The following is a 143266-nucleotide window of genomic DNA, read 5'->3' as shown; positions in this document are numbered from 1 at the left end:
CATCCTCCCCAGCACCTGCTATTTCTTGTCTTCTTGATGATAGATTTTAATAGGTATGAAGTAAGACCTCATTGTGGTTTTAATTTGCATTTCCCTGATAATTAATGCTATTGAGCAACTTTTCATGTAACTGTTAGCCATTTGTGTGTCTTCTTTGGAAAAATACCTAGCACAAAAGGAAAGGATCGTGCTAAATAAGCAAAAAACTAATCTACTAGAGCAAAAAGTGAAGATATGAAAAAAGACATTTATAAAATATGTAATAATATTTTCATATTCTTTTTAATGCATCTTTGAGGTGGTGGAAAAGTAAAGGAGTCTAAATCAGCAGAAGAGACAAGAAAAGTTAAATCCAAGGAGCCAGTGCTACCATCTAGCTGAATGGCTATACAATTTTTAAATTTTGATATTTTAATAACATTGATTAAATGTTTAACATGGGTGATCAATGAAAACGGAAAAGGCACAATAAACACTCTAGGAATAAAATAGGGCATATATTGCAGACAGAGGAAAATAAAATAAGAAAATGACAAACAATTTTTTGATAGTAAATTTGAATGAGAGTAAAATAAATTATTTACACATAAACAAAAACTGCAAACATTTTCAAAGGAAATTCTGAAAGACATTACATATCCTACTTGGAAGATCTGAAATGGAAACATATATTGTTTAGGCTATGTTAGTCAGCTACAACAAAGATTTCCCAAAACACAGTGGTTTACACCAAATACAAGTTAATTTCTGTCTCAGGTTTCAGTCAGGCTTAACAGAGTAGAAGTCCCAGACCTAGAACCAAGGGGATGAGAATGTGTATTCCTCCTACAGTAAGACTCATTCCAGTCCTCCCTAATTCACCCATACGTGCCAACAAAATTAAAGACTTAATACTTAGTCTCTGTAACAGATAACTATATACTAGGAGTAAAATTTACAAAGAAGGGGAAACTGGAAACACTAACCACCTACTCCACCCCTTCTACCCTTATGGAATACCCAGATAGGATCCTTTCATCAATTGAGCATCTTACCTCAATTTAGCAATGACTTTATTTCTTCACGACTGAAAAAAAAATGTAACTTTTTAGGGACTGAAAACAGTTAGGCTCAATATCAAGGCAGCATCCAACAAAGAGATAGCAAACCAACTGGGACAATCCTCCTGTAAGCTTTTTCCCAGTTCCTGTTAGCAGGAATGGGACGACATCTAATTGATCACTCCACAACCACATTTCAGAAAGAGAAATTCTTCTTTCAAGTGGCATAACTATAAATGTATTAATAAACCTATGTTTACCAACACCAGACTCTAACAAATTTTATGTTTATCAGATACTGATAATTACATAGCTGCTTTGCTTTCTACATAACTGCTTTGCTTTGTTAAATTAAGACACAAAACATATACATTCAATACTTGGTCTTATTCACTCTTTACCCTAAGTAAAAATATGAATAAATTAAAAATACAAACTGGATTTTAAAAAAATAAATACACTGTGGACATACATATTTCTTCCTTAGAAATAGAGATCATATCTTACTACCCTATGAATATATTACAGTGCCTTTCACTCTTGTTTATTTTAAATAAGTAACACTCATACTGCAACGAAAGGAGTCTTCTTAAATTGTGGCTGTGTCAAATGCTTTGATAGAGATCTTGTTGCTACATAAGACCCCAATGACCTAGAGCTCATACCACAAACTTAGAGGGTTTGAAGACACTCTGAAACTAAAACCTGGCAAAAGTTACGACTTTTTACTCCCATTCCAGATGATGTTGAATGATCAGTTATTGGAAGAAGGCAGGAAAAAAACAACACATCCAAAGCTATCATCTTTTCCCCAAGCTATAATCCCTCCAACACAAGGAATAGAAAAGTGTTGGGATCAGGAGCAAAAGAAAGAATGGGGAAGATATTCACAAATTCGGCTACTCAGGTACATGCCAGTCAGCTATGGAGCCAAGTGCTCATGATGTCCTTTGCCATAAGACTCCTACGAGTAGGAGGACTTCCCACTGTGGAATGACCTCTATCCACATGGCCAAGGCCAACCATGGGCTCCTGGCAGTGTCTTTGGCAGGAGCCCCTGAAGAAAATAACTGGGATGTGTTAGACCCATCCTTTTATGTATAACACCCTGAGTACTCGCTGGCGGATCTGCTGAGTCTTTACCCCATAGACAAGTGGATTGAGAGCAGGTGGCACAAGGAGGTAGAGTGTGGCCAGAAGAACATGGGTGTGATGGGGCACATGATGGCCAAAGCGGTAAGTGAGGAAGGAGAACATTCCAGGAACATAGAAGACCAAGATGACACAAATATGAAACCCACATGTGCTAAAAGCCTTAAGTTGGGCCTCAACCCCTGGTACCTTCAGCACTGCCTGGAGGATGTGGGCATAAGAAATACCAATGGCCAGGATGTCTAGACCAACCACAAGCAATGCCACTGCCAACCCATAATCTCAGTTCACTGTGGTTTCTGAGCAGGCAAGTTTTACCACAGCCATGTGTTCACAATAGGCATGGCCTATGACAGTGGCCCGACAGAAGACAAGTCTCTGCAGCAGGATGGGGAAGGGGAGGAGCAGGAGTAATCCCACACCAGCACTGCCACTCCAATGCGCCCTATGATCCCTGGATGCAGGATGGTGGAATGGTGCAGAGGGTGACAGATGGCTATGTAGCGATCCAGAGCCATGGCCACAAGGACACCTGACTCCATGGAAGAGAATGCATGGATGAAGAACATCTGCATCAGGCAGACCATGTACCCAGTCTCATGGGCATGAACCAGGAGCACTGCCAGGGTTCTGGGGGCAATGGAGGAGGCCAGAACCAGGTCAATGCCACACAGCATGGCCAGAAAGAGGTACATAGGCTGGTGCAAGGATGGGTCAGTCCAGATGGTGAAGAGGATGGTGACATTGCCCACTAGGGCAAGGAGGTAAAGGACACACAGCGGCAATGCTATACAGTGCTGGCTTTCCTCTAAACCTGGGATGCCGATCAGGAAAAAAGAAGGCTGGAGCAGCCTCCAGCTGGAATTACTCAGAGCCATCATCAACAGCCTGGAAAGGAAGAAGAGGCAGAAGAAACCAAAATCATGATTTCTCTATTCCTGATACATTTTCTTTTTTCCCAATGCTTCTCTGTTTCAAACTTTTGCTGCGCCTGTATCTGATCATGATGCTTCAGAGCTTCTAACATCTCCACAATAACAATTAAATAGTGCTGTGTTTAACCTCCCTAGCATTAAAACAAAAACCTTGAAACTGGATATGTTTGTGTATATGGGTCTGTCTTAGACACAATGTGAGATAATTGTATTTTTCTATGTAAGGGGGGGTATATATGTATATGCATGTATTAAAAGAGTCAGGAATGACTCAGTTCTTGTGGATTATGCATCTATAGTTCACTCCTACTGTCTTCTTTATAAATCAACAATGACTATAATATTGCCCCCAAATTCTGACCGTGGCAGTTACAAAATCTGAAATGCCTGGTTGGTACGTATCTCCCGGCCTTTGTTTTCCTTCCAGATTCAAATCCACTGATAACTTCACGTATCAGTGACATCTGTTTTATTGAGACCTCCAGGAGAATCTCTTAATCTTACCAAAATTCACATTTCAGTGCTTAACCTCCTACATAGTGAGAACGTTAATTCTCTTCTGCTACGCATTAGGTCCTTTCTCATGTGTCAGCTGAGAAGTCAGAGGACAGCTGAGCATTTGTGCACCCATTGCTTTGATAGCAGCCGTGTCAGCAGAGCAATGGAAGGTGAAGCCAAACTTCCGCGGTTGAAGGAGAAGCAGAGATGCGTGTGCCTGAGTAACCTGCCTCTTCTTTGCGCTGTGAAGTTTGTGAGTCTAGGGGGAAAGCTTAGAGTTGTTTATTAAACATTCATTACTGAAGTCAACAAGTGGTCCCTCAGTGATTCTTAGAGGAAAAGATGAAGGGACTTGATTCCCAGGAATCGAAAAATGAAAATATATTTACCTCTCTGACCAAAAAGCAGGGGTCAATTAGCAAAAAACATTGAAGTTGTACATCCCTAATTATTCATGTAAATCCAGTCCAAGCAACCTCTCTTCTCAGAAGCTGTCCCCAAATTCTGTAAGGCAGCCTGGCTTGTCTCCTCTTCTTTCCTATAAAGGTCACATTGTACTGATTACCTTGCACTGTACATCTCATTATTGTGTCAGTCCTTAAAAAATAGGGACTACGCCTAGCTTAAGATAGTAGTCCCAGGGCAAGTCCCAGAAGGCAAGAAGTTAACTGGTACTCTGTAATGTCTGGTGAAGAAATAAATCTATATGGTTACATTAAAAATAAACAGTTGAGCATATAAAACAATCAGGAGTCATGGGAACTTGACAAGGCAGACACTGAACGTAAGGGATGGGACTGTTGCAGCAGAAAGTGGAGCACCTACGAGAGGTGCACTAAGGGAGCCCCAGTGCTCCTCACCTAAGGTGGTATCCTGATGGGTGGGCACTGTAGCCCAGTGGCACAGCACGTGCTTAGCACGCACAAGGTCATGGGCTCAATCTCCAGCGCCTCCATTAAAACAAAAAACAAAAAGCATTAAGTGATATTCTGGGTGCCTCATGGCAGAGGAACCACACTGAATCTCTCTGCCCTGAGAGCTACGACAGAATCCCAGGTGTGTATCAGAAATGAGGGACTCCTGTGGTCACTACTGGTCACTTCTGCTGCTGCCTCTGTCACTGCAGGCAGAGAGCTCCTCTGTAGGCTGTGGTCTGTCCTTGTCTCCTTAATCTTCTTAACAGTGACATGGACTTTGCGATAGTGCTAAAAGGGAGATGCAGAGACCCAGAAAGAGACTGGAGGAGGGCACAGCAGTAGAGAGTTCATGGTGATGACCTACCAGGAGAAGGTGAAACAGAAATCAAACACTCCAAGGCAGAGGTCAGGTGTCATATCTGAGACACAGAAACAATGAATAAAATATTCCTGATACAGGGGCACTGTTCTCCTGGTCTTGGGGCTATCTCTTGAGGGTGCATGCTTTACAATCTTCACAAAGGGTTGAGGGAGACAGAATCATGGAGAGAACTTTAAAAAAGAGAGAGAACATTCCCAGTCTCAAGAAGGTTTCACCATGGCCCTCTCTGCTCAGCTGCAGAAACACTCTGAGTCTCGGTTGAGTCTCCATGGTGATCTTCTGTCCAGCTTGGAAGTGATAAAGAGGATATTGTACCCAGAAGGGCTGAACTGTAATCTCTGAATATCAAAGAGGAAATCAAACACATTACCCAGGTCCATGCAGGTAAAGTTTTCAAAAAATGTGAAGGATGAGTAGTAGCTCTGGCCAGACTTGGGTAAATTAGGTAAATCAGCTCTGTCTCCACACACCATATGTGATGATGAGGATGCCAACCTAGGAGAATGCTAATGGCCCCTGTGAATTCCTCAGCTGACCATGAAGGTTTAATGGCACTGGGAAGTGTCTGCAAGTTCATAGGTTAGCGCACAGCATGTGTGACCTGAAGGGCAGAAGCTAAGGGGATTGGAAAAGAGAGAGTTAGTTTTGAGGAGTCAGTTAGTTTTGGGGAGAACAGCTACTCTGAAATAAAGGGAAATAGATTTACTAAGAGATATCAAACCAGAGATATTAGAAGACTCAGAGCCATAGTAGCCAACCAAGAAATAACTCCTAAGCCAGGGCTATGGGGAAGGCAGAAGTCCACTGTCAACAGTCTTCCCCAAAACCATAAGCTCCAAACCTGACCTCATTTTCCACAGCAAGAAAATGACCTTCATAGTCATTTCCAAATACCATGCAAGAACTCTTAGCCGGTTTTGTCATCTTCATTCTGAAAGGCAAGTCTACTCTTGATACTTCCCCAAGGCAGAGGTTGGTGACTATGAACAAGGCACTGATCAGGGAAGCTCTTATTACCGGTTGGCAGGTCCCAGAAGACACACAGACCTACCTGGACAGAGCTAAAGTTAGTCTCTGGAATCACTAGAGGCACACAGAGCTAAGCTGCCCCAGGGAGAGCTGGTTGGGCAGAGAGACAGAGAAGGGAAAGGCAACTGTGCCTGAGCAAGGGGCCCACATTGTCCTGTGTTGATGATCACCCCCAAGCCTGTACATCCTGATGACTTGTGTGGGAAACCACAGGCTCAGTGGGCTAGGAAACCTCACATTGCTCTGTATTCATAGGTCAAACTCAGTCCCAGGAAATTCTTTAGCAGACTCTGAGGTTAAATGTGTTCATTCTTCCATCTGCTGCAAGTGTGGGCTGCTAAAAGCCCACAATCAAGTCAGTCTCCCTTGGACAAAGAGAGCTAACTCACTCAAAGTTACTTTTCCTACCTGAGTGCAGCTCTTAGCCAATGTCTACTCTATGTACAAATACACAGACCTGACCCTCTTTCTTCAATTTGAAACAACACTGAAGGGCCATCCCCCTCAAGAATACCCCAAGGAATTAGCTCAGACATCTGGGGTAACTGGATCACAGGTTAACTTCCTTCTCTTCTCCACTCTGCTTCCTTCACACCCTGACATGTGTAATTTTCAAGTATATTTCACAGTAAACCTCCTGTATGCAAATCTCTTCCTCAGAGTCTTCTTCTGGAGACTCCAACCTAAGGCAAATGTCACTGTCTCAGGTGAACTGATTGCTTTTCTTCAGGGGGATTGTGACATAGTCCACAGACATAGCAAGTATGGGATGAGTATTGATTCTGAAACAGTCTGTCCCCACAGGTTCCCAAAGAGGTGGGCTAAGATCTTTGCTATCATATCTTCCCATCCCCAAGCAGACCCTTCCCTTGGTCCCATCTCTGATTAATCACCAGTCCACCCTAGTGGCCACATTCTCCTTTGGAATAATGCTTTGATTTCACAGTCTTTTTATTCATCCAATTATTAAGTATTTTATTCATAGCTGCTGATAAACCTCTTTCATTCATTCATTCAATAGATAAGATATATATCTATTAAATCCATGTACTCTGCTAGATATTGGAAAAAACAAACAATTAATAGTATAAATGGTCCTTGTCATCATGGTTCACTGGAGAATATATATTAAATATGTGATCACAGATACCTAATTACAATTATAAATATTATGACCTAAAACTACAGTGTCTTAAAACATATCATATGAGAATGTTCTCAGTATGGGAGCCCACCCTAATTCAAGTTAGTGACCATAAGAATATATTAAAAGTAAAGGGAGGTGTGGGGGTAGGCTGAGGATACAAAATCCCTGAGGCAGGAGGGTATTGTCAAAGACTTGACAGAATCATGAAATTTAGGGATGTAGTTCTCAGGAACTAAGCCTGGTCTGTAAGCAAGAACTTTAGCATGTATGTTTTCGGTCATATCAAAGGGCAGTGGAAAGTCATGAAGATTTTAAGCAGAAGATTAAAAGACAATCAGAATCTCATTATCAAATATCATGCTAGGAGTATGCATAGGAAGGGGTGAAGCAGAGATGCTGGAAGATCTGTTAGATACAGTGATCTCTACGGAAGTTCAAGGATATGTCACGGGAATGGGTAAATGAGATAAGGATTTGGGGGGAAAAGAAATCAAGAATATGAAAATCCAGAGTTTTCAATGGGTCATTCACAATAATACTGAAGTCTCCCACCAAGATTATGGGCGGCCAAAATATAGGGAAGATATTGACTAAGTGAACATTTAATGAAAGAGGGCAGCCAGAAGAGATACTAGTAACTGGAAATGGTAGATTGTTCATATCATCAAGATTTTATGCTAATACAAAATTTTCAGACTAAGATCATTCAAAAGTAGTTTGACCAAAGCACTTAGAGAACTCTAAATCCAGAGGTAAACATCACTCAATCCTCCACCCACTAAGAAATCTTGAGACTATTCCGTAATCTTCTGCAATCTTGTGGCTATTCCATCTCTCCTGCAGATCTTTGTCCCACTTTCTACACATGGAGCAATGACAAGAGTGGAGGGAGAGTCTCTGCTTTTCGCCCTTTCTTTGAAGAACGATCTTCTTCCTAATAATATCGAAGATTAATATTTAATAGAGAAAAATGGGATCGTAGAGTATGGCATAGAGCAGAAGCCACTTAGGAGAAAGACTGAGGCAGACTCCCTCTAGGGACCATAAGTTTAGCCCTAATCCTCCATGTACCCACCCAACAACTCAGGCCCATTTTCTTCTAAACCCTGGTCATTCATAGCATGTCTTTAACCTAAGCCACCCTGTGTCCCATTTCTACCCTTATCTCCCGATGAGAATTAGTCCTCTGTGACTTGAAGCCAATCTCTACCACACACTATCGCATTTTATCATAATTTCTGTATTTCCAACTTCACTTCATCATCAAAATGATAGCCTAGTACATACTCAGAATAATGTAGAAAATAATAAAGAAAAGGACAACAAATGCTAGTTTTCTCTTTGTTCTATGCTTATACACAGCAGTGAGTCTGCATTACAAGAATAATCATGTCCCCTTTAATATGTCTGCACAATGTCCAAAATACCACCGGTTAAAACTAACAATATTTGCAAAGATTAAATCAATGTGTTATTAGTCATGAGGATGGCAGTGAAAACAATAGTGTTAATAGTGATTACAATTGCAATGGTTGTTTTGTGACAACTTATTTCATTTCTTCAATAAAACTTTATTGAGTGCCTACAGTGTTACACTTGGAGATTATGTATTCATCAAAAACATACACTGCACCAATGTGACTGATGAGGAAACATGATAGTAAAGATACAGTCCATTAAATAGTGAAATTTATTTATTGAGCAAACATTTATTGAGAGCCTATCCTGTGCCAGGCACTATGCTAAGAATACAACAGAACTCACCATCTGGTAGGGATAAGGGACAGAGATCATTCAACAATCATTATATACATAATTGTAAATTATAATGGATAATGAAACATCATTTAGGTATTAGGAAAGGATAGAGATTTTAGCTCTCAATAAACTATAAATAAAGTAAATAAATAAACTATAACCTAGGTTATAATCTTATTTTATCTCACTAGAAAAAAATGGCCATTAAAATCATTAAAATTGTCAGCAACACTAATTAAAATATGCATATTAAAATTATACTGAACTTTTTATAATCTGAAAAACAAGTAAGAGTAGAAAACAAAACGTCCCTCACCATCAATGCCACCTCAAAATTGACACTTGTACACATCTGGTAAGACTGTAAATTGGCCCAAACATACCAAACAGTGATTTGGCAAAATGTTTCTAAATGTGCAAATTATGTTTTTTCCACTGAGTCTATTTTTGGAAAGATATACAAAAAAGATTCTAAATGCTGACAAAAAATTTATTAAAAAGTTCATTGTAGGGGCTGCTGGCTTCTTTTCCTGCATGAAAGGATCTTGGAAGTTGCCACTCCATCCTAACAACAAATAAAACACTGACCACTGAAAAATTAGTAATTCATGTTGTATACATAAGAAAGGGTAGAATGCAAAGCAAATTGCTGCCCCCATTAATTAATTAATTGATTGACTGACTGATTTTGGCAATTGGAAAGCATTAGCAAAAGTGATTTCCGTGTGGTGTTAAAACAAAAATTAAACTGTAGAGAAATAAGAAGTATCTGTCAGATGAGGAAGAGGAAACAAAATGAAGAGGTTACACCCAAAGTTTGTGAGATGGAAATTAGATAGGGGCAAACTCTGGAAGGAGTATGAAATAAAGATATATTCCGAGATGGGATACTTCAGAACAGTCCTGTAATGAGGGGCACTATGCATCAGAGAAGGGTGAATTAAGCTCTTGGGAGTCTGGAGTGGAGAGCTGTCCATGTGGTGGGCTGATAGGCCTACTCCCAGAAGTAACTTGGCTAACCCCTGAGAGCACTGAGGGCCTTTTCCCGTTTCAATGTAAAAAAGCATTAGACCCTGGAGGACGTTTGGAATAGAGTGGGAAGGACTTATAGAGCAGCACATCAAACCAGGGAATCTCAGGGATCTAACTGATCTTGAAACCTCAAACTCCAAGGATGTCAAGTAAAGTCACAAATCTGCTCTGAACAACAAAAGGCTAAACACTGGCAGCTGCAGCAGGAGAGCAGAAGCAGCTGCAGGAGGCGTTGCAGCCTGGGAGCCTCCTGACAGCCCCTCCTGAAGTCAGTGACCTGCATCCTCAGAGGTGAGGGGATGAATGTGTCTCCTGTTTCTGTAATTTTGTCCCGGATTCTAAATTTGATTATATGCCTAATGGCTGACCTCCGCGGTTGACTTTTCACCTTTAGTACTCCCTCCTCTCAAGCTTTTCACTTCTGTAGAGACTAAGGTCTACAGTTAGGAAGTAAGAGAGGCTGAACTCTAACATGATGGGACACCCTTGAGAGGATGGGACTTTCCAGTCAGAAGATCATGCAAACAAAACATAATAAAACGACATATTCAAGAAATGAAAACAAAAGTATCCATTTCTCAGCATTACATAAAAGACTCCGTAAAACTGCACTGAATAAATGATAAACAAAGAGGTTTAGAATGGTAAATTCTAAATCCAGGATTCTCAGAACAAAAATTAATTTCAAGAATCATTGATATTAAATAAAATGCTATTAAATAAATGTGTTTGAAATGATAAAGATGAAAAACAAGTTTCTTATATTTGACAAAAGACTTTAAAAACAAAATACATATTTAATGAAATTCCAGCTAACTCTATTAAATTCAACCAAAAACAATTAAAGATATTTGCCATCACAACTATTTTACATGATAATGAGTTTCCAGACATTTCAGTGAGACATAAAACAAAAATTAAGAGATGTTAATGTTTGTAAAGAGGGAAAACATCATTATTTTGAAGCATCTTTTTGGTCTACCTAGACTACTACAGAGTACCAATGGGAAAACTTTAAGAATTGATAATAGTTTAGCAACGTGGATGATATACAAAACAAAATAATAAAACAAATGCAATTGTAATACATAACATACAAAATATTTCCTTTACAAAAAACAGATAACTGTTTGTTATAATAATACAGGGAAGAAATGATCACATTTAAAAGTGATAAGAGTTTATCAAAGTGGATGAAGCAAGATGAAATAACAAAAGCCAATATAATTATACTAAAAAAGATAAATTTAATGGGCTAGAAGCATACAATGGAATACATACTACAGAAAATCATATTCACTACATATATCCCAAAATGTTAAAATTCATAATAAAATTTGAATGAGTTTTTAATATGTTTTATATATTTAATACATAGAGAAGCTTTAGAAGAAACAAAGAGAGACAGAGAGGGTCTTCATTATTAAATGAAGTTTAATAGTATAAAGTTAGCACCTTTTTTTTCCAAAATTAATCTACAGATTTAACAAAGTCCTAAACAAAAGTGTGCTATTTTAGAACTCAATACATGAATTCTAAGGTTAATCTGGAAGAATAAACACATGAAAAGAGCTTTAAAATTGAAGAGAATAAGAGTAATATGGTCCTATTGTGCAGTAAATTTTTACAAAACTATAACATTTAATTCAGTTTGATATGGCACAGAAATAACCGGCAAGAAATATGAAAACAACAGACTGTCCAGAGACAGAATTAATTCATATACAAATTACATATGTGACAAAGAGGGCATAATAATCAGTTGCAGAAAGATGTGGATATTATTGTTTAAAGTCAATTTCTTTACATATTTCTCATTAACAGCAAAATTAATGTCACAAAACAAAAAGCTCAACTAGTAAAAATTTAAAGACTTAAGGAAGTGAATATTGGTCCAAATTTTGAGTAAAGAATCATTCTCTGCATCTCTTACTTGAGGGGTGAAATGTTTTTAAAACCTGATGAAAGCTAAATAGATCCTCTCCTAATAATAATAATGATAATAATAACAATGATGACAGGGTTTTTCCATACATTTATGAAGTTCACAGACTACCATAGAGACTATCCGTAAATACTTGGTTAAAGATTTCACTTTAAGCCTAAAACATCTAGGAAAAAAGGTGAAAGGAAAATGCTCTAAGTCTGATTTTTTAAAGATAGAATTAACTATATCTAAAAATACGTAAGCAGTGTGTAAAACCAAACAAAAATTGGGGAAAATGTTATAAAACCATACACAGCCATTGAAAATAACATTTATAGAATTATGATTTTTATAATTTCCCAATGAGTTAGGACCTTGTATAGTAAGTGTATCATGATAAGAAAAAGCACAAGATGAATCATTCTATTTACATAAAATTTCAACTGTGAAAAATATTGAAAATTAAAAATTCTAAAGTGTTAACTATCAATATAGTTGCCTAATGGGATCTTGATTTATAGATATTTTTCTTCATTGTTTTGTTTCCTGAACTTCTGCTGTCCTTTTTCCTACTTTTAATCAATTTCATGATTAATATATGCTTATTATAATTAATAATGACATGGTCACTCATTCTCAGGAGTGATGGGAAATGGAGCCTCAATTTTATACATCATACCATTGAATCAAACAAAGCCAGGGATTTGAGAAAGGAAATATTGATACCTAGATATTTGACAAAACAAGGTATTATTCATGGACAAAAGTAACAAAAAAATTCTTAGATAGTCAAGGATTCCTAAAACAATTTGAGTATTTTTTTAATTTTAATTGTGGTAAAATACATATAACATAAAAATTTACCACCTTAATCATTTTTAGGTGTATAGTTCAGTGGCATTAAGTACCTTCACATTGTTGTATATATATACCATCACCACCATCCATCCACAGAACACTTTTCACCTGAAAGACTGAAACTCTACCTATTAAATAATAACTCCCAATTCCCTTCCTCCAATCCGTCGAAATCATCATTCCACTGTCTCTGAGTTTGACTACTTTAAGTATTTCATGTAGGTGGAATCATGACTGGCTTGTTTCACTTAGTATAATGTCCTCAAGTTTCATTCATGTTATAACATATGTCAGAATCTCCCTCCTTTTTAAAGTTAAATAATATTCCATGCATGTATGTACCACATTTTGCTTATTCATTTATCTGTTTATGGGCACTTGAGTAGCCTCTAGTTCTTGGCTACAGAGAATAATGCTGATATAAACATGGGTATACAAATATCTCTTCAAGTCCTTGCTTTCAGTTCTTTTGGTTATATACCCAGAAGTGGAATTATTGGATTATATGATAATTCTATTTTTAATATTTTGAGTAATTGCCATACTGTTTTCCACAGCCACTGCATCATTTCACATTCCCACCTAAGATGCCTAAGAGTTCTAATTTCTCCACATCCTTGCCAGCATTTGTTCTTTTCTAGGTTTTTTCAATTTTTTTTTTTTTTTTTTTTTTTTTTTGCTATAGTCCTCCTAATGGGTATGAGGTGGTATCTCAACATGGCTTTGACTTACACTTCCCTGATGATTAGATTAGTTTTGAGTGTCTTTTCACATGCTTATTAGCCATTTTTATATCTTCTTTGGAAGAATGTCTATTCAAGACATTTGTCAGTTTTTCAATTGACTTGTTTGGTTTTTGTTGTTGAATAGTAGACATTGTTTATATATTTTGAATATTAACCCCCTATCAGATATGTGATTTGTAAATATTCCCTCCCATACTGTGGGTTGCCTTCTCACTGTGCTGACCACAAGGAGGAACTGGGAATTGGGTGGATTTCTCCTGTACTGCACAAGGCAGATTATGGGGAAAGAATGAGAAAAATTCCAGAAAAATTCCTGTCATTTTGAGTGTGGCATTTTCTTGGCTTGGCGTTTACTTTGTCACTATAAGACTTTAGTTTCTTAGTTTATAGAACTCCCACAAAGCTATTTTGGTTAATCTGTCACTCCGTTCGTGTTCCCATGAGAGAACAAGGACCTGGAGCTTCCTAGTCTGTCATTTTGCTGACATAAGTCTCTCAAGTACACTTTTTGATATAATTATTTGGAAGTTTCCCAGAAATGAAAGAATTAACAAAGTCAGGAATGTGAAAATGAGGAAGACCAAGTATGAAAGGACCAAGATTAAACCATGAAATTACTTAAACACAAGAAAAAGTCTAAATGTGTGCAAAAAAAGCCTCCTATATTTCCAACATATAGCATACAGAAATACAGAAGTGTTTAAAAGTTTGTTTCCACTTGTTCCTCATTATATTTTGTATTAATAGCACTGATGATTTCAAAATATAGCTTTACATATGTCTTTAATGTACTTTCATAATCAGATGAGGAAACAATACTATTCTATAGGACAGTGATCTGCTGGTTAAGATTTCACAGAATGAATGCTCAAATTAAATGCAGAATATTAAAATTTTACTGTAGCTTTGTCACTTATTAATAACTTCAATATATGATTCTTAGCTAGACAAATCATTCAACCTCCATTTCTTCACATCAATAACAACACCTTGAGAGTGAAGCTTAAATGGATTATGTCAGAAACTATTCTCCAACAAGGCATCCAAAAGAAAAGCCTAGTCAGGGTTCTCACTGTGACTACTTATTCTCTTCCTGAAGGCCTCCAAGAATGGAGGCTACCCTCTCATTTTTATTCCTTATTATAGCTCAGTTGTATCCTTCAAAATTCACATTTTGAATCCTAACCTCTAGTACCTCAGAATTAACCATCTTTTCAGATAAGGTCTTTAAATTGGTAATTAAGTTAAAATGAAATCTTTTCAGTGAGTCCTAATCCATTATGTGCAGTGTCCTTAAGAAGAGGAAATTTGGACACAGATATGTGTGTGCATGGAGAAAAGACCATGTAAAGGCACCAGAATGACAACCATCTACAAGCCAGGGAAAGAGGACTTAGAAGAAACAAAACTAGCTGACACCTTGATTTTGGACTTCAGCCTACAAAACTGTGAGAAAATAAAGTTCTGTTGGTTAAGTTGCCCAGTCTGTGATTTTTTTTTTCTTTAGGCAGCCGTTGAAAGCTAGTACACCACTGAAATGTCTGTTTCCTTATAATATATGTGTCTCCTGCATTATGTCCATTTCCCCCACATACAAAAATTTACCAGGGATTTCAGGCACATAAAGTCATTAAATCTCTACTTTAATTATATCAAAATCTTTATCTTAGGATCTATCGTGGACCTTCTATTATTCTTAGGTAAACTTTCTCCGAGAGTCTTAAAGGGATAAAAGATGCATCATGTTAAAAAAAAAAAAAAAAAGACTGAGTTATTGTTGGTGAACCTTACACCTCTACACAGATTTTGGCCCTCAGCTGACCTAACCACAGCCTATTCTTGTTTCCCCTTAATTTACAGGTACCTGCTGAGATCGAGACATCCCATGATATGGATACCACCCTGAGTATAACCAACAGCTCAAGGTTTCACGTGTCTGAGTTCATCCTGATGGGGCTCCCAGGCATTCATGAGTGGCAGCACTGGTTTTCCCTGCCACTGGCCCTGCTCTACCTCTTAGCTCTTGGTGCCAATCTCCTCATCTTGATCACCATCCAACATGAGCCCACCCTGCACCAGCCCATGTATCTATTCCTTGGTATCCTGGCGGTAGTGGACATTGGCCTGGCTACTACCATCATGCCCAAAATCCTGGCCATTTTATGGTTTAATGCCAAGACCATCAGCCTCCCTGAGTGCTTTGCTCAGATCTATGCCATCAACTCTTTCATGTGCATGGAGTCAGGCATCTTCCTCTGCATGGCTGTGGATAGATATGTAGCCATTTGCTATCCCCTTCAGTACCCCTTCATAGTCACTGAAGCTTTTGTGATCAAAGTCACAGTGTCTATGATACTCAGGAATATCCTATTGACCATCCCAGTGCCTGTACTGGCTGCCCAGAGACACTACTGCTCCAGGAATGAGATTGACCACTGCCTCTGCTCTAACTTGGGGGTCACCAGTCTGGCCTGTGACGACATCACTATTAATAGGTTTTATCATTTGGCCTTGGCCTGGGTTGTGGTTGGGAGTGACATGGGTCTGGTCTTTGCTTCCTATGCTTTGATTATTCGCTCAGTGCTGAGGTTGAAATCTGCAGAAGCAACAGCTAAGGCCCTGAGTACCTGCAGCTCTCATCTCATCCTCATTCTCTTTTTCTACACAGCCATTATTGTGGTGTCTGTCACCCATCTGGCAGGAAGAAGATTTCCCTTCATCCCTGTTCTCCTCAATGTGCTGCATAGTGTCATTCCCCCAGCACTTAATCCTATGGTGTATGCTCTTAGGACCCAGGAACTGAGAGTGGGCTTTCAGAGGGTACTTGGTTTGGGTGAGAATGTGTCTAGGAGGTAAGCCAACTTTAAATGACAGAATGTTATCATTGGTATTACAGAAAGAGCACAGGCTTTGAAGTCCAATAGTTCTGGGTCAAAATTCCACATCTCCCACTTGCTAGGATCACCAATTGAAATTAACTCACCTATTTTGTACAGCACATGCTATGTGCAAGACCCTATTCTAAACATTTCACGAACAGTAATTCATTTAATTGCCATAACCACCCTGTGAAGCAAGACCAATTGCTTTTTATACATTTTGCAGATGAAGCAAGAAAGTTGAGAAACTTGTCTAGGGTCAAATAAGAAGGAAGTTGCAGAGTGAGATTAGAATCCAAGCCAATAAAGTCCCTGCTGTTAATCCTTTCCCTCTATCAGCTTCATGACTAATTTTTAAAAAAGCAAATTAAAATGACAATAAAAAAAGAATGATACTTAACTAAAGTGTGCCTCTCTAATATTTAAGCAATCGATTAAGGTTGTGGTTAGCTGTGTGTAAGAGACACTATATTATAATGGCTTGGCCAGATTGGGATTTATTTATCTCATCTCACACATACACAGACAGACAGACACACACACACACAAAATAAGGCACTTCTATTATGCTATCAAAAGACAGAGATTTTTCTACTTTTCTGCTCTGCCAATCAAAGCTATGACTACTATCCTTCACTTTCAACTCCACATTCCAGACAAGAACAAAGAATAGCCTCAATAGACTTATACGTCTGATTCCTCAGAATGAGTCTAATGTTTATCTCTAGTTATAAGACCCAAAGTACTTCAGCTTTCCAAAATGTATGATAGAAGTTATGGGAAGGTGAGTTTGAATGGATGTTGAATAGCTAACTCACAGTAAAAACAGACAATACACATCATGTTCTTGACATGCAGTATTTTCAGAAATTGATAAAATATTGGGCCATGAAGAAAGCTCAAAAATTCCAAGGAGTAAACAAGTTCCAAAGATCTCTGATTAACATGACTAACTCAGTACTCACTGCAGCTTCTTCCTTCCACTCCAAAACCTAGTGACACTGGCTAAATATTCAATAGTAAATCAATCTATAACATGATTTAAAAAAAAAAAGGAGAAGAATTCATGAAACAGAAAATAAGAAGCAACTCTAACACCCATTTATGATAAAACCTCTCACCAAAGTGGGTATATCTCAACATAATAAAAACTATATATGACAAACCTACAGCCAGCATAGTACTCAACGGTGAAAAACTCAAAAGCTTCCCACTAAAATCTGGGACAAGACAAGGATGCCCACTATCACCACTCCTATTCAACATAGTCTTGGAAGTCCCAGCCACAGCAATCAGAGAAGAGAGAGAAATAAAATGGATCCAAATTGGAAAAGAAGAGGTAGAAGTGTCACTATATGTAGACAACATGATACTATATATAGAAAACCCTAAAAGGTCCACACAAAAACTACTAGAGCTGATCGAAGAATTCAGCAAGGTAGCAGGTTACAAGATTAACGTTCAAAAATCAGTTGCATTTCTTTACATTAACGAATCAACAGAAAAAGAAAGTAAAGACACAATCCCCTTTAAAATAGCACCCAAAGTAATAAAGTACCTAGGAATAAATCTAACCAAGAAAGTGAAAGAATTATACATGGAAAACTATAAACCATTGATGAAGGAAATTAAAGAAGACTTTAAAAAATGTAAAGATATCCCATGCTCCTGGATTGGAAGAATCAATATTGTTAAAATGGTCATACTGCCCAAGGCAATCTACAGATTTAATGCAATCCCTATCAAATTACCCAAGACATATTTCATAGAACTAGAACAAATCATAATAAAATTTACATGGAGCCACAAAAGACCTAGAATTGCCAAAGCACTACTGAAGAAAAAGAAAGAGGCTGGAGGAATAATTCTCCCAGACTTCAGACAATACTACAGAGCTACAGTCATCAAGACAGTATGGTATTGGTACAAAAACAGACATATGGACCAATTAAACAGAATAGAGAGCCCAGAAATGAACCCACAAACTTTTGGTCAACTAATCTTCGACAAAGGAGGCAAAAATACACAATGTAATAAAGACAGTCTCTTCAGCAAATGGTGTTGGGAAAACTGGACGGCAGCATGTAAATCAATGAAGCTAGAACACTCCCTTACACCATACACAAAAATAAACTCAAAATGGATCAAGGAGTTAAACATAAGGCAAGATACAATTAACTTTCTAGAAGAAAATATAGGCAAAATATTATCTGACATCATCTCAAAAATGTTCTCCTAGGGCAGTCTACCCAAGCAACAGAAATAAAAGCAAGAATAAACAAGTGGGACCTAGTGAAACCTACAAGCTTCTGCACAGCAAAGGAAACCATAAGTAAAACAAAAAGACAACCTACGGAATGGGAGAAAATTTTTGCAAATGATGAAACTGACAAAGGCTTGATCTGCAGAATATATAAGCAGCTCATACGACTTAATAAGAAAAAAAAGCGAACAACCCAATCCAAAAATGGGCAAAAGACCTAAACTAACAATTCTCCAAGGAAGAAATATAAATGATCAATAGGCACATGAAAAAATGCTCAATATCACTAATTATCAGAGAAATGCAAATCAATACTATGATGAGGTATCACCTCACACCAGTCAGAATGGCCATCATTCAAAAGTCCACAAATGACAAATGCTGGAGAGGCTGTGGAGAAAAGGGAACCCTCCTACACTGCTGGTGGAAATGCAGTTTGGTGCAGCCACTGTGGAAAACAGTATGGAGATTCCTCAAAAGACTAGGAATAGACTTACCGTATGACCCAGGAATCCCGCTCCTACTTCAGGATGACACCTGCACCCCAATGTTCATAGCGGCACTATTTACAATAGCCAAGACATGGAGACAGCCTAAATGTCCATCAACAGATGACTGGATAAAGAAGATGTGGTATATTTATACAATGGAATACCATTCAGCCATAAAAACCAACAACATAACGCCATTTGCAGCAACATGGTTGTTCCTGGAGAATGTCATTCTAAGTGAAGTAAGCCAGAAAGAGAAATAAAAATACCATATGAGATCGCTCATATGTGGAATCTTAAAAAAAAAAAAAAAAAAGCAACTCCAAAAGATGAAAGATGACTATGATGGAATTGTGAGAAAGAACAGAAGCCCAAAAGGTGCATGGGAAAGGACCACTACAAAAATAATATTGATTCAGAAATGTCCGATACTAAAAGAAGCAGGGGGCCATGGGAAAATCAAACTGGTGATTAACTGGTAGCACAGTATAAGCAGGCAGGCAGGTCTAGCCTTTTACACATACACTCTTAGACCAAAAAGTGAACCAAAAATCAAGCCAGAGGGGTGGGTGTTCCAGAATATTGGAGATCAGGTCAGAAAACAGGACAGTGATCCACATGGCCATAAATAACCAGGCCCTATGAGACATGGAAAAGAAGCTCAACTATAAATCAAGCTCTAGCACACCCCATGTCTCCCCTCCAACAGGGTGCATCCAACAAATACAGCAGCATTCTGAGATTGCCTACTAGAAAGAAAAACAATCAGCCAATGACCAGGATACTTGGTCTAAACTTTAGACAGCTTTCTTCCCTGACTATTAGCATCTGACCTCCCTTTCCTTAGGTAATTTGCTTGGGAAAATTTGCAGTGTATATAAATCTTCTGCTAACCTCCTGACAGTTTTACAACCTAGAAAATGTCTTTTTCAAGACCTGGGAACTATCTCATGAAATATAAATATCAAAGGTATTTATCTCCCAGTCTCTGTGGAGGATAGGAGTCTAACTTTCCAATTAGCAAACACAGATGGCCAAATCACAGACAAAAAAAGCATTTGCAATCTCAGGAATAACTCAGTATGTTTGACATAACCCATTGATCAACCTCCTACTAAATTCCCCCAGTATTTTTCCACTAGCTCATCCCAGTTCTTAAACCCATTCCACCTGACACCTTACTGTAGCCCAGCCACACCTTGTTTTAGCCAAGATGGGTATCCAGACTTGGTCTGTGCTCTCTCCCCTGTTCCTAGCAATAACATCAAATATCAAATAAAATCAACTTCTGTGTGCTCATCCTGTCCAGTACAATTTTCTTTACCACCAAATACAACCATCTATTTGAGGAAAAGCAACATGAAAGAGTGGCATTAAAGTTGCTAAGCACAAATCACACCTAAAAAGATAGAATTAATTCAACAATATCAAACAAACAAAACTGGTCTCAAGGTAACCTTTATGCTAACTCTCTACTTCGGGAATACAGTTGCCCATTCCTCCATGTCTAGAGGTGGTGACATGTCCTGTTATAAGTCCTAAGTAACTACACTATCACTTAGGATCTCTTAAGGGCCAAATCTTTATTAATTGTCCCTTTGTAAGTAATCTCTTCTCAAATTATTCTAATTTGAGAAAGCAGGTTTTGGCCAGGATGTGGAGAAAAGGGAATACTTGTGCCCTGTTTGTGGGAATGAAAATTGGAGCAGCCATTAAGGGAGACGGTATGAAGTTCCTCAAAAAATTAAAAATAGAACTATAGTATCACTCAGCAATTCCACTTCTGATATTTATCCAAAGAAAAAGAAAACACTAATTTGAAAACACCCTTGCACCCCCATGTTCACTGCAGCTTTACTTACAATATCCAAGACATGGAAGCCACCTAAGTGTCCATTTATGGATGAATGGATAAAGAAAAAAATGTGGTGTATATATATAATGCAATACTATTCAGCCATAAGAAAGAATCTTGTCATTTGTGACAATATGGACGGAACTTGAGGGCATCATGCTAGGTGAAATAAGTCAGACAGAGAAATATGAGTACCTATGATCTAACTTATATGTGGAATCAAAAAACAACAAAAACAACAACAAAATACAAAAAAAAAACAGGATTGTAGATATGGACAACAGTTTGGTGGCTGCTAGGGGGAAGGGGGTTGGAGGGAAGGGGGTTAGGGGAAGGGGGTCAAAAGATGCAGACTTCCAGTTATAAAATAAATAAGTCATGGGAATGTAATGTATAGCATGGTGACTATAGTTAATCATTGCATATCTGAAAGCTGCTAAGAGAAAGTAACTCTTAAGGTCTTCATCACATACACACACACAAAATTTGTCACTCTTTACAGTGATCAATGTTAACTAAACTCATTGTGGTGATCATTTTGCAATACATACAACTGTTGAATCATTATGTTGTACATCTGAAACTAATATAATGTTATATATGGGTTATACATCAGTAATTTTTAATTCTCCTAATTTGAGTGGGCCATCTCTTTTCTACTGGGTCTCTTTCTACTCCAGTCTTCTTTCAATCAGGCAGTATGGAAATAGTGAGCAAAAGCAGTTTTAGTTTAGAGATAAGACAAATTTTACATGGCCATAGATTTAAAAGGTGAAGAAAGGTAATATACAAAGATGACTCTCAGAAGAGGATAGGTCGGTGAAGGGCAGATCCTGGGGATACAGGATTGAGATGTGAAAGTACCATGGAAAGACCTAGGGAGAAGTATGTGGAATAGAGATTCATTTTAAGTTGGCAGTCCTTAGAACATTCATTTACTGAGATGCGTGATTTGGGAGAGAGGAAGACTGTTGGCAGAGGAACAAGGGGATACACTCAGTTCTGCTGCATCACTTGGTTTTAACATACAAATATGTCCCAACACCAATGGTATATTACGAAACAGTTTCGGCATAGCTGAATTTCACATTTGCCTTTGTGCAATTTTGTCCACTAATAACACTGGTTGAATGCAGGAAACTGCCTCAAACTGAAAAGAAGATGCGTAAGAGTACACCAAACACACACATGCATGCACACAACCACACACACACACATACTCCAAATATCTACTAACTACCTTAGTTTCCTTCACAACTTTCCATCTGATTTCAGATAAAGTTCCTTTTACTACTTCAAAATAACTCACAAGCTGCAACCCTTTCAGCTAATTCCACAAGCAAACTTTATGTCTTTCTCAAAGAATTGTCGTCATTGTAGTATTCGTATTGTTCTTAACCATTTAAGGTGTGTAAAATGCTGCTACTGTTTATATTCCTTTACTCTCTATTTTTCTATGTCAGTTGACAAAGTGTTTAAGTACTGGGCTCCTAACTCCATTTTTCCATAAATTCTGCAGATTTCATGTGGGATTTTGCACAGCATGGTGATTTTTAAGAACTCATGTGTAATGTTAGAACAGAACAGACTGTACTTGCTACAGTGAATGGGGAGGAACCCAGGCCTAGACAGAAAGGAGAATATACTTTATTCCAACAATTCGACCTGGAAGAGCTGTCCATCTGGTAGCCCTGCCCCCCAGGACTAGGTTTGAATAGAGCTGTCCCAGAATGACCAAGACAAAACTCCAAAGTCACTAGGGTCCCGTCCAGCTGGAGTGGTAGTTGGATGACACTGAGCACTGCTATGGGATGAGCCCAGGGAGGGCAGGACCACAGCTGTGTTGTATAACGAAAACCCCAGGAGAGGTAGGGAAAGGGACAGATTTGCTCTGAGCAATCAACAGCCAAGCAGAGGCAGCAACAGTCAGGGGAGGGGAAGAAGCCCAGAAGGAAGCTCCAGCCTGAGGATGTTTTCAGGGCCCCTCTGCAGTAATAAGTAACCCAGCTAATGTCAAGAACACTGGGAGAGGAATCGGTGGAGGCAGTCCACCTACCTAGGACTCTGTCTCATCTATGAATCTGGCTCACTATCCTTGGATTTCTCAATTTGCCTTTCTTACATCAGTCTCTTCACCTGTGTGGGGGTTAGGAGCTATATCTGGGAACAAGGCCAAAGAGATGAGGCTGAGCTCTGATGGTCCATGTTGGAAATGATGGGGCTCTCCAGCCAGAGGGAGAAAACTGAAACTAGAGTTACCATATGATTCAGCAATCCCACTCCTGGGCATATATCCAGAAAAAACAAAAACTCTAATTTGAAAGACACATGTACCTCAGTTGTCATAACAGCACTATATACAAGAATCAAGACAGGGAAGCAACCTGAGTGGTGTCCATAAACAGATGAATGCATAAAGAAGACTTTATATATATATAATGGAATGTTGCTCAGCCTTAAAAAAAAGAATGAAATACTGCCATTCGCAGCAACATGGATGGACCTAGAGAAGTAAGTCAGAGAAAGACAAATATATGACGTCATTTATATGTGGAATCTAAAAAATAATACAAATGAATTTATTTACAGAACAGACTCACAGACATAGAAAACCAACTTATCATACCAAAGAGGAAAGGAGGGAGGGATAAATTAGGAGTATAGGACTAACAGATACACATCAATATATATAAAATAAATAAACAACAAAGATTTACTACATAGCACAGGGAACTATATGCAATATCTTGTAAAATCTTTAATGGATAAGAATCTGAAATATATATATAATTGAAATATATATATATAAAACTGAATCCTTTGCTATACACCTGAAACTAGCACAATACTATAAATCAACTATAGTGCAATTAAATAAATTAATTAAATTAAAAAATAAAAGCTTCAAGCAAAATCTCCCTATAAAATATGTCATTTTAAAAAATGCCTAATGATCAAGATTATTTTATGGGTAGACTGTCTAGTAAACACCTCAGATGGATAAAGAAACTGAGAGCAAAATTTAAATTAAAGGTGGTACCTCTTTACTAAAGCATCATAGTTCCAAATTAGCCTCCATTTACTCCAGAGAGACATGCATGGACATGATAAAGGGAGAAATAGAGAAAATTTGATAATTATGTCTTCAAAAGATTTGGGGGCATTTTTACTGGCAAGTGAGTGGAACCAAATAGAAAAGAAGTATACTAGATTTTTAATCAACATATATTAACAATCTGCTGTGAGGGCCTAGTTTTCAAGAGTTCAGCTAAGAAAAACTTTGACCATTCAAGAGTTCACATAACTCTTGGGACCCAAGCTTTCAGCACCAGAAAGTGTGCTCAGAAAGCTGTGCTATCCACAAGAAGGACATATTCCCCACTGCCCATTTCAGATATGATTTAAGAAGATAACAGAAAAGAAAGGAGCTTCCAGAGAGAAAATTCCATGGGTCACAGAGAAGATTGGACAAGATAGTTTCTGCTAGAGCAACTAATTAAGAAACTTTTTCTAAGCCCAAGGTATGGAGCCTTCTCAATGTCTGCCTTTTGGGGATTTCAAAATTGCTATGAATTAATGGCTATTATGTATCTCATATTCTTCATCTTTCTAAATGGGAGAAGTTATTGTTGTTAAATATCCCTGTTAAACTATCACGTATTTAATAAGAGGGTGAGGAGTAAGCGGATAAATATTCCTTTAAATCGTAGTTCTCTAGACCAAGAAGAGCCTCAACCAAATCTGTTGGAGATGTTCTTGTGTATCATCTGCAGGTCCTATACTGTGAGCTGGTAAAGTGCCTGGATGGGACTTTGGGGTCTCTCCTGTAGGCAGGATTTGAGTGTGTTCTACAGATGGGAAGAGGAGAATAAAGAAATATTAAGTTGGCAGAGACAATTAATATTCAGTGCAAATCCATGAACAGGCCTACATGGCCTTACCTTCCCTTGCAGTTGAGTTGAGGCCTCGCTCAGGCAACATGCTTAACAATGAAAATGTGAGCAAAAGTGATGGATCACCTCAAGAGCAAGGCAATTAATCATTGGAGTGTTTCACCCTTCCTACTCTTTCCCTGCTTTGGCAGCTCTGAAAAATGCTGAAAAGTCTTGATATGACAGCTTCACGAGTTGAAGGGATCTAGGATTCCTGAGTCACTAAATGGAAAACAGATTCTGTTGACACACACTACACTTTAAATGAGAGAAGAATGAGTTTGTTTTGTTAATTCATTGAAATTAAGCATAGCTTTAAGCTATCCTAATACAGACATGTTTATTTTGAGATGCCTACTAGACATATAACTGAAGCAGCCAAGAAACCATTGACTATATGAATGTGGATCTCAAGGGAAAAGTCTAGGCTGGAGATATCAATTTGGAAGTTATTCTAATTTAGAAATGGAATTGAAAGTCATACAACTATCTCTAATTAGGAAAAAAAAATGCAGATAAAGAAGAGGACATAGAATCACAGAGTATTAGCTTGCTTCATTTGTTTAACCCCGAATACCTGTGTGATATAGCATATCTTCTATTACCAGTGACTAGTTTTTTATTTGTGTGTCCAGCTCAGACAACCAGCTCTCTAAGAGCAATGCCTGTGTCTGTGTCACTCAACTCATTTCCTGCATGAGTAAAGACACCTTTTTAATCTAATAATGGTGATAGTTCTTTACATATAAAATGTAATCAATATCAACTTTAGTCTTTTTCAATACCTTAATTCAAAAAAAAGTACTCTTATTCATTTGCTAATTTAATTTGTACAACAAACTTGTGGTTAGGATGACAATGGTGCTGGAGATGATGAAGGTCATCATGCCATCTTGGAAGGTAAGCAGAAGGTAGAGAAGCCCCTGGAAATACTGGAAATCTCACACACATCAAATCTAAAACATTTTCCTCAGGCAACAAACTTCATGTTAGAATTATAGCTAACACTGAGAGCCCATTAAATGATAAGCAATGTACCAAGCAGTTTACATATTTAATTTAATCCTTGCAAAACCCTTAGAGCATCAATACAACTGGTTCCATTTTACAGGTTACTACTAAATTTCCAAAAAGTGGGAAACTGCCCAAGGTCAAAGACCAGAAAGTAAGGGAGCCATGATTTGAATCTAGATGTATTTTATTCCAAAGCCCACGTGCTTTCTGCTGCAGCACACCATAGTGCCTAAACATGGGAATTTAGTAAGTTCTCTTTCCTCCTGCTGGTTTGAAAACTATAATAGAACCATGAGTTTTCTCAAGATTTCCCCCCAGTAGATAGCATGTGAGCCATACTGTCTCTTATCTGTTTGGTCTTTGCTCCATAGATGATAGGGTTAAGCATGGGGGTAATTAACACATAAAGATTTGCCAGAAGGATATGAATATGGTGGGGGATATTCTTGCCAAAGCAATGGGTCAGGAAGGTAAAAAAGGATGGGATGAAAAAGATGAAAATGACTCCAGTGTGGGAACCACAAGTATTGAGAGCCTTGTGCCGGGCATCCTGGGAAGGAAGTCTAAACACAGCTTAGAGGGTCAAAGAGTAGGAAATGCCAATGAGTGCAACATCTACCAAAACTGGTGCCATTGGCACAGAGAAGCCATACCAGATATTGACAGTGATATCAGCACAGGCCAATCTGGCCACCCCAATGTGCTCACAGTATGAGTGGGGGATATTGGTCCGACAGTATGGCAGCCTCTTCAGCAGGAATATGATAGGGAAAATGGTCCCAGTGCTCCGTCCCCAGATTGCCAGGGTCATTTTTACAATAGCAATAGGAGTTAAGACGGCTGTGTACCTCAAGGGAGTACAAATGGCCACATAGCGGTCAAACGCCATGGCCAGCAGGATTCCTGACTCAGCCACAAAGGCAACGTGAATGAAAAACATCTGAGTGATGCAGGCATCAAAGGAAATTTCCCCAGCATGGAACCAGAAGATAGCCAAGGCCTTGGGCACAGTGGTAGTGGACAGCAGGATGTCAGTGCCAGCCAGCATGGAGAGGAAGATATACATGGGTTCATGGAGCGTGTGTTCATGGAGGACAACGAGGATAAGGGCTCCATTTCCCAAGACGGCAGTGATGTACATGAGACAGAATGGGATGGAAAGCCAGGTGTGGTAGTTCTCCAGTCCCAGGATGCCAAGCAGGATGAACACAGTGGGATGGAAGATGGTGAGGTTAGCGCCAAACATACCTGCTTTAAGAATCTATGAAGACTACAGAAAGTGGGAGTTAGTGAGCAGAATCAGCTATACATTTTGGTAAAGTTAAACGTTAGATAATAGAATCAATCATGAATGTCTTGACTTAGAGGACACAGTGTTTTGCTTTCACTTCCTACACTGTCACTGCAAACAGAAATATAAACATAGGTGCCTGACCACAACTCAGCAATGTCTAGAATCTAGACATGACTCACCATTCTCACCTACATGCCCTTGCTCAGGCTTTGGTCATTCTTCACCTGTTCTGTTGCAATAGCTTCCTAACTAATCTAGTCTCCTCCTCTCTCAGCTTCCCATCCTCGACCTCTCCACAGGCATCAGCTATGTTGCAGCCTGGGTGGTATGCTTAAAAACAAAAAATCTTTCTGTGTTTTCTCTTACAACCCTTGTATAATGATTTATTGATTACAAGATAAAGCCCAAACTTCTCGGGAATGCCAAGCCTTCCACAATCCCATTGTTAATCTCTTCTCTAGCTTTTTTTTTTTTTTTTTTTTTGACTGGATCACCATGTCCTTCCTTTTTATGGCCAAATATCCCACCGCATGGATATACATTTTATATATCCATTAATCAGTTAATTGACACTTGGATTGTTTTCACTTTTTGGCTATCATGAATAACGCTGCTATGAATATCCATGTATAAGTTTCTGTGTGGATATTTTTTCATTTCTCTTGGGTATATCCCTAGGAATGGAGAAACTGTCAAACTGTTTTCCAAAGTGGCTATACCATTTATATTCCCAGCAACAATGTACAAGGATTTCACTTTTTCCACATTCTCAACACTTATTACCATATGACTTTGATGACAGCTTTTTTCATGGTGTGAAGTGGTATCTCACTGTGATTTTGATTTGCATTTCCCTAATGGCTAATGATGTCGAGCATCTTTTCTTGTGCTTATTGGCCACTGTACATCTCCTGTGGAAAAACATCTATTCAAATCTATTGCCCATTTTTAAAAAATTTATTGTTGAGTAAGTATGTTTTCATTTCTCCCTCTAGAGTGGAATTGCTGGGTCACATGATAGCTCTGTATTTAACCTTAAATATTTTTTAAAACTGCCAGACTGTTTTCAAAGGCAGCTGCACCATTTTACATTCTCACCAGCAGTATGTTAGGGTTCCAATTTTGCCACATTCTCACTTGGTATTATTTCTTATCTGTCTCGACTGTAGCCACCTCAGGGAGCATGAAGCGGTATCTTAATGAAGTTTTAAGCTGTATTCCTCTGACTGCTATTGATGTTAACCATCTTTTCATGTCCTTATTGGCCATTTGTAAATCTTGTTTGGAAAAACTCTGTTCAGGTCCTTTGCCTATCCTTAGGCTGTGAAATCTATTTTGCTTTTAGATAGATAGTTCTGTGCCAATTGATTACATTCTGCATAGTAGGTTGGGATTTTTTCCTAGAGCAAGCCAGGTCTTTATCTACTGTAGCAAATTCATTAAGGCTTTGAAAGAGTTAGCATCTACTCAGAAGTCATGTCATATGGTATAAAATGAAGATTTGATTCAGCACAGACTCTCTAAGGAGAAATTTTATTTGAAATTTTGCTTTCAAATTTTGAAGCACTACAGGACAAAGTGGGATTTGAGAGCAGCTTAGAACTGAGTGCTAAGCCATTATCTAGGTAAAGCGTAACAATATTAATTTTAAGAGACAAAGTACAAAGCTTTACTTTGATTATTTAAAATCATGTTTAAAAATACACAAGCAAGTGGTAACTGTAGTTAACGACCACATTAACATAAAATTGAATACAATCCAACTTTCACTAATTATGGGATAATTAAAATTACACTTTTAGCTAAAAATAATGCTTTTAATTCTTTACATCTTTTTCCATAAGCATCACTGAACAACATAAGCAGGTAATTAAAAACATAATCTACAAAATATCTTTACTTGAAATGTAAAAAGCCAAAAAATCCAAAGTCAAATAAATATGTACAATTGTGGGGCCCTACATCATCTTATGAGTGAAAATGCTACAGGTAGAGAGAGGGACAAGAAAGATAATATAATGAGATGGGAAAATGCCAGCCTGGATGCCCAGAGACAAAGTCTCTCACTTAAGAGTAAATTACCTAATCTCTCTGGACCTCAGTTTCCAAATCTGTGAAATGAAAACATGCAGACATATGGATGTCTGAGGCCTATCTCTACACGTCCTATTAATCTGCAGTGTCTAAAGGCAGAGTTCATCCATGGCATTTTCTAAGGAAACCTATTCAGGAAAAGTCAGTCTGACAAATCAAGATTGTTCCCAATCAGGGAGTCTGATTCACCTCGAAATAAATAAAAATTCTCAGTACAAACACAGTCCAATCCCCAAATTGTTTGTTTGTATGTCAGCTGTATGTGTGTGTGTGAGGCTGGCACTTTCCAAGATTTCATGGTTATTTCATAAAACAGGTTGTATCCAAAACATTTGGAAAACAACAGGTTCAACAAAGTTGTGGCAGACTCTTTTAGCTGCTTAACCAAAATCCATTCTCTACTTTCTTCTCAGTTTAGCATCACTTTAGTTTGATTCAAGGCAGTGACACGTCTGGGTGATGGACTGTGACTGGCCTAAGCCCATCACTGTAATCCTGCTCTCTGCTTTCTCAGCTTCCCTTGCAGCTACAGGGGGCCAACTCATCACACACAGCCATGGAATTCTCCTCTTCCCACAACTATCTCCAGGGATTACTTTTCCAGAGACTGCTTTGACAGACTTATTGACATAGGCTAACTTAATTATAAATCAGACAGATGAATACACCTACCAATCACAACCACCTAATCAACCAATCACACCAGAATGTATTCATCTTTTAGGCATTTCTCCCAAAACCAATTACTCCGGTTTCCTCTCAATAAATAAAAACCTGTGCATTCATTCATGTACTTGATCTTACCTTGCCCTCATTTTTGGATTGAAAGGATTGAAAATGAAGGAAAAATCTCCTGGCCAAGGAGGAACATGTCAATTATACTTCTTGTCTATCATGAGCCTAGAGAATTCAAGAATTCTTATTTTCTGAGCATCTGAAACGTAACACTCATGTGAATCAAACTTTCAGACATAGATGTGCTGTCAAATTAAAAAAAGCTGGAATCTAGTAATTCTCAGACCTGTGTACCAAAATCACCTGCAATGCTTTAAAAAGAAAATTATAGGTCCCTTCCATGCATTCCACACCCCTTCTGATTTAACAGGTCTGGAGGTGGCTCAGGCATCTGTAATTTTTGAAGCCCTCCAGGTGACTCTGACAGGCAGTCGAGGTTGAAATACTGTGCTTTATAAATCGTAGAGGCTGTGACTCCAAGATGCTTACATGCGTGAGGCCGTAAGGCACGGTAGAAACACCATCCTAACATACAGGGGTTCTGGTCTTGGTCTGGGACTCAGCAGCTGGGTGACTTTGGGGAGATAAAACTCTGAGTCTTCACGTGTCCTTCAAAAGCAGTTAACTTTTGCTATGGATGCAGACACCACACGTTTATAAGAGAGCATGGAAAAGTATAAGGAATCTGAAAACTTTTAACATAGTACTTAATGCTGTTTTTCTCTTGGTGTAATATCCCTTCCCTTCCTTGTAGGCGGGGAAAATCTACTGTTCCTCCAACGGAGTGCTGAGTTTAATGCTCAATGCTTGGAAGCCGTCCCTGACCCGGCCGGCTGCACACAACTGTCACCTCGTCTGGCGGGCTGCACACAACTGTCACCTCGTCTGGCTTTCCGCCGCACTCTCCGCATCACCCCCGCCCACAGGCCTCGTTAAGGGACCACGTCCCTCACCCGCACTGGTACAGGGGCAGCTCCTGCACAGCCAGGGAGTCGGACTCTTCTCAGCACCCTCCGCGCGGGCAATGTCGGCTGACATGAACCAAATGTCCATCTGTCACCTTATCACTGAAGACACAGAAACGACCCCCCTGGAACCAGCTAGCTACTTCTCGCTCCTCTGCCAAGAGCTGAGTCTTTTTCCTTCCCCACACTTCCACTCGTGGGGCTCCAGCACGCGAGGCAGAGGAAGGGCGGCGGCTGAGCCCCGCCGCCCAGTCACAGCGCGGACGGCCACGGGCTGGCTCTCGGGCGCGGTACCCACGGGAGAGCCCGATCCGTTCCCTCGGCCGTCTCATAAAGCAGGCACTATTACTACCCGCGTTCTACAGCTACACGGCCGAGCTTCAGGGGGCTTAAGTAACTTGCTCGACAGGTCAGAAGGCCAGGAGGTGGAGCCAGGAATACGGAAGTCGCTGCACAGCCTTAAACTTAAACCTTAAACTCTACACGCACCTTCCTCACGATTCCTTGGTCCAGGAAGCCGACTTCCTCGGTCCTCGCATTTGACGGCGAAGCTGGTAAAGCCGTAACCGACGAGACGGGAAGGTGGAGGAGGCCTCGTCCCAAGGGCCTGCTCCTCGCGGCGCCTGGGTCGCGCAGGAGGACCCCTGAGGTCACCGCGGACTGCCGGGCCCCGCCCACCGCGCGAGGCCGCTCGGGGCCCGCCAGGGACGCCGTCGCGCGCGGCCCTCCGTCGGAAGCCTCCGCCGCAGGCGCTCCCCGCGTCTCCGGCAAGCACCTCAGGCCTCGGACCCCCGGGCCAGCGAGCGGCCGCCGCGCGCCTCAGCGCTCTCCTTCCGCGGCCCGCCCGCCCGCAGGCTCTCTCTTCTCCATCTTTCATCCCCTTTAGACACTCTCGCAAAGCTGAATTACACCGCCATCCATTCTCCACACAAAATCTGAGTTTTCCAACCTTCATGACCTTTGCTCAAGCGTTTCTCTTAATCTGGAACGTACTTTTCTACCTTCAATATTAAAAATCCTATTGATCTTAAGTCACAAACTAAATATTTCTCATATGGGAAGCCTTCCCAAGGTTCAAATTCTGGTTTTCCAACTTTCTGATTATTGACAAAAAGCAAGTTTTTCACTTCTCAAAAAATGTAGCCTTTTCTGAGGAGATGAACTATTCATTCTTATTTTGCAAGGATTAAATTAAATGTTATATAAACAGCCTAATATAGTGCCTGGCATAGAAAGACTAAATAAACACTAGTTATTGTTATTCAGTGAAACAGTACACTGATTAAACTTAATAAAGTAAACTTAATAAAGAGCCCAGAAACTACTATACTTGGAATTTAAAATGTAATAAAGTAGCATTTTAATTTAGTGAGGAAAGGAAGACCAACTCAATTAATGGCATTTGGATGTTGGACTACGTTATTACATTATTTTTTAAGAGAATAAAATTAGTTTCCACCTTACTCAGTAAAAAAATAAAATTCCAAATAAATTAAAGATGCACATTATTTTTTAACCACAATATTAAATATTAAAAATTAAAATGAAGTCCTTAGAAATATAGAAAAGTATGTTGGGGTTGGAAAGCTCTTCCTGAGATAAGAAAACCATATTTCATGAACAGTAACAATTGAATGATATTATTATGCAAAAATGTAGTCAAGGATAAATAAAAATCCTAGGCGAAAAAAATTACAAAGCATATAACAGACTAAAGGGTAATATCCTTAAATACTAAGTTTCTATAAATGAACATGGAAAAATTAGAAAATGTGCAAAGAATCAAAATAGGAAATTCACACTACAAGAAAAATAAATGGCCAATATTCATTCATATACAGATGTTTGAACAGATGTTCAAAATGTAAAGAAATGAAAATCAGTGTCATATTAAAATATCATAGTTTTCCTATCATATTGGAAAACATTTTTTAAAATTTAGCCCCTAGCGCTGGTGGCATTGCATGAAAACAAATATATCTTTAAGGGTATTCATTGCTACACTGTTGCAATAGTAAAAGAAATTATTACAATTTCCATATCCATTAATAGGATAATAAATAAATTATGGTACATATATTACAATGGAATGTTTTGCTTCCGTTTTTTAGAAAAGGAGTAATAGCCATAGCATACAGTTAAGTAAAAAAGCAAATTGAAGATTTCAATGCTTAAAATAATTTTTTTCTCTGTGTGTATCAGTTAGGACATTTTACATTATAAGTAGCAGAACATCCAACCTTAGTTTGGCTTGAGAAAAAAGAATGTCTTTGTTCCTGAAATTGAAAATTATGTTTCTAGTATCAGATTTATCTAAAGATTCAAGACATCATCCAGATTTCCATTTCTTTATGACTCTCAGGTCTGCCTTCCAGGTGTTGACTCTCCCAGAGTCAGGGTTAAGGTGAGATGAGTGGGTACAAAATTTAAGAAGGTACCAAAAACCTCCGTAAGCAAGATAAATAATATTTTAATATAATCTGTCTTTAAATAAAGATTAAGCAAATTGCCACAAACTGTCACAATGAACAAAATATCAAAATTTTAAACAAAGATAGGGTTGATAGGGCTATACTGGACCATATTGCAACCCAAGGCAAAAGGAAAAACGAGAGCCCTTTATATATCATTGACCCTTGAACAATGCAGGGTGTTAAGGGCACCAACCCTCCAGATAGTAGAAAATCTGTGTATAACTTTATAGTGGACCCTCCGTATTGGTGGTTCTGTATCTGCTAGAACTATAATGATGAATGAGATACATTCAGCTAACCACAGATGGTGTAGTACTATAGTATTTACTATTGAAAAACAAAATCTGTGTATAAGTGGACCCACTCAGTTCAAACCTGTGTTGTTCAAGGACCACTTGTACAAGTTTTATGTGGTTTTAATGGTTAGATTTGCCCAAAATTTTATTTTGAAAATATTATTTATGGGTTTCTTCCATTAAAATCAGTAAAATTATAATACATTCTAATTTTCATATAAATAATACATTTCAACTTTAAGCTGTGAGTTTTACTCTACCTACTTTTCAATTGTTACAATATTTTTAACCCACTTTAATATTCTAAGGGGAGAAATTAGCCATTGTCCCAGCTCTGCATAGCAGAAATGTCTGCAACAGTTCAAGATGTCAAGCCGTACACACTGGACAGTGTATACTTATACTACATTATACAGAGGACTCAAGAAGATCGTGTCTGAATCAACAGTTTATTGAGTTTATTCCAGGAAAATCTAAAATTCCCAGGAACCAAACTTTTATTCCCTTCCTAGATTTCCCTTCCCATTTATTCCCTTACCTCAGTTCAAGAGAAATTTCTTCCCTAACATGTGAAAGAAGCTGCCAGTTGCAGAACTCTGGAGCAAAACAGGATAGTGTTTATACCTCATCAGGAATCCCTTGGGTAAGGAGAGCGCTTCTACCTTACTTAGTCTTTAGGGACCATCCCACTTAATTGAACAGAATCAGACCCCCGAAGGACCAGTCTCCAGAGATCACTGACTCAGGAACCAGAGAGGGTGGGTAATCTATGTCCTGCCTGAAGCAGCCTGTACAAGTTGCACCTGCTAAGGACTCCATATCTCTGTCTAACCTGTGGACACAGAGTGGGTTAATGCAACTAGTTGCTGCTAATCAGTACATAGAATATTAAAGCCCCTCCTATACTTGCTAGACCTCAATGTACATAGAAACCTGCAGAAATATAGACGAGATAGTAGCTCTGAAGGAGCTAAGTGGTGTGTGGGGGTGGGGGTGTGGGGGGGTGTCCAGGTGATTTTCAGTCATAAAATTAGGTAATATTTACCAGCAAAGAGTACAGAGGTCAACCACATCACCAGCATTTTAAATTAGTCCATCCATAAATATACATATTGAACCCTATGTTATTTGCTGGAATTGTAATTATGAATGAGACATAATCTTTGCCCTCACAGAACTCAAGTTCCCAAGAAAAGGAACAGGAACAGGAAGAAAAGCTCCCATGAGTGGGAGTTCTATATCCTGGAGGAGATAACCAATTGATATCTGGATTTGCATATCTAAAACTCAAAAGAACTCTAGGACAGAGAGATGGGGGACTCATTTAATGTAGGCAGTGGCTAAGGAAATGAGCTTTTTTGTGCTGAAAAAGCATGTAAGAGTAAGGGTCAAAATGTGAACTCCAAGAAACTACTCCAATTTTGCTTACCTGGTCAGAAACAGTGTGCTATAATTCCTAATGTTGAGGATAGTCAGAAGCCTGATAGAACAGAAAACCAAGAGTACCCTGTTTCCTCCTACTCTTGTCTTTCCCCAGTCTCTGAGATACAGCAAAGACGTACAAAGTAAGAAGTCCTGCAATCAGCAGCTTATTTGCCACCATGACGCCAAGCTAGCTTTGTGAGAAATTGGTTTACTAATCACTGGGTTTGTGGACTAATTTAGCTGATCATTTAAGTGCTTGATAGCGATGCCTGTTCTATCTTGAGGGAGGTAATTGTGCTTTCATTTATTTTTCAAACATTGAGTACGTTCCATGCATTTTGTGATGTACTGAGAGTCCAAATGTGAATGACACACATGCTTCTTTTTTTCTATTTATTTATTTGCCAGTTTTATTGAGAAATAATTGACATACATTACTGTATAAGTTTAAGGCATATAGCGTCATGGTTTGATCTGCATACACTGTGAAATGATTACCACAATAGGTTCAGCTAATATCCCTTCTTCTCAAATATGACATACACTCTTCTGATTCCAAGGAGCTTATAGTCAATTAGGGGCACAAATAAACAGCCTGTCATAACTCATTACATATTTTTTGAGATCTGTAAAAGACACAACAGACATACAAAGGTAGGAACCTAGGAATGTCTGGAAAAACCAGGAAAGACTTCTCAGGAAAGACAGTTCTTGAACTGAAATTTGTAGAATAAACAGGAATTTTCCAGATGGCTAAAGGGCATGAGTGGCTGTTTTTCAAAAACACCTGCCATCATAGAAGTGAATGGAGAGCTACTGGAGTCTGTACAAAGAATCAATGCACATTTTGGGATTAAAAAATGGGAATCCCTTTTGTTCTTAAATGTAAAATTTTTTTACCTATTTGTGCATAACTCACTTCATGTGGTGTTCAGCTCCCTGTATTTCTGGAGTACAGAGGATACTAAATGCTCATGTCAAAGCCATACACACCTAGTTATTATTTCTGGGTTGTGGGGGAGGGATTTAAGAAGAGAAGACAAAAAGTAGAGAAACATGAGAGGCAAAGAAGATGATCCAGAAGAGAGAAAAAGAAAAGTTGCAGGAAGAGGAAGAAGGAAGAGAGAGAGGAAGAGAAGGAAAAGCTCTCAGTCCAGAAAATCTCTGTGATTCACGTAGTTTCCTTGATAAAGCTGGGAGTTGGGATTCAAGGGGAGCCATTAGCCCAGAGCAGGAGCACAACACCAAGCCTTGATGTTAAAGAACCGGTGGGCGACCCCCTCCCGGATCTGCTTAGTCTTCACACCATAGACAATGGGGTTGAGCATTGGCGGCACCACCACATAAAGATTGGCCAGCACAATATGGACATGCTGAGGTATGTTCCGTCCAAAGCGATGGGTCAATAATGTAAAGAAGGATGGAACATAAAACATGAGGATGACACAAAGGTGAGAACCACAAGTGCTGAGGGCCTTGTGCCGGGCATCCTGGGAGGGCAAATGGAACACTGCTCGGAGGATCAGTGAGTAAGACACAGCGATGAGGATCACATCCAAGATGACCATGACGATGGGCACTGAGAAGCCATACCAGATGTTAATGGTAATGTCAGCACAGGCCAAGCGGGCCACTCCAATATGCTCGCAGTAAGAATGGGGGATGATGTTGGTCCGGCAGAAAGGCAACCGCGTTAGCAAGAAGATCACTGGGAAGATGATGCAGAAACTTCGGGTGACAATGGCCAGAGCAATCCTTCCCACAACAGGCCACGTTAGCATTGTTGCATAATGCAGGGGGGTACAAATGGCCACAAAGCGGTCAAAGGCCATGGCTAACAGGATGGCTGACTCCCCCACAAACATCATGTGAACAAAGAAAACTTGGGTGACGCAGGTATCAAAGGCAATGTCATGAGCATGGAGCCAAAAGATGGCTAGGGCCTTGGGGACAGTAGTGGTGGACAGCAGGATGTCGGTGATGGCCAGCATGGAGAGGAAGACGTACATGGGCTCATGAAGGTTACGTTCCATGATGATGACCACGATCAGGATGCTGTTCCCCAGGACTGCAGTGATATACATGAGGCAGAGGGGTACTGACAGCCAAATGTGATAAGCCTCCAACCCAGGGATGCCCAGTAAGACAAAAACTGCAGGGTGGAAGATGGTAAAGTTGGTGTGAGTCATGATGCACTTTAGGGTCCTCTCTGTGATGACTTAGAAGCTGATGAATCTGCTGAAAGGGAGAGAAAAAGAAAGCACCTGTGAGTATGTGCAGAGATCACAAAAGACAGCGTGGGTCTCTAAACTGTGGGACTCATTTACAGAATTCCCGGGGACATGGCAGTGTGATGGGAGTCATAGCTTCAGCTCTAGAACCAAGGAGAACTAGGAGAGGGAATCATGGGGAAGATTCAGTCCAGGCTAAGGACAAGGGAAGTCATTTCTCCCTTGCAGCCCCTGACCAGACTCTTTTATTCTCTAGTGTCTTCTTTTCTCCCAGTGAGTCCCACCCAACTCTTTTTTGTTTATGCCCATTCCCTCTCTAGAGAGTTATGTAAAATCCTTTTACATCTTTATGCATCTTAATTTTGGAAGACTCTCTCAACATCATAACGACATAGTAAAATGCACCCACAGGGGGAGGGTATAGCTCAAGTGGTAGATGTTCGAGGCTCTGGGTTCAATCCCCCATACCTCCTCCAAAAATAAACCTAATTACCTCCCCACCACCACCAAATAAAATAATTAAACAATATGATAATAAATAAAAATATTTTTTAAATGCACACACAAGCCACATTAGATAGAATTGCTAGTTAAATATATAGGAGTTGAGTCAGTTACTTTTTGCCTAGTTGTATTATCTAGCAACTTATTTAAACAAGTATTAATTTCATTTTGCCATTTTTCTTGTACTTGTGTTTCACATCTCAAGTGTTTTTCACCACTCTTAGGTTCTTTTAAATGCACAGACTCTACACACTGAAGCTATGTCCCTAATAGATGAAACAGCCTGCTCCCCACCCCAACCCCAGATTATAAAAGTGGACCTATGTTAGCAGTACAATATATGGAAGCATTAGTTGTGAGATGTGTCATGAGAAGTTTGTTTCTAACAGTATATAAAGTACCAAAATTTGTAAATGGCTTATCCTTTTAATAAATTGGAACAAATTCAGATTTATCCCTCTAATAGCCTCACTCCTGTTCATGTGCACTTAAAGCCAGCATGTAAAATGCTTTCATAATCTAAAGCCAGTATTATTTATGCTGCAGAGGCACTGAGATAGTCTTAATTCACTGGCATACCCTTAATAGCAACTCATATTTTTTTAATAAATCTAAACATCTCAAGAAAAATGTCCATCAACCCATTTGTTTCACTCCCTATAAACACTTTGTGGATTCTGTCAACATTTGGGTAAGCATATGGTGGTGTATCATGTGTAAATATCATCATAATATTCTTATGATGTGACAGCAAAAACACGGAGGACCCCAGCTCCAAGACACAACCTCTTCTCCCAGCCTCTGAATCTGTTCTGTAAAATGCAGGATAGGAGACTGAGTGAGGAGGATTTTTCCAGTTTAAACACCCAGACTGACACCCAGATTACCAGGAGGAAGTTTCCTTAAGAGCTTTCCTCACTTTGGGATTGGGGAGTTCACAGCACTCAGCACAGTGTCTCACACATCATAGATTACTTAGGAAATGTTTAAACAAATGAATCATGGAAATAGTCAATTAATCCTTCACCAGTAGCTTTGCTTGTTTCTCCAAAATGATGATCAAAATCTGAGCCATTTTCCTGAAAAGCCCCCACTGATATCCCTTGTCCTGGTACAGTCTAATTCTGACTACTTTATGAACTGCCCTCAAACCTTTTATCAAGAGGTCTCTCTTCCCCGTGTTCTCCTGGTACTTTTCCTGGCCGCTTTCCGCATTCTCGTTCCTAACCACTTCCACCTCCTAGTCCCACTGACATCTCCCTCAGTGCCTACACCCCTTGCCACCCTGAGCTCTGTCATGCTGCAATCCCTCTCTCATCCTTTGTCTCGCTGACCACTTGTCCTTATCCCACATTTCCTCCGTCCCAGCTCATCTTTGTCCTTTACTGATACTCTTAAATACACACAAACACACATACACACACGCATACATGCACTCTTGCCAATCCCTCCCTCTACCACCGTCAACGCCCTTAAATTCACCTATAACATTACAGTATCAGATGAGGGGTTGAGAAAGTGTCAGAAAACAGCTAGAAACTTTGCTTGTTCTGAGGGAAGAGGAATGAGAAGGAAAGAGAAAGCTGGAGACTGACCATGTTGGCATGAGGGTTGTCACTACTCCTGCTCTGTACAGGGTGCTTATATTTAGAAACTGAGAAGCCATCTGCTTCCTTCTTCTGGAGTCAGGTGTTAGAGTCACCCCTGGGATCAGTTCCCCTTTGGTCCATGAACCAAAGGAGAAATGAAAACCCTTCTCCAAGAAGGGAGTCAAGGGAGCCAAGAGGGAGCACTAATTCTAGGGATAAAATGCTCCAGACAAAATGCACATAAAGTATTGGAAGACACAGCATAAGAGCAGTGACAGAAATCCCAGCAATAAAATAATAACATAATAACAGCTAATGTTGAGCCCTACTAAATCCTTGTCGTGGTGTTAGGGTTTAGTATAAATTATTGCATTTAATTCTCAGAACAATCCAGTGAGATAAGGCATGATTATTGTATCCATTTGGCAGATGAGAAAATAGAGATTTGGAGAGATGAAATAGCTGATAAGGAGGGAAGACAAAAGCCCCCTCGGATGAACATGTCAAAGTGTTCAGACTCAGTCCAGAAACATAGATTAAGGGAGCTGAGAGGGAGAATCTTAGTCAGCCACTAGGGTCAGTCACTCAAGAAAAAATGAGACAATAAATGAAAAGTTGATTAAAATTTTTACACAATTATGGCCAATAGGCACATGAAAAAATGCTCAATATCACTAATTATCAGAAAAATGCAAATCCAAACTACAATAAGGTATCACCTCACACCAGTCAGAATGGCCGTCATTCAGAAGTCCACAGACGAGAAATGTTGGAGAGGCTGTGGAGAAAAGGGAACCCTCCTACACTGTTGGTGGGAGTGTAGTTTGGTATAGCCACTGTGGAAAACAGTATGGAGATTACTCAAAAGACCAAAAATAGACTTACTATATGATCCAGCAATCCCACTCCTGAGCATATATCCAGAGGGAAACTTAATTCAAAAAAATACATGCACCTCAATGTTCATAGCAGCACTATTTACAATAGCCAAGACATGGAAGCAACCTAAATGCCCATTGACAGATGACTGGATAAAAAAGATAACCACAGAAAAGAATGAAATAATGCCTTTTGCAGCAAATGGATGGACCTAAAGATTATCATACTAAGTGAAGTAAGTCAGACAAAGATAAATATCATATGGCATCATTTATATATGCAATCTTAAAAAGTGATACAAATGAACTTATTTACAAAACAGGAACAGACTCACCAATATAGAAAACAAACTTATGATTACCAAAAGGGAGGGATAAATTATGAGTTGGGGATCATCAGATATAAACTACTATATATAAAATAGATAAACAACAAGGTCCTACTGTATAGCACAGGGAACTACATTCAATATCTTATAATAACCTATGATGGAAAAGAATATATACATATTATTTGTTTAACTGAATCACTATGCTGTACACCAGAAACTAACACAACATTGTAAATCAACTATACTTCAATAAAAATGAATTAAACATATAAATGTGTATACACTATAAAAATAGTATCTTTACAATCTCAGGGTAGAAAAGAACTTATTAAATAATAAACAAAAGCATATGGCCTTGATGAGATTTTTTATTAAAATTCAAGTTTATTGTAAGACAAATGACACCATAAATAAAATTAAAAGATAATTAACAGAATGGAAGGTTATATTTTCAATATAAAACGAAAGTTTAGTATCTTGAATATATAGAGATGTCTAGAAAAAATACAGGGATTTAAAAGACAACTGAATAGAAAAATAGACGAAGAAAATGATCAGGCAATTTACAGAAGAGGAAATTTAAATGACCAATACATGAAAATGTATGAAAAATGACATTAAAATAGTGAGCTAATATTTCTTATAAATCAGATGCATTAAAATGTATGTATGATCATATGATGCGTCAAGGATGTCAAAAAAAGTATCTCTCAAACTGCTGGGGGGAATACACAAACGAACTATTTTGAAGAGCAATTTAACAATTATCAACTAAAGGTGAAAATGTGCGTATCTTATGATCCAGCAATTCCACTTCTAGAGGTACACTATAGAGAATCTTTCATACATTTGAAAATGGACACATGTGTAAAGATGTTAATAGCAGTATGCAGAGCAAAATAATCAGAAACAGTTTTAAGTACATCAATAAATGAATTATATTTGGCCTAATCATATGCTGTAAAACTATATAGCAATTTAAAGGGATGACAAAGATCTGTATCTCTGAATAAATAGAGTTCAACACATAACTTTCTGTATACAGTAGGCAATAATCTATGTAAATATTTAAAAGTACCAACTAGCAAAAGCATTAAAAACTGAATTAGAAAGATACACTAAATTCAGGATAATTACTATCTCTAAGGGGAGAATCAAACACTATGGGAGATAAAAGAGACTTCAATTTTATCTGTAATTTTTATTGCCTTTATTAAAAAGGAGCTAAAAGCAAGTTGGACGAAATGTTAGTAATTGTCAGTTCTGGATGTGCTGACACATGTGCATTTGTTCTTATTCTTTATACACACATGTACACACACACACACACACAAAAGCCACTTCTCAAATAAAATATGACCAAGAAAATACAAAGAAGCATATTAGAGACACAAGTATCAGCTATGAAGCTGCTGCAATATTCTGAGATAAATTTGTGGGGTATAAAAAAGGACATACTGCAGTGGGGACAGAGAGGAGACATACACACACACACACACACACACACACACACACACACACACAAGGACATGGGCTTCAGTGGCTGTTTGGATGTAATAAGAGAGGCTGTTTCCCCATTCATATTACTGTGCTTGCATATACTCTTTAATAATGTTTGCTATGGATGATACAGCACTTTTCCTGGTTGTAAGAGTCAGCCATGCAACGTGAGCCTAGAGGAAGGGAGGCAATGATGGGAAAAGATAAAGGTGCTACCTATTACCTCAAAAAAGAACTTCAGAGAATTAACTTCTTGAAAAGTGGCCCCAACAAAGTTAGTCAATTCAGAAGTCCCCCTCTAAGTGCAAGAGAGCCTTCAGAGGAAACCCCTCATCCCGTGCTAGGTCTTTAGGAGACCATCTCAGCATGGCTCTCACTAGCCAACAGTGTTCAGAGAGGCTTAGTCAAAAAAAAATGCCTCTTCCATGCCTCACATTGAAGGAAAGAATGATTGGATAAGTTAAGGGGAGTTTCAGGGTCCCAACCTAATCTTTCTGTCTTACAGTGTTGCCTGGGAGACAAGGATGAGAACTGTGTCCTCGGCACAGAGGAGAGCAATAGCATCACTGCTAAATATGGTCAAAGGGCTGACCCAGCTTCAGAGGAAGGGTTAATGAATAAGGAGAGCAGACAATATTACAGGAAAATTGTTAAAAACTAGATCTGACCTATTTCATACCCCTATTAGAACCTGACTTCTATAGGATCCTATTATAACAGAAGGAGAATCGCTCCTCTCCCAAATCTACAGCCTAAGTGTCAGAACATCCACTGTCCTAGGGCTTGGGGACTCCCAGTGCCCCATTAAGGACCTTCTCATGGAAGGACTGGGAAGTCCAGATGGAAGGGGGAGGTGAAGCCGGAAGACAGAATGGTGCGGTGGTTCCATGACTTCCTCCACATCTCCATAGGAGAATGGAGATATGAAGTCCCTCTGTCACTCCAGAAACCGAGGGAATATGAAGCCTGGGCTACAGTGGTGTTACTGGTCACAGAGGGGACTCACACTGACTTGGGAATAGAGACTTGACAATTGAGAATTTGCCTTAGGAGTTTTCTAGAAGAGGATTCAGTGTTGAGTGGCACCACTAGGACCCAAGATTTTCTGGTCTGTAATCTACTGTGTAAATAGATCATCACTCTCATGTCTTGTTGCTCATTGGTCACTGTAAGCAGAAAACCATAGATCAGGCCCACACAGACACAGCTGATCTCTCAGAAACCTGTTCTACAGCAGGTGTGGTGGCAGCTACATTAGACAAAGTGAGAAAATCAGGGGGTCAGTCCCCAAGTGGAGCCCTCCTATCCTATTTTCATGCCAGTCCAGAAGCCACTGTGAGATCTAATAAGCCTCCCCTCTTCCTCCCGCTCCACCTCTACTACCTCCAGAGGGCTGGCATCCACCTCTGAGGTAATAGCCCCACAAGGTCACAGGTGTATTGCTAGAACCCCTCCTCTAATGGCCAGTGTCACAGGCAAAGACCAGCCAGATCACCCGTCAATATGCGGTCAGAGAGCTCCTATAATGTTGGACTGGAGCCTGGGAGACCAACAAAGGAAAATTTCTAGAGACAAAGTCAGTGATATCCCCCAATACTTCCTGCATTACTAGAGAGTGGGAAATGCAGAATATAGCAGATTTGCAAGAATTTAATAACTTCAATGTTGTTGGGCTTAAGGGGTCTGTGATTTATCTTATGAACAATCATTATACAAACAGTTAGTGCCCAGGATAGGCATGTGTCAGCCAGAAGTGCTGTTAGTGTCCTCTTGGGACCGTTTGAATGTGGTGGCATCAAGGGTACTTTTTCCCAACCCTCTCCTTCATGGCTCTCAGCCCACTGCTCCCACCTCCCAAGAGCACCTCTCCTCCTTTGGTGGGTGAGGGATCACCATCCACTGCCAAATAATTGCAGCTCTTTCTATATATCCCCATTCAGCAATCCTAGGACCACCTGCCAATCCCAAAGTCACCTGAACTCCTCCCAGGAACAGATGACTTTTGCCCCAGCTCTCCCTAGAAAACTACTCATGTGCTAATCTTGGAAGTCTATGAAGCAGTGGCTAAGAGCAAGGATGCCAGGGTCAGTATCCTAACTGCTGTCTACCAGCTGTGTGACCATGGGCAAGTTACCTAATTTCTTCATGCCTTAGCTCTTTGTCTGTAAAATGGGGTAAATATTTGTACCTGCTGCAAATGCATGTTGTGAGGACAGGGCTTAGGGCAGAGCCTGCTCATAGGAAACTCCACAGGACTGCAGCCATTACTATAATTTACTATAATTCAGAGACTTCCCTGACTCCCACAGGAAGAGGGAGAGACTCCTTTCTCTATGCCCACACCATACCTGGTACTGACCTAAATTAGTGCAGTTACTGTAATAGCCCTCCGACAATTGCTTGCATCGCTGTGTCCACTGGACTGTGAGCTCCCTGAGGGCAGCAAGGTCTTGTTATCACCATTGCATCCTCACCACAGGGCCACGCACATGAGTCATCTGGTTCTGCTATAAAGCTGGGTTTGAAATGTAAATGTGTTCCAACCAGTTGATATATTAGGTGACTGAGCCTAATGTGAATTTCCTGTTTGCTTATGTGTGATTCCATCTGCAAGAAACTAGGTGAACGCAGAAAACTGCACCCAGCTGAACCAAGCCACATAGGAAAACCTAACACGCACATGTGCACACATGCAAACATTTATCAGCTGCCTCTGTTCACTGCTTGTGTTGTGAGCTACACCCATCCACAAGTGGTATTACAACATTCCACCCAATTTTCTTTTTCTTTAATTTTGGAGGGTAATTAGGCTGAGGGTTTTTGATTATTATTTAATAGGAGGTACTGGGGATTGAACCCAGGTCCTCATGCGTGCTAAGCAAGTGCTCTACCACTGAGCTATACCCTCCCCCTGATTCCACTAAATTTTCGATCTGCATCTCCTTCTACCTTCACAATAATTCACGAGCTGCTTCCAACACTGACTTCCACAAGGAAAACTCCAGGTCTTTTTCAAGGTGAAGTGTCATATTTATTGGTATATTCATGTACTTTCTAACCATTTAATGGATGTCAAACACTGCTACCATTATTAGGTTCCCATCCTTTTTAAATGTGTCACTGATGACATTTTTAATGTTGTGCCCCTACTCCCATTTTCCCTCCCATAGGCCCTATGGTTTTGTCATGTTATCTTGCACAGTGTGTTGACTTTTAGAATACGTCTCATTATAGCAGTGGGACTTGTGGTTGATGGTGAATAACTCTCATTTCCATGAATATGTAAGGTTTCTGAAACTGTACGAGCCCCTGTTAGTCAGCAAATGCTATTTGGGCCAGCAGTTTTGTCCCACAATTAAAAGCAATAAATATTTATTTATAGACAACTGACTATGGGGCATTGTGACAAGCAGTGGTGATACTGGGGCTAATAAGAAGCACTGCCTGTAACCCTTTCAGTCTGGTGGCGGGGGTTAGGTGAGTGATTACAATGCAACAGAGGCAGACTGATGCCATTTAAGAGTAAAGAAAGCAAGGTCTTCTCTCCAGACTTCAGGGAGTCAGCAAAGACCTCTCAGAGGAAGTGCTCCTCTGCCCCAGATCTTTCCACTCCCATAAGTCAGTCTCTTTCCTTGTTGCCCCCACCTCTGCCTCCTGACTCTACTTCCTGAGCCACCCAGCCTATCAGCACTGAGCAAAGAGGCAGAAAGGGAAGAGTTAATGTGGCCGGGTGGGAGGGGTAACGGTCCCCGGAGGGAAGCAGGGAGAACAGCCACATAAAGGTCCCCCAGGCATTGGTCAAGACGAGGAGAAACTGCCAACACCCAGGGCCAAGTCTCTTTCCCCAGTCAAGTCTTCTGCTGGTGCTTCCTTCCTCCTTCAGGTATCATCCATCCAACACGCATCAAGCTTCTGCAGTTGGCTAGATTCTGGGAGGAATCAGTTCTATACATCCTGCCTCCTCCAGCATCAGAGATGCTTCTTCCTCATGTGGCTGCTACCCTGGGTTGAGTGCCACTTCCTTCCTCTCTGTCACCTGCACTCCCTCTGGCACCACAGGAATGAGAATCTAGTGTGACCCCCTTCTGGATTGTGAAGAAGGAAAGGAGACAGAGAAGTTCCTTTTTTTTGCCACCATTTCTCTTTCTCCATTGCTTCCCAGGACCTATGTCAACTCTTCAGCCCATGTTCAAGTTCGCCACTTCAGCATCAAGTTAAGAATAACGTAAGCACTCCATACCCCAAAAACCCACCAGGTTTTCTCCTGTCACGCCAGCCTTCTGGCTTCACTCCAGGTCCCATCTGCCTCCTCCTCCTGTCTCTCCCTTTCTCTCTGCTCTCCTCCTTTCTTCTTGGAGGGTGGATTCCCAGAATGTTAAAGCTCGGCCGCACTTAAGATCATGGCGCCCATCCCCACTGTAGAGCCCAGCACCGGCTTTCCCCCATCTACAGAGACTGAGACAGACTCTACTTGGACCCTGAGGAAGAAATCATTCATCTCAGCTCCACTCTCAGCTGACCTCCACCTGCAGGGCTCCAGCTCTACCAGCCACTGCAGCAGTGACACCCCACTTTCTCTCCACCTCTGTGCCCATGCTCCCCTGCAACACTCACGGGCCTTCAGGCACAAGGATTCTCCCATCCTAGCTAGGGCTGTGACCTTGATTATCCATCCAAACCCCAGTCAAAGGTTATAACACTGTGATCCTCCCGGCCCTGCACTATTCTTATACACACATGGATGGATCCATGCCACTGTGACATCCCCAAATCTCTCCCTGTCCTTCCCCTATCAGCAATCATGCCCCCATGAGCCCTAAAGCTTTGACGCTACAGGATGGCAGAAGCTCCACAGCCCAACTCCACCTTCTCACGCCCAACCTTCTTCATACTGACTGGCATTCCAGGGTTAGCAGGTGCCCAGGCCTGGCTGACCCTGGTCTTTGGGCCCATGTATCTGCTTTCCCTGCTGGGCAATGGAGCACTGCTGACAGTGATGCAGATAGACCCCACGCTGCACCAGCCCATGTTTCTGCTCCTGGCCATGCTGGCAGCCACAGACCTGGGCTTAGCCACATCTGTAGCCCCAGGGCTGCTGGCTGTGCTGTGGCTCGGGCCCCGGCCTGTGCCATACGCTGCCTGCCTGGTCCAGATGTTCTTTGTTCACGCACTGACTGCCGTGGAATCTGGGGTGCTGTTGGCCATGGCCTGTGACCGTGCTGTGGCAGTAGGGCGTCTGCTGCACTACTCTGTCCTAGTCACCAAAGCCCGCATGGGCTATGCGGCCTTGGCCCTGGCGCTGAGGGCTGTGTCTATCGTTGTGCCTTTCCCTCTGCTGGTGGCACGATTTGAGCACTTCCAAGCCACGACCATAGACCACGCCTACTGTGCCCACATGGCAGTGGTGGAGCTGGTGGTGGGTAACACACGGGCCAACAACTTGTATGGACTGGCACTTTCATTGGCTGTGTCAGGTGTAGACATTCTAGGCATCACCGGCTCATATGGGCTCATTGCCCAGGCTGTGCTGAGGATGCCCACCTGGGAAGTCCGTGCCAAGGCCTTTGGTACATGTAGTTCCCACATTTGTGTCATTCTGGCCTTCTACGTGCCTGGTCTCTTCTCCTACCTCACACACCGCTTTGGTCGTCACACCGTCCCAAAGCCCGTGCACATCCTTCTCTCTAACATCTATCTGCTGCTGCCACCTGCCCTCAACCCCCTCATCTATGGAGCCCGCACCAAGCAGATCAGGGACCACCTCCTAGAAATCTTCACATTCAGAAAAAGCCAGTTCTAATGGACAGTGAAAACAATGGTGCCTGGGGGTGGAGGCTAGGGGACATTCAGAGGAGACTGGGGTCTGGAGTGTGGATTATGTCATCTTTGTCCCATGGTCTGCATATGACGTGATCATCACTCAACAGATATTTGCTGTGAAGGCTCTATGTGTACCACTGGCATCTGTAAACTGGCCTAGCCATGCATCCTGCTTGGGAAGAAACAGGAGACAGGGTACCACGTGTTATCAGGCAGGAAAAATAAGAGATCAGGGAATTATTATAGGATCATAGTACATTCCGTTTAACTTAAAGAATAGCTATCCCCCTCCTCCTCCCCCCACCCCACTCCATCACCCCACCCCCACCTAAGTCTCCCCACGTTCCCTCACGAACGATCCTCCACAGATTCCGGACCTGGGGGTCTGGGAAGAGTGACACTGCCTCCGGAGGCAAGTGCTTGGAATCACAGCCCTCTACTCCTAGAGCCAGATTGTTTTCAGTCAGTCAGCAGGTATACAGGCTGATCCCCACCTTCTGAGAATCTGGATAATGTGCCCTGGAGTCCCAAATTTGTCCAAGATACCGTTCGTTAAGACATTCTCAGTTCAGACAATCTTCTCGGTCTCGTGTATAATCACTATTACCCCTCCCCTTACCACCCTGCCAAAGCCTCAGGAGTTAATGGCTAGAACTGCTCTCCCAGGGGTCTGCAGCTTCAGGGGTCAGGAGTCCAACTGAAAGAAATTTTGATATCCCAGAAAACCACTGTAACCACTTCACCTGCTTGCCTGAGGTCCAGAGTCATTATGGTCTCTCACCTATCTGCCCTTTTGTGCATCCTCAGCCAAGAATGTAGAATTTCCAAATAGAATCCTCACCAGCACCCGCATTAGTCCTGGCCAACATCGTGAGATGCACGCGATGTTGGTGCAGTATGATGAAACAGGGATGTTTCACACTGCTGCGGCAGCCGGAGAACGGAGATCGACAGGAAGTGTCACTGTGCCACCCCGCATGAGAGGCACTTTCAGCTAAAAGACTGCGCTGGACAGACACTGCACAAAGAGATTTTCATACCAGTGTAAAGTCCAGAATGAGTATAATCTCAGACAAAAAGCAGAGGGTCAATGTTATGAGGTTAGAGTAATCTGTAGGCTGCACAGGCAGACCCAGGTTCTCTGGGAAAACAATCATAACCGTGGGTATGGGAGTTAGCCACAAAAACCTGAAGCCTGGTGCTGTCCTGACAGCTCCACACAGACAGCTGGACCAAGCACCATGGGATGCCACACAGGAGGAGGCTGCAGATCTGAAAAAGCAAGTGATGCCACCTCCAGGGCCACATGGGGCCTCACCAGATCCTCATTAACAAGGAACTGAAGAGAGAGCCCAGAAGCCTGGTATGATTTTCAGAGGTGCTGTCATGCTGAAGCCAAGTGGACGAGGAGGAAATCTAGTTTCCCTCAGCCCAAGTGTGGGCTCAGTCATTCTCAAGGCTCATCTCTTTCATGAAGTTGTGAGTTAAGAAGACCCCCAGGCAATGATTTTGCAGATAACTGTGACAAAATTCTAATCCTAATGAGTCATGAGTTTTTAAGATGTACATATCCTTCTCTGAGTGATTCCTCTTCAATAAATTTATCCTGACAAAATAATTAGAGATGTGAACAAAGATATATGCAGTAAGATGTTTATTACAACATTTTTATAAAGAAATATAAAGAAATGTGTGACAGTCCTGTGTCACACATACACACACGCACACCGTTTTTGTCTTTCCCTTCTGGTACGTGAAAAGGGAAAATCACACACAGCCAATGTTCATAAGCAATGACTTCAGTCCCCCTCCCACCACAGGCAGCCTCTCTTCTAAGGCACCTTCACTCTGTTTGCACACACAACTCCCAAGGCAGCTGAGTCCGAAGCTGTATACTGTTCCCTGTAAGAACTTTCTTCCCTCAAGCCAAAGGTCCACCCCCATGGACACTCATATTTTGTTTTGGATGGAGACTGCATACCTACCATGTAGAGCGTTTAGAAGGCTTTACCGGCACTCTCACTCCTCACAACAACCTGAGAACAATTATAAGCCCATAATCCTTTATCTATAATTCCAAAATAAAAAAAAAATCTCTTAAGAAACAATAGATTTTTCATAACTTTGATCCAAAATCTGGCCTGACCCATCACAATCATATTTATAGTATATATTTATCTCACTTAGTGTGAATATTCATACACTTAGCTACAGAATTATTGATGGGTTTGATTATAGAGCACTGCCCTGAATCGCACTGGGGTATTCCTTTATATATCATAAAGGCACTCTATTCCCTTTCTGAAATCTGAAAAACTCTGAATTCCAAAACCCATCCATCCCAAAAGGTTTCAAATAAGGGATCAGGGACCTGTACGAGCATCCCTACAGCCTGAGAGAAGGGCTCCTCGTCACCACTGGTGCTGTTCTGTGCGGCCCTAGGGGTGCTTGCAGAAAGCAGCATGCTCTCTGGATGGTCAGCCCCACCTGTTTGTTCCCCTAGTGCTCCCCACCCTGCTCACTCCTCAGATATGCTGATGACCTGTGCCTTCTTCCCCAGGGAGACCCCAGAACTTGCCACAGTGGTGGCAAGACCCTTGAGTAAGATATGGCCTGAACAGCCCAGCCCTTGGGCTCATCAACTCCACCCAGAACTCAGCTGTCACCTGTTTTCCTTCAGCAACTTTCGGTCTCTATGAGCCAAAAGGAAAGACAGACTGTTTGTTTTATGAGATTTTTTAGGGAGCAGGAGGATCATGGTGATCAGACAGCGAGAGAGAAGACAGAGGTATGGGCTTCTGGCTGAGTTCAATAGTACCCAGTTTCCCCTCTGAGCCCCCTCTATGAACAAAAATCCGAAAGAGAGCCTCATCTGATTTCACCAACAGCTCATCAACCTGGCACCTACCTCATCCACCCCTTCGCATCCTGGAGCCCCTCAGGGTACAGATGTGCATCACTCTCTGCCTGTTTCTCAGCAGCTCTCACTGTCTGTCCCCCGGCATCTGTCTCCTTGCACCGTCAGTCAGCTATGCCCCGTGTCTGTCTCTTGTCCTTGTCTCTCTCCACCTCTGTCTACCTCACTCAGAATTCCTTTCTGAGGGAACAGAGGTGCCAGCTATACTTTACTAGGTGACCTCTCCTTGTCGACCATAATAAAAAATGTGCTAAAGGGACATGAGGAGGAGGAGACTTGGTTTTACCTTACAAGAATCTTGGGGTTTCTGATTGAGTCTATGGTGGCTCTTCTCCCATCCTGCCCACTTCCCTTTAATCAGCACTTTGAACTTCAAACTGGCACACAGCCCTCGGGCAAGCACAAGGAACATGCTGATCTCTCCCTTCACCAGAAGAAACTACTGTTTAATGGTTAAAGCTGGAATCAGGCAGACTTGGATTTGAACCCTAGACCCTCCATGAACTCACTGTATGTTTTGCACTAGTTTATTTAATCTCTCTGAGCCTGTTAATTCACTTGTAAAATGGGGAGATAACAGTACCTAGTTCAAGAGATTACTAAAAGGGTTAACTAAGATAACGCCTTCAAGAGTGTTTGGAACAGCCCCTAACACATTCACTTTCAACAAATATTTAAATACTAATTCCTCTCCTGGAGCACAGGCCCATGCTCACTGTCAAACCCTTGCTGAAAGACCTGACACCCAAACCCTTTGCTCTGTCCAGGGAGACCTGCTCTCCACTGGGGCCAGTTACCTGTCCTTTAGGGAACTTCCCGGCAGCACTCTCCCACCACAGTAGGACCCTCCCCGGGGCCCCATACTCATACCACCTCAGTCAGCTCCAACAATGGCCGACTTTGTGAGACGGCTCTATACGCTGGGCCGGGATAGCGGAGGGTGCTCCCCGCACACAAAGGGTCTTCCTGGGCACACAGGAGTGGAGTGGGGAAGGAGCTTCTAGAAACTCTCTAGGGTGGTTCTTCTCCAGGGAAAAACCACTCTTCTTTCCCAGCAAAACACCAGGTTGAGATCTCCGGACAGAGACACAAGTGAAAATCACCCACAGGTTAGGGCTGCAGAGGGAGAGCACCCACTAGACACAAGGCAGCCCAGGAAAGGGAGTGGAGGATGGAGAACATTTTCTTAAATTTACCTGGGTGTATCTGGTTTCCTGAAAGTTCTCTCCAGTAACTAAGGCAACATTATCCCAATTCGATTCTCATCCTCCACGCTGTCACCGCTCAGCACGGCACCCTCCTACACACCCACCCGGCTTTCGTTGTAACTGTAACCCACTCACTAATAATGAGCTTCAACCTAGGCTGCACATTAGAATTGCCTGAGGAACTTTAAGAAACCCTGATGCCGAGGCATTTTCCAGACCCATTAAATCAGAATCCCTGGGAGTAGGATCCAGGTACCAGTAATTTTTAAAGCTCCCAGGTAATTCCAAAGCACAGCCAAAGCTGAAAGTCACTGCTTTGTTCTCGTTTAGGTGCTGATCCCTGCTTCTCTCATGTCCTTCAGGACCCCAATCCAATCTCACAAAGAAGTCATCTGCAACTGACAAGATAGCAAAGCAAATTGCTTTAAGGAGGCTGGTAAAGGGAGGAGGGGCCTGATCCTGTTTCCTTAAAGAACTCAGACCAAGAACTACACACACATACACACACACATGCAGACATGTACAAATGCCCTAATGGATACCTGCATCTTCCTCCCCTAAAGCAGGAGAATGAATAAGCAACTAAAGAGTATGAACTGAGGCTGTAGGCACAGTGAGGCTAGGAAAGTGACTGCCCTCTCCCCACCCAAGGCCCCAGCACCCAGCAGGACCTCTATGACCTCATACTGCAGTAGGTCAGAGCCCAGGGCCTGGGGCCTCACCTCCCTGGGCAGCCTGGGGCTCCTGCAGCAGCCACTGCCCTGCCTAACCCCTCCCACACCCCCACCATGTTGGTTGGTACCCCTCACCTGCTGACACTGGATGAAGCTGATGCCACCTGGACCCTCATCAAAGATAAGGTAGGTAAAGAAGGCTAAAGAGGAAGTAACAAAGTGTGAGCTAGATGGGTCTGGGCAGCTTCTGACTAGGAAGGGGTGGAAAGCCTGGAGACAATAATAACTAACATTTACTCAGTGCTGGCTTATGTGCCAGGCACTGCACAGAGTGCCCAATTTAATTACAACTGCAAAAGCAGAAAGAAAGGTTCCTTGAAAGACAACATACAGAGAGCCGTAAGAGCAGAAAGGAGAAGTGCTAAGGCAGGGTCAGGACTTAGGAGGTCAGGAAGGCTTCCTGGAGAGAGTGACATTCTAGCTAGGCAAGCAGGTATTCCCACCCAGAGGGAGGAGGAATACTTGGCACATAAACGGTGCTTAATGAACACCTGAATGAGTTAATAAGCAGGTGGGTTGGTGAGTGAGCAGTGTACTAATTAAAGGTAGAATGTATGCCAAAGCCAGGAGAGAAAAAAGAAAATGTATACCTGTGAACTGCAAACAGTCCTCTAGAACAGAGTTCAAAGTACTGGTGGAAATGCGGTTAAAGAGAGATAGGGGCTGATCATGAAAGGCCTTTTAAGTTTTCTAAAGAACCTGAACTTTACCTTCAACCAGTTCACAGATTCTCTCCCGCTTAACTTCCACAGAATGAGAATTTGGGTTTTGAGCCAAATATATGGATTGCCAGGACCTGGCAAATCCCAGCTATATTTGAGTTGCAAGAGCCCAGAAAACCCCACCAAATCTAGATGGGGACTAATTTCTGAGATTAGAGAACTGAGGGCTCAAGTTTTGGTCATGTTATCTGAAGGAGAGTGAACAGAAAGCATTTGTAGAAGGCAGCCCACCAGGTTTAAAACGATCACCTTAAAGGAGTGCCAACCAGACTCAAGGCAGCCTGAATGGCACGTAGGTCCCACCTGAAATGGAGTAGCTGCTCACCACAAAGGTCAGCTTCCCAAAGAAGCAAAAACAGGAGAGCCAAGGTCCTCCCAAGAATGAGAGCCATTAGTTTCAGCAGTGTAAAAGGTTGGGCCTGGACTAGATGAATCACAATTAGGGTGAAATAAATGGGGTCTTTAACTATTAGAAAGCTACACCAGCTCTGAGAATCAGAAAATCTCCCTATGCTATTTAAATGGAAAATTGTCAGGAAATTCAGTGTAGGGACACGCAGGATAAACCACTGGTGGTAGATAGCAAATTCAAAGAGTAGGACACCTTTTTGAGTGACCTGGTTTCCTCTCTTCAGAACTGCTGACAGTTTACTGGGCACTTTGTAGAACATCTCCCTAAACAGAATGTGACTCAAGGGCTCCCTATCAGAATTCAAACCAGCCAAGGTACCTACAGGAAGATAATCTTCCACCATCACTTTCCTGGGCTGCTCCCGGGTGAGCTAAATTTGCAGGCCTCTAAGCTCCTCAGAACTTCCATCCAGAAATACAAGTGCAGCAGAAGCAGGTAGTGGTTTCAAATGGTGACTCTGCCAAGAATACACTCACTCTAGCACAGAACTGAGCACTTTAATTTTCCTATTTTAGGGCAGCCATTTGGGCCCTCAAGGGTAAGAATAAGGACTTAATAACTTCCATTCAGGCAAATTCCTGTCTATATTCTGGAAAAGAGTTTCCAGCTAAATCAGGGAGCCACCCTTTAGCAGAAACGTAGACCATGAGAACCAGACACGTTAAACATCACACTCCTGTTAGAGGGACCTCCCCTGGAGACACTTTTATTCGCCTTAGTTGTACAGAAACCGAGGCACCAAAGGAGCGGCTAGGGTGGGGTTCTGAAGTTATGTCTGGTGACTATGCTTTCAAGGTCATGGGGCAGAGCATTCTATACAAAAGTCCTAACCCACCATGGCTCTGCTGTCACCCCTGGAAACCCAACCGCCCTTCTCGGGGCCTTTATCAACCCGAGGCCTCCACTCAAAAGTTAAGTGTTCCATGTCTTAGTGAAACAAAGGAGTAATAATGATGGGAAATTCTTCCCTGCAGATCAACAAAGAGCACCAGTTATTTCCTTGGCTAGATGACAAAAAACAGGAGTCTTCAAGCTATCACAGCTTGTGTAAAGCCCAGACACAGCTCCATCAGTTAGGTACCCTTCTCTTACGCTAGGGGGCAGCACTTCCAAATCAGCTTTATGTAGCAAAAAGCGATCAGCTTTAAGGGACCACTGGTGAATTCTACCAGGCCAGCAAAGTGAGCAATGCCATCTTGGGGCACAGACATGTTGGATTTGGGAGGCTGGGGGAGGGAAGCAGAGCACACAGCATTTTAAAATTAGAACTCTAAAATGAAAGGGGCCCAAAGAAGGGACGGTATATGCTCCCCAGCGGCATGCAGACCCAGAACTCTCAGCCAACAATATCTGGGATGAGTTAAGATCATAACTAAGTATAATTACTAAGAGGATCTTATAGGCTTTCCCAGTTGGTCATGAAGTTAAACTTTCCAAAACTGGGTTACCAAGCCCAAAAAGGCCAAGACAAGGACAAAATCGAGAGGAACTGTAATCCTTAAAAGCCTTTTGGAACTAGCATTCCAAAGATGAGGTCACAAATCCCTAAAAGAAGTACCCCCTGCAGCTAGGGCAGACACGGTGTAAGAGTGGACTTCCAAAGCTACTTCTGTGTATCCATTCTTGGTTAATGACATCACCCATCTAACCAATCACGTAAGAATAATCCTTGAGGATTCCTTTTCCCACACACCTTAAGTGACCAAGTTCTACTAATTCTATAACCTAAATATCTTCCCCCATTATTTTAATTCAGAGGCTCACCATGTCTTGCCTGGAATTTTATAACATTCTTAACTGATTTTTCTATCTCCCTTTATTTTATGCCTTCCTTTCCAAATAAACTTTTTAAATGCCTATCTGATCCTGCCCCTCCTAGCCAGAGCCCTTCAAGTGGCTTCCCATTGTCCTCAGGATAAAATTCCCACCACTTAGCACACACACAAGGCCTTGAAGATTCAAGTTCCTGTGTGCTTGTCCCTCTCCACACCCTACACTGAATAAGAAATTATATGTTCCTGACTGTGCCCTTTAGTTTATTAAGTGCAAGTTTTTTTCACTGGCTGTTCCTTCTCCTACCTAATTCCTTAGAAGCCAAAGTATTACCACCTAGAAGCTATCCTTGATCCTCTTCTATCAAAGACAAAGGCTGTTAAATCACAGCTCACCTGCCCCATAGTTTGCTCTCTGTTCTTTTACTTAGCTGCCTACTGTTTACATGTTTGTCTCCTCCATTAGACTGAGCTATATTAGGACAAGGACAAAGTCTCATTTTTTTATGCATTTCCAGTGTCTAGCAGAGTCTGGCAGATAGTAGACATTCAAGGTTTTGCTACAGGAGAGAACTGGGAGATAAGCAGGAAGCATAACACTTTGAGCACATTGTGGAGATGTAATCCAACAGTGACAGTGGGAGGGTCGATCTAGAGCAGGCTATCAGGTGACTCCTAGCCCTGACCCTAATGCACTCAGTCCCTGACCTATAAACTGGCCACCTGCAGGTCATCGAGGAGCGCTTTGGGCACAATGTAGTGGCAGTACCTTTCCTGTCGGACGCAACCTGCTATGACCTACTGGGTGTGCTTGTGAAACAGTCCCGCCCAGCCCACACCCGCCTGGCTCTGCCAGGTCGGCAGGGCCGGCGGGCACTACAACCAGTGGGGCCACTACCAAACCTCCTGGAGCAGGCAGGGTCTGAGGGAGCCTTTGCCCACTGCACTCGAGAATACTCACCAAATGGCCGAGCAGAGATAGCCTATGGAGAAACGCGACTGTTGGATGGACAGCCCTGCCAGATCCACTTACATATGGGTGGCCTGCGCAAGAAGGTGGCCTTCCTGCTGCTGCCACCAGGGCAGGTGAGCCTACAGCAGACTCTTCCCTGGCTCCGAAGCACCCGCAGCATCTATGTTATCTACCAGGTCTTCTCCTGTTCCTGGCTGCAGCTGGGGCTGCTGCCTACCGCCCGTGAGCCCCAGCTGCTCCGGTTACAACGGTCACTGCCTATTGCCTTCTCCTGCCTCAAGTTTTCACTGCAGCCCAAGGGAGTGCTGGGACCACAGAAGCCTCTGATCAAAGACCCACTGCCTCAGGGGGCCAGTTGGGTCAGACCCAACCTCAGCACCATGCCACCTCCGGCCCACACATCAGCCCCTGAGGATATCCCCGAAGCTGCTGCTGTGCCCATGCCTGTCCCAGACCCACCTACACCTCCTCCCCAGGAAGGGCCAGAGGGTAGACCAACCAGATTCTCCTACAAGGGCCGAAACTTCTTCCGAAGAGGGCCCCAGATGCTGTCAGGTACTGCTAGGGGAAATGAAGATGAGAGGGACGGGGCAGGGTGGAGGGAGAGGGCATGGGGAGTATAGCCCAGGAATGCGTTACAGGGCACCTGTAACTCCACACTGGACCCTAGTGAGGAGGATGGAGTGAGGGAGCCAGGGGAGGGTGAGATGGAAGCATGGTCCTGGTGAGGGGGTGGGTACAACAAAGAAGACCAGTGGGAGGGATCAGGGAGGCAGAAAAAGCAGGGCATGAGTCAAGCTCTGACTATCCCCAACCCTGGCAGAGAACTGGCTCTTCAGCCCCCGCAGCCCCCCACCAGGAGCCCAGGGTGGGGGCCCCGGGGACCCCGACCGGCACTCCATGTCCCTGCCCCTGCTGCAGGGTCTGTCCTCGGAGTTCGACAGCGACGAATGAAGCTGAGGCAAGAGATGCAGGGGGCGAGGCCCCCAAGATCTGACATAGGGACACTGGTCCCCAATAAACATCAGCTGCTGCTCCCCCAAACCATCCTAGGCCCATGCTGCTTCTTCCTGTGGGGGTCTGGAGGAGGAAAGGCCCACATTTCTTCCCTAGGTTTCATGTCCCCTCACCCTCTAAAGGCGTAGGAAGTGCCTTGAAACTTGGTATCTGATCCTCACCAGAGAGAAAGTACCCTGACCACTTCCCCATCTATGTACAACTTTCTTGGAGCCCCGGCCCCATAGAAAAAGGGAGGGAAGGAAGAATGAGCACAGAATAGAGATTTCCCTTTTATACGTATTGCAACAAGTTCTCCAGAAAACATTCATCAGAAATAAATTAAAAAGTCCTCTCGCCACTGCCTCCAAACATAAAAAGGAGCCTACACCCTGGCCCCCAGCCCAGGCCACTCAAGGCCCTGATTGTCCATGGAAGAAAGTTAAGGATTGAGGGCCCCAAAGCCTGAGACAGGAGGGCCAGATCCCTCCTCTGAAGTATCCAACAAGAAAGGCGAGGTGACAGCATGGGCCTGGGAGATGGCAGCCAGCTCCTTGAGAAACTCAGGGAAAATGACTGCACAGTAGACAGCATTCTTGACTCGCAGAGCCTCACCTTGGCGCTCGGGGGCCCCGCCTCGGTGGGGCAGGGCCGGCGTTGAAGCCCCCGGGGAGCCCCCACCTAGGCCAAGTCCTGCGCCGTCTCTCCCAGGCGGAAGAGCCAGCTGCGCCGCCTGCCGAGCCCTGGTTGGACTGTGTGCGTGCCGCAGGAGCAGCTCCCCCAAGGACGGCCTCCGACTCTTCACTGGGAACAAACAGGAGTGTCGTGAAGGTGCTGGGTCAGGCAAAGTGCCCCCCCACCTGGCCTGGGAGAGGAGACTTCCCCGTACCCCTCCAGGTTCATGGACTTCTCGACTAGGACCTACACCAAAGTGCTGCCTGCCCAGCTTTCTTCCCTCTGTCCAGCCTCCCCGCCAGCCAACCACCATGCTCAGTCTTTAGTCAGTCAACACTTCAGCCGTTCATCCCCAAACAAGACCCCCTCCTTCTCCAGGCCCTTTCACCACGAGGAATTCTCTTAATGCTCCTCCCTTTCCAATCACCATTCTACCATGGCCAAGCTCCTTCTCCTCAGTCTGTAACATGCCCTTACCTCTTGCTTCCCAGCACCCTCCTGAATTAGGGTCAAACACTTCCTCTCTCCCCCACCTGTAACACCTGACCCACATCCCCTGCTCCTTCAGTACCCACAGGGCCACATACGCAATCATAGTTCAGTGACTTTATCAGATCTGCCACACACGACTGTTCCTCCAAGACCCACTCTCCTGTGCCACAACTTTACCTTCCAGCAATCCCTCTCCTATATCCACCAAAGCCACCTTCCCAGCAGTTGTGGCCAGACAACTTCACATCAGCTTAGACTCAAGTGAACCATTTAAAATACTGCCTTCTCGCCTCTAATTTTCTGCCTGGATCTATGCCCAAGGTCTAGGCCCTAAACTCTAGGTATCCAGTCTCTAGATCATGACATGGTTCCTATTCTCAACCTCTAAAACTGGCTGCAGAGACATGCCAGAAAGATCTATTAAATTTAGCATTCAGGGCCCCTACCAACCAGGTTCACACACTTCCTCCACCCTCTTCTCACAACTTTCTACAGCACCCCCTGCTTTGGCTCCACACCCACCTTCTCTTCCTGGGACTCTCCAGGCTCTTTTCATGCTTCTGTAGCCCCTTCTGCCTTAATTTTGCTCTCCCCACTACTTTCATCCTTGGCCTAATTTCCCCACCCCCACCTCTCGGTGAAACCTCTAGTTTGCCCTCCACTAACTTCCCATTTTACTGCCCCGCATTGTAGTAACTTGTTCTCATGTCTTCTACCGCTTTCACTAATCTGTGAGCTTAAGGGCTTGGACTCTGTCTTATTTGTCTTCATATTCCTGGGCCCCCCACAGTGAACACGTACCAGGACAGTGGAAGCAGGAAATACTCACAGTACTGGACTGTGAGAAACTCATACTAAGGAACTTCAGCTGGGTCTTCACAGCTATATAATAGCCCTTCTGGTCCTCTCTTTCCAACTTATATACACTTTTCTCCTTAAGCTCCCATCTCACCTCTGCTCTCTTGCTCAGCCAATTATTTTTGCCTCCTACTCTGATTACCAAATAAAGAATGACTTCAATTCCCTAAGCTTCCCCTCCACACCCCAAATCTCCACTGGTACATATCATTTCCTCCTTTGATCTCTCCTCATCTGCCTCAAAGAAGGTTAAAAAAAACCACCTTTTCCTGTCCAATGTCAATCCCTTCCTAGGGCTCTGGATCTCATTTACTCCCACCACCTTTAAGACTTTGCTCCCTCAGTTATGACAACCCTCCAATCACTGTAGAGACTATCAGCTCTTTGAAAGCAACGATCTCATCTTGTACCTCCCCGAGCCCCCTGTACTAAAGACAACACCTAGTACACTTGGCAGGTGTGCAGATACTTGTTGATGAAAGATAGATTTAAAACTTCACAGCCTTATTTAACTCTTCCTTCTTCCTTATACTTCATAACCACTCATCAAACTCTGCCTACACTTCCTTCCCATTTCCACCATATCACATTCTTCCTTTCTATTTCCAAGGTTCTAATTCAAGCCTTACAGGTCACACCTGCAATATGACAGAAGCCTCCCAATTGCTCTCCTAACTCCATTTTCTCCTAGCTCCAACACACCCAGCACATGAACTGGCATACTTCTCTCTCCACTCCCAGATCTAAGAACCCCCAGTGGTTTCTCTCTGCCTAAAAATTTGTAACTTCTATCCAGCTCAACTTCTACTCTGAGAACCTTCTGCTCTGGTCAAACCTTTCCAGTCTTACTACCAATGTTCCACCACCTTCTAAATCCCCTGCTCCAACTAACAGTTCATGTTATTCCCTAAAAAAAAAGAATAAAGCCATCCCACTCCTTTGCCTACCCAAGTCCTATCCATCCCCCAAGACCCACATCAAATGCCATGTCCTTTACCAAGCTGTAACACTATCTCAACCTAGAGACGATTCTGTTCCCTTGACTGTCCCCCACTTCTAGAGTAGTTTTGTTGATACTACTGCTTTGGCTCTTGGTGGACAGAACTATGTTTTATCCTCTGACCAGAAGCCTGAGGACAAAATCAAGACTCCACATGCTGCAACTCCCCGGTTCCTGGCACAAGGCATCAACTTTAACAGGAACTCAATGAACCTAAGCTAATTAGTTGTCCATGGAAGACAGGGAGTGGGTGGCAGGGTAGGCCTCACCTAGGGAATCAGAGCGGCGGGGGGCAGGTCCTGCTGGAGGGCCCTCAGTCCAATCCAACTTGCCACGGGCAATGAGGTACTTCTTGGCTTTGGACAGCAATGCTGGGAAGTCCTCCTGCGAGGCTGCAAAGCTCTCAATCTTATTCTTCACAGAGCCCAGCACCTATGAAGCACAACTTCATGACATTTCTGGGTGGCTCTAGACTGACACAGTCCCTTCTAGTCCATTGGTCTTGTTCCCAGCACCCCCACGGCCACTCCAGCTGCGGGCCTGGCCCACCATGGAGCCTGGACGCACCCATGCATGCATGCATCGCACACCTGCAGCAGGGACTTGACACTGGGCTGGAAGACCATGTTGGTGTTGAGCAGGAAAGAGCGGAGCAGGGGCTGGGGGTGACAGGCCAGCTGGGCCACCAGCCCCGTCAGCAGGAAGTTGACATAGACGGAGTTCTGCAGCATGTTCTCGAGTTTGGCAAAGAGCACAGCCATGAAGGGGCCTGGGGGTGGGCACAAGGATACAAGGCCTGAACACAATGCACGTCACACTCATTCCTCCCAAAAACAAGAGACCCCCCACCACCAACCAGATGAAAATTATTTGTATGTCAGTCTCTGGGTAGGTTTAAATATCCGTGACCACCTATTCTGGAGGAGATAAAATGGCAGATACCACAGGGACCCACAAGAGGTCCAGAGGCCACCTTTATACACATCTGAGCTGAAGGGCCAGACCATAGGCTCTGGAATCAGAAAGACCTAGTTTTCAAATGTTAGCTTTACCGTTTACCGTTAAGTTACTAGATGAATCAAAACTCTCCAAGCATAGTTTACTATTTGGTAAAAGAAGAAAATATACCCACCTCATAAGATTATTAAGAGAATCAAAGAGGTATTGATATACAGCATTTAGGCCAAAATCTAACAAATCATAAATATTTAATAACTATAAGCTATATATTTCTCAGTTTTTTTAAAAAGCTTCACCCAAGAGGACAAGTGAAGAAAGAACAAGTAAGAAAGTGATTAGGGCCAAAAGAAGAAATCAGGCTACACACGAGACAGAGGATAATGCTAGACCTGGGTCAGAAAGAAAGCAAGAAGCAAGTGCAGCAAAGGCAAAGAAGGCGATGATATCGGCCGGCTTAAAGTCAGAGGAGCGATCGGGTCTGTGAAGGAACTGGGAGCCAAGACAGTGGAACAGAATCTATAGTAGAGGGAGCCTAGTTCAGGGCCAAACACTGTTTCAGGGAAGACTCCTTAATCGGGAAGAAGATAACAGAAGAGATGAGAATGATGTTCTAGAAGAACTAGCCTCAACTGAGCCAGATCACCAGCACCAGGACTCTGGAACCATCACAGCCTGTCTGGTCAGGGGTCTGGTGGGAGAAGGGAGTGTGCCTAGGAACTGCACTATGACTTGAGGCAGGAGAACACTGACAAGCAAGGGACACCAAATCCTGAAAAAGATCCTAGAACATTCTCCATTCCCTACGCACAGGACTAGCTTTAGCTCTTAAACAACTCTAGCTCAGCAGGGTCCTAAGATATCCCATAACTTGGTCCTTCTCGTTTCCTGGGACTTTCTTGTAAGAGAAAAGGCTCAGATGAGTTTACAAAGAAGAAAAAGGAGGGAGCTTTAATTAATGCTTCGAGAATGTGGTAAAACCGGCACACTGCCTTCTAATGAGATACAGCAGGAGAGAGCAGAGACTAAATAAAGGGAAAGAGATATTTCACGCAGTCTGTAAGAGGGAGTTGTCACAACTCCCAAGCCGAAGGTCTGATGCTGTACATGCAGGATGCAGCATATCCCAGGCCCAGTTAGGATACGTATTGATCAAGGCATGATAACTTGACTACGAACAACAGGAAGATGGGTGGTTGCCTTGGCCGACTTGTATCTGTCATGCATCCAAGAGATGATAATCCTAGTAAAAAGCTACCATGTGCTGACTTCTCACAACGTACCAGCATCACAAGGAAGTGATTTACATGCATCAGTGACATAGATGGTATGCTAACTCAAGGAATGTGTAGTCCAAAGCACTACACTGCTTCCCAAAAGTGCCCCCTCCCCCCAATGCCCAGCCAGCGTGAGGGCTGGGCTGGGTAAAGCTGGCTCTCAAACAAAAACAAAGAGCAGTTAACCCAACCACTCAGGCCAGGTGGAGTTCTAGAGTCTTTCAGAGAGGCAAAAAGAACTTAGCCAAGGGGCTCAGGGCCATGCTTTGTCATTTGCCCTGACAGATGTATTTCACTGATCCAATTTATCCAGACAGAGGTATTTTACTCTACCTGCTTAGTTCTTACTACTAACCATAAACCCTTAAGAAAGCCTTACTGAGAAGTCATGGCAAGTAACAAGGTACAAGGACAGGGAACAGGAGAAACCTGAAATTGAGTCCTTCTTTGAAGAGGCTGAGAAGAAGGAGGCCAGAGCTGAGGAGGGGGAAGAACACCAGACAGCTGACCCTGGTTCACTGAAGAACTGAGAGGAGACCCAACACCCAGACAGGTAGACTGGTGGGAACAGCATGGAACAGCATGGTTTATAGGACATACAGGACAGCACATATGTCTTCCACATATATCGCTGTGATTTACCAGAAACACCAAACACATAATAATCCGATCACACATCCCAGGAAATGGCCAGACTGGGGAAGAGGAGGAACATGCACATAGGACAGATATACAAAGCTTAGTCATAAGGCAATACTCGAACCAGCACAAGCATGGAAGATGTACAGACAGACACAGAGACACAAGTATGACATGATATGGATCTGGAGGGGACCCAAGCAAAATGGATGAGGAGCTAGGCAAGTACAGAGGAATGACATGGCCAAGAACTGGTCTCAGAAACCAGCACAAACACATCAAGAACATGCAAAGGGTACACAAACAAGAAGGCCTAGGCTAAGTAGCTTACCAGTGAAGGGCTGGCTTGGCAGCTGGTTGAGAGTCCGCAAAGGGCTGCTGAGGAAGGGGCCAGGGGGCTCAGGGGGACAGGTGAAGCTCTCGTAGGCCTCCTCCTCCTCAAGAGGCAGTGCAGGCTCTAGGGGGGGCTCTGAGCCAGCACCCCCATTGCTCAATGCCACCTCCAGCTCCCGGAGCTCCTGCCCAAAGCCCTCCAGTCCTGCCATGCCCTCGGAGATGCCCTCTAGCAGTCCCCCAGCTCCCTCCTGTGGCACCCGACGAACCTTCTTGGCCCCCTCAGGCCACGGTCCTGGCACCCCATTGAGCTGGGGAGGGGGCAGGTGGCCGGGGCCCTCTCTTCCCCCCCCAGCCAGCCCCCCACTCCCCAGCTCTTCCTCCTCCCCTTCCCCCGCATTGTCCCTGTCCTCCTCAGGCAGTAGGCTGCGTTTCTTAGTCCGGGAGCCAATGGGACTGGGCTCAGGAGGGGGCCGCTCGCCATCATAGGGGGCAGACCAGGTACGGCAGGCTTGGACACAGTGGTCCACACCACGGCGCGCCTCACGCAGATACTCCAGGTAATTGTCTTCCAGCTCACCAGGCTCCTCTGCGGGGCTGGGCCGTCGGCCGGGGCTGGAGGCTGGGGATGCAGCAAGCCCTGGTGAGCGAGGGGCTGGGGCTGGGGACTCGGAGCCACCCAGGCTCTGCTGTCGCAGGAAGAGGGCCAGACGAGACGGCGTGGAGGGACGGGGCACTGTCACTGCAGAAGAGGAGTCAACACTTGGGCTTCCAGGTCCTGCAGAGGGGAAAAAACATAAGAAGGATCCAAGAGACAGAGGTGCGGGAGGAAGCATAAGACAGCTAGGGTAACTAAGAGAGAAGGCAACGAAGCGGCAGAAACATGGGACCTATTCAGACAGCTGACTCTCCACCCTCCAAACTTACTTTTACTCATCTACCACCCCTTCTCACCACCACTGACAGCAAAGAAACAATGGAAACAGAATAGTCCAGGATGGGAGTGAAGAAGATGAACAGCTTTGCTCAGAAGCTGAATTTCTCTGGTGGAATTAAGGATCCACCCTACAACACCCCTCATGGACCTCCCCAAAGATGGAATGCCCCTCATGGTTACCTCCCTCCTCCCACCCTAGCCCCTACTTCTTGCGAGGCTCTCCCAGAACCCAGGCCATACCCGTCGTGTCCTCCCTTCTCCCTGCCTCTCTGCTAGGCCCACCTCGTGCCCATGAGGCATGCTCTGGACAGGGTGGGCTGGAGGCACGGTGCCGACAACAGCGTGGGATTAGGGAGAGAAACTTGTCTGCTGCTCGTCCATATAGGTCCACATCACGCACAGCTGGTTTCTGGCTCAGCATCACATGGTTACATGGGACAAGATACCTGGGAAAGGCAGCAGAAAAGGGACACAGGGTAGATCAGGAAGGAAGGACAGGGCTTGGGAGAACATCAGTAGAACTACATGGCTAAGCCAGGCTTCAGGAAGAAACATATGAGCAACCCCAATAAAACCCATCGCCCCAGCAATGCACAAGGGCCCTGAGGGTTCCAGGTCAGCCATCCCTCAGCCCTGCTCCCACAGGTACCTGAGAACCAGCTGCAGCAGGACATCCTCACAGCTGAGGTTCAGTAGGGTCCTGAAGAGACTCAGAGAGACCATGCAGAGCTGGGGGGTGTGGGAGGAGGGAGGGAGTCACCATAAGAGCTCTCTACCCTCCAAGATGTTTACCAAATGGGAACCCCCCAACCCTAGGCCCAACCAATCACTCCTGGAGCAACAATATGCGCAGGGCCTGGCACATAACATTCAAATAGTGAATAAATGATCACATGATCTTCGTGGGCAAGACTTTATTCTTCACAGAGAGGAATGAACCATGTGTCAAATTCAGTGTATTTCTATAGACCACCACATGTCAGCAGACTCTCTGGCTACATATTCCTGGCAGCAGAGATTCCAACAATACTTAAATGGAATGAATACCCACGAAGAGACCCCAGGAAATAGTGGGACTGAATGAACGACTAACAGGAGACAACAGCAGCAGGATAACTAGGCGAATGCCTGTCTGCAGACTGTAGCAGCACAGTAACTGAAGGCCTACCAATGAGAAACCAGAGAGAACCTGGAAGAATCCCAGCTGGGAAGTGGGCGGGGCTGTGAACATGGAGTCTGAGTCACCTCTCCAACACCACTGTATTTCTCAGATGGTAGGATAAAGAAAAGTTCAAGGGCAGCTGACGGGAAAAGGAAAAAATAAGGTGGGTCCAGAACAGGAGAAATCTTTTGTTTTTGAAAAGTAAAAAGAGAACAGGCACACGTAGGCTCTCCCTCACTCCTCTGAATCCCCACAGCACTTTCTCTATACTTCCCTGGTGGCAAGTATGCCTGGAGCTCCCTGAAGACAACTACTGGGTCTTAGTCTAGGGCACCACCTGCACGTCATTTACAAAACAACTGTAAAAGCCAATCATAGTGGGAAAGAGATGAGATAGTTCACATTTTGGACAGGATGGATGTTCAGGAGGTTTATCCTAAATGACCAATTTTACTAGCAATGAAAACATTCAGACTCACTACACGGCTGTGTGATAGGCAGAAAAACTGCCCGCCTCAGACGTCCAGGTCCTAATCTCTAGAACCTGTAAATATTTCATCTTACATGGCAGAAGGGACTTTGCAGGTATGATTAAGGTTATGGAATTTGAGATGGAGAGAGTATCCCGGATTATCCAGGTGTGCAATCAAATCACGTAAGTCTTTAAAAGCAGAAAACCTCTTCCAGATGGGTCAAAAAGGATGAGAGATTTGAAGCATGAGAGGGGCTTGATCATCCACTGATGGCTCTGAAGATGGAAGAAGGGGTCACAGGCCAAGGATTTGGTTGGACTCTAGAAGCTGGGAATGGTCCTCAGCTGACAGCCAGCAAGAAAACAGGAATCTCAGTCCTGTAACTACAATGAAATAAGTTCCACCGGTGACCCAACTGAGCAAGGAAACAGATTTTCTCTTAGAGCCTCAAGAAAGGACACAGCCCTGCTGACACTGATTCTAGCGGAGTGAGGTCCATATCAGATATGTGACTTACAGAACTGTAAGATAATAAATCTATGTTGTTTTAAGCTACTATGTTTGTAGCAATTTGTTATGACAGCAATAGGAAAGTAATACAGATACTCAAGCACTCAGACTGGGTGGCCAACATGATTCACCCGAAGCCACAAAAGACAGGCTACAGCAGTTACACAGGCCAACAGAACCCAGCTTAAAAGGACCAAACAGGGGAAAGGAAAGCATCTGCATGTTTACCATGGCATCCTGAAATCAGAAGAGACCTGGCTCCTCTAAGAACCGGGAACAAAGAAGAAATACCCCAGGAACATGAAAGGCTCCTGAGACCAGAGGACCAAATGTGACACTAACAGAAATAAAAACTACACAATGAGGGAAAATCAAAGAAGTCAGGATAAGATTAAGACAAAAACAAGATGGACAGAGCCCAGCAGAGAGGGAAAAAAAAAAATCAACCCTAAGAAGGAAATCAATGTTCCCGAAACACAAACAGGACATTCCAAGAGGCCAGATTTAAGACCATGGTCTGACTTCAGCATGATGAGAATTAAAATTTTAGTTTTGTAAAATTAAAACTTTGACACCTACTCCCTATTGGTTTACACCAAAATTCTTAATCCAAGGCATGTATCATATCACATTTTGGAACACCGTAAAAGCACATATGCCTTAGGCCTACTCCCAAAGATTATAACTCAAGAGATCTAAGGCAGAGCTTAGAATTTGTTGTTGCAGTTGTTATTTTCAAATTTTAAAGTGTACACTTAGTTCAGAAACATTGGTCAAGTCAGAGTGAGTCTACAGTATCTCATATATACACTGACTCAGCTACTCAGAAACCTCAACTATACAAATCATCGCTCTTTCAGAGCCTCACCTACCTGGAACCCTACAACTAGGTTCCTCAATTATCTAGAGCAGTTTTCTGGAATCTTCAGTGATCCAAGAACTTCTATTTTTAACACAAGGACCCAGAGAACCTCAATTATTTGTAAGAAAAGAAGGAAACAAAAATGGTGCCAGAGCCAGAATAAATGCCATAAAGTCCATGGCTAAACTAAGGCTTTATTGCCCTAAGAAAGACTTACTACTTAGAAACAATTTACTCCTATTTTATATACATTTCTATTGGTAAAAATCCAAACTTACCACGGTCCACAAGCCACGCATGATCTGAATCTCACCTCCCTTTCATTCTCCCCTCTGCTCGCTACACCTCCAGTCACACTGGTCTTCATTTCCTCGAACACATTAAGCTCGTCCCCCGTTGACGTCCTTTGAGTGCACTGCTCCCTCTGCCTAGACTGTTCTTCCACTTGCTCTTCAACAGGCTAACTCCCTCACGACCTTTAGGTCTCTACCAATGTCACCTCCTCAGAGAGGCTTTTTGACCACCCTATGGTTTTCTAAGCACCCTGCTGGTTTTTTCATAACAACTTTCAATTATTCTAGTTATATGCTTGCTTATCTACTTCCTCTGTGAAGGAAGCTCCATGAAGTCAGCAACTACTGTTTCCCATCATATCCTCAGTACCAGAGAACAGTATGACACATAATGAACATTCTGTAAAAATGCTCAGGAGGAAGGAATGTAATTGGTAGGTGTGCGGATGGGTACCCCAAGTTACAGCAGCTCAAATGCAGCAAATCCAAAGGGAAGAGAAGGTAAAAATACTATTAGCACCTGGACCACGTATCAAAGCAGACACAAAATGTGAAGAAGAGATCTCAGGTCACCCACAGCAAGCCACAGAGCGCTACACAGCTAGAGAGAATCCCAGGCCAATGCTACATTACAAGTGTCGCACAGATGCAAAACATGTAGCCCCGATGAGTAGCCAAAGACATCCAGGAAAGGTGACTGTGTGATTCATGTACTATAAAAGCAAGTAGGCACATTAAAATTGTACCCAAAACAGTTAAGTTTAACACTAGAAAGAAAATGCCACCTAACTCTGAAGTAATTGCTGGAGACAAAGGCCAAAGAAGGGCAGGAACACTCTCCCAGAACAGAGGTCAGAGAGAGAAGATGGCTCACCCAGGTAAGCCAGGGCAGAGGTAGGGGCCATACCCGGGAGTTGCTGCCAATACGGGCAACAAGCGTGTCAAGGATGGTGTGGGTGTCATGCCGGTGTAACAGCAGGAATCGCAGGAAGGTACGGAGCAAGGCAGGCTCTGAGATACTCCGTAGGAAAAGTTCCAGATAGGCGGTACTGGCGATCATCTCCTCCACAGAGGTCTGGACGAAGGGAAGGGAAAGTTTGGAAATTTAGGGCTTCCCCGCATATACACTGAGCCACTTTCCCTAAGTTCTAACAAGGTAACTAGGAGCAGACAGGGAAAAAGGGAGAAGTACACACCCCACAGCCTCCCACATTGATCCTGGCATTGAGGGGACCATCCCTCAGCCTAATTAATCCCTTAATCTGCCTTCCATCCATGACTCACCTTGTGCAGGGCAGGGCCCATGACAGGCACCAGGAACCCATTATGGATATAATCAACAAGCTGCTTTTGCACCAGGGGGTGAGCCACCTGTAGGGGTGCAAGAGAGAGGGTGGAGGATTTTGAAGGGGACCACTGTCTGGAAGGGAGTAGAATGGTATAGTACAAGTAGGTACCCTACCTCCCAGATGGCAGAAAACCAGAACTCTGGGGAATGCGCCCTCTCCCACCCATCTCCCCAGAATGACCAAGGGCCAGCCTTCCTGGGAACCCCAATCCCACCTGAATGACTGCATTGCAGAACTCTAGGGAACTCATGAAGAGCGCAAGGGCTGGCACTCCCAGCCAGTCCTCCCGTCGCAGGCAGTGCCAGTCATCACCTGGAACTTCAATCTTTCGGGGCAGTGAAGAGTACAGGGCACTCAGCCCTGTGGCCAGCACCTGGGGGCCATCCCCAAGGACACGTTACCAAAGGCTCAGACCATATAAAAAGGGGGAACAGAGAACTATTAACTCAGCCTTTATGAGAGTAGAGGGAAGAGCTATTACCAGCAGGTATTTAGTTACCCAAGGTGCCAAGACATCATGTGGAACACTGGCCCATGAAGAGCCTTCATACCTGCCTTATCCACATAAGCCCATGGTTCATCCCCACCCTAACTCCAGGCACTGCTTTCAAACCTGAGGGGCTACTTCTTGAAAGAGAAGACCCTGGTACATAGCCCCTCCCCATCTCCTGCACAGCAAGGTGCTGCCCAGTGTCTGCACGCCATACCCTACCCCCCATCCCAGGAGGTGCTGACCGGGCAGAAGTAAGAGTGATCTGCAATATAGCGGCCCACAGTGGGGCTCCCAGCTGACAGAGCCATGAGCAGGAGTAGGGAGTCACGGGCCTGCTGGCCTAGGGTGCCCTCTCGATGGACGAAGGGGACAAGGCGAGAAAAGAGGAGAAGACGGGGAGCAGCTCCGGGCTCAGGAGGTGGCTGCAGGAAGAACTCGAGCAATGAGGGCTCCCGGGCCAGACACACGCACAGCTGGCTGAGAAGTAGCACCAGGCCTTCATCCAGTGCTGGGTTACTGGGCACAGGGCGGCCACAGGCGTCCAGCAAGATCAGCAGAGCCTCACGAACTGGACCATGCCGCAACAGTGGCTGGCGAGCTTCGCTCACTAGCATCTCAAAGAGTTTCAGTTGCTCAGCCCGCCGTTCCTCAACCCCATCTCCAAGCTCATCCCACTGAAGCTGCCAGGCCAATACACGGGTGAGCAGATCCTCGCGCAGAGCAAACTCCAGCAGGGGCCCAGGAGCTGAGGGGGCCGAGGGGACTGCACGATCCTCTGCCAACAGGGTCAGCATCTGGTAAGTGTGGTTTCGCACAGCACTGAGATCGTCTGCGCCCCCAGGCGCTGCCCGAGGGCCTTGCCGCTCCAGGATTCGCACCACCTGTAGAAACAGGACAGCAAGAAGGAATCTAAGATGATAAGGTGACTAGGTGGCAAGGTGAGAGAACAGAGAAGGTTAGAAGGATTCGGGCATTCAGTAGACTGGGCCCTTCAGCATACAGTCTCCTACCTGGGACCAGTGATTCTTGAAGACCATGAGGCAGGTCTCAGGGTCAGCCATGACAGGGGTCTGCAGACTGGCCCCTTGTGGTACACGGTGCCCAGGGGCCCGGGAGGCCAGCCTGCTCAGCCAGTTCATCCTCTCCATGAAGCAGGCTGGGCAGGGCCAGCGGCCAGAGGGCCACACTCTGAGAATATGCCAGCTGGAGACTTTCTCCACTTGTGTCTCTAGTCTGCTTCATCCGGTCTGTAGGAGCCAGCAGCTGTCCATGGAGCCAAAAGATGCACCAGGCTGGAGTAGTGAGCCCAGAGGTCACTGCCCAATCCAGACCTACAAATCTAATTCAAAGAGAAAGGAAAAAGAGGTTAACAGAAGTTTGCTTCTCTCTACCCACAGCAGGAAGAACTCAGAACCACCACTCCACTGAAAACTCCACACATACATGCACACTCACAGTCAGCACCTTAAACTCAACATGTCTAAAACAGAATTCATTCCAATACCAAACTGTTACCCCCCCACCCCAGCCTTCTCCATCTTAATAAATGATAGCAATATTCACCTACTTGCTCACCTGGGCATCAGCCTTCTTTCCTCTTTTCTGTACTTCCAATAACCAGTTCATCAACCTATTGTCTATACCCTCAAAACAAGTCTCACTGTTGCAATAACTTCTAATCTGGTCTCCCATGCTTCCAGTTTCCCCCTCCCCCACTCCGAGAGTCTATTCTCCACACAGCAACCAGAGTGATATTTTTAAAACATAAATTATACTACATTCCTCCTCTGCTGAATACCCTCCAGTGGTTCCCTATCACACTGGTAACAATCCAAATCCTTTACACTGGCCTCCAGGGAACTACGTAATCTGTACAAGCCGGTCCGCACTCAGGCCTCACTCATTCAGGTCTTCCTGAACACCTCCTCTTCCCTCTGTCCGCTGTGCTCTTTCCTGATCCTCACACTGTTCACATCCTTCAGTTCTCTTCAAATGCCATCTCCTCAGAGAGGACATACTTAACAATTCTAACTGAATAGCACATCTGCCCACCTTCACTCTCTAGCTTCCTAATCCTAGTTTCTTTTCAGCAGTATTTTCACTATCTAAAAATATTTATCTGCTTATTTATTTGACTATCTTCCCCACTACAGTGTAAGCTTGTTGAGGACAAGGCGCCTCTGTTTTGTTTACTGTTGTATCCCCAGTACCAAGAGCAGTGCCTAAGGACTCAATAAATATTTGCTGAGTGTACGGATGCTTCAGTGAATGAACAAATGAACGAACAAACAAATGAACGATCTGAAATCCAGTCTTGATCTGACTCCAGCCCTCTGGGATCAACAAGGAAGAAATTTTTTTCTATCTATTGCAGGTCCCTCCCTAAAAGCCCACTCAGTAGGAAACAGACAAACAGACCTTTAATTTGCTGAATACTCTCAAGACGTGAAAATTCAGAGCCACTCAAAAAAGAATTTTCATTCTAGCAAAGAACACATGGATACCCTCCCATGAACACACACATACCCTCTCCTGTCAGATGCATCGGACACTCACTCCTGGGGCCATGACATGACATCCTCACTAGAGAAAGGAGAAAAGCACCAAAAGAGCTGTTGAACTCAGCCAGGGCTCACAGTTCCTTCTTCATCACATCTACCACCCCCTCAGCAGGACTGTCTCTCAACGATATCTCACAAGTAATGGAAACTTCAGAGGAAAGGCGGGGTTCAGTTGTCCTTCCTCTTTATACTCAACAAGGGCTAAAGGAACTGGGAGACCTGGCAAAAGCCCCATACTTTGCCCTCCGGCTATATTAAGCACCATCCCCTTCTACCCAGATTTACTCTCTCTCACCGTTATCTGCTCGCTAAACTAAAGGAAGGTAGTAGCTATGCTTAAGGAAACTTTCTGGAGAACAAAAGACAGTATTATAAAGGGTGGGGCCAGTCCTAAGCAGCAGGCAGGGCTTACTCATCCATCAGCTCAATGTACACCACACTGTGCTAAGAAAGCACTGGAAACAAACAATGGATAAAAACAGTTGGGGGGAGCATAAAGAAAAATGCCAATAAATATTATAAACAGAGGTATTTACAAAAATGTCATGGGAGCACAAAGGAAAGCAACTAATTCTACCTGGGAGACTATAAGAGGATTCCAGAAAAGAAGTGATATCTGACTTAAATCTTTAACAAGATACGGGCCACAAAGCGCAGAGGGAAATGCCTTCTTCGTATTAAAAACAGTATGTCCAGGGAACTACATTTAATATCTTATAATAAGCTATAATGAAAAAGAATATGAAGAAGATATATATGTGTAACTGAATCACTGTGCTGTACACTAGAAACTAACACAACATTGTAAATCAACTATACTTTAATTTTAAAAAATGTTTTAAAAAACAGTATGTGCAAAAACACAGCACTGCGAAAGAGCATGGCAAATCTGAAGAACAGTTGCAAGTTTGGTGTGGCTTCATCACAGACTATTTAGAGAAGAGAGATACAATACTGAGTGGAAGGGGAAACATGGGTGAAGGTTATAAATATCATCAAATATCATGCTAGGAATTTGAGTTTTATCTATTGAGACAAAGGACGTTCTTAAACAAGGACACGATGGCATGAACTAAAGTGATAAGAGCAGAGTTAGAAAAGAAAAGATAAATCTTAGATTCACCTCAATCTTAGCATGTCCCATGTGGTAATGAAATTGTTTACACCTGTAATACCACTGTCACTAATAGCAAGCTCCCTGACAAAAGGGACCACAGCATCCACTCTTCTTTGAAATCCCAGTGCCAACGCAGCACCTGGCCTTCAAATATGTCTGTGGAACCAAATGCTGAATTTAAAACTTATAATAGCTAACATATATTGAGCACTACTATGTGCCAGGCTCCACTCTAAGCACCACATGGAGTAGCTCATTTAAGCCTACTAAAAATGCTAGATGTATTATTATCTCCATTTTACACATGAGGAAATCAAAGCCTAGAAAAGTTAAATAAATTGTCAAAGTTAGCCAGAAACTGGCAAGAATGAGATACAAATGCAGATAACCTGCCTCCAGATTTAACTTAATTGTGAAGTAGAAGCAATCAGACCCACCAAATGAAGGGAGGATAAGAGAAGCCCCTAACATGAAGTATAAGAGACTTAGTAAAAGATAACTCCATTAATAGACTAGGAACACATAACAAAGGAACTGTGTTTTAGAAAACAGGATGAGCACAGTTTTGGATGTGTTGTGTTTTGAGACAACTATGGGAAAACCATGACGTCCGGAAAGCAAGACAAATATTATACTTGAGCTCAAGGGTAAGTAAAATCAAGACTAGGAGTCACCAGCTGATACATGGTAGATGAAGCTATAGAAGTGGATGGAATCATCCAAAGCGATCAGCAGATCCTGAAAGGAGCCAAGGGTGACATCCTGGGAAAAACTAGGACTTAGGAAAGCAAAGGAAGAGGAGTCTTTAAAAAAAAAGACTTGTGAGCATAGCCAGGAATGGAAGGAGAAATCCAAGAGATGATGATAATCTAGAAATCAAGAAAACAAAGTTTCAAGAAACTGAAGGTTACCCATAGTGTATAGTGTATAGTCTATAGAAAGATAAACTACAATGAAAAGTGACTGACAGTCAGTCAGTTTTAGTCGGTCGGACGGGGAGCCTCAGAGGTGTTTGTCAAGTGAGGAAAAGGAGTCCAAAGAAAATAATAGGTTACAGATAAATACAACGGGCAAACTGACAGAAAAAACAGGTATAGGATTAGTCTGAGAAACAGAAATATACCACTTCCTCTGAGAAAGAAGGAAATAGTAAAACAGAGAGGACGGATGCCACTTCAGGTAAATCTGAAAACTGGAAGACGGAAGCTAATAGCTACTACCACCCCCACCCACCTACCCTCTCCCCCACCTCACCCCAAGAGATTCACGGTCAGGGCAAGAAGGTGGAAGAGCCATGGAGTGGATGCTCACATACATCCCACACAGGGTTTCCTATAAACCATCAAACACAGTCACACAGACTAGTGGCCATCACCAGCAGGGAGCACTGGAAAAGGCACTTACCCGTCTGCCCTAGTACTTCAGGTCCCAAGAAGGTGTGGGCTCAGGCAGGCAAAGCCAACAGTGGAGATTACTGATAAGAAATCTCCCCTGCTACTAGACCTGTCACTGTCCTTAGCCCTGGGACACTGTACCATCCCTTGCTGGTTTCCTTAAAGTCATTTGCCCACTAATTTGTAAATATAGTCCCTTTACTATTAAATTTTCCCAAACTTAATTTGTGCCATCTGCTTGCTACCTTCAAAGACCCTAAGTGATACAAGAGGTCTACTGGTGACTGAATGCTTTCTCAAACATACTTCACTTGAGGACTGAAAACAAACAGGGGCCCTAAGGTCAAGCAAGAGTAATACAAGGAAGTAAATAAAGCATGAGCTGTGGCGTTCCTCAAACAAAGGTTTGAATCACAGTCCTCCATTAAATAAATCACTTCATACGTTGGAGCCTGTTTTCTTGTCTATAAATTTCTGATGAAATATATACTGTTATTGCTTTAAGACTTAAATAAGATAACTTATGGAGCAGTCCAGGCACAAAGCGTAGGTGCTCTATAAGTGACATTTTCCTTCCCCCTTCTGTCTCCTGACCCTGTCTGACCAAGGTGCCCTCATCTCCAACAGAGGGGAGAGTTCTAACGTGCTCTGACATGTCCATCCTCACCACCTCAACCACATACCCCATGGGAGATGAAGAAGGGCCAAGCATCCAGCCTCAGCAAAGTAAGGCCTTAACGTGTCCAAAACTAAACTGCCTCCAGCCTCTGGAACTCAATTCCAAAGACTAACAAACAGATCCTACCTTGCGATTTACCTGGGGTGCCTATTCCTGGTCCTCTGCTTGACTGACAAAGGGCACTGCTCACAGACCCAGGGGGAAGTGGCCTCCAGCATTTTCCCTCCCCACCCCACCCTCATGTCTTTTCAAAGACCTCAAAGAGAAGAGCCCCACTGAAATCAGTGTCTCAGAACCTGAAAGCCAGCACTTAACCTGGGCCCTTTTCACACACTGTAAAAACATAAAAGAAAGCCATAGATTGGTGTCCCTGTCACCTGTGTAAGACTCCCTCGCTCCCTGTTAACCCTGAAAAGTTCAGAACAAGACAAAGAAGAGAGTGAAATCACCACTCTTACTGGGCCCTTTCCTCCCACAGCAAAGTCTAGAAAAAAGTAGACCCCTCTTCCCAAGTTTACCTACATGCTCAGCCACAGGGAAAAAAGGAGCTGATCCTTCAGACCCCAAATGGCCAAGGTCAGGCACTCACCGTAGGGCCCAAAATACGGCCTTATGGGCACATTCAGCAAGGGTGTCCACCAGCCTCAGAACAGCAGGCACAAGGCAGGAAGTGGCTCAGCCTCACTTAGGAAACTTTGCCCTGGGAGAGGCAAAGAGAGCGGGAGCTGGGGGCAGGGATACACCTGCAACACCTACAGCAGACAGAGAGAGACCAAAACAACCTTCTAAGAATGGGTCAGTGAGGTTCTGAGTTTCTCTCCCCCTACAATGGCTCTTCCTCTTACTGACATAAGAGGCAGGGATGGGCTGTTACCCTAGATACTGAAAGTAGAAAGATCTGATTAAAACCTCACAGGAATACAAAAGGGAAGAAAACAAACACCCCACCTCACAGAAGCCTAGAGTCTAGAGCTCAGCTTACACATAGCCTCCCTGCTTGTCTGCCCCTCAGCCTGCATGTATAAGACAAACGGGATATGAGTATCTGGTCCCACCTCACTTCCCCCCTCCCCAGGACCACCTCTGCATTGTGCAGGGGGCTCCCATCCTGACCCCAGCAGAGCCCCTGTACCTCACAGCGTGACTCCCCTTTACAGCAGTAAATCCCCATGTCACAAGCAGCTATATCCACCCCTCTTGCAGGAGGGTAACAAAGAAGTCAAAGAGGAGGTGAAACTGAACTAGATCCTAATGGATGAGGAAAGTTCACTGGGCAGAGAAGAGAAGGCATTCCCAGTAGAGGAAGTAGCTATTACAAAGATTTCAAGGTTCAAAAGAGTAACATTTGTTAGGGAACTGTGAACAATTTATTCAAGCTAGAACAGAGTAGAGAGTGGCAGGAGATGAAGCTGGAGAGGTGAGTCGAGGCCAAATGATGCCATATTAAGGAACTTGGATGTTGTCCTACAGAATACAAAGAGCCAAAAGTTTTTAAGCAGAGGAATTCCATGATCAAATTTGTATTTTTAGAAAGATCAGTCCAGGGACGGGCTAGAAAAGAGCAAGTCTGAAGGCAGGAGACTGTTGGGGGAGAAAAAATCCAGATGAGAGTTGAGAAGGAAGTAAACTAAAGCCTTAACAGTGAAGATGTAGCAATGGAGATGAAAAGAACAGAGATAATTTAGAGGGAAAAGGATTAAGATTTTAATGACTAACTACCTAGAGTTGGGGGTGGGGGGCAGGAAGGAGCAGAAAGAATAGAAGATGATACTGAAGTCCTTGCCTGGGCTGATACACAGCATATGGTGCAAAAGCAGGCTTTCAGAGCAAAGACTCAATGAGTTCTGTTTTGGACATGTTAACTTTGCCAGGCCTGTAGAGATATAGTAGATCACTGCATAGATATGACTGGAACATAGAGAGACTGAGACTAGGTTACAGAGAAGTAATCACCTCAAGATGATTTATCTTTATATTTCACATTCTCTCTCTAAATTGAAATTATCTTTTCGTGTGTCTATCTCTCCCAACCAGAATGAGAATTCCTTGAGACCTCAGGGGACCACATCTTATTTATCTTGCTATCTCCTAAAATGTGAGCATCTCGAGGGCAGGCTACATGTTGAAGAAGCATTTGCTGAATGAATAAATAAATTAATATATGAATGAATGAATTTGTCCTCCCAGCACTTAGCAGATTGCCTGGCACAAAGCAGATGTGGAATAAATGGTTATATACAGCACCGTGAACATGTTTCTGTCTCTACATTGTCATCCTCATCTATGTCTCATCTTCTCAGATCTACTCAGCTATGTATCATAAGGCAAAATCCATTATACTTAATGCACTACTATTCAACAAAGAGTTCAGTATAGCAAACAATAAGCTTACCAAACCCAGTGCTTCCTTTAGAATAACCAAGAATTTGGACAGTCCCTAAGAACCCTCTGACATGGGATTTGACTCACCCTATCATTATCACAGTGTGATCCAGGTATTATGCACACCTGTTCCTATGCCTTTGCAACATTAATTAACAGAATCTTCAAACCTATGTCACCCTAACAGTCTCTTTAATATCTTTTGTAGACAGAACAATTACAAATCATTAAAAAAAGGTTTTTGCCAGTATCATGTCCTCCATGTCATCACAACCTTCCTATCCATCACATGCTTTTTACTCCACATCACCTTCATTCTCTGTTAAAAACTTTATTTTCCCAAGTCACTCTCAGGAGACATAATTTGGGGTCCAGCTTTGCCATTTTATCACTATGTGATCTCTGGCTTCTGAATTTGATTCCTCAACTATAAAATATGAATTCCTGCCCTTGCATACTTCACAAAGTATCTATGTAAATCCAGTAAAATTTGAGATTGCTATCTCATGCATTAATGCTGTTTAGATGTCAGAAGTTATATAGTAGAATTACTGTATTAACATGTTTCCTCAATAATACAGCAACCACACCATCATCACTCTAAATTTCTGGATTTCAAGAACCAGTAAAAATAGATTTTAAAAAATTCTAAATAGGACTGTTACTTTTTATTTTGGCAAATATATCAGTTTTTTTAAAACCCATCATCCACTGTCACCATTCCTTCTTCAGTGAGAGAGCACTTTAACACCAAAGGATAGGAATGATAATCTAAGAATTTTATCTTTATGAAAACCTGATGTTCCATATTTCTTTCTCTCCTTACACCTTGAATAGATGAAAGATTTATCATGGCTTGGTACTGTCCTTGGCCCAGCGTTTAGGAATCACTGCTCTAAACCCTTTCATTACATGTGTAAGTTCTATACAGTTCTGACCCTCTGGGCAGACTGTCAAGGGATCCACCAGCATGAAAGTTGGTTTGGCTTCCAGAGAGAAGCAATAAAAACATACCATAGGACAGAGAAGTTGGTTCTAAGGTTCAGACTCTAAACCAGAATGGAGAATTGGGCTGCCCCTAATTCTCAGAGAATGATCTTGATAGGGAAGGTCTACCTCTTTCTGAGGTTGGGGAAGGTATCTGCTCTGTGGCAGACTATCAGTAGAGAGGAAATGTTAGTGGTGTGAAAGGGACCATTATCACTAAGTGCTAACCCAGGTTTCTAGAACATTCCAAATTTTCACGTGCATGTGGATTGACAGGGAAAAGGGGACCTGTAAAATGCTAATAAAGTGAACCCAATGGAATGAATTGTAAATTAATAGGAGAAAACTTTTGGGGGTCATAGAAATGTTCAGTATCTTGAAAGTAGTGATGGTGTCACAGATGTAAACATACGTCAAAACTCATCAAACATGTATATTTTAAATATAAGTATTTTGTTCTACATAAATTAGTGGGGGTTTTTTATTTAACTGTAAGAAAATGAGAGCAAAGTCATCCTGTTTGGAAGTCTAAACACAGCGTTGTATATAACAAATTATATAATATCCATGAAAGTAGAATTAGTAATTGACAGTGGTTAGTCCAATATAGATGGCAACCATTAACGCCCCACGGCTCAGCACAGGTAAGGAACAGCAAGGGAGTAAGATGCCCAGAAGCAGGTGGAGAAAAGACAAACATAGGAAGTCACAGCCAAAAAATCTCCATGAGAAGGACCATCTTCAAGTTTGCAGTCCCAAAGAGGAACTTAAGGGAACAAGGATTCCAGTGATAACTTCATTGAAGACTAAGCCTCAAAAATAATTTTCATTGTCATTGTTACTATTGCCCATGACGCCTTCATTTTTTGGTACTCCGAAATGTGTAAAGCCCATGGAGCAGAAGAGCCAAGTGCACAACACTTTCACCCAAGCTGTCCTACTCAATCTAAAACTATTGCTGTCGCTGGGCAGGACACATCATTAAGGAGACTTCAGAATCAACCTCACCTTTACCCAAGTCTCACAACACTCATTCCTTCCTGCATGCCGTGCCCTAAACCCCCTCCCAATTCACCACCAGCCTGCATGCTCTAGCCTCTGCCCTATCCTCTCCTCCTCCCCGCACAGGCCTCAGCCCCTCACTCTGGTCCCAGGGCTGTCCCTCACCCCTGCCTACAGGAGCCCCAGCCCCTCGGGAAATAGTGTTCAAAAGTCCCTTCCACTTGACCCTCAGAAAGCATCTCAGCCCCTCATGCTAGCCAGCTCCTTGCTTGCTCACTCACCCCGAGGCTCTCTCCCTGCTCCCATACCTGAGACACTCACACCCGGCCCCTCACCACATGCCAGCCCCTCACCCTGTCCCCTCACAACCAGGATAGTCACCAAACCCGATGCCGTCATTCCCCAGCTCCTTGTCCCCTCTCATATGCCTCTCCGGACCCTCCGGCCCGTACCTACTGTTCACTCACAGAACCCCGACCCTGACCAGGCCCGATCGCCACCGCGGTGCTAGGTGAGTTCAGGCCGCCGCCATCGCTCCTCAGGCGCACCAGCCGCGCCCCGCCCCGCGCCACACGCAACCCGCGCCCCCGCGCACCACACGTAACCGCCCAGCGACGCACCGCTGGGCAGTGGCGTGCCAGCTCATTGGCTGGGCCGGGCCAAAGCCCGAGCGTCGATGCCTGTCTCCTGGCAACGGCCGAGCGCAGGGGAGGGGTCGCCGACAGCATTCCGAGCAAGGAGTACCGCCTCTTCCCCCAGGTTCCACCCCCTCGCACTGCAAACCCCGCCCTTCTGAAGGACTCCGGCGTGTCATAGGGGAAGACCTCTGGGGAGGTGGAGGCCCGCGGCAGGGGGCGGAGCCTGAGGAGGAAAGGTCGAACCAGAGGGCAGAAGGCGGGACCTAAAGAGCGACGCGCCTTAAAGAGTCAGGGAAAGACCAGAGGGCGGAGCGTAGGAGAGAAATGGGGCCGAAGAGAGGCTAACGTGGTAGGGGCGGGGCCAAGGGGCCTGGCGGTGCTTACAGTGGGAGAGGGGGCGTGGAGGGGGTGGGGCTAACACCAGAGGGTATGTCTGAGGGGAGGAGCCAGCAAGTGGGCGGGACCCGTGGCAAAACGAGCCCTAAAGAGGGCAGACAGCGAGAAGTCTAGTTCATTTTTTGCCCCAACTGGGCTCATGGCTTGGATAGTACCCGGACGATGACCGCTCCTTGATGGCTCCCCCAGCACCTGCTGCTCCGCGATCCCTTGGGCACTGCTTTTTTCAGTCACTCAAGGGACACGGAGTAAGCGCTTCCTTGTCAGGCAGGACTCCAGATCAATTAGAGCCAATCTCTGCCCTCCAGGACCTCAGCCCTCATAGCCAAACAACTGCAACGTGGAACTGCCATGAAGAGCAGCACTTGGCACGTTATGTGTGTTTAGGGAATGAGGGGAAAGAAGGGCCAAGGGGACTAGGGAAGCCTTCCAGGAGAAGTCTGAGCAGTCTTGAGAAACAAGCAAGCGAAAAGACTGAGAAATGGAAGTTTCAGATATGGTCTGTCATTTAGTTGCAAGCATTGTATCAAATGTTAATTCCCTGGTGTTGATCACTGTTCTCTAGTTATAGAAGATGATGACAGGGGAACAGCGGTAACATGGATAAGGAGTTTACAAGAACTTTCTATACTATTTTTGCAACTTTCCTGTAAGCCTAAAATTAGTTCAAAATAAAAAGTATTTAAAAAGAAAAAGAAATGGAAGTTTCAACCCAAAGGATCAGCACATAACAAGGCAAGGAAGAATGGACAATGTGTGGGAGGTGCTCTGGAAAGTACAATCAGTACAGCTTGTCTGAAGCCTAGGGAATATGCAAAGGAAATGCTGTGAGATGAGGCTGAACACACAGATAGAGGTTAGATACCAGGGAGCTTTGTAGGCCATGTTAAGGAGCTTAGATTTTTATCCTTGGGATTATAGAAAACGATAAAGAATTTTATGATCAGACAGCTAAGGCCCAAATAAGAATAGTAAAGACATAGAGAAATGGACATGTGATTATTAGATCACCAGGGCTTGATGCCTGGATAAAAATGAAAGGAAAATAAGAGGAAGGATTAAAAACCGATGCTTAGTTTATATAAATTCAAACACAGGCAAAGCACTACTATGGGATTAGGGGTCAGGATAGTGATTGCCCTTGGAAAAGCACTGACTGGAACTGGGCAGAGTGGGGCTCTTGATGTGAGTGCTCATTACATGGGTGTGCTCACTTGGTAAAATTCATCAAGCTGTGTACTTAGGAAATGTGTACTTTTCTATATGTGTCTCTGGTTACTATGCTGTGTAATAAATCATCCCAAACTTAGTAGTGTAAAACAACAGCTATTTTATCATGCTCACAGATTCTGGGAATTTAAACAAGACACAGAAGGACTGGCTTGTCTCTGTTCCATGTATCTGGGACCTACCTCGTCTAGAGTGGTCAAATGCCTGGGGGTGAATTGAGGCTGGTGACTGCAATCATCTGGAGGCTTCTTCTCTCACATGTCTGATGCCTGAGCTGGGACAACTTAAAGGCTGAGCTCCACTGGACTGTCAAATAAAGACATGTGACTGCTCCTGTGGCTTGGGCTTCTCACAACATGGCAGCTAGGTTCAAAGAGGGAGCATGCTGAGAGGGAGCTTCCAGACAATGAACATTCTGGGAAAACCGGAAGGAAGCTGCATGGCCTTTTATGATCTAGCTTGAGAAGTCACACAACATCACTCTTGCTATATCCTATTGGCTGAAACAGTCACAAGGGAAGATCATCAAAGAATTCATGACCATTTTTTAAAACTGCCACAATGTTACACAATAATAATAGTGATAGTAATATTAATAAATACTAGGGCTAGATGTTTTGGCTGAAAGGCCAGAGATAGGGATTAGAAAAGAAAGAGTGAATGGAGAAGATAATGAGCCCAGTTATAGACCCAGTGGGCTGAAGGTGACTGTGGAATAGCCAAGCAGGGACATCCAGCAAGCAATTAGTGGTATAGATAGATAGGTCTGGAGCTCAAAGAGAGGTTTTGGGGAGTCTTTGGATGTGAAAGGGGATCCTGTGGTTGACCAAGATTGGCCAGGGAGAGTTGGGAGGATGGAAAAAGAGGAAGGCCTAGGACAGAGTTCTTAAGAACACCAAAACAGAAGGGACAAGTAGAGGGACTTATGAAAGAGACTAAGAAGAAATAAACAGAAAGCCAAGAAATTATGGTATCCATAGAAGCCATGGGAAAATAGGATTTCAAAAAAATAAAGTAAAATATTGAGGACTATAGATGTTTCTTCCAAGAAATGCTCCAAAAACACAAATCTAGCCATAACACTTAACTGGGCAAAACACTTCATGGGTTCCCCATTGCCTTCAGAGAAATGGGGTTCCCCATTGCCTAGCTTTCAACTAACACAACACTGTAAATCAACTATACTTCAGTAAAAGAAAAAGGATTTCCTAGCTTTAGAACATGGCTGACAAAGCTTTCCCTGAGCTGTCCTGGGTCCACCATTCAGCCTCATCTTTCACCACTAGCTTCTCAGATTTTCTAGGAAAACCAATTGACATTCCCCCAGTCCCCTATGCTTTTTGAAATTTCTTTATCTGTGCACACTCTGTGCACTTTGCTTGTAGTGCTCATCACACTTCCATCTCTATACCTAACTCCTGTTCATCCTACAGAACCCAGAATCAGTTAGGACCCTTCCTATGTACTGCAATTACCCTCTGTATATCCACCTAATAGAGTATTCATCACACTGCTATGTAATTACCTATCTACCTGACTCTTCCCCCTACCAGACTGTGGGTCTCTGGAGGGCAAAAAAATGTGTTTCATTCATCTTTTATCCCCAATACTTAGCACAATATTGGCCTAGCACATAGTGGGTGTTCTGATTATGACTTATTGACTGAGAAAGATGATAGTCATGAAAGGGACATCACGTGAAGGGAGAATTTTTAGGATTTTTTTGGTTTGTTTTGGAATGGGAGAGATTTAATTAAGCATGTTCACCAAAGGGGAAAATTGAAAGAGGTTGAGGATCTAGAAGACACAGGCAATAACTGGTGGGATCAGGCATGAGAGGTAACAGGAAGGGAATGAGGGCAAAAATGCCACAGGATGGCCCCCATCACACTCATTCAGCAAGGAAGAAGCAGGTAAGGGTGCAGGTAATGGAGACAGAGCCCATGTCTGATGTGACAGGCATTCTTCGTCCCCAGAGACTAGTTCAGCATCTGATACAAATGAGCCATTCGGCACACAGTTGTTAAATGGGTTAAAAATGAGGTTCAAGCAGGGAACTTGCACAAGGTAAAAACAGAATGATTTTCTGAGCCTATACTGGCACCCAGGTCCTCTAACCGGGGGACCCCTATGTAGCTCAGCTGTAGGGAAGGTGGGGAGTCAGTGCGGGGAACAAGGCCCAGCCCTACCTCTGAGGCATGCACCTCACCATCTCTAGGGGCCTCATTAGAGATGTTTAGTTGGGCAGGTGTAAGCCCAGGCCCTAGGAGACAGGGCGGAGCACTGGGACCACACTGTCTCCACCCCTTCAGTAGCGGCTGTTCCTGGCTGTGTTGCTAAGAGCTTCAGAAGCCAAAGACAGAGGATTCACAGCTGGAGACCAAGGGCAGCTTCTTCCAGGCAGGACAGCCCTAGCCTCCACCTCCTGAAACCACCTACAGGCAGAGGCCCTGGATTTCTCACACCCAGGTACCAGGCCACAGAACCATGAGCCAGGACAGCAAAGTGAAGACGACAGAGTCCAGCCCTCCTGCCCCGTCCAAGGCGAGGTGAGAGATACTGGTCCCCTGTGTCAGATCCGCCTGCCTCACTAGCTGGATCATGATCCCTGTTTGGTGCCCCCAGTCACAATCGCAACACTGAAAGGTGAATAAATGAAACATGACTTCCCCTCCTACAGGAAGTCGCTGCCTGTCCTGGACCCATCAGGGGATTACTACTACTGGTGGCTGAACACGATGGTCTTCCCAGTAATGTATAACCTCATCATCGTCGTGTGCAGGTTTGGCTGGGCACTGTGGGAAGGGCCTTAAGCAGAGACCAAGGTTAAAGAGTGAGGCCCAGGAGAGGGGCGGCCCCTTGCCCAGCGCTGGAGTAGGGGCGGTGCCTATGCCTAGGGTTTAGTGCTCAGGCTTGGGGGGAACACATCACACATAAAGGGTGCCCTCAAGCCGATCTCTCCTGTCCCTGCTATGCAGAGCCTGCTTCCCGGACTTGCAGCACGGTTATCTGGTGGCCTGGTTAGTGCTGGACTATATGAGCGACCTGCTGTACTTACTGGACATCGTGGTGCACTTCCACACTGGTCAGTGAGTCCCAGGACTCAGCCTGTGTTCAACGTTCCCTTCCCGAAGAGAGCCTCTTGGTAGCAAAGTGACCCCTCCCTGATAGTGCTTTCACACGCCTCTCTGTTTACAATACCCCTAGACTCACCCCAGAAACTCTAGGGCGGTTAGGCTGGCTCCCACTCTGTCCGGGTAACTGTCTCCCTGTCCTCGACCCTGTCACGCCCACCCTCACCCTCATTCCTGGAGCAGATAGCTGCCCTGTCTGCGCCCCATACCTGACCCCCGTCCCCCATCAGGATTTTTGGAGCAGGGCATCCTGGTGGAGGACAAGGGTAGGATCGCGAGTCGCTACATCCGCACCTGGAGCTTCGTCTTGGACCTGGCATCCCTGTTGCCCACCGACGCGGCCTACGCGAGTCTGGGTCCGCACACACCCACGCTGAGGCTGAACCGCTTTCTGCGGGCGCCCCGCCTCTTCGAGGCCTTTGACCGCACGGAGACCCGCACAGCTTACCCGAACGCCTTCCGCATCGCCAAGTTGATGCTTTACATCTTCGTCGTCATCCACTGGAACAGCTGCCTGTACTTCGCCCTGTCCCGCTACCTGGGCCTCGGGCGTGACGTGTGGGTGTACCCCGACCCCGCGCGGCCCGGCTTCGAGCGCCTGCTGCGCCAGTACCTCTACAGCTTCTACTTCTCCACGCTGATCCTGACCACCGTGGGCGACACGCCGCCGCCAGCCCGGGAGGAGGAGTGCCTCTTCATGGTGGGCGACTTCCTGCTGGCCGTCATGGGGTTCGCCACCATCATGGGCAGCATGAGCTCCGTCATCTACAACATGAACACTGCAGACGCGGCCTTCTACCCAGACCACGCCCTGGTGAAGAAATACATGAAGCTGCACCGCGTCAACCGCCGGCTGGAGCGGCGAGTCATTGACTGGTGAGGATGCCGGGCTTCCAGACCAGGACAGAGAGAGATGTCCTGGGTAGAATCTGAGGAAGGTGGCTGGGTTCTCACTGCCTGGTGGGCCGGGCAGGGCCATCAGGATGTGGCGTTCATTGGGAGGTCCACTGGGTGGGGCCTGGAGAAAGATATTCTCCACTAATCGGATAAGGACTTAGGAGGAGTGGGTGGGTAAGAGCCTGACAGGGAGGAAACTTGTAGGCAAGAAAGGATAACCCAGAAACCAGGGAAGGGGTAAGAGAGAAGAGCAATACTCCTCAGGGGATGGCCAACAAAAGGGCTGAGTACGTCATGGAGTCCATACTGTAGGCTGAACAGAAGGAAGTGTCACCAAGATGGGAAGCTAGAGCAGAGGACCTCTAAAGAAAGTGGGGCTTGGTGATTGAAGTAGGCATCGGTGGGATGGTACAAGACATCTCTGAATGGTAAGTGGGTAGAGCTGACAGGAGTTAAAGGGCATCGTATTCACTGTCAGCTAGTGGAGGCTTCCAGGCCCTGAGTGAGGGAGAAGAGGTCAAAACATGAGTGACCAACAGATAGTGGACTGATGGTATCTTTCATCCAACTGTCAAGTATTCCCATGACCCCTGTGAGATCTCAGCGTGGTTGGGTTCTTGACTGAAGCTGAGGTGAGCCCTGATGGAAGACAGAGAAAGAGGCATGTCAGTAGGGGGCTGGTGGAGAACTGGTGCTACTCTTGCCCCCAGGTACCAGCACCTGCAGATCAACAAGAAGATGACCAACGAGGTAGCCATCTTACAGCACTTGCCAGAGCGGTTGCGGGCAGAAGTGGCCGTGTCTGTACACCTGTCTACTCTGAGCCGGGTGCAGATCTTCCAGAACTGTGAGGCCAGCCTGCTGGAGGAGCTGGTACTGAAGCTGCAGCCCCAGACCTACTCACCGGGCGAATATGTCTGCCGCAAGGGGGACGTTGGCAGAGAGATGTACATCATCCGGGAGGGTAAGCTGGCCGTGGTGGCTGATGATGGTGTCACACAATATGCCGTGCTTGGTGCAGGGCTCTACTTTGGGGAGATCAGCATCATCAACATCAAAGGTGAGCACCCCAGCATTCACTCCAGGGACAGGATTAGGGGAGGGGAATGGGGACAACAGAACCCAGTACTGGGACCAGATGGTGCTTTGGGGCCTACAGATTAAGGATACCTGACCCTTGCCTGAGTCACTAGAGGGCTCAAGAGAGAAGCAGGACATGGAGAGTCTGTTCCCTGAGAAGAGGCTGAGCCAAGGTCAGTGAGCAGGGTGGGCCCTTGGAAGAGAGGGTAGACCTGCTCTGTGGGTGTCCACTCAAGGCACCAATAGACCAGTGGAAAGTGACAGATAATAATAATAATAATAATAATAATAATAATAATAATAATAATAATAATAATAATAATAGCTAATAGCTAATATTTATTGTGTGCTTATCCCCATTTCAAAGGTAAGGAAATTGGAGCACAGAGAGTTTGGGGAACTTGTCCAAAGTCACACAAGTAATAAGTATACACACTCGGAATCAATAAAAGGAATAACATTCTCACAGCCAAATGGAAAGGAAGGTAGAAGGAAAATAGAAAAGAATTCCTATCTACTCCATCAAGTCCAGTCCAGGCCAGGGACTGTCCGCTGGCTCATGTATTCCTCCGATCAGCCTCTGCCGTCAGAGTTGTTCTACTTAATTACTGGTAAAGACACCAAGGCCTCAGGAGATGGGGCTGAGCACGCTCTCCTGACTGAGGCGAGATGTGCTCTCGGTCTGGGGATCTCACTCTCCACTTGCCCTAAAGGTCTCACATCTGTCCTCCAAGGACCCCCTCAACACTTAAGCTCCACATCTTGCAGGCAGTCGGCCACTGTCTACTTGACTTTGGACAAGTCACTCCCTTCTTATGCCTCAGTTTTCTCACCTACCCAATAAGGATGATATTTAAAACCCATTTGTGAGGATTAAATGAGTTTTCTGGGCAAGGCACACAGCGCAGGGCCTGGCACACCCAGCAAGTGTTCAGCAAACAGCAGCTCCCTGGCACCTTCTAAGGTCCTCCTAGCTCTGAGACTGCAGGATACAGACAAACCTATCTTCCCACCCACGACCCACCAACATCTTTCTAAAATACCAATAATACCATACAGTTCCCCTGCTTAAAATATTTCAATGGTTTCTCACTGTCCTCCCCATAAGATCTGAACTCCCTGCCGTGGCCACAAGACCCGGTGTGACCTGGGCTGTCTCCATCTCTTCCCACTCTCCTCACAGCCTTCACTTCAGCCGCTCTGGACTGCCTCCTGTTTTCTGTATCCATCTAACTGTTTTCTGCCTCCATCCCTCTGCTCATGTTCTTCCCTCTGCCTAGCTGCCCTCCCCCACTCCTCCCCCTCTTCCCCTCATTACCTCCTACTCAATCCAGGCATCAGTTCCTCAGGCTTCCTTAAATTCTCTGCCTTACAGCTTGTTAGGGGTTCTTTGCCTGACTTCCCACAATACCAGATGCACGTCTACACTGTATCAGCCATCCTGTTATGTAACTATCCGATTAAATGTCTGTCTCCTCTAGACTGTGAATTTTTGGAAGCAGGTCACTGATACCCACTCAGCCCAGGGCCTAGTCCCCACCCAGTGCTTTACTAAATGAAACAGTTAATGAGGCAAAAAGAGAGGTTCAGAAGCACAAATATGGAGGCGGGGGCCCTCGTTCAGGAGTGAAATGTCCCCGCACACCCCCACGCCCCCCCCCACTCACTGTCCTCCCTTGTGTCTGCCCTTGGGCCACAGGGAACATGTCTGGGAACCGCCGCACAGCCAACATCAAGAGTCTAGGTTACTCGGACCTGTTTTGTCTGAGCAAGGAGGACCTGCGGGAAGTGCTGAGCGAGTATCCACAGGCCCAGGCCGTCATGGAGGAAAAAGGCCGCGAGATCTTGCTCAAAATGAACAAGTTGGACGTAAATGCCGAGGCAGCTGAGATCGCCCTACAGGAGGCCACGGAGGCCCGGCTGCGAGGTCTTGACCAGCAACTCGATGATCTACAGACCAAGTTTGCACGCCTCCTGGCTGAGCTGGAGTCTAGCGCGCTCAAGATTGCTTATCGCATCGAACGGCTGGAGTGGCAGACTCGGGAGTGGCCAGTGCCTGAGGAACTGGCCGAGGCCGATGATGAGGGCGAGCCTGGGGAGGGAACATCCAAGGATGGAGAGGGTACAGCAGGCTGGGAGGGATTCCCAGGCCCAGAGTGACTCCATGCCTATCCCCAGGACCACCACCCCCCCAACACCAAGGGAATCCCGAGGTATAGGAAAGCCGGCCTGCAGAAACTCTGCCATCCTGTCTGCTAGGTTACAGAGATGGAAGTGGACTGGGTCTGTAGATGCACCACCTAGGGATGCAGGAGCATAGCACACATTCATCTCCCATGCACAGCGCACACTCACTCACACACACTCAGTTGTGCATATACACACTGTCGCCAAGACTTTGCAGTCCATATAAAATGCTCTGGAGTTCCCCTTCACAGAGCACACATACTTTCTTACATAAATATGTTTTATATCCACAGACGATGTACACAGTCAAGTCATGCATCTCATAAACACACATATACTCAGAGTCACACACCAGTACACACAGATGCCTTCCACGGGTTTGCACCCCCTTGTAAACAAGATACCTTGTTTCAAGATATCTTTTAAATGCTCCCCTATGTGGGCGGTTCACCAGAGTACCCTGCAAGTTGCACGTCAATAAAGTATTTGCTTCCTCACTAAACATTCACGGGTCTGATGAGAAAAAGCAAAGCGGATGTGGGCCAGGATGAATTCTGTCTGAATCCTGGGTTACAGGGGTAAGGGGCACAGGCTGTGTAGTAGCTGGTGGGTTGGATTCAAAGAAGTGGGAGTATCTGATAAATCAAGAAGCAGTACTGAGTCAAGGTAAAACAGGCTTAAGCATCACACCGCTGTAAGTATGCACATGCTTTCATAGACATATTCACAAACACACACTGACCATTGCTTCTCACAGCAGAGTTTGTGTCCTCAGCCTTGTGAGCTCTGAGGGGTTTGATCTAGCTTAGTAAGCCAGAGTAAATACCTCTGCTCCTTTTTCCTTCCTTTGGTTCAGCCCTGGAGGGTGGGGCCAGGGCAACCTTGCATGCAGGACTGATTCCAAAGGGAGATTAGTTCCCAGGACTGTTCACCTGGCCCTGTCCTACCAAGCTGGTTGTCGGAGCTGGCCTTGGTCCTGGCAGAAATCCAGCTCTCCTCTACACAGTATTCCAAAATATAACATGTGGAGAATAGAGACTAGGTAAAGTGGAATACCATGACAGGGGACAACTGGAGGTGTGTTTGGGGAGTTTTACAGTAACTCTGGCATACTTAGAAAGGCTGCAGGTTTGGGTCAGAAGAGGTGTTATGGGGTCTGTGGGGCGGAGTCAGGTGTCATCTCTGAATCAGATTCACTCTTGCCACAACTTTAGCTCTTCCAGGGCTTGGCCAGTCTTTGGGTATGAGCTGTGCCGGGTGGTATTTTTAAATGTGCCTGGAATTTAATTTATCAATATTAAACTGATAAATGTATTATACTGACTGACTGATGACACAGAGATCAATGCTGTTGAAAGAATTTATTACTCCTAGTCCTTAGCAAGGGGTGGGGGTACACTGTGCCATGCAGGGCTACATGGGGAAGCACCAGGGCTGGGTAGGAGGCAGAAGGAGCAAGAAGAAAACATGGGCAGAAAGCCTGTATTACTACAGTGGTGGAAAGTTTTTAGGTGGAGACATCCCCTATCAGATAGGAAGCAAGACACAGTTTGGGGACTTGTGTTTGAAGGGTTCATAATATGATTTTCAAGCACCTGTGAAAGTCAGACCACATAGGGAGATGTAAGCAACTTTGGTGGTTAATTTGTTCTTAATTTCAAGATGCTGCATCATCAACTACAGAATATCAGGAATGATTATTACAGGTTGTACAAGACAACGTAGGGTAGGGCCTTCAGTGCTGTGAGGGCGGGAGGTATGGGGAGCATCTGCTGATGTGTGGCCCTGAAGACGTTCCCCAGAGCTACTGGTGCCCTCAAAGCAGACCAACCTTTTGGATATGATGCAGGTGACATAAATGGACTCAGACATGAAGGATTTGAAACATAACCTCTTAAAATAGTCATAGCAACTGAGGCTGTGCCAGGAGCCAAGGTGTCAGGAGAGATTAGGAGAGTGATTGCATATTAAATCATTTTAAAATATGTGGTTATTTTGTGAATAGCTTCCTCACAAATTATGATATCTATAGGGCTGGCACTGGGTCTGTCTGGTTTGTCACTGTGTCCACAGGACCAAAACTGTGCCTGGCACATAGTAAGTACCCAAGTAGATACTTGGCGACCAAAGAAATGGGGTTGAAGCAGATAAAGGCCCAATGTTGAAGGAAGGTGTCTGTCAACTTCTCAAGAGGTTTTCCTACTGTCTCTGCCCTCAAATCATGTTGCACTAGAATGGGTGGGTATGTAATGAAGGCCATTTTGGTGGTTTCTGATGGATTTAGGGAGCCAAGAAGAAGCTTTTCATTGATACACTACAATGTGCACACCTGTCCCAAGAGATGGCTCTCTTAGAACATGTGGCCCCCACCCCGCCCCCATAGAATCCTGGTCTACAGCACAAGGAGGGTGATAACTGGCCACCTTGCCTACTATGGATGCAGAAAGAAAATTCCTCTGGGGTCAGGGATGCATCTGGTTCTGCCTCTGCTTTTCAAGGATGAGGAGATCAAATTCTTCCTGGCAGAGCCACCACACCAGAAGACATCTTGCATATCAGCAATATCATGTCGGGGTCCTTTTGACATCCCTCCTGTGTGGAAGACAATGTTTTGACAATTTGAGATCAAGCTGAATACAGCTGGGTCAGGATGGGCAGAAGGAAACACAATTTTAAGTTGCTGGAATCACAACAACAACAAAAACAAAAAACAAAATAAATAATCTTTTAATCCAAAGAATATTGTTTGCTGCGATCAGTCACTAAGCTAAGTACCTACATATGTGGCAGGAAAATTCACTGAGGTATTATTTGGGTTTTGTTCATTGTATCCCTCCTCCCATCATAAGAAAGTACCTAAATCTTTGTATCCCCTAGACTTAAAGCTTTTTTAAGTGTCAAAAATAGGAATTTTCAGAAACTCTCTGTCCTAGCTTTTGTTTGTAAAAACCAGGGCTCCAAGGTTTTTTTATTTACAAGGTTTTCTTAGGTCTGTCTTACTGTTTCTTTTAGGAAGATAAGGAAAGGGACTGCCTCAGCCTGAGGCCAAGGCTAGGCAAGCTCCTTCCTTTCTTAAGAATGATGGTTGCACGCAGTAACTGTGAGAACTAGGTAGTAACCAGAGGAGAAGGAGCCAGTCGGGATGCAGAGCAAAGCCTGTGAATCATCAGCAAGTCTGCCCAAATGTGCTGAAGTGTGATGATCTCAGGGCTGCAGCCAAAGACAAGGGACCACCCACTGATCTGGAGAAGGACTGCCAACTCCAGCCCTCTGCCTGCACACATGCAGCTGGGGGAGGAGGGCAGGAGTGGGGGAGTCACTGCTAGATGCCCACAGGGGTGTCAAAAACTGTTCAAGCACCCTCCTTCTGAGAGCCCAGCTGCTTCTGGCTTAGCTCTTCTCCCTCCTGCGGGACCTAGGGCCTCACCCACTTCCCTCCTTGGGTCACTGACCTCAGGACTCCTTGGCTTGGCTAAGATTTGAGATGTGCTCAGTGTTCCCAGTTAGCTACTCCCCTTCTTCCACCTACCCTGCTTCACCTTTTTCTTTCAGTGGGTTAGGCTGCTAGCCCCAAAGAGAAATGGAAATAAAGTATCAAGCATGGGAGGAAATCAGCCAGTCAGAGTCAGATTTTAGTTCTGAAACACCACTTACTCTCTAGGGGACTCTTGGTCTCCTACAAAATCTTTCAAGGTTGTTGAAAGAAAAACTTGGAGACTTAAAATGTGAAAGAGATAACGAATGTAAACTGTCTCCCAGTGCCGACAGCAACTGCTTAGTAATGAGTAATAGTTATGACTGTTACTCTTCCTCTCTAGCAGCTCATGCGTTTGAGGGCCCTGGGGCACACAGGTTGTGCAGCCTTGCTTGGCCCCTGGTATCAGGGCTGTGCTGTCAATGCAAGATCTGGCCAGCAGAGGGCGCAGGACTCTCCTTCCGGCCCCTCCTTCCAGCTCCCTCCCAGGCCTCAGGATGGCACTGCCTTGTAGAGCTGGGAGAATTTCCCAGGGAGAAGTGGAATCTCGAGGACAGAACTCTGGTCTCGACTGGTGTGTGAAAAACCTTATTCAGATGTTTTCATAAAGACTAAAATGCAGCAGCGGTGATGCTGAGAGACATTACAAGAGGAAGTTGTGCCAAGTCGGAGCCTGAGGCACCTGTTGGGGCAGCACCGGGAACAGCTGGGATCATTCAGGACTGCCCTCCCCGTAGCTTGAAAACTCCTGTGCTTTTCACCCAGAATGCATGGGCCCTCTGTGTCTGGCACTGCCTTTCCTGTCTCGTTACCTTGGCCTGTTGTCCTCAGCTCTGCCCTTCAGCAACAGGTCTCACAGAGCCTAACTCAAATGTTTTCCCGGAAGCCCTCTCTCTGGATGACTCCCTGTAGCTGCTTCTTCTTCTCCTTCTCCTTCTCCTTCTCCTTCTCCTTCTCCTTCTCCTTCTCCTTCTCCTTCTCCTTCTTCTTCTTCTTCTTCTTCTTCTTCTTCTTCTTCTTATTATTATTATTATTATTATTATTATTATTATTATTATTATTATTATTATTGGTGGTGGAATTCGGTTTATTTATTTATTTATTCATTCATTCATTCATTTATTTATTTAATAGAAGTACTGGGGATTGCACCCAGAACCTCAAGCATGCTAAGCATGCGCTCCACCACTGAGCTATACCCTCTCCCTCCCCACCTCCTGGCCTTTTTAACCCTCAAGTGAGTCCCTGAGCTGGAGGATCCAGGCCCCTCTTGCCTGGCTTGTGAAAGCCCACATCTGAAGCCAAGTGTAACCATCCAGGGAGACCCAGCCCATGAGGCGTGCTCTGCCCTCCCCAGCGTAAGCCCCAGGTTCTGGAAGGCTGGTCCTCTCCCTGGTTTCTTTTCTCTGCCCGACATCCCTGCCTGCTCTAGCTTCAACCAGTCTGTCTTCTCAGCCCACTCACTCTTTATTTAATTACCCCAAGAGAAGGGCCTTCTATGTGGGCAGGGAGTATGTGGGCAGGAGCTCAGCACAGGAGCATGTCTGCAGAGCAAAGAAATGCAGAGAAAAGAAGGTCTTGGTTGAGGGGAGATGGCAATCTCCTCAGCCACAGGGGAGGGACTGAGCCAGTCCCCAAGAACTAAGTGACTGGCTGCATGTGTGTCAGAGCCAGGGGTGTGGAGGTGGAGCCTGTTCCACGACCCTCACAGCACTGCTAGTGAATGCTGGGTTTCCCACGTAAAGCGCTGCTGTTTTGTGGACCTGCAAGCTACCTGGAAAAGGCAGCACCTTACACAGCAGGTTATGTGGCTGTGCATTAGGCACCTTGTGCTCTTCTCTTTAGTTCTTTCCCCTGAACATTTACTGAAGTGTTGTTTAAACATTCCCCTCTTATCACAATCGTGATATAGAATATTGAAAGAGGGATCATGTGCCCACCCTTGGCAGTAGCGTGGGTGACGGAGACTTCCCCAAGGGAAAGGTAAATAGTCAGAAGCCACAGGAGTCAAGCAAGTGGGCCATTACCTCCCCTGAAAGACACACACACACACACACAAAACCCCAAACTGACAACCTTGGCAGGTCAAGACTTGAGTCCAAGATACACAACAAGTTTATACTGTGTAGCCCAGGGAACTATATTCAATATCTTGTAGTAACCTATAATGAAAATGAATACGAAAATGAATATATGTATGTATATGCATGACTGACACATTATGCTGTACACCAGAAATTGACACAACATTGTAAACTGACTATCCTTCAATTTAAAAAAAAAAGACTTGAGTCCAAAAGGCAGCTTCCCTGAGGACTGAGCCTGGCCCTACATCAGGACCTCTGGCATTTGCCTCCTTAACCGCTTAGGTTTCTGTCTTGTTCTGGGACAACAGTCTCTGTCTCTTTCCTCTGGCTACTCACATTGACTCTGCAGTTCCCTCCTTGCTTTAATCTAAAGTCCCCCTGATATCTTGTAATACCCTTTAATGTAAAGGAACATATGTATCTACATGAGTGAATGGGACATTACGCTGTACACAAGAAATTGACACATTGTGATTGACTGTACTTCAATTTTTAAAAATAAATAAATAAGTCCCCGAGTTTCTCGGCCCTCAGCAATCCCGTTCTCTCCAAATGTTGGCTTAATCCCTGGCAGAGATAGAATTTCCTGATTTTGAAAAATGAGCTTTGACCCTCTCAGCATTGCCTTTTCATCCCCTCCTCCCTCCTCCTGGGCTCATGATATGTCCCCCTTCTCCACTGAATCTATTCCTCGGCTTCCATCTTCTTGCAACAATGTACACCCACCAACGCCCCAGCCCTTGCCTCCTATCACCTATCTGCACTTAGAGGGGAGAAGTATGAGCAAGGTACCTGGATGATGAACAACACAGAGGGCACCTTGAAACTATAAGCAACTCAAGATGCCTTGAGCATAAAGAAAAGATAGAAAATAAGAAATGAGAGTAGTGTGGAGAGTGGTTTGAGAAACTGTCAGAGAAAAGGACAGGCGCCAGACCCTTAGAATATAGACAAGTAAAAGGGCAGCTGCAAGACATGTAACTGTGAGAATTAGCGCAATGAGAGATGCCAGTGTTACAGAAGTACATGGCTTAGGAGGCACCTATCCCAGAGGGGTGGGGTTAAGGAAAGCTTCTCAGGGGAGTAATGACTTCCACCCACAACCACTGTCCAGAAGGTAGTCCTAAAGCCACACTCAGCTGCAAAGAAAGTCTAGGAAATACATCTGTTATCTGGTTATCATGACATTTCCTTTTCATCTATAACCATTCCCTTCTACTGACTTGAGTCTCTACTCCCATCAAAAGCTAGAACACACCACACAGTGCTGGGTTCTATACATCCCTGTCTTGTCTCAGGAAGCTTGCCTAGTAATTCTCAATCTCTCTCCCTTTCCTTCTCTCTCTCTCTCTCTCTCTCTCTCTCTAGCATCTGCGGTCTCCTCTATACATTGCTGTATAACAAACCATCTTGACTCCTAAAATTTCCATCTGCCTCCCAAAAATGTTCCAGGCCCTCCATCTCAAAAAAGAATATTTCATTCCACATCCCCCTCTAGTTATGACCCTCTTTCCTTAATAACTGTTCTTCTAAAAGACTGGTCTAAAGTGACTTGCTCCATGTTCTCCAGTCACGTGCAGCGTTAGGGACACCAGATCTGCCTTCTGCCTCTACAACTTCATCAAGATGGCCCATTCCATGGCCGAGGGTCTCCAGGTCACTGAATTCAGAGCACACTTCTCAGTCCTCATTCTCCTTGTTCCAGGAGCAGCATTTGAATCCATTCAGCGCCTCCCCTCCTGCTTGTATAATGCCTTGCCCTCCTTACTCTCCTCCCACCCCTCTGCTCCTTCTTGGTCTCTTGACAGGCTGGTCTTTCTCCATCCAGCCTTGAAATAATGGTCTTTTGCAGACTTCTGGCATGGATTCTCATTTCTTCTTATTCAACCTTCTCTCATTAGTTCTACGGTTTACATTCATTCTTGCACAGCCTGTATATTCAACTTCCTACTGGAATTCCTGCTTAGATGTCTAAGAGGCATCTGAAACTTAACATGTCCAAACTAGGCTGGAGTCCCTGGTAAAAGCTGCTGTATGATAGCCACAATTTTCCCTATGGAGTGAGAGGCCATGTGATTCGTTGTGAGTGAAGGATGGTGTGTGTGTTTGTGTGTGTGTGTGTCTGTGTGTGCACATACGTGTGGGTACAAACATACATGCCAGGGTAAGAGATGAAATTAGAGATTTTTTTTTCATTCCCAAATCTCTCCCTTTATTATCATAATTAACCTTTATTTGGAAAGCAAGCAGTAAAAACTATTCAGACAGCAGCATTACATTATTACTTTCAGGCAAAAGAGGGGGAAGGACTTTCAAGTTCAAATAGGCACTGAAAGAGACAAACTCTAGTTCCCAGGAAGGCTGACCTTCTATAGCCAGCACTAAATTAGTGCTAGAAATTAGAGATTTTGAGTAAAGAAAATTTGGGGGAAAAAATATAAAATGAGAAAAAGAAAGTGGCCAGATAACAGTAAAACTTACACTCAATCTGAGAAGCAGCATACTAGGAACACCTGAATTCTGGTTTTCCAAATCCCTGGCTTTGAGTTATAGCTTTTTTACCTAGTAGCTTTGTGGCTTTAGGCAAGTTCCTAACACTCTCTGAGCCAGTATTTTCATTTAAAATAATGATCAATAATGTTGTACCTAAATTTGTAGTTCTTTGTGAGGATTAAAGGTAATACGCTTGGAATATAGTAGTAGGTGATTATCCAACAATGCCTATCCAGTTACCAAAAACATTATTCAGTTTTAATCTCATCCTTCTCCCTCACTTTCCACATACAGTCTCTAAATTATGTCTCTCTACCTTCTAAATATCTCTCAGATCCATCTTCTCCACTACCTCCATGACTTTAGTTCAAGCTACTGTCATCTTTCACCTTAATTACTGTCATGGACTCCATGGTTCCACTCCTTAAGTTGCCCTCCACACCAGTGGCCACTACAATCTTTCCAAATCTTTCTAAATCTTAACAAATTTCCAATGCCCCTACTTCTTCCTTGCATGACTTGCAAGTGTCTACATTTGCTATCTCCTGAGATGAGACGTGTGTTACCTTTGATGGCTACTGTAGAAAATTACTGTGAATTTGGTGGCTTAAACAACATTCGTGTAGTAGCTCACTGGCTGGGTTCTTTGCTCAGGGAGGGTATCATCAGGCTACTGAAGTCAGAGTGTCAGCCTGAATAAATTCTCTTCCAGAGGCTCTGGGGGAAAATCTGCTTCCAGGCACATTCTTGTCATTAGCAAGATCTTAGTGGTTGTAGGACTGAGGTCCTTATTTTCTTGCTGGCTGTCAGCCATAAATGGCTTTCAGCTAAAGGCCACTTTCAGGTATTTGTCCTGTGCCCTCCTCCATCCTCAAGCCAATCAGCCATCCTCATTCCTTGCCTCCTGGCCCTCTCTATCTTCAAGCGAGCAACAGTGTATCAAATTTTGTTCTTAAGATCTCTCTGACTTCCTCTTCTGCTGCCAACCAGAGAAAACTCCTGGCTTTTAAAGGACTTATGTGATTTAGTTAGGACTAGTTGTATAATATTGAGGTCACTGATTAGCAACATTAATTACATCCACAAAATCCCTTTTGCCATAAAACATAGGAGTAGTATCTCATCATATTCACAGGTTCCACCCACACTCTAGAGAAGGAGATCGTACAAGAGTGAGAGTCATTGGCGGTCATCTTGTAATTCTGCCTATCCAGGAGGGGAAGCCAGGAAAAACACCCCTGGGAAACACTGAGACCTCAGGCTGAGATCAGAAGAGTGAATAGGAGTTAATTAGATAAGGAAAGAAATCTTCCAGAGAGAATGTGCAGAAACTATGTAACTGGAGGACATACATTCCCAAAATGGACTAAGGAAGGACAGTGTGTCTTCAGTGGAGAGAACAAGGAGTAGTGACTTGAAACACTGGTTAGAAAGTTCAGTAGGAGCCAGGCCATGCAGGCTTCATAGACTCTGTAAAAAGTCCTTCTTTATCCCCCAAACAAGGTCAGAAGAGTAGCATAATCAGACTTGTATTTTGAATATATCACTCTGGCTATAAGGTGGAGGGTGGATATAAGGGGGCATCATCAAAATGTGGTGGACCACTTAGGAGGCTGGGAGAATAGTACAAGAAACAGTGGGGCAATGTCAGTGGAGATAAAAGCAGACTGATTCAAGGAATGCTCAGTAGCTAAAATCAACAGCACTTCATGATTAATTGAACATGGGAATGAGGCTGTTATGTTCCCCAGGAAGCAGACTCTAAGAGATTACTGGGGAGGATGTTTACTAAGGAGCGCTCCTGGAGTCAACACCTGTGTAAGAGAAAGGATGGAAAAAAGTGAGATGGGGCAAAGGGAGAAGTTGAGCAGTCCCAGTAAAGACCTCAGTCAACCTATGAGGAGCTGTGAACATCTTTCAGGGTTGTCCTCTCTTGGGGTGAGAGAGCTGAACCTTTATACTTCTCTGCTGATCAGTTGTTGGGTACAGATGCCCAAGGAAGGGAATATGACCTTAGATGAGCCAGATTTCTTCAGCCCAGGCAACACCCAAAGGGGCTGACAGTTGAGAACTATCTTTCAGCAGCATTCTCAGTAGAGAAGGAGAAAAAAATCTTCATTTTTGAAGGAGTCTGGGCTTTTTGTTGCAGCCTTCACCACAGGGGTGCAGGCATATAAGGGAGTAAGGCATTCAGGATGATTCCTAAATTTCTTTTTTTTTTAATTTTTATTGAAGTGTAGTTGTTTTACGATGTTAGTATCAGGTGTACAGCAAAGTGATTCAGTGATACATATACATACATATTTTTTTTTCAGATTCTAAATTTCTGATTTGTGCATCTTGGTGGATGCACTTATGACCATATGTTGTAATCATTGGCTTACCTGTCATTTTCCCTCACTTGAGTAGTAGTTACTCAGGCACAAACTGTCTTGGACAGCTGGTGTACCAGCCCTATACGTGGCACATACTTTGCTGAATAAGTGAATGGCTGTCTACTTCTCCTGTTCCACTCCTTTCTTCCCTACGTTTCCTTTGCTTCCCCACCCCCACACCTTACCATCATCCAATGTGAGAAAAGTCCAGCAGGTTATCCGAAGTCTCACCTGTGCTGGAGCTGAATAAACAGCACAGCAGGCTGCTCTAGTGGGAAGGCAGGCAGTGCCAGGAGAATGGGGGGGGGGGGTGACAACATTCCCTCTGATCTCAGGCTTAAATCCTCCTTCAATGTCCCATCCCCTATAAACTCAGTGCTAGCTGGACCAGGTCCTCTCCAAAACTCTGATTGGATAGGACTCTTTGAATTCCCATAAACTCAGACCTCATTCCCAGTCTAACCTGCTCTTTAGCTGATAACTCCCACCTCTGACAGCTACTGCTGGAGGCCAGAGAATGGAATTTCATGTCATACTGGAGTTTCTTTGGAATGGAGAAGAATGACATCAACAGGGCTGAAATATAAGAAGAGGAAAAGTGCTACCCAAGGAGCTGAACTCACTGCAGTCTTGCGCATGCCCCCTTCGGTTTTGTTCCCGTTGCGCCCCAGTGCTCCTGCGCCCTTTCAGCTCGCTCCCGTGGGAACCTGACCTCCTACACAGGCTGCTCCACCTGCGTTGAGAGCAAACAGGGAGTGTGTCGGGTGAGGGTGGGCGCTGCCTGGAGACCACAGAGAAAGCTAGCCGCCTCCTCCCCGGTTGTGCCTGCGCTGGGCTGGGAACTGAACCGTACCCCACCCTCACCCCACCCCAACCCTGTTTATCCCAGGCACCGCTACCCCGGTCAATACCCAAGTCACTCTTCCTCCAGGCAGCCCTTTCCCTTGCCAGAGTTCCCCAGGCAAAAATGGTGCCCCTTCCTCATCTTTTTCCGCTGCGGAGGGTTCCTTGGGCGCTTTGGGTGGAAGCCTGGGTGTTGGGCCTGAGGTAGGAGGTGGGGGTGCGGGAGCAGATGCTGGGGCTACCCCAGCCCCGCGGCGAGGAGTTGCAGGCAACTACCAGTGATGGTGTCGCGGACACTGGCAGCCACTGCGGCATAGGCATGGTACGGTGCCCGCAGCGCTCTGCGAGGGCTAAGGCACCAGCGCTGCAGCCAGTGACCCCCGCACGCGCCCCCGACCCGGCTCAGTTGCCACCTCCAGGTTCCCCGACCCACCAGGGGAAGATGCTAGACCCCCCGGCGGCCGCGCCCACCCGTCTTACGCTCCCTCCTTCTCCTCCCCAACCACCCCTAACCCTCTCTCCAATCCCCGCCAACACACCACACACCACACACACACACACACACACGCGAGAATCCCCTGGAACTGGGATGGTGATGAAGGGGAGTAGGCGGGAAGGCAATCTCGAAGAGAAGACTGGAGAGGTCTAGGAAGGGGGCGAGCCTGGAGGACAGTCACACCAGTGTGGGGGAGTGGGGGACGGGGCGGGGGCGACTAAGTCCTGAGCGGGAGAGAGGGGCGGAGAGTCACCTGGCGGGACAGCCGCGGACCCGAGCCTGGGAGGGACGCGAGCCTAGGCGGGGCGATCAGAGGAGGAGCCGAGGGGCAGGGGCCAAGGTTGGGGGCGGGGACCAGGCGGGGCGGGAGCCTCAGCGGGAATCGCGGCGCGAGCAGGTGGAGCCGCAGCGGGAGCCCGCCCGGCCGTGCGGAGGGAGGCGGCGGCTGGGCCGGGGCCATGGAGCTGCTAAAGCTGAACCGGAGCGTGCCGGGGGGATCCGGACCCGGGCCGGGGGCTTCCCTGTGCCGCCCAGGGGGCCTCCTCCAGAATGGCAGCGGCACCGGCAACCTCACCTGCGAACCACCACGCATCCGCGGAGCCGGGACACGAGGTGGGTGCCTCCCTAAGCCCCCTCTACAAGCTCCTCCTTGCTGCATCCCGCAACACCCACAGATGCCCCTGCTGCCACCTCAAACGCCCACACTCTCCCTGCACAGTTCCTACCCCCTCAGTCCCCCAACAGCCCCCACCCCGACACATTGGTCCCCCACAGCTCCTAAAATTCCATCGCAGCTTCACACCGCCTTGTCAGAGCCCTTTTACACCCTGGTCTCCTGATCACCCCCAGAGCTCCTGGTCACCCCTAAACACAGCACCCTGCCCAACACACAGCCCTCTCCTCCACACATACAATGGGAAGGCAAGGAGCTCCTCTAGCCAGTCCTTCCAGGTTTCTCTTTGCCCTTTGCATCCAGTTCATGGAGCCACAATGGGGAAGGAAAGAAAGGATGACAAGACTAGGGGGAAAGAAGGGGACTGGTTGTGGGGAGGGAGCACTCTGGAAGGCCTGGATGGGAAGTTAGAGTTATTGTCGTCTGTGTCCCTCACCTCAGCCCCTATCCTTCCCCAAAGAGATCCCCTAACTGGAGTTAGGCTGGACACTAGACTGGGAGCTGTTCTCTAGAGCTGCCTGTCCCTTTCCCTCACCTTCAAATCCCCTTGCCTCTCAAGTTGGAGTTCTCATGACCCTAAATCCACTTTCTTTCACTGTCTCCAAACATGTCTTCAACTCCCTTCCAAGCCACCTCTCCAACCTGCCTCTCCTTAGGTTTCCTGCCCAGAGCCTGGCTGCCCCATTCATCACCCTATCCCTTTGTGCGACCTTCCCCTCCAACCCCCAGACTGCTTCCACTCACCCAGTCCCCAAAATGACTCTCACTTCTCCCATCAGCCAACATCCACATTTTCTTGATGACCTAGCTCAAGTCATATTTTTCCCTTTCCCATACCTTTTCTTTCCTTCTTTCCTGGTTACTAGTCACCTGCTATTGTAGTCCCTGGGCTAGGTGCTGGCTACACAGGGATGAGTTAGACCCAGTCTGGACCCTCACCCCCAAGGTCTCCAGCAGGGAGACAAAACCAATAGGAAAATCACAGTCAGTGTGGGAAGTCCCACAGGAGGGTCCAAATTGTGAGCACCCAAAGGAGAAGGAGTCTGAAAACTTCACAGAGGGAACCTTGAAGCTGGAGTTTAGAAGGTAAACAAGCAAGAAGTGGGATTCCAGGAGAGGGAACAGTGCTAAGCAGAAGAAAATTACTCCAAGTTCAAGAAGGGGAAGTGTGAATAAGTTGTAATTCAATATTTATTTAGCCCACAAAATATTACATGCTTTCTCATATCAGTTGGCACACCCCTCTTGTTGTTTACATCTAGGTTCTTTCATTCAACAAGTATTTTTGAATCAGAGGTTGTGCTAGGCACCAGGAACGTGAGTAGAACAAAACTGACACAGCTCCTACTTCGTGGAGCTCACAGTTTAATGGGGGAGAGAGGCAAGTAGGCAGGGAATTGCCAGAGAAAGTGGGAAGTGCCTTGAGGGGGGGCGTGGGAACACGGAAGAGGAGCCCCTCTGGCCTAGCCGAGCCTTGGAAATCAAAGTTGACCTCCTGAGGAGGTGAAGAGTGAATTGAAATAAAAATTCTAAAGCTAAGGGAAAGCCAGCCAAGTGAAGGAGCAAAAAAAGATAAAAAGCATCTCAAACAGAGAAACAGCATATGTAAATGCCCAGAGTGTAAATCCATGGCACTTTTGTTCGGTGTGTCATAGTTTCTGTGTTCCTGAGACATGTACCATCAGAGAGGAATAACGAACATTCAGAATGCGGACCAGCCTAGGGGTTTCCAGAGAGCCTTCTGGACCTAAGGGGTGTGGATTTTATCCTGAGGGCAATGGGAATTACTGAGAGGTTCAGTAGTACTGCCAGGATTAGTTCTGTAGTGTAGAGGATGGAGTGGAGGACAAGAGGTGGGGGAGGAGGGTACTTTAAAAGGCTACTAGATTACACTGGTCCAGGTGAAAGATGATGCTGGCTTTGACGAAGGTACTGGCAGTGGAGATGGAGAGAATTGGATGGATCTGAGAGGCACTTCTGGAAGTCGAATCAACAGAACTTGATGATTTATTAGAAATGGAGAGGGAAGAAGAGGTCAAGGTATGGCATCCAGCTTTCTGGCTTAGACGGTCAGATGGGTGTTGGTGCTATATGATGAGAAGGATAACGAAGGAACAGCAACAGGTTTGAATGAGGAGATTTTACGTTCCATTCGGAACCCACTGAGTTTAAATGCCAGTGAAATATACTGGTGGAGTTGCCCGGTAAGCTTTTGAATCCGAGGCTCTGGAACACAGGGGAGAGGTAAGAGCTGGAAATACAGCCTTGAAAGCTGTTTGTCTAGAGGAGATAGTGGAAGCCATGGGAATAGGTTAAATCATACAGAGATTGTGTCAGATAAAAAGAAATGGGATTCTGAGACAGGACCCTGAGGAAGACCAATTTTTAAAAAGCCAAGCAGAGGAAAGAGAGTCCATGAAGGAGACCAGACAAAGCTGTCAGAGAGACAAGAAAGCAAGGAAAAAATGAAATTTCCAGCAGGGTGGGATAAGTGATGGCAAATTCTGCCCATGTAAGTCAGATAAGGACAGAACAGCATCCTTCGGATTCAATAACAGGAAGTCCTTAGGAGGCATTGTGGGTGTTACCGCCTGACTAGGTAGGTTGACTTTTGGGCTGTGGGGAGGGGTCATGAGAAGTGACCCATGGTGTGCAGACAAAACTTTCCAGAAGTTTGATAGGGAGACAGACAAAGAGAGAAACAGGATTGTGCTAGCAATAATAACATAGGGTTGAGGAAGGGTGTGTAGGGTGTGTGTGTGTGTGTGTGTGTGTCTATTTGGCTTTGGGGGGGAGTGTGTGTAGTAGCCATAAGAACTTTTTAAATGCTGATGGGGAATGGGCCAAGAGAGAGGGCGGTGGGAGTGCAGGAGATAGTGGGGATGGTTTGTGGAGTCACAGCCCTTGAGAAAGCAGACTGTGCAGCAGCACAGAGCCCAGGTGCAAGAACTGGCCTCCGTCATCCAGCTGTTGCCGCCCACACGCGTCTGGATGTTAGTTAGGCAGGCAGGCAGAGGTCACCTGCGGAGAATCGGTTAGCCACACTCACTCAGATGTCCCCCCCACTGATGCATGGTACCCAGGCTCACTCCAGTGTTACCAGCAGAAATGTGGGTGTTCCTCACATTACTCTGATATAATCCACATAGGCTTGAATGTTACCCCTGTTCACTCAGAAGCTACCCACAGAAAAACACCCACTTTAATACTGCCCACAGTCATGTGGATACTACTCATCCTTCAAACACGCTCTTTTTCATTTTGTTATTGTCTGCACACAATCAAATATTAGCCGTGCTCACTTCAGTAACCTTTCTCCGGATACTACCCATAAAGTCATAGACATTAGTCTTACATAATCAGATATTACCCACAAAGACTCAGACATTACAGATTTTCACTCAGGCTCTCAGTTGTTTTCCTCAATCAGATTGACATCTTAATCTGTTAATTTAATGTCTCTTATCCACACTCACTTTAATATTGCCCACACATACTCACATATAACTTCTGCTCAGTCAGCCATGACAACCATCAGCCAGATGTGCCCCCGTTCACCCACAGGCCTCTGAATGGAACCCATGCTTCCTGAAGATGTTACCTACAAAATAAGATGTTGTCTGCAGACTCTTGCTCATTCAGATGTTACACTTACTCAGGTATAACCTAAACTTAAAGGCAACTCACGCTCCATCAGATATTACCTGTAGACACATAGCTGTTACCTATCTCCAGATGTTACCCCCAGAAATATGCATTACTCTCACCCACCCAGAGACCATCTCAAAGATTAAAGTGTTACCTAATGTTTACTCTCATCTTATCTACACACACACCCTGCATATTACTTCTGCTCCCTCGGTTGGTACCCACTGACGTTGGGATGTCCCCATCGCCTAGCTGTTACCCACAATCAGTTGGATGCTACCCATCCTCACCACACAGGCATGGGTACCACTTTGATGTCTGTGTGCATGAGGACCAGATCCAACACACCAGTGGACAGCAGGACTTGAGGCTTTCAGTAGCCTCAGTGTTCTGTGGAGTCCTTTCTTTAAAAAGCCTGGTTTTCAGGGGTAAAGGGGATAGGAAGGGATAAATTGGGAATTCGAAATTTGTACCTCTTGGGGAGTGACGGAAATGATAGCTGTCTTGATTGTGGTGGTGGTTTCATTGGTGTCTACATCTATCAAAATTCATCAAATTGTACATCTGAAATATGTGTAGTTTACTGTACAGGAATCATACGACAATAAAGGTGTTAAAAAAAATTTTTTAAATAAAATGGTGCAACCACTGAAAAAAAAAAAAGAAGACTAGCTGGCACTAGCCTCAAGTTCAGGTCAGAGCTGGAATGTAGTAGGAACACTAGAAAATAAATTTTTGTTGTTTTTATATCACAAAAAAATGTTAGGCTTAGTTCAGGATAGTTGCTCCTTCCACATGGGTAAAAATGCCATATTGCTTCTCTTTAGGATGTGTGACCATATTTCTATCGGAACTAATGAAAATGTCATTAGCAATGAATATTTAATTGAAAAATTATAATCTAGAGAAACAGATCCTAAGTTAAAATGGTAAGTACAGAATGAAATTTCTTAAATATGTGTATATATACTATCATCACTAAAAACCAAATGTATTCATAATGACTGAGTGTTAGAAAATTCATGAATTATTCATTTATTCATTTATTCAAAATACTCATTGAATGCTTTTTATATGTAAGACGTTCTGGACATTTGAGATGCATTCTGCCCTCTTGGAACTTACGTTCCATCTAGAAGGGGGGAGATATTATATAGATAGATAAATAGAGAGAGAGAGAGAGGGAGATACAATAAATATAATAAATGAACTATTCTCTTCTCCAAGATTTTTTTCATGGGCCCTTAGTAAATAAGACCTATATGCAGATCTAAATTATGTTTTACCTTCATAAGTTTTTTTCATATTAAAGCAGGAAAAAGTCTTAAGATACATTATGCCAAGATAAAACCTATAAATAAGGCAGGAAGCCTTAATAATCAATTACTCTTTTTTCCAGTTTTATTGAGATATAATTGACATACTGCACTGTATAAGTTTAAGGTGTACAGTATAATGCTTGGACTTCTATACATCATGAAATGATGGCCACAACAAGTTTAGTGAACATCCATCATCTCATATAGATACAAAAGAAGTAGAAAAACTACATATTTTTCCTTGTAATGAGAACTCAGGATTTACTCTCTCGACTTTCATAAATAACATACAGCAGTGTTAATTATATTAATAATGCTGGACGTTATATTCCTAATACTTATTTATCTTATAACTAAAAGTTTATACCTTTTGACCACCTTCATCCAATTCCCCCTCCTCCCAACCCCCACCCCTCACCACTGGTAACCGCGTATCTGATCTCTCTTTCTATGAGTTTGTTTGTTGAAGTCTAATTAACCTACAACACTATGTTAGCTCTTGATGCACAACACAGTGATTCGATATTTCTAAAAAAAAAAAAAAAAAAAAAGCCTGATTTTTGTTTCATGTCATTTTATCTGTATTTTTGTACCTACACTTCTCTGCCATCATCTGGACAACACAAATGCAGATCCTTTAGACCCCAGAAGCTGACTGAGTCCCCGTCTTCTGAGTCCCCTGTTCTGATTTCTGCTCTCCTCCCATCCCTGGCAAGGTGATGCCCGCAGGTATACTGTCAAGGCACTAGTGGTGGTAACCAGGAGGTCCATCTCTTATTCCTCCACCATTACCTCAGGCTGCAAGTCACTGAAGCCACCATGGTCACTCCTGTGCCACCACACAAACACACAGGGATGCATTCACACACACACACACACTCAGACACAGAGTTCCCCCTATCCTTAACATCTTGACATTTGCATTAGTGTGGTCCATCTGTTAACAATCGATGAGCCAATATTGATACATTATTAACTAAATTCCATAGTTGACATTAGGGTACACTCTTTATGTTGTGTTTTATGGGTTTTGACAAATGTATAATGACGTCTATGTACCATTACAGTATCATACAGAATAGTTTCACTGCCCTGAAAGTCCCCAATGCTCCACCTATTCATCCCTCCCCCCCTCTCCCCAGACCCCTAGCTCTAAGATCACTTTTGATAAGTCTTTTTCACATCTACTAACTGTTCAACAGCAAAGACTTGAAGAGACAGTGGTGGCTGGAAATAAGGTAACAGCTGGAAATGCCCAGTAAAACAGCAAAGCATTGTTCAATTGCTGGTCATTTTTACTGGGACTTTGTCTTCTAGTTTTCAGGGGTCCCCTGCAGGTTGGGGGCTTCATAAGAGTGGGCCTAGTCCCATCTCTCAGCTCCACCACAGTTAGCCAAGTTCAAGGGCACGCACATGGTCCACATTAGTCAGCTGAATGAATGAGAAATATGCTTTTCACACTTTACAGTGCTGTACCAACTTGAGGCCTGGTTATTGAATCAAGAACCAGTTGAAGAAAAACATCCAGAAGAGGATGTGAGAGAGATGATAGAATTAGAGAGATTAAGGGGTGAGGGACGAGAGTGGGGAGGGGTGTTGGACAGGGACAAGACACAAACAGTGTGAGACAGACCACCAGCTCTATTTTGGGGGGTCCAAGGACCTCTCTGATTCCCCTCCCAAAGGTTCTTTATTTCTCACACACACACACCCCTCAAATTGTAACACATAAGATTTCCATAAGCCTTTCCTGCAGAGAGGGGCCCAGATTCTAAAAAGACACAGATGATTTGTATAGAATAGTAAAAGTAACACATCTCAAATCACAGCCTGTCCATTGACTACCTTCCTCCCACCACCCAAAAGATCCTCCAACACGGATCTCCAAAGAGAGAGAGGCAGCAAGGAGAGAGCATGTCAGAGTTCTAGAGGCACAGACGTGAAGGATGGATGAGGGGCAGAATAGGGCCTTTGTGTGGAGAGTGACAGAGGTCCACTAAGATTCGTTAGCAAGCATGTGTTGACACCTCCTGTGGTGGTGGGACATTATTAGGGATATGCTGGAGAACAAGATGGACCTTGTCCCAGTCCTCAAGAGTTCATGGTCCAGCGGGGGAGATAGAAAATGGACATAATACTACAGTGAGAAATGCCATGTTAGAGTTTAGGGAAAGGGAGGGGCAGCACAATGAATGACAGAGAAGTGAGGCAGCAGTAGGAGGCAAAGCATTTTAGAGCTTTAGAGGCTGGCTTCTACTCTGATTCAGCTCTTTGCTCACTGTGTGCTCTGAGCAAGTAATATCACTGCTAAGTTCACTTAGGGGACCCCTTGTAAATAGCACTCACTTGAAACCTACAACAGCTTCTGAATAAATTGGCTATTATTATGAAAAAAACAGTTTAATTTGAGAGCTAAGCAAAAGTCAGCCAAATGGGGCTATGGAAAAGGGGGCTGCAGCTCTGGGCCATTCCCTCCCCGCAACCTGGTAGGCTCCATCCCTGCCCTCTCTCCCTCCAAGCTCTTGACTCTCTCATGCTGATGCCATGGGTATGGGTGACTAGGTTGAGTGTAATTCAATCCAACTTTTTCTGGATCTGCTTGGCTGTGATATGAAAGCCCAAAGATGAATCCTTCTCCCAATAGACAATGACACAAATGCATGGGGTCAGCCTCTGTCTAGCCCAGTGACTCTCCATGTCCCTCCTGTGAGCTCCCAGAGCTCTCTGTGTATTCCTCAACTTCACCCCTTATCACACCATGTGACAATTATCTGTTTAGACCTCTGAGTTTCCCTCTAGACTGTGAGCTCTCAGGTGCCAGGGCATTTACCGTATTTATCTCTTTGCCCCAGTGCCTGGTAGAAAGGGAGTCCTCCGTAAATGTCTGTGGAGTGAGAATGAATGTTTGGAGACAATTAAAATACAAAGCAGAAAGTAAAAACGGTTCTAACAGATGTAGGGAGAACATGCATGGGTCAGAGGAAAGGGAGATTAGCTCCAAATAAGGTGCCCAGAAAGGCCTTCCAGAAGACGGGGCAGTCAGTCTGAGTCTTTAAAGACAACAGTGAATAGGAATTCATCAGATACAGAAAACAAGTTTGTTACTGGGAGATATTAGTTGGGTGGTATTCATGGGGAGGGGGTGGTGACAGAGCACTTTAAGTTGAGAAACCAACATAAGCAAGAGAAGGAGACATGAGTGCATGTGATGCCTCCTAGAAACTGAGTCATCCAGTGGCTTAAGTGGGTGCATTGCAGGGAGAAGGTGGGGGAAGGAAGAGGGCAGTTCTGGGAGAATCTGGATGCCATGCTAAAGGATTGCAAACAGTTGAGAGCAGGTGAAGGTTTTTGTTTGTTTGGTTGGTTATCATTTTTTAAGTCAATAAAGACATGATCAGACCAGTGTTTCAAAAGGTAGTGAATGTGTGGTCAGCCGTGTAATATACTACTGAGAGGTCGAGCAGAATAGGTTGGGGGAACAAGGCACTGGATTGTAATAGATTGAGGAGTGAATGAAAAGATGCAAATAATCTTTTCGAGAAGTTTGTCAAAGAGAAGGAGGATTGGGAATAAAGCTTGAGACGAGACATGCTTTCTAAAGAAAGGGTCATTAGGCCACTTGAACCAGACTTCCAGGGGTTAGAAGGGTCAAGGATTCAAGTTCACCTTTTCCTGAGTGGGTCCTGGGCGGGGGGGGGGGGGACGGGACTTGAGAAGCAGAAGATCTGGCTGGATAGTGGTGATAAGAGAGATGGAGAGCCTGGCTGAGTAGGGGCCAGACCCCCTACTGCCACCTTTCCCTTTTCCTACCCAGAATTGGAGCTGGCCATTAGAGTCACCCTCTATGCCGTGATCTTTCTGATGAGTGTTGGAGGAAATGTGCTTATCATCGTGGTTCTGGGACTGAGCCGTCGCCTGCGGACCGTCACCAACGCCTTCTTGCTCTCACTGGCAGTCAGCGACCTCCTGCTGGCGGTGGCTTGCATGCCCTTTACCCTCCTGCCCAATCTCATGGGCACATTTATCTTTGGCACAGTCGTCTGCAAGGCGGTTTCCTACTTCATGGGTAGGTGACACAACAAATCTGCCTTCCTTGCCCGTCTCCTGTCCTAAAGTCCTTGCCGGGTGTACGAGACTTTCTCCATCGGAGATGGGGAGGTCACACTGGTGAGTGTGCAGTGCAAGTTTCCTAGGTGATCCCTTCCTTTTCCCTTGCTAGGGGTGTCTGTGAGTGTGTCCACGCTAAGCCTCGTGGCCATAGCCCTGGAGCGGTACAGCGCCATCTGCCGACCACTGCAGGCGCGGGTGTGGCAGACACGCTCCCACGCAGCTCGTGTGATCGTAGCCACGTGGATGCTGTCCGGACTGCTCATGGTGCCCTACCCGGTGTACACTGCCGTGCAGCCAGCAGGGCCTCGTGTGCTGCAGTGCATGCATCGCTGGCCCAGTGCACGGGTTCGCCAAACCTGGTGAGGGTGACTATTACCCATTCCATTCCTGGGAATTCCCTTCTCAAGAATCTTCCTCCAACTGCTCTATCAATTAGCATTCCAATTCTCTTTCGGCACCCACTACCCTGGGATTTCCATTTGGGGTTCCTCCCCAGTTCTCTAGCCCTTCCCAGCCACACCCCAAATCCTACTGCTACCTCTGGGACCTGGTCACCAACCCTAGAAGCATCAGTTCTTGGGTCTTCCTCCATCCGTGATTAAAGCTGGTCAGAAACTCGTGTGATTGGTCTGTGCTCTGTCTCCAGGTCGGTACTGCTGCTCCTGCTTCTGTTTTTCGTACCGGGAGTGGTTATGGCGGTGGCCTACGGGCTTATCTCCCGCGAGCTCTACTTAGGGCTTCGCTTTGACGGTGACAGTGACAGCGAAAGCCAGAGCCGGGTCGGAGGCCAAGGAGGGCTGCCAGGTGGGGCCGGACAAGGTAGGTGAAATCCAGGAAGGGCGGGACTTTGAGAAGGGGCGGGGCCTATAGTGGGTGGGGCGGGGAAAAGTGTGAGCAGGAAGAGAGGCTGGAAATGGGGGGAAAGGGACTCTGCCATCTGTTCTGACCTCGCATCGTCTGTGCTCAGGCCCTGTCCACCCGAACGGGCGTTGCCGGTCGGAGACCCGGCTGGCTGGTGAGGACGGAGATGGCTGTTACGTGCAGCTTCCGCGCTCCCGGCCTGTACTGGAGCTGTCTGCGCTGACCGCTTCCACGCCTGGGCCAGGATCCGGTCCCCGGCCCGCCCAGGCCAAGCTGTTGGCTAAGAAGCGCGTGGTGCGGATGTTACTGGTGATCGTTGTGCTTTTTTTCCTGTGTTGGTTGCCAGTGTACAGCGCCAATACGTGGCGCGCCTTCGATGGCCCCGGTGCACATCGTGCTCTTTCAGGCGCGCCCATCTCTTTCATCCACCTGCTGAGCTACGCCTCTGCCTGTGTCAATCCCCTTGTCTACTGCTTCATGCACCGTCGGTTTCGCCAGGCTTGCCTGGAAACGTGCGCCCGCTGCTGCCCTCGGCCTCCACGAGCGCGCCCCAGACCGCTACCGGACGAGGACCCTCCCACCCCCTCCATCGCCTCACTATCCAGACTGAGCTACACCACCATCAGCACGCTGGGACCTGGCTGAGGCAGGACAGACGGATTCCTACGAGCACCGCCCATCCAGACACGCAAGAGGCACAGACCAACTGACACAACAGACTGACACCCAACAGCATGAACTAACCCCAATGCAAAGGAAAAGGTGGCTTACCTGACACAAAGGAAACAAGCCGGACCCCTACATAGGAGACGAAGCACCCTTGATAGGGGACTGAGCCTGGCACGTAGAGACATGGCACTGACCTTAGACATACACAGACCCAGCGTTTCTCGCAGTGGACAAACTACGCATTGGAAATTCTGACAGGGGCTGACCTGCGTCTCACACATATAGTAATGGCACTGAGTCTTTAACAGCTCTGGAGCCTGGCACAGGACTGACTCCTGATATGCTCCAGGTGGCCCCCAGTTTGACCTCACAGTGCCCTTCCCCAATCAGTGCTGCAAACACCAACCTGCCTAATCTCATGCTTCCCAGACCCACGGCTGTTTGGTACTGCAAAGTCCCTTCATTCCTTTCCAGTTAAATACTATGGCCCTGCCCCTCCTCCCTCACCCAACCTCTTCAAGAACTACTAAATATCTTGGCTTCCTCCTAAATTTCCTTTTGGACTCTTTTGGGGCACACGAGGAGGCACAGGATTGGGCGGAGTCCTCTCTATTGGATCCCTCCCCCTGCTGCTCACTCCTGCGCATGACCCCCTGCCAAAAAGTCCATGGTCTGAGGCTAGATGAGGCTGTGTGAACTCTCTCTGGGTGGTCATCCCAGACATTGTGTCGGACATTGTAGCTCGGAATGGGAGTGGGGGTGGGAGGTGGGGTATCCATGACACATCACAATTCTTGAGCACATTGTCCTAAAGTGATGCCCTTATTAAGGTACTTTATTAATAGATGCTTATTAAAATTTTAATGACAAGTGGAAGCACTGTATGATAAGACTCAGTTTATTCGATGTGTGTTGGAAACACCATGTGTCAGACCATGACAGGTACAGAGAAGTAATTAAAGAATAGGGCCTTTTTAACGCACTCTTCCCTGGTATCAGAACCTAGTCAAGCTTCTGCCCCATGGAAGCACCCTTACTGGCGAGCAACAAAGAGGCAGTGTGGGGTGGGGAGGCACGGGGCTGGGCCTGCCTAGGAGTCCCAGAGCCCAGCATCTCTTCTGCCTGTAAGACTGATGCAGCTCTAGAGAGAGGCAGAGACAGCAACATCACCCCTGGACACACTCAGTGACAAACAGGGAAGAGCAGATGACCTCACCAAGGGGAAACACACGGATGCTCAGAGGCATAGTATGCTGGGAGAGGGCTCCTTGACACTTCATCTTGTAACAGATGGGGAAACTGAGACCCAGAGCAGCAAAGTAAACTGCTCAAGGTCGTACAATAAATTAGAGCAAGACAGAAATAATCCTATTGTAAGTAGACACAGCTAGAGGTGGGAAAGAAACCATATCCATCAGGGGGTGAACCCAAGTTTTGCAGGGCCTGGAGCTTATAAAATTGAGTGCCCCCTTTTTTAAGAAAAACATACAAAATTATATACAAAATTGCTAGGACACTGCCCAGGACCTTGGAAGAAAACTGTGCAAGTGAGGAGCCCTGAAATGTAAGCCTCATTCGCTTCACAGCCAATAATACCTCTAAAATCCACCCACTAACTACTCTGGACAAAGGCTGGATGGAGTGAAGGGCAGTGAGAAAGGAGAGTGGTCTGCTGTTTACCAGTGCTGAGGCTGCTCCCATCCATCCTTTCTACAGGGCTCTGGGCTGCAAGAGGCAGGAGGAAGGAAGAAAAGGAGGGAGAAGGCGTTGCAAGCTGTCAACTAAGACAGTGCTGGCTAAAAATAGAATCCCAGCTGGTCTGAGTTGTGGAAAGCAAGATCTTGGGCCTTTCTCTCTCATGCCAGCTTTTCCAGGGGGTGGAAGTAGGGTTGCCCATAGCCTTTGTGGCACTCCCCACCCCCATCCCCACCATCCCTTCTGAAGGAGATACAGCCTTGATGAGGTTGCCCCACCCTCAGCCCCTCCAGCTGGGGCCTGGACTCCTGCAGATTGTCAGATGGAGGTGGGGAGCTCAGTGGGGGAGGGATCAGTCCAGACTCTTTGCCTGGAGTGTGAGCTTAAGTACAGTGGCCCAGGGCTAGCCGATACCTTAGCACATAGGCACTGAATAACACTATTTCACAAACTGTGCAGTCTATGGGATACTTATACATCCATCACTCCACCCCATGCCCTATCTAGTTGTCAAACGTGCAGTCTTAGGATCCTCCTATCTTTTTTCCATCTCTTAAAATCTAACAAAACATTTTATACAGGAAAAATGAGGTGTGAGAGGATGGCCATGCCCCAGGTCCCAGGTGAGTCTCTGGAATGTGCGCCATTAAGTGAGGGTCCTTGGCTTCATGCAGGAAAATAATTCAAACGCAAACTATAGCTGAGTAAAAGTAGATTTTTTTCAGAGAGATGCACGCTCCATAGACTGAGTGTAGACTATCTCAGAAGGCCAGAGAGGCCACAAGGTGTGGGGATGGGTGTTTAAAATAAAAGTAGATACTCACTCCATAGACAGAGTACAGATCATCTCAAAAGGCAAGGGAAAGGCTACAGAGGTGCAGGGTTGTTAGTTTTTATGGGCTCGGTAACTTCATATGCTAACAAGTGGGAGGATTATTTCAACTACTTTGGGGGAGGCGCTGGGACTCGCAAGAACTGGGCCACTGCCCACTTTTTTATTATTTTTTATGGTTAGCCTCAGAACTGTCATGGAGCCTATGGTAGTGCCATTTACCATGCTAATGTACCACAATGAGCATATACTGAAGCTCAAATTCTACTAGAAGTCAAATCTCCCCTCATCATGGGCCTCAAGGTCTGCTGGGAGTTGAATCTCCCGCCATCTTGGTGCTAATTGCTTTGTCATTCTTTTAATGGTCATGCCCTGCCCTCTTCCCTCCTGTCTCATTTTCAAGTCCAGATTTAATACTGCTGTTTCCATGAAGTCCTGCTTGGTCATCCTTATAAAGCCTCTCTGCTCATACTGCTCTTTCCCTTCAGTCATAGTTAGGTGTGTTCCTACCTGATTTCCCATACTGGTCAGAGAGCTGCATGATGTCATGGGAAGGTGACTGAGCCCTAGGCCTAGAAGGTCTTGTGTTGGAGTAGGTAGGGGTGAAACCTAATGCTTCTTGGTGTTGTGTGACAGGAGTTTATATACACCAATTCATTTCATTCTCAGAACTCCTCTACAGAACATTTCTCTTCATCTGACAGAAAAGGACAGTCTACCCCAATGTCATTTACTAGCGATGGAGTGACTAGCTCTGGCTGGTTACTTTCCCTTTCTGAGCCTCAGTTTCCCTCATCTGTCAGTATCCCTCATCTGGGGATATGTCATGCCTTGCTATGCAGTTGTGAGAGTTACATCAGATGCAGCAGCTCTCTCCCCTGGAAAATGGACAAGCTCAGGAAGATTGCTAGAGGCCCTTGCATTCGTACAGTGCTGGCACCCACCTCTACATGTAATCCAAAGTCAAAATCATACATTATGTAATCCAGTCCATACATTATGTAATCCAGTCCAATAAATTTTTGCTCTCCTCGTGAGGAGTACTTCAGAGTCTTTTTTTTTTTGAAATCTCAAACATTGATTTACTTATTTTAATTTCTTTTACTAGTCATATATGCACATAGTTAAAGAGTCAACTATTCTACGGCATGAAGACAAACAGCAGTCCCCAGCCCCCTGCCTAGTTTTTCTCCATTGTCCTTTCCCCAGAAAGAATCGCTTTCAGATCTTTTATCCATTTTTTTTTCCAGTATTTATACCCATGTCTTTTAATGACATGCTAATATTACTCCTGGGTTCTGCTGGGCAGGAATATCTATCGACTACCCACCATAGAATATGAGCCCTTAACTCTCATTTCCACCATCAGCCCACCAGACATACACATTCTTGTACCCTCATTTTACCTAGTAAAATCACAACGTAATTTTTGTCATTGTGATATCCAGGAACCAAGGTGATCCCCAATGAGACTCCCCTCCTTGTCTTCCTGACCCTGTGTCGTTGTGTCCCACTTCAACTAGGGCTGATGTGTATAAGCAACAAAATACCAAAATGGGTAATGAAGACAGGACCCCACCCTGCACTTGCAGAACTTGGCCTGACTCGCCTCCCCTTACTTAATCCCAGCCCTCTTGGATTCCGTCTTTAGCATTTTGGTATTTTTGTTCATCATGGATTTTTTTTGCAAATCATTTTTTTAGTATTGCACTAAAGTATTTTTTATCTTGATCACCACATTTTTTGATGCTCCTTTAAATTTTGTGCCCAAGCAAGAAAGCACCTCACTTTACCTTGGTCCTGCCCCTAACATATCCTAACAGCTTCTTAAGAAAGACTGTATGAGAGGTAAATTTTTGATACCCTTATTTCTATATATGTCTAAGTCTACCTACACAGTGGATTTCTAGTTTGGCTGGATATAGGATTCTAGATGGGAATTTTTTTTACAAATATTTTGAAGATGTTGTTCATTTGAAGACCACAGTCATTTGACTACTGATCCTTTGCTATACGTCATGGCTATCAATTTGGGAATTTTGTTGCTTATACAGGTCAGTCCTACTCACAGTAGGACAGGACTTAGTTTAATAGTGGAGGACCAACAGCTGATTGGAAGTTCTGAGCTGTGGATGGAGTTGTCAATTTGGAGCTTCACTGTTAGGTAATCTGGTTAGGCTGTTTGTTGGGGAACTCCAGATGTCAAGACCTTTGATTCTTTCCTTGTGGGCTGGTCGGATCTCCTAGAGACCTTCTCCAATGTCCTGAAGAGAAGAAAGCTCTGGGTTCCAGCATTTTGGGAGTCAGTGGGAGACCACAGGGTAGGGGTGGGCTGACCAGGCATTTAGTGTGTATATAGGCACTTAAGCTTCTGGTAGTTTTATGGTATCCCTGTCTTCAAGTGGGCCTGAAAGGACCTTCAGTTTTACCTTCTCTGGACAGATCTCCTATCCTCTGTCTGTGAGAAGAGCAGGAGTGTTAGGGAAGGGATCTAGAAGTCTTTTTCTCAACAGCTTTCAACTAATCTCTTATTGTCTCTCTGCCTCAGCTTCCAGAGATATCTTTTATTCCCGGAGATATCTTGAACCACCAATTCCTAGGCCTGTTGAGGATTCTGTCATTTAGTCGTGGCAGTTCTTTCCTTACCCAGAAATGTCTGGTTTCTGCTTACTAAGTCATCAGATTCCTGTCTGTCTATTTTTCAGTTTCCAAAATTTTGTCATTGCCTCTTTTTTTCTCACCATCTTTGAGGACTTTAAACCTTTTTTAAAAATCCCTTTAAACTCAGTTAAGGGATCAGCACCATCCTCAGCGCGGTGCCAGAGTGGTAACAGAGCATAGGAGGTGGGGACCCATGTTATATTTTGGCCTAGGACAGATGAGGGGCTCCTATTCCCTGACTTTCTCTCACTTCCACCCATACTGCAAGTAATGCATTAATTGGGGGGAAAATCCCTTTACTGTACTTTTAGTGGGGTTTAAAAAGAGGGCAAAATGTTATGCCTGTGTTCAAATCTTTACTGGGAAGTGCCCTAGGCCTCTGCTTAGTTTGTTGAATTATCCAGCACCGGATGGGCTGCTTTGGGAGGTGAATTTTGGCCTCTAAGGGAGCAAATACAGCTGGTGCTGATGATAGGATAATTTCACCAGCAGCATATTAAATGCATGCCTCAAATAATCACTTTAATTATGATATTATAATTTCACAGTCATAAAAATAATTATAAAATCAGTTATTCTACAGAGAGAGCATGCTCAAGGAGGACGCTCCCACGCATGAATACTGGGTCCCGCTCGGGTGGTCTCTGCCTGGTCCACGCTGCCTCCCAGTCAGTCGTCTCAAGGGCAGGTCCTGAAGGAGAGACGACCCAAGCCAGTTCTGGAGGACTGTGATGTGTGCCCATGGGAGGTGGTTCAGCGCCAGGCCCTGCCACACACGACACGCAAGACGTCGAATTCCAGTTGGTACCAACCTGCAGGTCACCTTGCTTGGGCGAGCCCGGGGCGGGGGGATGCGATCTGCGCGCTTCTCCGGTGTGCGGCACCGCCCGCCCCCGGGGCCCCGCCCCCGGGACCCCCAGCCTTGGGTACACACGGAGCCGGTGCTCTCCTGCCAGCTTTGAACTTGCGAAGTCTGCCGAAGAGAACCCGCAGCACGCACAGGAAATGGCTGAGGCCAGGAACTGCTGAGACGAGAGGAGGGAGAGAGGCTGGCGCACAGAGGTGTCGCTGGCTGAGACGGGCTTTCGGGACAGGGACGCGACAGAGAGAGGAGGAGGACCTACAAAGAAAAGTGCCTGGGTCGGGAGGAGGGTGAGCAGCTGCTGAGACGCAGGCTGTGGGAAAAGGATGGAAGAAGCTGGTAATGAGAGGAAGGGGCCAGAAAGAGTGTGGGCGGGGAGGTTTGAGCAAGTGATCCACAGGGAGAGGAAGTAGATGGGCAAGAAGAAGAGAGAAAAGTGAAATGGAGGATGGATCTGCTGGGGGGTGGGGGGGCAGGGGGGATGGAGGATGTAGGAGGAGAGCTCTGAGCTCACTTACTCCAGTGAGGAGGGCCCTCACCAGACAGGAAAAACACGTGCTGCTGTGGAGCCCAGAAGTAGCTGCCTGGGTGAGCCGTGATTCTCATACGTTTTAAAGACTGGCAGGCCTCCCACTCAGCAGGACTTGGAAGACCTGCTGTTAACTATTGGCTTGGGTTGCAATGGTTGTGATCCGGCAAAACGCCAAGTTAATAATCCTACCTCCTCCTCACAGAATGCTTAATTAATCCTTACACCTTCTCTTGTCTTAATCTGATCCCTGCAGCAACGCTAATATCTTGAGATGGTTGCATTTTCCCCGTATTCACAGGCAAAGAAGTTAAAACAGCTGAAATGACTTGCCCAGAGTCACAGATGGGGAAAATGGCTGAGTAGAAACAACAGATTGGTTGTGATTTTATTGAAGCCAGTATCAGCCAATCTGGACTAAAGATCACTGTAGCGGGATGTGACTCAGTGACAAGAGGCAACACAGAGCTGATAACTTGCTGAGCCCACAAAAATATGTCTCCAGACCCCAAAGTCATCCTCTCTTCTTTATCCGGAACGTCCAGAAAGGCAGATGCGCCTCACTTTGGGCCTCTAGTCTCCTGGTCCCTCTATAGCATCTCTGAGAGTCCACAGTGTGGAGCCCTCTCTACCAGGCCTGCCTTTACTCAGAGTAATAATCAGTTTAGAAACTGGGAGCCTGTCTTAGTCCATTTGGGCAGCTCTAAGAGAATATCATAGACTGGATGACTTATAAACAACAGAAATTTATTTTTTACGTTCTGCAGGCTGGGAAATCCAAGACCAAGGTGCTGGCTGGTTTGGTGTCTGGTGAGAGCCTGCTTCCTAGGTAGCCATCTTTTTATTGTAACCTGACCTGGTGGAAGGGGCAAGAGAGCTGCTTTGGGCTTCTTTTTTTTATTAGCACTAATCCCATTTATGTGGGCTCTGCTCAGACGATCTAATCATCCCCAAAGGCCCTCCCACCATCTGATACTATCACCTTGGGTGTTAGGTTTCAGCCTATGAACTTGGAGAGAACACAAACATTCAGACCATAACAGGAGGTATCAAATATGCTCAGGAGAAACTATTGCTCCTTTGTTCTTCAGGAGTGAGGCAGGGCTACAGCCTTCTATCTTGTCTCTTAGACTGGCTTGCCTGCCCTCCCTATTGTTTCAGAGTGTGTTTAACCTTTCTTCTAATTGGTGTGCAGGATCCAAATAACGTAGGTGTTCATTTAATCTACTGATCCTGAACCCAAGGGAGGATTCAGGGACTTTGGAATGGTGAGTAGGGGCCAGCTACCAGAAGGTCTAAGGGAAGAGCTTTCCAGGCAGATGGACTAGGGGAGGAAAGACTCTAGGACAGGAATGACCTTGGTGAGTTCAGAAAACGAGGGTCCCACGAGGCCAGGGAAAGTGACTTGAAATGAAGTAAGAGAGAAAGGCTGGGGTCCAACCACAGCTGTGGGAGTGGGGCTGGGGGAGGACTTTCAGGCCAGGGGTGAAATCTGGGCAGAGTCAGTAAAGGGTTGCCAATCCTGATTTTATGAAAAGAGTGGAGGTCTAGGTGTTATTTTGAACCATTTGGTCAAACTTTTTTCAATATAAAAAAGTATATAAATCTTTGACTGCCAGAGGAACTAAGCATGGTCCCTTAGAGACCCCAACTTAATACTGCAGAGCAGCAGAGGAGCTGAAACAAGGAGACCCGGACCAACCTGGCCGAGCCTCTGACATGAAGCTGGCATGGTGAGAACGGGAAGAAGCACGAAGACCAACAGTTTGCAACACAGAGTGCCCGTGACCGAAGGAACCTCACCAAGAGCCACACCAACCTCTCAAACCCAGAATATAAGCAGCATCTGAGAGATATTTAGGCCACAAACCCAATACAAAGCTGCAGGCTGTCTTTGTAGGCCCCCGTCTGAAGGCTGTAGAGAATAAGCCATGGGCTGAACTGATAAACAAGCTGTGAGGAATGTCACGTAGCTGGCTGGATAAGAAATGGCCTACTGAATGTATCCAGTATGGACAGCTGGATAGGCAATGATGGGTAAGAGCCTCAGAGGAGCACAACCTAAGACAGGCACAGTCGGCACTGTAAGAGATGGCCTACTTGATGAAGTTTCATCATGAACTTTCAAACAATCTGTCCTTGATCATGTAACATCCTGTGCTTACTGCAGGAGCTTGGGGACCTAAATAGCTTAAGATTATTAACATTGTTATAACTTAGATGATATGTGAGGCATCATGCATGTCCTATATAAACCCTTTTCTAAGAATCAATAAACAGAGAACTGCTTTGCTTCTCTCTGCATGGTGTTCATGTGTACATGATATCGCGCCACCGACAGATGGTGGCCCCGACGTGGTATCAGACTCGGCAACACATAAGTGGAACTAGGGAAATTTGGGGGGATTTTTCAGTCTAACAGGCGTGCCAGTAATATTTGGGGCAACAGCTTACTAAGTGACGTGATATCAGCGTGGCGACTACATGTAAGTAAGGGAAAAAATTTATATCGGGGATTTTCAGCCTATCAGGCACACTGCAATGTAACCATGGGACAGCAGCTGACAGTACAGCAGAAGATTTATTTCCATATTCTGTTAAAGGCTGTTTCAAAGCAGGGCACCCTCCCAGGTGCCCCTCAAAAACAAATATAGGAAATCACTGTCAACCGAAGTCCCATCTCACCATTTCTGACCTCATCACAGCTTCCCCCCCAGAGCACAAGTTTAGATCTAATAACTATTGATAATGAGTTGATAAATGACAGTAATAAAACCTACTTAATCTCTACTGGAGTTTGGGGACCTTTACCTTCTGGGTATTTTGGATTGCTAATAGGGAGATCATCTGTAGGCTTAAAAGGGTTAACAGTTTTACCTGGTGTTATTGATAATGATTATACTGGAGAAATTAAAATTATGGTTCATGCCTCTTCTTATTACATTATTCCTAAGCAATCTTGAATTGCTCAAATTATTTTGATACCTATTTACCTGCTCAAAAATTTGCTGAAAATAATAGAGGAGATAAGGGCATCAGACATACAGGACAGCAAGCTTTTTGGACACATTCATTAACCGATAACAGACCTGTTATAACAGTTTCAATACAAGGAAAGCAATTTACAGCGTTATTAGACACAGAGCTGCAGAGAAAAGAAAAACTGTTTGGGCCAAAAAAGAACAATTCCCTTGAGGCTTGGCCCACCTTCTCTGGAGAGAATACTGAGAACCTGAGGTGGGTAAAGGCGATGCTTAGAACAGGAGAGGAAGGAGGAGGCTCATGACGTAAAGCAGGGCTTTAGGAAGGTACTTCTGTCTCCACCACTCTTCTACCTTTGTGCTTTCAGATGGGGGCCTACAGTCTTCAGTGACTTCCCTCTGAGGACTCTGTGAGGCCTCCACCTCTGAGGATGGAGATGCCCCTCCCCATTGTCCTCTCTACAGAAAAACGGGAAATCTTTTATATTGTCAGTGGAACTTTATTACCCACGACCTCAGGGCTTGTTCTCTAAAATACATAGCTAGACTGTATGTATGATGGTAGACGTGGTTGCAATGAAACCATAAATTTCCACTGAAGCATAAAAAATCCTGGAATTTTTTTCATTAGAAACCCGGTAGATTTCAGAGTCCTAATGAGCTTCTGCACAATCCCAGCGTTAACTATTTTACTTGAGAGAAAATGATGATATAAAACTCTTTAATGTTTGTTTTTAAAGGGCTTATTATTTTTTTAAATTATTTACCCCCTCTGCCTGGGGTTTCTCTCCTGTTGCCAGCTCACACCAAGCCACTATCATCTCTCACCAGGATTATTGCAGTAACTAAGTTATCTTTCTGCCTCCATGCTTGTATTCTTACAGGCTGTTCCTCAAACGGCAATCCGAGTGAATCTTCTAAACGCTAAGTCAGGACTTCTTTTTTCCAGTAATGGTAGCTAGGCTATTTCGATCAACCCTCTGGCTGCAAATGACTTGAGAGAGAGAAACTGAATGAAAAATAAGAAACATTGTCTTACGATTAATGGAGAGATGATAAAATAAAAAGGAATAATCATGCTAAAATGTGAAGGGAATACTTAAGAGGAGTAAGAAGGCATTGGAGCTGCTTTCACCCAGAGGTACTTGCATACTCCCCAGATTAGAGTGTTTGGACAGCATCGTGGGTCCCAGTGTACAGAAAGCAAAGCCGGGGCTGGCAAAGCAGGGAGTCTCATAGGAGACTCTGGTGAACAGGCTCTAAGGTATACCCGGTGCCCCTAAGTGTAGGCAGAGAGACCTTTGGCTTTCTTCTAACCCAGAGAACATGGCAAAGTGATGGCATGTCACTCTGGTAACTGTTATGTTACAAAAGTCTCAGTCTTCTTAGTAAACACACAGCAAGTTGCTTAGGGCAGCTTCTAGCAAGAAAGTAAAGCCATGGATTTAAGAAACTCTATGAATCGCAATAAACATAAAAGAATCAACACCTAGAATCATCATAAAGAAATTCTAAAAAAACAAAGGAAAAGAGAAAAGCTTCAAATCTGCTAGAGAAAGGATAAATTATGTTTAGGAAAGTTACATGGTACATGGGAGACAATAAATATTTATTAAATGAATAAACAAGCACACTATATTTGGGAGCTTTTCTGCCTACTAGCTCTATGACATGTCTCATTTGACCTCTTGAAACTGTCTCTTAACGTACAGAACATGGATAACAAAACCTACTTTATAGGGGAACTCGTCAGGATTAAGTTCATATTGAGCTTACATAGAACACCTAACAACTCCTAGACTGTATTAGCACTCCTGGGCCGATTCTCTCCCAAATTTGGGTTTGGGGCCTGTTCTATGCAAATTTACTCTCTAATCTAGGTCTCCAGCCCAGGCTTTCTTCCCAGTTCCAAACATCCACACTGAAATACTTCTGTATCTAAAACACACTTCCTTCCTTCACTTTTAAAGGGCTGGAGGCTTCAGAAAAACAAGTCTTATTGCAGTAACACCTGTTCAGCCACAGGGAAAAAAAAAATAGGTGAATGAGTAAACATCCAGCCTAGAGTGCACCTGCTAATTCCCTGACCTAAATTATACTCAGTGGTATTTTCTGAAATTCTGACATAAGAATTACCTGGGGCAATTGTTAGTAATACAATTTTTGCTTCTCTTCACCTGAACAATAGGATTCTTTAGGTTTAAGGGAAAACCCAAGGATCTGACTTTTTAACAAGCACCCAGGTGACTCTCACCTTTATGGAATAGTGGAAATACGTCTAGGAGGTGAGAATTGCAATATTGGCCAAGGCACTGATGAATGTGAGTGAATTGGTAATTCCTGCTATAGGAAAAGGAGGGAAGAAACTACAGATCCAGACCAGAGGCTGGATCTGTGAACGTGGATGCAAAATGGCTGATGTCTGGACAGGTTCCCGAACTTTTGAAGACATAGGCATACATAAAACATCTTAAGGCCAACATACTCTGCTCCCATCGGATGGGCACTAATGGACAAGATAGGGCCTTTGACTATGGGGACCTGGGAAAGCTTTGTGGAAGAAGTATGCTCTGAGTTAGACCTCTCTCTAGAGCTTTAGAATTTTTTCAGGCAAATAGGAAAAGGAGATGGAATTCCAGGAACGGAAAATAATTTTCAGCAAAGTAAGAAAGGTAGAAAATGCCCATGTTGGTTTTAGTAAAAGCAGGAAAACTGAGCTCTTCCTTCCATACCTTCAAGGGAATGACTGTGCCAAAAGGCTGGGAGGTATAGAGGGCCAGGGGGACAGGGGTTGGGGGGAGTGGACAGTTTGAAGATGTAGAAGATCTGGCCAGATTAAGGGAGAGAATGAGTGAGAAGAAGAGGCAGACACCTTAAAAACTCTCCTGTGAGACTGGGAGCCTCAGAGACAGAGAAAGCCCAAGATCAGTTAATCCCCACACCTTCAGGGATCACGTTCTGACTTCATAGCCGACTGACAGACCCTGAAACTTTTGCCCACAAAGGCCAAAACCCTTGCTCATTGACCCCAATCACGTGTAGAGACCCTAAGATTCCCTCCTGAGACTTTAAACACTTACCTGCCTGCTCTGATCCCTGCCTCATTCCAGCATCATTCATTTGTTCAAAAGTTCTGCTTGATCCTGCATCAGAAACATGTTCTTTTTTTTCATCTGCAATTTCCTCTGCCCCAAAAGATCTTTCCCCTCCTCTTCATTTGATTAACTTGTTATATTCATTTGGTGGGTGTCTGTTTAAATATTTCTCACTCAGAGGCATCTTTTCCTACTCTTGTAGTCTGAACTGTCCTCCACCCAGTATCTCTTACTCACCCTTTGAATTTCTTCATAGCACCTACAAGTACTTAAGGTGACGCTTATTCGTGTTTGTGGCTCGCTTCCTTCACACAGTACACTCCATGACCCCAGTCTGTTTCCCTCACCACTCTTGGCTTGGTACCTAGCCCAGAGCAATCTTTCACCATTAAGATTTCTCTCAAGGGGTTGTGGCCTTAATGACTGTTAACCTGAGGTCTTGGCACACGCCCTTCTCCAAGATCCTCTGCATCCTCAAGACCCTAACGCCTTTCCTGTTTTCTCCTTCAGAGCGTGTGCTCGGGTTCAAATCCTGATGACAGTATTCACTAGCTGTGGTTCATTCAATAAATTGTCTACACTGTTCAAATCTCAGTTTCCTTTTCCTATAAAACTGAAATGGTAAGAGTTCTGACCTCATAGCTTTGGGAGGAGGATTATGAAAGAATCTCTGTAAAGCGTCTAACAGTTACCAGGAAAACAGTGACTGATAAACTGTTTGCTGCCATTATTGCCGCTGCCAATAACTAATCACCTCCAAGATTCAAGCTATTGGGTTTTTTTTCCATAAGAAAGTTCTCATTGTATTAATACATATATATAAATAAATCTTACAAAATAAATCCTCACTTTATTACTATATGTAAAAGATCTTACAAGTCAATAAGGAAATACAGCAGAAAATTGGGCAAAGTTTGCAAACATGCAAATTCACCAAAACAAAAAAGATTCAAAAAATTTAATATGTATTATTGGAGTAGAGAGAAGAAGAGAAAGAGACAAAGCCTGGCTCTCAGATACCTCCCACACCTTCCCTCTTACAGTTTTCCCCTCTAGTGTCAGGAAAGAAGGAAAAGCCAAAAGGCAAGTGCCTCCTTCCACGATGGGGTGATGCTGTGTTACCTTCTCTGCAGGAGGTTCCTGCTTCTCTGGGTACCACAGCACTGGCTCTTGGGGAGCACACATCTGGTTCTTTGGCAGTCACATATTTCTCTGCCTCTCATCATGCCCCTGAGAACCCTCCTGGCCAGAAATGTAATTGTGGGGATCGCCAGTGACATCCCATGCATGCGCTCCATGAGCTCCCATGTGGCTCTTGCCCTTGTTTTCTTCACTGGAGCACTTCCCCTGCCCCAGGACACCGCTGTCTTCTGCTGCCAGGATTTCACTTCCCAGGAGCCATGATGCTTCCCTCCAATTGTGGGGAGGACACCCTATCCCTGACTCTGTGCCACAGACTTAATATGAGTAAGACAGTACAGTTCTCATAAGGGGATTCTGCAGTGGACTCCTCTAAGGAGATTTAGTTGCTAAAGAATCTAAAAGGCCTCCCCAGGGGAGAGGGGGTGGGAAGAGACAGACTGGGAGTTTGAAATTTGTAGATACTGACAGGCATATGCAGAATAGATAAACAAGATTATACTGTATAGCACAGGGAAATATATGCAAGATCTTGTGGTAGCTCACAGCAAAAAAGAATGTGACAATGAATATATGTTCATGTATAACTGAAAAATTGTGCTCTACACTGGAAATTGACACAACATTGTAAAATGACTATTAACTCAATTTTTAAAAAAGTAAAATAAATAAATAAATAATTTTTAAAATTTTAAATAATCTTTAAAAAATAAATAAATAAAAGGCCTTCCCTGGAAGTGGTCCTAGAACAGGACCTGGGGAGAGTATTGAACTTACAATCCTCCATTCCACCTTCATTCCATTTTTCCTTCTTTACTATCTATTTTTCAGTGTATTCCCTTCTTAACGCGTGATTCAGCATCCTCTGAGAGGTTGTTAGAAATGAAGAATCTCAGGTCCATCCCCAGACCTTCTCAATCAGAACCTGTGTGTTAACAAGATCCCCAGGTAATGACTATACACATGAAGGTTTGAGAAATTCTGTTAAATGGGACAGAATTTTTGAATTCTCCCACTCGAGTTATTTATATCCAAGTTCATTTTTAGCCCCCAGAGCTCCATTTCCCCCTTTTTGCATATGCTGCTGACTGTACAGGCATTCCTTGGCGGCTGAGCTAGTCAGCCCATAGAGTCTCCCATAGCAGTTCTGCAGGGATTCTATGCAAGCCGCCTTATGTCAGTTCACTGTAGACTCACTAATATTGATAAAAAATATAATAACCCAACCCAGTATGACAGGTTATCATAAAGAGATAAATGGTAGATTTTGAAGGAATGTTGAAATTATCTGCACCTGTAACTACAAAATACTTTCTATTTAAGATATTTCAATATATTATGGAGGAGAAATTATTATGATGCACCTACTTTGTTAGTTAACAAATACACACATTTGCTGTGCTGAGAAATAAACAGCACTACTTACATTGAAATTGTCCATGTACACGGTCCTTGAAGGTAATTCTCTCCTCAGCCTATAACTTACATCAAAGATCGGTTTGAGTACATTATTGCTCTCAGCAGAGAGGTTGACAAGGGCCCTCGCTGGTGTTCACCTGTCACTGTAAGGTGGAGGGTCTGCAGAATTCACAGGAAGGTTCTTTGGCTTACTTCCTGGGATGGAAATTGCACAAAATACAAACAACTGCCTTGTGAGTGAGTTTTTTAGAATTCATTGCATCTTCCTTGTGATTTGATTTCTCCAGGGTTTTGACCAGCTGAATGAACCACCACTGATTTCTTTTTTCCTCCTCTGATTAAAAAAAAAAAAAATCCCTCAGCTCTAAAACTTTCTGACTGATGAATCCCACAGAATACTCAATATAAGAAGCCAATGCTAGAAAACCCTCAAAAAAAGGTGAAGTGTTCCTATTATTTTCCTGCTTGGCTGCTGTGTTCTTTGCAGTTGACCTGTTTCTCAGAGCCTGCAGGGTCTTTTTCTGGCTAGGATAGCCTGGGAATGGAAATTTTCAAAGTCCTGTAGAGTCCCATTTTAGGAGGATATCGGTTGGCTTACTAGAGGGTGGGAAAGAGGCTGCCTTCTTTGGAGGAAATGTGTACAGCCGTTATGTTAAAAAGGTGACATTTCATTGGGTGTGCTCCTAAAGCAACTTTTTTCCTCCTCCCTGTGTTCAGGGGCTAGTTCCTTTCTTTGCCCTGAATGAAATCTCAGGTGCGTCCCTATAGCTTTTCCAGACACTCATAGAAAAATACGCAAGTCCTCCCACCAATTTTAGTCATAAAACAGTAGTTTCAGTCATTAAAATGTCCAGCACATATAATAGTTAAAACTCTGAACTTTAAGACAAATATTTCTCCTTTCTCTGCTTCCCCAGCCCAGGTTCATTCAGGCTGGAAGCCTGAAGTAAGGAGAGGGAAGTAGGGGCCCAGGGGGCAGGGTCCGCACAGCCGTCTTCTTTGTTTTCCCACTTAATGCTTGTACTCCTCCAGACCCACTCCCTCTAGGGCTTGGGTTCAACAGACTTGGGGGTGAAGGTGGGAGGAGGGAAGTGTGAGGGGAGGAAGGGCCTTACTTTAGGGGAACTCACTTTAAGGGAATTCCCTTTAGGGGAATCCCACCTGGTGGTGGTGGTCCAGGATTTTGATGGGCATTCACTACGAGCTCCTCTCTCGGGGCGCTTTGGTAGGGCCCTTGGAAATGGCTCCATTGAAAACACTGGACTACAACATGACCCGTGCTGGCCACGTGCTCCACTGGCTTCTGCGTTTGATTCCAAGCTCCTGTTGCCTAGCAGCCTCTAGCCGCAAGCCCACTTAGGCAGGGGCTCCTTGGAAACAACTCTCAAGGTCATGCTCTCCCTTCCCCGATCAGTTCCAGGAGAAGCATGCTCTGCTGTTCTGTATTTAGTGGTTTATGCATTCCTCCTCATCCTAGCACCCAACTCCAGCCACAGCTTTGGCCTTTAATCCTCTCCAGCATGGGTCAGACACAGTTGCTTTGGTCCTCTCAGTTCAAAGGGACATGGTTTTCCCACTGACAGTTCAAAGCTCCTTCTCGCGAGATTTGAGATGAGGAGGGGCTCAGTCTCCTGTAATGGAAGGAGGTGGGAGGGAAATCCACAAGGCTTCAACCATTTTTTCCAAAGTATCTTCAACTTCTTTGACCTCCAACCTTGAGGGGTTGAAGGGTGGGTGTTAATCTAAGGGCCACAAAACTATCTCCAACTAGCTCCTCCTTGCCTAGCCTACGAAGGTGAGCTCAAAATCCGCTTTGAAGTAAGGCCACCTACTACTTACTGTTTGTTGTTGTTTTTTTTCCCCTTGCTTTTGGGCCTCAGCTGCATCAAGGTGAAACAGGAGGGAGGGGGCAGGACACAGCCAGAAAAGTTAATTCCCAATAGACCCTGAGGCCCACGATAGTGGGAGATTCAACCTCCAGTGGACCTTGAGCTTCATTGTGCACATTGTAATGTACTAGCCTGGTGAATGACACACCCACAGGCATCAGGACAGTTCCCAAGCTAACCACGAAAGTTCAAAGAGAGGGCGGTGGCCCGGTTCCTACAGAGCCCATTTTAACATCATGTCCTGCTTTCTAGCTACACTATGCACCCACAAAGTTTCATTTTAAAGTCCTCGGAGGAGGAAGAACCTCTACCTTTTTTTGAGCATTATTTTAGACATATAAGTGACAGACTGCCTTCTTTTTTTTTTTTCTTTCTGTCCTTATTAACAGTTTATTACAGTATATTTTTATGAGAATATCTTTTTTTTAACCGTTTAGAAATGAGATGGGGCAATTCACCATGACTCTGAGTCAAAAAGAATTTTTACAGAGAAGTAGAGGAAGCCTGTTGTTTTTCTTGTTGAAAGAAGTTTAAGGCAAAGCTTTTAGATCTCTGGATGTTTTCTTTTTACATTGGAAAAAAATTGGGGAGCTTTTAAACAAAGTTTAAAAAAATTTTTTTAACCTTTAGTTTTTCACATCAGGGTCTCTGAAGCATGGGAGAAAGGCTATTTTTCTTCCCCATGTGTAGCCTAGGTGGTGAGTGCTAGGTAGGAGTGCCTGGTCTGATTGAATAAAAGCTGTGGAATGTTTGGGTTTGGGGAAGGGTGGTAAACATATACCAGAGCAATAAAGTGGAGCCTGGGAGTGACTGGATTACAGATAGTTCCAGTAGGACCTTATCTTTCCAGGAGAGAGAGTGACATCTGCATCTCAACCTTTGTTGTTGTTGTTGTTGTTTGGGGTGTGTGTGTGTGTATAATTATTGAGGTATAATCTGTTTACAATGTTGTGTTAGTTTCTGATGTACAGCACAATGCTTCAGTCATATATGAATATACATACATTCGTTCTCATATTCTTCTTCACCGTTTTAAGTTACTACAAGATACTGAATATAGTTCCCTGTGCTATACAGTATTAACTTATTGTTTATATATTTTATTTTTATTAGTTAGTATCTGCAAATCTCAAGCTCCCAATTTATCCCTTCCCACCCTCTTCCCCCACTGGTAACCATAAGTTTGTTTTCTGTGTCTGTGAGTCTGTTTCTGCCCTGTAAACAAGTTCATTTGTCTTTTTTTTTTTTTTTAGATTCCACATATAAGTGATATCATATGGTATTTTCTGGTTTGATAGTTTTCTTTTGTATTAGCTTGGTTTCTTTTTGGGTTTTGTGACTCTATTATATGCTTCTGATTTGTGGTTACCCTGTTTTTCAAGTATCTTAACCCCTTACTATATTTGCTTTAGATTAGTATTCATGTAGACTCAAACACATCTTAAAAAGAATGAAGAAATAAAAACAAAAATGAAAACAAAAAAGAAAAAGGAGAGAAAAAGGTCTATATTTTCTTGCCCTCCTCTCCCACCTTTTACGATTTTGATATCTTTTTTTTTAACATCTTCATGTTTATTCTCTTGCAACTCATTGTATTTATTGCCTTTCCAGTTACAGTTTTCTCCCTTCTATAGCATCCTGCTTCTTTTCTATTTAAAGTAGAACTTTCAAAATATCTTTTAGGATAGGTTTAGTATTGCTGAATTCTTTTAGTTTTTGCTTATCTGTTCATCGTCAAGTGCTAGGGCCCACCATACCGAGCAGCGAGCTTGCAGCCACACGCCTGAATCTGTGGTGCACCACAGGGTCAGCGCAGACCCCGGCCTGCTTCCGCATACGGTACACAGGCCTGTTGTAAATACCCGTACTCACCACCGCTGTGTGCCAGAACTCCACTCACTGCCTGTTCGTCCCAGAGGCGCGGGTCCACAAAGGGTCCAGAGACAGCAAATCCACCCTCTCTGCTTGGGGCTGTAAACAAATCTCAGTCCTGCCTGTGAAGTTGCAGGGCCACTGGGTATGGATTCAGCTTTTAGCCCCACCTCCGCGCAGTAGTGATGGCTGTGACGGAGCCCCACATCTCTTCTCGCGAGGACACACCAACAATGGCGCCAAGGAGAGACAGCAGCGATGACACAGCTGTGTTGCACTCCTCCACACCCATGCACACCAGCAGTGGTGCTTTTTTATGGGAGTCCCAGGCTGTTCTGTTCCATACACAGCCTCCAGCCAGACCTCACACTGCCCTCCAATCCCCTGAGGCTGCTTCTGTGCAGTGGGCCCCAGCCCTGTGCCCGGGCTCGTCACCGATCTCCAGCAGCCAGTCCCAGCATGCCCCTGCCAGCTTCATATAACTGGAGGATTCCTATCTCAGTTCTAAATAAAAATTCCTCCCATCTCTGCCAAATGCATCTCAGACTGGACAGGCTGGACCAAACAGAATAGTGATTGCTGATACTGTATTAAGGTCCAGCCTATCATATGTATGTCTAGTGTGAGACCATAAGACTACTTGATATGAAGAAAAAGTTAAAGAGACTTTCCTCAAAGAATACTTCAAACGTTCCAAAATATTTCAACATCTTACAGCAGTCTACACGGAAAAAGGCCAACTGGGATGGCTTACTCATGAGATTTCCAAATGCAGTGAGGCACCTGCGTCTTCCAAGTTGAGAGTGCACACTGCCGCAATGAAGGACATCCCTTGGACATGACCAACATTGGATCAGTAACATGAATATGCTCCTGTAGAAGACATTTTGATACAGACTATCCTTCTGAAAGATGTAGAGAGACAGAAAGACATAGGATATGTCCAGCTTAATTCTAGACCAGCACCTGGACCATCAAAAGATACAAATTCTGTATCATAGAGAATGTTATGTTTAGAGAGAACTTGTTTCATTGAAGCTTTCCCACGATTTCTTTCCTCTCGGGAGGAATACTGCATAAAGTTCAGGAGCAATATTTAGTCCACTTACTACAGCTAGACTCCAAGCTTCACCTTTTTCCTACAATGAATTACTTCCCAGTTGGGCAGTATTTCACTGGCTCAAATTACCATTGCATTTGCAATATTTTCTTCATAATTTTTTTTAATATACTGCTTTAATTCCTCAATTTTAAGATTCAGCTCAAAGGTCTCATGTTCTTGTCAGTGAGGTTAAATCTTCTTCCACAGATTTGGCAGGAAAATTTTCTTGGAGTAGGCAAAGATCTCAACAGGACCCAAAAGCAATCATCAATCATATGATGGCCCATCCTCAAGAATCAGAGTGGTGGTAGAAGGTGGCTCAAATTCAAAATTCTTCTGTCTCAAAGACTGAAGCGGTGATTTATAGGTCCTCCTGTTGGTGCTTTGTTTTCCTGCTGAATGGTTTTTTGGATTTTCTGAAGTTTCTCTCTGGGAGGGACTTTATCAAATCATTTCCAATCAGGAGCACTGTGGACAACTGATCTGGGCTCCTTTTATACTTTTTGGAAATGGTTTCAGATAAGCAGGAGCAAGTAGCGGGGCACTCTGGAAGAGGAGGGAGAGAATCACGCCCTCTGACTCCCAGCTGCTTCAAGTTCATGGTCTTTGGTTTCTGCAGCCTCCAGGCAGCTGCTTTACAGAGGACAGGCTGCCCATACCAGCAGCGGCCTCATCACCCAGCCCCTATAGGTAGACATGACGGCAGGGACAAGGGAAGAGGCTCCCTGCCCACCTGGGGGAACTGTTGCTGGTGCCTGACCAGTCACTTTCAGGCACTTTATGGAGACTTTATGGAGTGAGTTGACTTTATGGAGACAGTACTGGAAAAGCCCTCATGGTACCTGGCTTCTAGGGTCCAGCTGGTAAGGGAGATGACTTCCATGACTGGCCAGGAGCCTAGAGGTGTCTTGAGGACTTTGAGAAGATAGGAACTCACCCCAAATGCATAGGTACTACAGATGAAATCTGGTGGGTAGGGTTTCTTGGATGTGGCTTCCCAGCCTCAGGACAGCAAGTAATAGAGGCCTCTAGAAGTCCAGCCTGAGATTCCTTACAAAAATCTCCAGCAGAACAAACTTAATGAAGGACTTTGTGGTAAATTAATATTCTTGCTGTACCTATGTAAATAATCAGGCCAGATCTAATAAGGCCAGGTTCGTTTTGTGATCAGGTGTCTTTGAGACTCTTTTTGATCAAAAGTGGAGAAACTGTAAGGATAAAAAAAAATGTGCTTAAGTAGAAAATTAGGTGTTATCATCCAAAAACACACCTGGGTTGTCTGACTCTGTGAATTGTAGCTAGCTGACAGCAATGCCAAATAATTCTTGTCCATAGACACACAAATTCCCTTCAGGGGAGAAACAAACAAAATAAGCAATGTTTGCTCTATTTGTGCATTTATTTTAATATCTCTGACCTCTAACTTTGTCTGTTCTTGGTAATCTCCTTTGACCTGGTTGTAAAACTTCACTTGTTTCCTCATGAATGCGTTAAATAAAATCTTCAACATGTACTCATTCTTATATCTATATAAGAGTCATGATTTTAACCTGCTTTTGAAAATTATCTTGTAATGTCTACTTGGAGCTAAACCACCATTCAGTGGCTGATGTGTGCCCTGAGTTTGTGCCTTGGCCACAGAGGGCCTTAGAGACCTTCAGACAGCAGTGTCAAAGAGACTTTTGAGGCAGCCTGGTTTGGTGGCCTTCCAAAGAACCTAGCCCAGGAACTTTCTAGAAGCTTTATGGTGGCATCCCTGTTCAGAAGCCCCTTGGTGTTTTTTCTGTTCTTCTGTTTGAAATAGCCTGGGACTTTCTGGCAGACACTGTCCTGTCTCCTCTTAAAAGGCTGTGTACACCCCAAAAGCATACTTCAGGGGAGATGTACAAATTCAAGACCCTCATAGTCTGACTCTCATGAGAACGAGATAGTGCTGGAACACTGCCACATAGGGTTTCATAAACGTGTTTAAATTAGAGCCATGGGAAGCTTCATGCTTGTGTCTAGATGGCAGGTAGACGGGGTCAAATTTTCCTCAAGGAGGGAACCCCACACAGTCAAGCACATCATAAAGACCCAGGAGGGCACATATTGTGGTCAAATAGGTGTGTGAAGACACGGGTGGCCTGAGCTGCACAGGTATCCTTTGCATTCTTCCAGCAGGCCATTACCACATCACCCATGAACTGACCTGGGATGTATTAGCCATCTCCAAAGTTAGATGCACACGTCTCAGGGCTTACTCAGGACAGCCTCTCTTAATTTCTATTTTTGTTGTGTTTAATATATTAGTACATGCATATAATGTGTAAATATACATGTATTGAGGTTACATGTCCAACTTTTTTCTCATAGGATGTGCAATCAAGATTAGAAAAATAGTAGGATGTACCATGAGAAGAGCTTGCTGCTGGGTTCCCGGGTGTCCTCGCCAAACTGGTGCTAGGAAGGTTTGGCCATTGTGCAGGTTTATCTCATAATACGTTCAGAGGAAGTATGCCAGCCTTCCTGATTATATTCCTGAGAGTTTGTTCTCAGAAAGTAAGGACTGCATTTTGCTCATTTCTCTATTTCTAATATGGCAAAAGGTGCTTGGCACATAGTAAATACTCAATATTTGTTGAATGAATTTCATAGTGCTTTAACTCAAAACCCTGTTTTGACCAATCATTCCTCACTGTATTGCCCTCCATGGCTTAGAAACTGGAAAACTTTTTTTTGTAACACAGATGTGGATGAACATAGTCACCAAGAGTTATGTGAAAGTTTCATTAAAATGCCAAACTTCATAAATTCTGTTAGTCCCATACACTCTTACCAGAGCCATATTCAGTTCTACTTAGGGTACCCAACCATCCCAGTTTGCCTGAGACTGAATGGTTTCTTGGGACAGGAGACTTTTGGTGTTAAAACAGGGACAGTCTTGAGCAGACCAGGATGGGTTGGTCATCCTGGTCCCACTAGGCACCAAGCCTCTGTAAGGACTGTTTCTTTTTCTCTACAATAAGCTGTAAATGAACAGCAGCATGTGAACGTCAGCTTTCTATGCACCCTAGAAAGCAAGACAAGACAAACAGTACACCTCAGTGGTAGAGCATGTGCTTAGCATGCACGAAGTCCTGCGTTCAATCCCAATTAGCGGTACCTCCATTTAATTAAAAGAAAAGAAAAGAAAAGAAAAGAAAAGAAAAGAAAAGAAAAGAAAAGAAAAGTGAGTTCCAACAGTAAAAAGAGTCCTTCTAAAATTAAATTGCTGTAGGCTGAAAAAAAAAAAAAAGCGGTTGATGATTATATAGGGTGTGGCCATCTTGTCTTATTTTTCCCCAGCGAAGATGCCTGTCTTTTCATTCTGTCTGTTCAGACATTGCCCTGGTTTGTAGATACTCTGTGCAGAATAAGTATTCATGTCTTAAAAGCCAGTGCTTAGGATCCATGCCATCACCGCCCACCCCAACCATGTCACCTCTTTATTTAGCTTTAGCTCTCTCTGAGTAAGTCAGATGCCTGCAGTTTTATTTTCCTCTGTGTGCTGACATGGAGATGAGCCTGCCCAGCTGGAATGTAGGAGTGCTCCATCATTAAAGCTCTGTCAAGGGAGGAATGACTGCTGGCAGAGACTTGAGCTCTAACCAAAGATTATCTATCTTTTGCATTTTGGGGCTTCTCAGCACAATCTGAAAGCACTTGATTTGGATGCTGGCAAAATAAATTTACAGTCTCAAGACACTATTTCCTGTAAATCAGATGAGGCACTCTTACTAAACTGAGTCTCTTCAGCTTTTCTCTGAATTCTCCACATGTCAGCATAGAATTGCCTCCATCTTTCTACCTCTACATTACACTTGTAAATTACATTCTCATTTCTGATGGCTTTTATTTACTTGAATCTATACTGTATTGTTGTTTCACATTTTTATTTACTTTTTTCTAGTCACCAAAGTCATATTTACTCATTGCAAAAAATGACTTGACTTGGAAACTAAGAAAAAAAGTATAAAGAAGAAAATATGTGACCTGTCCTCTTATCACTGTTAACATTTTAGCCTAGTCTTTTCTCTCTTAGGCAGATTTTAATTTTAAAACATAGCTGGGATCCTACTGCATAAATGGTTTGGTTTTCTGATATTTTAACCACTATATTTTGAGAATTTTCTTATATAAAGTTATCTTATAGAATCATTTTTGACAGCTGAATAAAATTTCATAATTGTGAATGTTGTATTTTCCTTTGTACATATCTCCTCTGCTCATTGCTTAACTCTTTATAATAAAATTTTCCTGGGCCCTACATATGATAATAGTCACAAGAGAAAAAGGAAAGAAAGAAAAGCCAAAATTTAAACAAAGAAAAAAATTACATAATTCTTAATTCAAGATTTCTGCTCATACTTCTGCTGTGAACTAGACACACAGTTTGATCAAGAAATATATAATTTTGTTTTGATAATGATTATATGAAGTAATTTATATGTTTAAAAGAAAGAAATAGAGAGCTATTTTACTTATAGCCTGAGTGGTTCTGAGTTAAAGTTTACTCCTTTTTATTAACAAAAGTAATGCATATTCATAAATGCAAATAATTAGAGAAGTATAGAAAATTAAAAATATTTCTTTCTCCATCCCACCACCAAAAAGTAGATAGTTTTCTATGGCATAGATGTTATATGCTTTATATACTCATATGTTTTTAATGGAATCACAAAATTCATACTGTTCTACATTTGCTCTCTAAGTTAACAACATCAGTGACATCTTTTCACACATTAACATATTCAATATTTTACACATTTTTATTTTTATTTTTATTTTTATTTTTCTTACCTTATTACATTGAGTAAAACCTCCAGAATAATACTGAATAGTGACCATCATCATGGACTTCCTTGTCTAGACATGTAAAGGTCCCTTTGCATTAGTATGTTCAATATTTATCACCTGTTCACTGATCAGAAAGGAGGCTGCTTTGGTGGTGGGGGTCAGTTTTTCACTCTTCTACAGATGTATCTCACGCCTGCCACACTTTTTATCTCTGTGAAGTCTGTACCGTCATCTAGGGATCAGCAAGTCCCCAGTGCCAAAACCTGTTCTCCCATGAGATTGCCAGGTGGTGACACCATCTTTTAAGGACTTCCCCTAAAGGATACCATTTGGGTTTTTTCCCTTTTGCTAATATTGTCTCTGTTCTCTGATCCCTTAGTGTATCCCTGGGGCATCAACTACCTGAGATCCACATCATGTTCTGCAAATTTTAAATGCAAAGTCTATCAAATCAAAGAGGTAATTCCTACTTTATGTAAAACATCCCTCTACGTGTCAATTTTAGAATAGAGAAGATCAGAAATAATGAAAAAATTGAATTTAGCAAAGGAAATTGGATAGAAGTCAAGGTTTTAGATGTGAGAGAGGACAGTGGAGACTGGAAACAAAACACTGAAGCTGTAAGCACTTATACCTGTGCTGATTGTAAATTGAAGCTTTTAGCTCTGAATTATTCCGTTTGAAATGCTTATGTTTAATCTTTCTGCCCATGGAGGAAAAGAATGTCTTCCAGGTATTGGGGACAGGAGGGGTTATTCAGATACTATTTCCCAAATATGTTTGCTTAAATAGATGCCTTCTAAGCAAATGTTTGAAAATAGTTAATTGGGAACATGAAATTTCCATTCATAAATATGAGAAACTCCTTTTTGAAACTTATTTTTTGAAGAGTGCATTTTGACTGGAACAAATGTGTGAGTTACATGTGTGAGAAGTTGAGAAGTTACAAATTTTATCAGTTCTAGTTAAATGTGCGATTTACTGGTGAAAACTTTTTTTTACTATTAGCATCATGTATCACAAAATGATCTATGGTTCTCAAGTATGCTGCAATAAGATGGACTCCATTCAAGGAAAGGAACTTGCCACCATGAGTTAAATCATGTCTAAAGTCATAACTTTTTTGTTCAGAATAGCTTTTTTCATGAATTTTCTCTTTCAGGGATAATTATGATCTTGATAGACTGAAACAAGCAATATATTGGGGGAAAAAATAAAGATACTTAAAACGAAATACACCCAAACAACTGTCAAGAAGTTTCTCCCACACAGAAACTCTAGAAGAGCCGAGAATGGATGGAGTCTTTTGAGCCAGTTAAACATTCTACCTAGAAACAGCTGCTTCTGAATCAAGAAGGAGAGGAAATCCATCAGAGCTCCCATTTCAGTAAAATTCCTACATGACATTTCTTGAATTAATTTGTACAATTCCAACTTTGGTAACTTTTATTCTAAATGTTTTGTCTTAAACCCAGAAATATAGCAGTAAAAGTAGCTAATATAGTAGAACTAAAAGATGTATTCTCTCTCAATGTGGGCATTTCCTAACTTGATATTGCTAACTAAAACAGAAAATGTTTATTGGTGAAATAAGTCATTTATGAGCCTTAATTCTGAAAGATGGCTGCATGTTTCATCTCTGTCATAAAGAAGAAAATTATTATAGAAAACTCATTTGGAGGATATGGAAAGGACATATTTTAATCCATGCAAAGAGCCAGTTGTTATTTATACTAAAGCTGAAATGACCAAAATTTCTTATGACGCAAATTATCTAAATGTTTTCTATTTGCTTTTAAATAAAAAATTTACAATATCTCATTTGATATTTGGTGAACTAAATGTAAATGATAACATGAGATAAAAACTTAGATATCTTTTGTGAATTGATTTTGTGAAAATTAGCTGGATGTATAGATATAGTTCTACACAAACGTGCTCATTTAAGTTTTCAGAAACGTACTTTTATTTCTTTCTCTAATAATTTTTAGTATGATTTGAGTGTGTTTTAATGTTATATTAATTTAGTTGTAACTTGACATTCCTAACTGGTTTTTGGAAATTTATGAAATACAATGCTGAAGTAAAAAATACATGTGTGCATTTGCATATGTATATATATATAATATATGTGTGTATGTGTGTTCACATATATGCAGATGGGCATATATATGCACATGTGTATAGACAGGGAGAGGTCTCCAAACGTCTCCCAAGAAACTGCTATTCAACTAATATAAATATTGACGTGTTTTAAAGTGTGTGTGAGTGTCTGAAAGAAGTAAGCAGGTTCAAGTGATGACTCTAAGGAAAAGTTAAGTCTATACTTTTATCTCCCAAAATTGTAAAGGCTAGAGATTTTAGATAAAATTCTGTCAATACATGTTTGTCTGAAATATCTACTAGTTACTATGCTCTATTAGTTGGATGAGAATGCTGCATCAGGAGCTAGGTGCTTTATGATGCCAGCAGTCCCCTGGATGAAATCATGTTTTCCTTTCATTTTCAGAGATATTTGTGTTACATTTGGATGATTCCTACATCCTGTTTGGATCTATATTCTATGAAATCAATTTTAAGTTCCTTAAACCGTGGGGAGGGAAATGATGCGTGTTTGTTACACATGCCCCACATTTGCTCTGCCTGTGCATTTTTCTTGTCATCTCATCATCTTGGAAAAAATCCTAAAGTAGGAGAGAGGAGCATAAATGCAAACTCCATCCATCTTTGATGAAACTAGGAAACATCTGAAAGCCCAAACCACATGTAGGAAGTGCTGCCAACAGCAGTGAAGATCAAAGCCAGGATAGTCACAACAGCAAATCACAAAGACAAAGACAGGAGCAGAGTCGGCAGAACACAGGGTGAACGCACACTTGCTGAATCGCAGAGGAAACGTAATTTGGCTTATAGCAATGAGAAGAGTCCATGGGCTGTTGGGCTGAGCCTCCTTAAAACTAGTTTGATGCTTATACAGAGTAGAACTTGCAGAGGCGACAGAGAAATCAAAGAGACAACCATCTTGCAGCAAGCAATTTCTGGGAGCAGAAGAAAAACTCTGCGTTGTTAATTCCTCCTGCGGTGGCTGGAGCAATGGAGCTCCGGCCAAAGCCCGGCCCCTGCCCCCGGGGGCCAGGACAGTGGGCAGTGCTGGGAGATGAGACAAATGTGGCAATTCTGAGGGTAGTGGCCAAGGGCCTGGGGGCAGGCCGGGGGAGTGGACTGTCGTAAGGTGGACCCAGTGCTTTCTTCATAGAAAAGTATTTGAGGTTAAGTCAGTATTAGCCAAAGAATGTAGAAATTATGTGTCCGACTACAGAGAAAATTAGAATCAAATTGAGAGATGAAATATGCAAGGATGAGTGTGAGAGGGAAAAGCAAATCATGAAAACTCCACAGAGGAAGAAGATAGAGGGGAGACAGAAGGAGCCAGGCTGCATTATGACTTCTGTGGGCTCTGGGTGCTTTTGCCCTCATGGGCTCCTTCCTCTGTAAAAAAAAAGGAAAAAAAAATGTTCTTCCAGTTTCATTGAGATATAATTGACACACAATACTGTAACCATTTAAGGTGTACAACATGATTTTCTCTTGTGATGAGAACTCTTAGGATTACTCTCTTTCAGATTTAACACACAGCAGTGTGAATTATAGTTTTCATGTTGTACATTACCTCCCTGGTACTTATTTATAATTGGACGTTTGTACCTTTTGACCACTTTCCTCCAATTCCCTTGCTCCCCACCCTGGTAACCAAGTATTTAGTTATATTTCATAACCATGTTATATAATGACTGTATTAATATCATATATTAAAATGCTTCTGTTACCAAAAAGTTTTTCTTTTCCCTCTGATTTAAAAAAAAAAATTAAAGCATTGTCATGGGCCCAGGAAGGATTGTGGGTCCCAGGCTCTGTCTCTGCTAAGCCTTAGTCCCCCTGGGAGAACACAACAGAGCTCACAGAAGGACCACAAACAAGGCTCAGCTGTGAGCCAGCTCCTTCAGGGCAGGTTCTTGTTTGTCCTTGTGTCCCTAGCACCTCACTGGAATAAATGTGCTAATTCTCCAAATACTCAGTGAGCACCTACTCTGTGCCAGGCCCTGCGCTAAGTGCTGGGAATACAAGGATGAAACGTTGCCCTTGCCTTCCACGTTGGTTCCAGCGCCAACTGGACTGTGTCTATTAGGAATCTTTCAGCTGCCTGGAAAATCAAATGCGTTAAAAAAAAAAAAAAAAAAAAAACTAAAACCGAGGTTAAGCAAAAGGCATATTTATTAGTTCACGTAAATGAAAATGTCCTTGGTAAAAGCTGGTCTCGGGACTGACTGAATTTAGGGATCAAGTGACCATAACCAAACTATGATGAATGTGAGGCTCTTAGATGCCTGGCACTATTCTGAGCATTTTATGTGAATCCACCCACTCAACTGACAGCAAACCTACCAGGTAGGTAGTATGAACAGCTCCATTATGCCCAAGAGAAAAGTGCAGTATTCAACTCCTCTCCATTTCCTGATCCTGCCTTCCCAAGTGGGGTTTCTTCTCAGATCTTTATAATGACCCCAAGTTTATTAGCTATTTATGAGAGAAATATTCATAAGAATCTGCAGGACTTAGTGATTCATTGGATGTAGGGATTGGAGTGGGGGGTGAAGGTCAGGTCTTCGGTGTAACACTATGAAGGGTGATTAACAGAAAAATCATGACTTTTGAGAGAAGCTGACCACAGTTTTTTGGATGCGTTGATTTAATGTGACAGTCAGATACTCAGATGACTGTATTGTTTTAATCACATATCAGGTCATTCTAAAAAGTCACTTGCAAAACTTACATAGAAAAAAATAATATAACAGAATAGAAAACAAATAGGAGAGGGAATCAGATTGGAGGGAAAATGGTTTCTCCTCCAGAGAGCTCCTCTGCAATTACTGCCACTTCTACTGTATTTGGGGCCCCATTTCTGTGCTCCAGTGGTTAACTCATATTTCCCCCATCATAGCACTCATTTAAAACTTTATTACAATTTCCAGTTTAATGTAAGTTCCACAGGGTTAGCATCCTTGTCTCTGTAACACACCATCCAGCCCCATCACCTAGCACAGCAAATATCAAATGAATGAATGAGTGCGTGAAAAACCTCATTTAATCCTTATAACCAGGTTGGGGGTGGTATAGGTCAGAGGTAGAGCACAGGCTTAGCATGCACAAGGTCCTGGGTTCAATCTCCAGTACCTCCTCTGTCACTTTTTTTACTTTATTTTTATTATTTGCAACTGTAGATGCATCAGGAAGGAATAAAAATGTAACACCTCCCCACCCAAGTTAGCCAAAACATTGGGGTCCTAGGGGTTAGTGTCCAGGACCTCTGAGCCTTCATGTGCTTCTCAATGAGATATCGAGACAATTTATGTGAGAAATATGCCTTTGGGTTCTTAATGTTGTGTGTGGGTTGAAAGGAAAGAGTTGGGTTTCCAAGCCTTTGGAAATGGAATACATTTATTTTTCTTTGGGGATAGAGAACTGAGCCTGCTCAGACTAGCCTCTCTGTGACGGCAGAACCCTAGGAGGAGTGGCTGCTGGGAAGCTGACATGGTCTGGGCAC

The 143266-nt window shown here is 44.2% G+C and overlaps 9 protein-coding genes, 1 long non-coding RNA gene and 1 pseudogene across 21 annotated transcripts; 5 read left to right on the top strand and 6 right to left on the bottom strand.

Moving 5' to 3' along the window:
* Nucleotides 1-2120: 2120 nt before the first annotated feature.
* On the bottom strand, nucleotides 2121-3073 carry OR52L1 (olfactory receptor family 52 subfamily L member 1). Its single transcript, XM_010965064.2, is given in 2 exon segments — nucleotides 2121-2611; nucleotides 2614-3073. Coding segments are annotated over 2 exon segments (951 nt in total).
* Nucleotides 3074-15311: 12238 nt separating this feature from the next.
* On the top strand, nucleotides 15312-16277 carry OR56B4 (olfactory receptor family 56 subfamily B member 4). Its single transcript, XM_010964972.1, has one exon. The coding sequence runs from the start codon at nucleotides 15312-15314 to the stop codon at nucleotides 16275-16277; it is 966 nt and encodes a 321-aa protein (XP_010963274.1).
* A 9879-nt stretch (nucleotides 16278-26156) lies between these two features.
* On the bottom strand, nucleotides 26157-27101 carry LOC105076831 (olfactory receptor 52B2-like). Its single transcript, XM_074372494.1, is given in 1 exon segment — nucleotides 26157-27101. A coding segment is annotated over 1 exon segment (945 nt).
* Nucleotides 27102-35530: 8429 nt separating this feature from the next.
* OR52B2 (olfactory receptor family 52 subfamily B member 2) lies at nucleotides 35531-37636 on the bottom strand. Its single transcript, XM_010964971.3, has one exon. It carries the CDS (start codon nucleotides 37325-37327, stop codon nucleotides 36359-36361), a length of 969 nt encoding a protein of 322 aa, XP_010963273.1. The 5' UTR covers nucleotides 37328-37636; the 3' UTR covers nucleotides 35531-36358.
* Nucleotides 37637-46940: 9304 nt separating this feature from the next.
* OR52W1 (olfactory receptor family 52 subfamily W member 1) lies at nucleotides 46941-48260 on the top strand. The gene has a single exon (XM_010964970.3). It carries the CDS (start codon nucleotides 47010-47012, stop codon nucleotides 47970-47972), a length of 963 nt encoding a protein of 320 aa, XP_010963272.1. The 5' UTR covers nucleotides 46941-47009; the 3' UTR covers nucleotides 47973-48260.
* Nucleotides 48261-49631: 1371 nt separating this feature from the next.
* On the bottom strand, nucleotides 49632-80767 carry FHIP1B (FHF complex subunit HOOK interacting protein 1B). Of its 12 annotated transcripts, XM_074372484.1 has the most exons (14): nucleotides 80611-80759; nucleotides 76377-76539; nucleotides 72563-72619; nucleotides 71047-71375; nucleotides 70279-70917; nucleotides 69758-69916; nucleotides 69479-69565; nucleotides 69102-69269; nucleotides 65544-65623; nucleotides 65135-65340; nucleotides 63956-64735; nucleotides 61342-61520; nucleotides 61021-61183; nucleotides 49632-58530 (listed from the first exon to the last, which is right to left on the bottom strand). In XM_074372484.1, exons 4-14 carry the CDS (start codon nucleotides 71182-71184, stop codon nucleotides 58169-58171), a joined length of 2961 nt encoding a protein of 986 aa, XP_074228585.1. In that variant the 5' UTR covers nucleotides 71185-71375; nucleotides 72563-72619; nucleotides 76377-76539; nucleotides 80611-80759; the 3' UTR covers nucleotides 49632-58168. The 12 variants fall into 12 exon arrangements, with proteins under 12 accessions (XP_074228585.1, XP_074228584.1, XP_074228586.1 ...); XM_074372483.1 differs by lacking the exon at nucleotides 72563-72619; XM_074372485.1 differs by lacking the exon at nucleotides 72563-72619 and having other exon boundaries at nucleotides 80615-80746.
* Nucleotides 52906-57684, top strand: C10H11orf42 (chromosome 10 C11orf42 homolog). Its single transcript, XM_010964968.3, has 3 exons — nucleotides 52906-52977; nucleotides 56487-57285; nucleotides 57554-57684. The coding sequence occupies exons 1-3, from the start codon at nucleotides 52906-52908 to the stop codon at nucleotides 57682-57684; spliced, it is 1002 nt and encodes a 333-aa protein (XP_010963270.1).
* Nucleotides 80768-84822: 4055 nt separating the features above from the next.
* Nucleotides 84823-89693, top strand: CNGA4 (cyclic nucleotide gated channel subunit alpha 4). Its single transcript, XM_010964967.3, has 6 exons — nucleotides 84823-84971; nucleotides 85103-85204; nucleotides 85401-85507; nucleotides 85787-86432; nucleotides 87164-87513; nucleotides 89233-89693. The coding sequence occupies exons 1-6, from the start codon at nucleotides 84910-84912 to the stop codon at nucleotides 89691-89693; spliced, it is 1728 nt and encodes a 575-aa protein (XP_010963269.2). The 5' UTR covers nucleotides 84823-84909.
* Nucleotides 89694-91066: 1373 nt separating this feature from the next.
* On the bottom strand, nucleotides 91067-113166 carry LOC141578868 (uncharacterized). Its single transcript, XR_012509713.1, has 3 exons — nucleotides 112872-113166; nucleotides 100774-100883; nucleotides 91067-92312 (listed from the first exon to the last, which is right to left on the bottom strand). It is a non-coding gene; the product is annotated as an uncharacterized LOC141578868 (long non-coding RNA).
* On the top strand, nucleotides 101882-112878 carry CCKBR (cholecystokinin B receptor). The gene is made up of 5 exons (XM_010964966.3): nucleotides 101882-102101; nucleotides 110944-111195; nucleotides 111349-111598; nucleotides 111886-112058; nucleotides 112207-112878. The coding sequence occupies exons 1-5, from the start codon at nucleotides 101948-101950 to the stop codon at nucleotides 112743-112745; spliced, it is 1368 nt and encodes a 455-aa protein (XP_010963268.2). The 5' UTR covers nucleotides 101882-101947; the 3' UTR covers nucleotides 112746-112878.
* Nucleotides 113167-130086: 16920 nt separating the features above from the next.
* Nucleotides 130087-133544, bottom strand: LOC141578990 (TBC1 domain family member 12-like; annotated as a pseudogene).
* Nucleotides 133545-143266: the final 9722 nt, after the last annotated feature.

Source organism: Camelus bactrianus, chromosome 10 (assembly GCF_048773025.1).
Source record: "Camelus bactrianus isolate YW-2024 breed Bactrian camel chromosome 10, ASM4877302v1, whole genome shotgun sequence".
In the NCBI taxonomy this organism is placed as follows: Eukaryota; Metazoa; Chordata; class Mammalia; order Artiodactyla; family Camelidae; genus Camelus; species Camelus bactrianus.
Note: the sequence above shows the minus strand (reverse complement) of the source record. Positions and strands in the feature narration are given on the sequence as shown.

Bases quoted from the DNA above. Each gene is read 5' to 3' on its own strand.
- OR56B4 (XM_010964972.1), top strand. From the start codon at position 15,312: ATGGATACCACCCTGAGTATAACCAACAGCTCAAGGTTTCACGTGTCT.
- OR52B2 (XM_010964971.3), bottom strand. From the start codon at position 37,327: ATGACTCACACCAACTTTACCATCTTCCACCCTGCAGTTTTTGTCTTA.
- OR52W1 (XM_010964970.3), top strand. From the start codon at position 47,010: ATGGCAGAAGCTCCACAGCCCAACTCCACCTTCTCACGCCCAACCTTC.
- C10H11orf42 (XM_010964968.3), top strand. From the start codon at position 52,906: ATGTTGGTTGGTACCCCTCACCTGCTGACACTGGATGAAGCTGATGCC. The intron at 52,978-56,486 runs GTAGGTAAAGAA...GGCCACCTGCAG, and splicing joins GGACCCTCATCAAAGATAAG to GTCATCGAGGAGCGCTTTGG. The intron at 57,286-57,553 runs GTACTGCTAGGG...CAACCCTGGCAG, and splicing joins AGGGCCCCAGATGCTGTCAG to AGAACTGGCTCTTCAGCCCC.
- FHIP1B (XM_074372482.1), bottom strand. From the start codon at position 71,184: ATGGAGAGGATGAACTGGCTGAGCAGGCTGGCCTCCCGGGCCCCTGGG. The intron at 61,184-61,341 runs GTGTGCGATGCA...TGTGCTTCATAG, and splicing joins GTGTCAAGTCCCTGCTGCAG to GTGCTGGGCTCTGTGAAGAA. The intron at 58,531-61,020 runs GTGAGGCCTACC...GTTTGTTCCCAG, and splicing joins CCGCCGCTCTGATTCCCTAG to TGAAGAGTCGGAGGCCGTCC.
- CNGA4 (XM_010964967.3), top strand. From the start codon at position 84,910: ATGAGCCAGGACAGCAAAGTGAAGACGACAGAGTCCAGCCCTCCTGCC. The intron at 85,508-85,786 runs GTCAGTGAGTCC...GTCCCCCATCAG, and splicing joins CGTGGTGCACTTCCACACTG to GATTTTTGGAGCAGGGCATC. The intron at 87,514-89,232 runs GTGAGCACCCCA...CTTGGGCCACAG, and splicing joins CAGCATCATCAACATCAAAG to GGAACATGTCTGGGAACCGC.
- CCKBR (XM_010964966.3), top strand. From the start codon at position 101,948: ATGGAGCTGCTAAAGCTGAACCGGAGCGTGCCGGGGGGATCCGGACCC. The intron at 102,102-110,943 runs GTGGGTGCCTCC...TTTCCTACCCAG, and splicing joins CCGCGGAGCCGGGACACGAG to AATTGGAGCTGGCCATTAGA. The intron at 111,599-111,885 runs GTGAGGGTGACT...CTCTGTCTCCAG, and splicing joins GCACGGGTTCGCCAAACCTG to GTCGGTACTGCTGCTCCTGC.